Genomic DNA, 134,943 nt, shown 5'->3' on the forward strand with positions numbered 1-134,943 from the left:
AGGTTCTATTGAAGCCTCATCTCAAATGTCATGTTCTGTAGAGAGGCCTTCCCTCTCCACTAATCCTGAAGTAGTCCAACCCCTATCTCTCTGTCAAATTACCTTGCTTGATTGTGTTTGCAGCTGTCAGTAATTACATCTTGCTGATTTATTTTCGTTTTCTTTTGTCTCACCCCTCCTCCAAATACAAGCATCCCTAGTGGGACCTCGTCTGTTCACTGCTTTGTCTCCAGTGTCCAGACAATGCCTAGAAATAGGAGCACATTTTTTTTTGTTTGTTTATTAAATGAATAAGTGATCTGTAGGAAAATTGGAGGAAAGGAAAGCAGGGATAAGACAAAGTGTTTCTCCTCCTCTGTTTCCACTCCTGAGATTCTGTTTCTGTGTGTTTCATATTTTCTCTCAGGAGGTAAGAGCAAGATCTATAGCTTATTCGTTTCTCTATTCAGCACATAGCCCTGGGCTTAGAAATTAGCAGTTGCTTATCAATGCATTGCTGAACAGATTGACCATGGGAGTGAAAGAGAAAGAAAAATACCTTCACACGTGGGGCTAGAAAACTTGTTCAATGAACAGTTACTTAGGGCCCACCGTGTGCCAGACTTCATAGGCTCTGCTGAGGTGAATAAGAGATAATGACATGTTCAGTATATGTCACCTGTTGTTTTTAGGACACAGTTCCTGCAGCACTGACCTCTGAGGCACATCTGCTTATATTACACATGGTTCGTATGTGTATTCTAGTTCTGAAGTCTGGCACAACCTGCCGTCTTCCCAGCTCTTTTTTCTTTCTCTACCACATTATACATTTGTTAAAGCTTTATTTTACATCTGTCATCTCAGCTTTAGCCCTCTCAGCAACCTTAAGTTACAAGCAGGGTAAGGTTTAGTATGTAGAGATGAGGAAACAAACTTAGAGAGAAGTGACTTCCAGTAGAAATGCCAAAATTTGAAACCAGGTCTTCTTGACCCCCAGGTTTTTTCCCTTGCCTCTGCCATCATAACCCTCATCCTCCCTTTTTGGTTGTGAGATGAGTCATTTCAGGATGAAAGACTAGTAATAATTTAAACTAACTTTAATTGAAAGCTTCTTGGGTGTGATGCATCATTCTTAACGCTTTGGGTGTGTTAACTCAGTAAATCCACACAACTTTTATTAGGTGTTGTTCCATTTCAGAGATGTGGAAGCAGGTAGAGACTGGCAGACTAACTTGAGCAAGGTCACACAGCTAGTAAATGGGCCAACTGGAATGACGAAGGAGGGGTTAGTTTCTTCCTCTGAATCTCTCCCGTAATATTAAACGTGATGCTAGTGAACATTTATTGATTGCTTGCTGCTGTTAGATGCAGTGCTTAATGATTTTTCATGCACTGTCTCTCATCTTCACAACAGCCCTATAAGATAAGAACTGTCCTCGCCATTCCTCATATGTATGAGGAAATGGAGGCCTAGAATGTTCAGGTTATTCACCAAGTCACACAACCCGCTTTCAAACCGAGTTCTAACTCCAATATCTACAGCTTTAAATTTCCTAGATGGCCTCTTCCATGAGGAAGACATGTCTGCTGCTCTTTCCCACCCATCTTCTTCTGTGCCATTAACACTCTTCTTTCTGGTGATTTCCAAGACTTATTTTGGGGTGACGGTTTTTAAACTGGAGTATCATGTAGTAATAGAAAAGAGCCTTTGGCCTCCTGCCCAGTCTGCCTCTGGCTTCAGAAGAGGAAAACTAGTTTCTGCACACAGAACCCCGCCCCTTTCACCTTAAATGGAAGCTTTTGCACTCTGGCTGCCAGAGGAGCTGTCCCAAGGGAACTGGTGCTGGGGCCCTGGTTGTGGAATGACTGGGGCCTTTGAAGAACTGGCCAGAGCTTGCCCTCCTTGAATAAATGTTTGTTGAATTGAATTTGAAGCCTCATGTTCACACAGTGTTGCTCCTCTCCTGCCTGAATGTTCACATTTCCTTTAGTTTTTCATAGAGATTGATGGAAGCAGAAACCAAAACTCTTCCCCTGGAGAACGCATCCATCCTCTCAGAGGGTTCCCTGCAGGAAGGGCACCGGTTATGGATTGGCAACCTGGACCCCAAGATCACAGAGTGAGTCTGAGTCATCTTAAATCATTACCTACCACACTGGGATGTTTGCACTGATAACGTTCAGAAGAATTTCCAAGAGATTCAGGATATATTTTGGCCCTTTTGTGTATGTTTTAATTATCTTTGAAGGGTATGTGCTTTTGTTATTAACCTGTTATGCTCACATTTTTTTCACATTTGAACTCTTCTGCAAGAACATAGGCTTGGGAATGGTTTAAAACATAGACCTCTTTTTTTCTGTTGGCCAAAAATGTTTTCCCGTTTTCACCACTTTGAATCCTTGTACCCGGTGACTGTAGCACATTATTTTCTAGAATCAGCCCACGGCATACTCTTCCTCCTCAAAATGAAGGAACAAGTGGGAGAAGTCTCTGTACCTTCACAAACAGGCAGAGGGTACCACTCGATTGTAATTCATGTGAAGCATCCATGGAACCACAGAAGGTCAGAGCTGGAAGGCATCTTAAAGATCACATCAGTCCCTTTGGTTTTCATTCAGTCATTAAATGACACGAGTACTTGTTGTGTGCCAAGTGCCCATCTGTGCCAAGTGCCATGCTAGGCAGTGCTCAGACGTTTTAAATCTGAGGAACCTTGTCTTAAAGTAACCAGGACCTGTTTTTAAAATAAAAACTCAGAGCTGCTCTGATTAAAGGATGGGGAGAGGTCCACCCAAAGCCTTTTGGCAACCGCTACCCTTTCTGTGATGCTCAGTTAGTTATAGGACTCCATGGAGCACACTTGAAAACCTCAGATATGATCCAGCTCTCTTAACCAGCAGTAAAGAAAACTGGGTCCTAAGACAGGGAAGTACCTTACCCAGGATAACAAAAGCAGTTAAATTGTCCTGACTCCCCACTCTTTGTACTCTGGCCATTGTAATGGAAAGCAGTTCCTTAGCAGAGTGAATTAAGGGTTTTTTTCCTTCTCCCTGTTGCTCAGTAGTTACAGGGCTGTGGTTGGTGGCAGGATGGTTAAGGAGTGAGTAGATCGGGCTCTGAGGGATCAGTGCTAAAGCAAACCTGGAGTATGCCATCAGTCCTAGAAGTTACTCCCTTTGAAATAATGTTAAAGGTAGGGTGAGGGGAAACAAGAGAATCCATTTACTTGACTCTAGGATGAGAAGAGGTATACAGAGGGTTGGGATTGGGAGAAGGAAGGGGATGTGGCCTGATGGGTCAGGATCATAACAAAGTTTAGTTCTTTAATTCTGCTCAAGTTCAGATCAGCTAAGTATAGATAACTTTGGGTCCCTCTAGGAATTATGATGCCATTTAAGATACGTTGTTTCCATGTTATGTTACCTTGGTCACTGGGGCTCTGGAGTATGAACTGTGCATTTATTTTGGTTCTCTTTATGGTTCATGGCTTTGAGGATGAATGTGTGAATCAGCCAAGCCTCTCAATCATGTCTGTTGATCAGAGAAGCTGTTTCCATCATCTAAAACCCAAGCTGTGAAAGGATGCTCCCGAGATGTTTTCCATTCCCACCTCTGCTCGTCTGAATGGAAATCTGGGGTGTGGAAACACTGTCCATTGTTTTGGCTGCAGTTCACCATAATGAGGCTTGTTCTGATTGTGTCCTGTTGCTTGATAGGAAGGTTCAAATGGGCATCTGCCACCTCAGTTTATGTCATAAATGAATGTTTTCTTCAGTTAGAGCATTATCAGGAACATTGAAACAAAACTTTCCTACTGGTATCTCTGCCCTTTGTACGTCAAGGTGAAGATGGGCATTACGTGCTGAACTGCAGATGAGGGCTTCGCAGGGTCTGCCTGTGGCTTCCCCACCTCTGTGTCATCTGCAATTTTGTTCACTGTTTTTCTTCTCTCGATTCCTTATGTTAAAACATTTTCTCTGCCAAACAAACTGATTTGTTAAATAGTAATAAATTTCTTTTTAAAGATGCAGCTACCAGTCATAGCTATGGTTAGCATGAAATACTTATTCATGTTGATTTGTGTTTGTTATTTTGTGGTTGCAGCATTCACCATCTCATGGCCGTGCTAGCTGCCGAGAACACCTGTACGACCAAATAGGTTTTAGAGGTTTAGCTTTATTATTATTCATGGAGGTAGCAGATCCCAAACCCATGTTCTTTTTACCCTATTCTGATTCCTCCCAATTATATTACACTTCATATTTCTAACCTATAAGGTGAGAATGTTCAACTAATAATTTGCATATTTTTTCTAGCTCTGGTATTACATTAGTTCCTCTTTTTTAAACTCATAACGTTGTGAGTCAAGTAGAAGAGATAATATTTTCCTTGTATTTATTTATTTATTTTTAAGTAGGCTCCATACCCATCATGGAGCTCAGTGCAAGACTTGAACTCATGACCCTGAGATCAAGACTTGAGATTGAGAGTCAGACCCACTTAAGCAACTGAGCCACCCAGGTGCCCCTTTCCCTGTTCTATGGGACAGGAAGAGTTAAGTAGGTTGACTTAGTATACTGAAAAGTAGTTAATGATGGGACTAACTCCTGTTACCTAATTTAGTGCTCGTTGCACAGATATTCTAATAGTCCACATAACAGAAAAATCATAACCTAAAGTATCCTATTCAAAATTTTAAAATGTAAGGACTTCTTTTAAATTGTTGTGAGACCCAGTCTAACCATAGGGTAAAAACAGTACCTCCATGTACCGTTGCTAGTGCCTGCAACAGAGAAGCCGAAAAAGTTAATGTCCTTAGACATTGTCTGTTTTCCACAGTGTGGTTTCCTCTGAAAGGATTAATGCTGGCTCTCTTTTTCAAACATTAAATGTGCTGTATAGAAAGCCAAATTGGTAGCCACTGCACAGCTCATAAGGGGAAATGAAGAGCAAGGGGTACCTGGGTGGCTCAGTGGGTTAAGCCTCTGCCTTCGGCTCAGGTCATGATCTCAGGGTCCTGAGATCCAACCCTGCATTGGGCTCTCTGCTCAGCAGGGAGCCTGCTTCCTCCTCTCTCTGTCTGCCTCTCTGCCTACTTGTGATCTCTCTCTCTCTCTCTCTCTGTTAATTAAATAAATAAAAATCTTAAAAAAAAAAAAAAGAAAATGAAGAGCAAAGCCAGCAGAGATTCTTAAGAAAGGGACATTCTAAGTAGAGGGTATAAGTAGAAGTAAGAAAGAGTGGGTGAGCAGAATATCGGGTGGACCTTTTTGACTAAAGGAGAGGTTGAATACTAAGTGATAGTGAAAACAGTAATTGGGTAGATAGAATACTATCAGATTAAGACAGGGTCTTTAAAATTTACTCAGACAAGAAATTTGAATTTCTTGTGGAAGAGACTTGCTGTGGGTGTTTAACAGGATACTGACAGCATGAAAGTGCTGTTTTAGGGGGGAAATGAGACATCAGTATGTAGAGTAGGTTGGAGGAGCAAAGACTAACAACGAACATTAGCTAGAAGAGACTGCCAGAAACTAGGCCTATCATCTAGGTAGAGACAGTGAACTTGGAAGTCAGTCTAAGAGACGGTGAAAGAGATGAAGAACATGATTGAAGAACAGAGAATTGAGGATGACCCTGATGTTTCTTGCCTGAGAAATAGAGAATCGTGTCAACGCTGACCGGTGGGATAGCTGGAAAGGGCATCTGTTTGTGGAGGGAGGTGGTCAGTGTGGGTTATACGAAGTAAATTTAAAGGCAGTGGAGAGCCATCTAGGGGAAAATGTCCTTCTGAGGTCGAGTTTCAGAGATGAACTAGAGCATGTGCATGGATGTGGGAGAACAGTGTGTTTACCCCCAAAGAAACCCTGGCTTTCTCAGCCTTTTCCTTGTTTTTCCATTATGATTCATGCTTCTTTTAATGCCTTGGTTTACATGAATCAGCCTTTACTGTTTGCTACTTAAATTTGAAACCCAGTAACACGATTTAATAACATATAGAACATACACAACAGAGAACATAAAGACCTAGCAAATAATCATTTCTGTAAGTTTATAAAAAACATTTTTCACTAAAATTATGCATTTAAAACAGTCCTAACTGTCATTTCATTGACTTCCCATTGCCTACCATCAAACTGAAATTCCCTCACTAAAGACACCAGCATCCTTCACAACCTGTCCCCTGCCTGCCTTTCAGCCTCATGGCTGAACTGCCCTACCCCCACTCTTTTCCAGTGGAGCACACTCTTTTTCACATTTATGTCTTTGTACCTGATACTCACTAATAACCATGCCCCCTGCACAATTGGGCCTTTCATCTGGGTGCTTATGTACATACCTCTGTGTGCAAATATCATAGTGTTTTGCAATTTTTTGATTGCATACATCTCTCCTCTAACCAGAATGTGAGGTCCTTGAAGGCAGGGTTCTAGTTGTTCAAGTGCCTAAAACAGTTTTTGACAAGTAGTAGGTGTCTATTTTAACATCTGTGTAAATTGATTACTTCTGTGCCATTAGGCAGGAAGGCCATTTTCAAGACCCAATACGGAAAGGACTAAGTTGCAGAAATATGTTGGGACTGGTGTACTAGCTCCTGAAGCCGCAGGGCCCACGTTTCATTAAGCGAAGCAAGGCTCTGATGAGTAGTGAGCCCTCCCATACTTCAGCAACAGATGAAAGTGCTTGCAGATGTGAAAGCAAGATTCTTCAGGCTTTTTTCACTATCAGAGCTCGCAGTCCTCATCTCCAGGAAGCAAAATAGTAAACATTTCATTCCTTTTGTTTCGGTGTTCCGATAATTTCAAGAAATTATCAAACAAGGAAAGAAATCCTGGAGAAGTTGAAAGACACAGACCTAAGCAGATGTTCCTGGAATCTTAAGGTCGCACTCTTCGGGCAGAATGTATTTGTTAGCTTTTCAAAGAATAATCTGTCGGCATTTTTTTTTTCCGAGTAAATTAAAATTCATTTCCTAGGAAATGCCGATCGCCTTACCTTCCTGCTATTAAGCAGAATGGAGCTGATGAAAAGATGACCAGCCCACAGTAGCCCTTAGATTGTTTTTTAGAAAAATGGGTTTGACCCACCATTCATGGCAACTAACACATGGGCATAGTAAGTGGCAGATGTAGCTGTGAGTTAAAGACTCAGGGGAGGGGCGCCTGGCCAGCTTAGTCAGTGGAGCGTGCAACTCTTGATGGCAGGGTCATGAGTTCGAGCCCTAAATTGGATGTAGAGATTACTTTAATTAATTAATTAATTAGGACATAGAGATTAATTAATTAGACACCCAGGGGAGACTCTTCCAGCCCATCTGTCTGTGCATTTGAGAGGTTCACCCTTACTGTATGCCTAATCAAAAATCAAGTAAAACCAGAAATTTGCACTTGAGGTATCTCTCTTTCCCCGAAGGATCACCTCCTACATCCTCACTAGCAGCTGAAGTCTCCTGATGGGAGTTGAGAATTTAAAATGTAGGAGGTTACAGTTGTTTTCCCTTTCAAAACTGGTCTAAAGACCAGATTAATGTCCACAGTATGCCTTGGGATCCTTGTATCCTGCCCCAGTGCAAGACCTGTATTATGTCTTCCTTGCTCCGTTGTCAGGCACCTGATCCAGGATAATGGGCTTGCTTGTTGACGGGCATTTGTATGAGATTTAATATATATAGCTTATGATCCACTTCATATCTTTCTGCCTCCCAAAGGAGATTCTTACTCAAGAATAAAATCTTGATGAGTTTCTCCTAGAAAACAATGTGAATATAAATGTGGCTGTAAGGACAGCTTTACTGACTCCCTGTGGGGTAGAATTCCCAGTAATAACAGATTTAGATGTGGGCTGATACCTTTTTAGTATCACAGGGACAGCATTGTTTAGAGAAAGCCTTGACTCCATTTGAATAGCGTGGAGGATGTCAGGAGGAAGGCCAGAGGAAAAGGAAACGGGAGAGCTGTTGGGAGAGCTGTTGGTTTGTCTCACCCTTACATCAGATGACAGGAAGTCGGAATTGAGATTGGCCACAGCAACCTGTTAAGGCCACATCTGTTTGAATAACTTAAAAGCTCTATAGAAACCAAGTAAGTTTTAGAGAAAGGAATCCAAGAGAGGACGAGGGGCGGAATGGCAAATAAGAGCTAGGGGTGAACCTCCTGCCTGGAAAAAAATTCTTCCTGGGCCATCCCTATTCTTTAATCGATCATGCTCCAAAGCGTAAGCTGTGTTAAAGCAACTGAAGTGGCTTAGTTACCCACAACTGGGTGATTTATAGGACTGGCCAGGTTCCCCTGCCCTCCAGGAGACCAGCCCCCGGCACATTGTGGTTCCGCATTGTCCCTAACGTTCGGTTACATCAGGGATCGAAACTCACAGGCACTTACGGAAAGGCCACTAGCTGTGGTTTGGTTTTTGGCAGAGCTTCTCACAAGTGCCATTCAGAGCTAATGATTAATTATGGAATGTATTACAGAAGTCCTCCAGAGTTGTTTTTCTGTTTGTGTGAGTGTGTATGTGTTTACTACTTTATGTATTTTTGAGATAGGGTAGGTTTTGGCATTTGGAGTGTGGGTATATGTTCCCGATGGAGTTGTAGTTATTCACAAATACTAGTTCATTACCAAGAAATTTAAAAAAGAAAATAAATCAACACTGTTTTTTGAGCTTTTCTCCAAAAGAAAAGCAAATGGTGCTTGTGGGCCAGACAGCTGTTTGTTAGGTGTGGCTTTTTGTTTGGTATTTTTGTGCTGGACAGACGCATAGCCATGACAGTTTGAGTTCCCATTCCAAAGAGAGGCAAACACGTCTGTTTGCCAAATAAACTAACGCAGCAGTTTGAAAAAAGGCAGGGGGCGGGGGTGTGAGATTTCCCCCCACCCAGGGTAAATTATCTCCTGCTTTTATCTCACGCTTGAGCCCAAGTGGCTGTCCCAGTGCCCAGAGTGTGCTCACGGGCTGTGCTTTCTCTGCAGATACCACCTCCTCAAGCTCCTCCAGAAGTTCGGCACGGTCAAGCAGTTCGACTTCCTCTTCCACAAGTCAGGTGCATTGGAGGGGCAGCCCCGCGGGTACTGTTTCGTGAACTTTGAAACGAAGCAGGTAATGGAACCTCTCCCCTTTCATGGTGTTTCTTATACTCCCCCACTTCTTGCTGCATCCCTCTCGACTGCTCAGAATAGCAGTGCCTTGTGGGCAAGAGCAGGGTCGGATTCCTCTCTGTGTGCCTTGCCGTGCATCCTGGAGGAGACCCTCGGTATACGAAGGAGGGAACAGCTTTCAAAATCTCCCCTCCCCAGGCTCCCGGTCTCAGGCGGCTGACCTACTTTTCTGACCAGATGCTTTGGGGTGCCCACATTAAGCACATGGACATCCTCCTCCCTGTTCTGGTTTGTTTGTTCCTTTAGTGGCAGGCCAACAAAGCCTCCTTTTCTTTCAATAGTTTTGCCCCATGGTGCAGAAACCCTCCCTGTGTGTGGTGAGCCACCCACAAACTCTTTTATTTTGATTTCTTAAAAATGTACCCTTCTTCTCAGTGTCTCAGAACAACTGCTTACGGATTGGAATATATAGGAAGGAGGAGAGCTTTCAGCTTCAACCATGCTATATATGTGTATCTTCTTGCAGTAACATTATATCTATCCTCTGAGTGGACACGCCTTGATAAAGAAATTGAATTTGAATGTTATTAAATACAGACATACTGTTTAATATGCACTATAACTTTATTAGCCATGTGGAAACACTTTGCCTAGTTATTGTTGCGTTAATAATCTATTTGGATGTTTTTCTTGTTATAAAAGTAATATTTATTAGTTGTAGATGAAAATACAGATCAGTGACTTCCCTTAATCAGCGCAATACCCAGAAATAATCACTGTTAATATTTAGTTATAGATCTTTCTTTATATTCACATGTGCACACACACATACGACTTAGATCACAGAAGGAAGATTACACCATCCTGTTTACCACTCAAAGTATATTAAGAATTATCTGTCCTCTAGTACACATCCAGATAACTTTCTGTATCATGATACTGTATATCCAGATAACTTTGTGTATCCTGATACTGTGGTTTCACCAGTGTGACTACATATTTGTAAAACTTCACTGATAGAGCTTTAGTATATACATTTTGTTATATGTAACTTAGACCTCAATTTAAAAATGAATCAACATCAGACACCTGGGTGTCTCAGTTGGTTAAGCTACTGCCTTCGGCTCAGGTCATGATTCTGGAGTCCCAGGATCGAGTTTCATGGGATTGAGTCCCACATTAGGCTCCTTGCTTGGCAGGCAGTCTGCTTCTCCCACTGACCCTCCCTTCTCCTTCTCATGCTCGCGCTCTCTCTCTCTCTCATTCTCTTCCTCTCAAATAAATAAAATCTTTTAAAAATTTTTTAAAAAATGAACCAACATCATTTTGATGACCGTGCAATATTTCATCATAGGAATATATATAATAAGTTATTTGACTAGTCCCCGATTGTTAGCTATTTAAGTGGTCCCCAGTGGCTCACAAGTATAAACTGTGTTAGTGAATATCCGCATCCCTCGGATTATGTTCACACATACGTATATTCATGGAAATGGAGAGGCGTCAACAAAGTCCTTGCAGACTTCTGGATATAACTGCCAGTTGCCTTCAAGCGATGATATGTCACGATGTTCTGAGACTGTATGAGAGTGTCATTTGTCTTTATCTACGCTGGGGATTCTTTCAGTTTCCTCTAACTTTTGCAAATGAGATTGGCGCTGAGGGATACATTGCTGTTCTAAATGGGGGAACTGGAAGGATGCTGTGTGTGGTTAGCATTTTTAAATAGTTTATTCTTCACTAATGATAGAGTGTGATTTAGCAGACAGCTAAAGTCAGTGGTCATGCTGGGCTAGATGTTGGTTTTAAAACACTGGATTATAAGTCACAAAGCCTAGCTTCTGCTGCTGGCTCTTTCATTTATCAACTTGGGGCACATCTCTTAACCTCTTTCGGCCTCAGTTTTCATTTAAAAATGGGGATTAAAAATACCTTCCTTACCTTCCAGGAAGTTGAGAGAATAGATAAGGGAATACAGGAAAGTCCCATTGGCCTTTAATCATGCTGTTACATACATGAACTCTGAAGTGACATACAGAGATTGGACATTTTGGGGGGAAATATTTATCCCCTTGCTGGCATCTTATGACTGCTAATGCTATAGAATCAATAGAGAGTACCGCATAAATTCTAATCAACTAGATTAAACTTAAAAGAAGAGTAAAACATCTCTTATCTGTCTCTGTAACTGCTAAGCAAGGATGTCAGTGACTATGCAGTGGCTGACACCTAGTGAGTCTCAGATATTTGTTGAACGGCATGCTGGCGAGCTCCAGAGGGATGAGAGGATCACCGGTAACACCAGACTCAGAAATCTGCCGCTGTCACACTGCGGTCTCAGATAGGTTCATCTCGTTCCTCTTCCTGTTCCTTCGGGGCTTCTTCACCCGCTGGTAAACGTGGGTTATGCTTGGCCAAATGCCTCTTGGATACAGATGGAGCTGAGAAGGTTTGGCAGGATGGAAAAGTACGACCAGGCTTCCTGGGAGTGTCCTAGAGTGACTCTTACCAGCTTCAGGAATTCCTTTTAACCTTGTTGCTCCTGTCTGTGATAGAGAAAGGGTCAGGGAACTTTTGGCTCCAAAAGCCAGGTGCGTAGATTGGCTCACACAAATACCTTGCTCACAGGCTCTTTGACTCACTCCTGCTTTTTTCCGGCCTGGTTTCCTTCACTCCCATAACGTTTGAAGCCATTACTGTTTCTTGTTTTGGATCCAGAGTAAAAGCCCTAGTCTGGGGTATAGTTCCAAGGTCCCTGAAGGGAAGTAAATTTGTTAGCACGGTGTATAGAAAGGTATCACCTAGTAAGAACAATCTGGTAACATTGCTTGATTGAGCGCTAGTCGTATTACCCATATTTTATAGGTGAAGAAGTTAATATTCACAGAGATTAAGGGACCGTTACACTGGCAATAAGCGACAGCCACCGTTTTTGTTTGACTGACTTTACAGAACTCATGCCCTTCCTGTTATTCTGCCTTTTTTCTTTATTGTACACCCTTTGCGAGCTGTTTATCAAAGGCAGTCTGGTTAGGATTGCAGCCATCAAAGCTAGTGCGGCCCTGTGAGATACATACAGCTAATGAGGCATTTGAATTTTTGGCTAACATCCGTCCCTTTCCCGGACAGGAAGCAGAACAAGCCATCCAGTGTCTCAATGGCAAGCTGGCTCTGTCCAAGAAGCTGGTGGTGCGGTGGGCTCACGCGCAAGTGAAGGTAAGTCTGCTGGGCTGGAACGGCAGCACCGAGCTCACCCGAACTGAGTGTTCCAGAAGATCGCTGTCCACTTTAGCCATTTGCATCCTAGCCTCTTCACATCTGGAGCAGGCATACTTTGGTCTCCTCCTTGTATTTACCATGTGTGTTGCCAGATTTTTCTTTTGAGAAACATCTCAGGAGGGATTAAGTTCCTTCATTGTTTCTCTCCACATACCCACAGATTCTGTTTTTGATTGATTTTTCCATGTGGCTGATGTGTATACTCAGACCTCTATCATGTTTTTGGTGGGGGATGTTCTTTGGAGGAGAAAAATGTATTTATTTATAAAATTAGTTGCTTTCGGCATTATTAGACTCTCCCCAGCCTCTCAGTTCTGTGGAGAGTTTGAATATGTTTATCCTAAATGCTTGAGAAATGGGGAGTTTGTAGGAGTGCTTAAAGCACCGGCATCTCATTACTCCAGGGAGTTTGAGAGTTACTTGTGGTACCAATTGTCTCCAGAGAAGAGGCCAGTCGCCTTGTTCATCTTACAGCTGGTCTCTTGGGAGACTGCACTGGAAAAGATAGGACCATTTAAAAAAAAAAAAAAAAAAAAAGATGGCATCTATTTCACCTGGCCCAAAGGTGCAAAAGTCTGGGGACTGGAAGGATCCCAAGAATTGGTTCTCTTCCTTTATAGTGGGATCTTGACAGATCTGCCTATAAAGAGATTTGTGGCAATGAAGATTGGCGCTTCAGTCTTTGGTTATAGGAGCATGAAGCACTTGCGCTCGGGGTCCAAAGTGAAAAACAGCTCAGACAGTTTGGGTCCTTATGAGGGTCTCAGGTCATCACGGAGCCTTCTCAATTTCTAGGACACATTGCCTTCAAAATAGAAACAACAGAGAATTACCAAATGCTTTTTTACTCAAAAGAAAATCAAGTCTCATTTGCCAGACTGACTTTCGTTTTCTTATTCTATGTCTCATCGAAGAGACACGTAACAGAAATCATCCTCGTTTCTGACTTTCATTTGAGATCTTGATACCTTGCGGTTCTCTTGTCCTACAAGTCTTTTTGATCACAGGCTCCTGATTACTCTTTAGTATTTAATTTGCTTTTTATAAGAGGTATATAATTATCTGACATCAAATTAAACTGCCCTTTTGCTATAGGATGTTTTCTCTATCAGTGGCTGAAAGCTGTTAATACTTTGCTTCTCTAGTCAGACCTGTTGAGAGTTGAATGTTATGCTTGGTACTTTGCAAAAGTCTAGCCAAATTTTTAAGCGTTTTGAATAAAGCAAAGTAAATATTGTAAGAGGTGATATGTGACAGTTAAAACGAGAGTGTAGGAGGGCAATCGTATTGTGTATTTATACCATCTGTGAATTTGAAAGACGAAGTTCTTTCCCTACCAAATAAGGAAGGCTAGTGGCTAGAAGGGAAGCTTCTTCTACACTTCTTTTTCTAAACTTACAGCTTTTAGGCCAAAACCGTGTGGAGTTTTGCATTAACTGTAAACATAAAGCAGTCCTCAGATGGTCTAGAAATACACCAGTGATATGCTGGTGGGGTTGGAGTTTCTAAACTTACGCACTACAGTAAAGGACTGGTTTTGCTCAACCAAGTGGTTTCCCTTTTTCTTTCAGAGATATGACCATAACAAGAATGATAAGATCCTTCCTATCAGTCTTGAGCCATCCTCAAGCACTGAGCCCACTCAGTCTAACCTAAGGTAAGATGGTGTACTACAGAAAGACACAAGTATTCAAGAGTGTGAGCCACTTCTTCACTCCAAGCCTTTTTTCATACTTCAGTGATTCTTTAGACTCTGAATTCAGGATAGAATGTACTAAGTTTTGACGTGTTGAGAGATGTATTCAGTTAATCTCCAGAAGGCGTACATACCCTCTCCTTGCATACCCCTAAGATCACATACTTGTAGAATTCATGCATTCAGAAAAGGCTGGATGGACCTGCCACATAGCAGCCAGTGTGCTAGGCGCTGGAAACCAAGGTATGTCAGGCAGTCCTTACCCTAAAAGGAAGCCTTTTCATGAGGCCTGAAGTCTCATTGGCGTTTGTCATTGTCCACTACTTCCTCTCCAGCTGTGAGTTCCTTTACCCGGAGTACCTTCAGTCTCTCTGCTGGCTTCTGTGACAGCAACAGTGTTGCTTCTAGTGTGCACACGTTGTCAGTTACTTCTTCGGAGTTAATTCAAACCAGAAGGAACGAAGGCCTGGGTGGAGAAAGGGGAAGTTAAGTGAATGGTTGAGCAGAAGTAGAGGGTTTTGGGGTTTTGTGTTTTTTCCCCCTGCGCTGTAGCCTAGGGAGAAATTTTAACAATAGCAACATCCAGGATTTATTGAAGTTACTCTAAATCAGGCACTGTGCTAAACACTTCACATGCCATATGTCATTTAATTATAAAAATTCTGGTAAAAGTACTGTAATAGTCATGTTTTACCTCTAAGGAAGCTGGCGCTTAGCAAGGTAAACTATCTTGGCCACGCTCGCACAGGTAGCAAATAGCAGATTCCAGATTCAAAGCCAGGCCTCCTGGACTACAAAAGTCAGTCTTTGACTTACTACTTCAAAGAAACTTCATGCTGCAAACACAGGGATACTGTCCTGAAGCCTATTCCAAGGGAGGGAAAGCAGATATGTGAAGGAGCATCCATGTCCTGAAACGGTTAGAAATCAGCATGCAGTCACAAAGTCAAGAAAACGATGCCTATTTGGATGGAGGACCAGACAGCAAAAAAACCTTTCTTGTGTATTTTCTGCACCAAACAAAACAGATTTGTGAGCATCTCCTTAAGCTGCAGGGCAGGGTAACCCTGAAATGTTTTCAGGAGTGACAAAGTTAGCAAAGTAAAATTGAATTTATAGTTAGTAGTCTAATATCATTAATTTTTATAATACTAAAATATTGGACTTAATATTTAATAAAGTATTATGTATCATATATTGTAAGTAAATTACTAAATTTAATCTTTATAGTAAATATTAAATGTAATAGTTAATATCATTGATTTCTTAATTTTGTTGTCTTTTACTATTTTCTACTCCCAGAAATTTAAAAAAAAACATATGATGACTTTTGTAGATTCACTGGGAACCATATCACCCCCGTGGTCACAGATTTAGAAATCTGACTCCTGTTGGGAAGAGACCATTGCATTTATGCTTGGAGCTCTACACGTTACAGTGACGTGTCTTTAGTTTTCTTTTCAGTGTTTACACTTATATTAGACAATCCAGTGTTTTACATTTATTTTGTAATACAGAGAACCTCAGTTTACATCTTTGTATTAGCATCTGTACCTAAATAGAGAAAGCTGTTTTTTCATGACTCCTACAGAACAGCGGCTGGCAGTCCCGCTGACAGAGGAGGTGCTGGAATGCATCTTGGTAATACCTCGGTGTTCTTTCTAATTGTAATGTAGGTGGTTGATTGTGCACTGGCCGTGTAAAGTTAGGAGTGTGTGCAGCAGGTGCACACCTTCTGAGGATCTCTAAAAGGCCATTGTAACGTTCCCTTCCAAGTTTCTCTCCCTGTCTGTACACCACTGACAGCATCGAGAATGGAAAGGGAACCATGGGTCATAGAATACCCACTGCCTGAGGGCTTTGCATTCTGGTCCCAGGATGGCAGTCGGAAGGGAATTCCTCCCAACTTGTGCAGTGTCTCCTCACCCCTTCTCTCTAATTCAGGTTCTCAGCTCCCAACCTGATGGAGAGGAAAGAGCAAGGGCTTTGGTGATAATATACCAGGTTTGAATCCTGGCTGTGCTGTGCTGTTAGCTGTGTGAACCCGGGGCAGATGACTCCCTCTCTGCATGTGTTTCTTTATCTGTAAAGTGTGGATATTATCACAAGGACTAGAAACAATATAGGTGAAATTCTGGGCCCAGTGCCTGGTTCATTGTATGCACTCCATAAATGATTGCATCTAGAAACACCTATTTGTTAGCAAAAAAAGATCTTGTAGGATCCAGGGTGTGTTTTCCATCATTATTCAGTGATTCAAAAAGTGGTGCATTGTACTAGTTCATAGCCTTGAGTCTCAGCTCTCCCACTTACTGGCTGCGTAATATTGGGCAGGCTGACCTTCCTGTGCCTCGGTCTTTCATCTGCAAAATGAGGAGCGTAACCTACCTTATCGTGTTGTTTTCAGTCCTACACGAATTATTTTATTTGTTTTTTTAATTGTGGCAAAAGACATAAAATAGCATTTACCATCTTAATCCATTTTGGGTGGACACTTCAGTGATACCAAATATGTCTGTAGTTTTGTACAACTGTTACCACCATCTTTCTCCATCATTCTTTTCATCTTGCAGAACTGACACTCTGTGCCCATTAAATAATAATTTCCCATTCTCGCCTCTTCCAAGCCCCTGGAACCCCCGTTCCACTTCATGACTATGATTAGACAAGTGGAATCATCCAGTATTTTGTCTTTTTGTGACTGGCCTGTTTCCCTTAGCATAGTGCCCTCAAGGTTCATCCATGTTGTAGCATATGTCAGAATTCCCTTCCTCTGTAAAAGCCCAATAATTTTCCAGGATATGATACGATACCACATTTTGCTTATCCATTCATACATCAATGAACACTTGGGTTCCTTCTACATTTTAACCATTGCGGCTAATGCTGCTGTGAACACACGAGTGTACAACATCTCTTCCAGACCCCACTTTCAGTTTCTATGTGAATTATTTGAGTGCCCACTATCTGCCTAGTACTAAGGTGTCAGACAGTGTTTGTGTCTGAAGATTAAATGTAGCCACATGCGAGTACCTAACGGTATCTGAGTTTTTTGTAAAAATTTAATAGATGGTTTATGTTTGATCTTTTTCTTAAAATGTTACTTGCGTGTGTGTTTTATGTGACATATTTGCATATTCATATTTGAGTTATCTTGTTGCTTCTGTGACATGCATAAAAGGCACAAGGAAGATAAGATGCACACGTATTTCTTGAGTGCACCCAGGCCCACTCTGATCCTCTGCTGTCCTTTTTCCAGTGTCACCGCAAAGATAAAAGCCATTGAAGCAAAGCTGAAAATGATGGCAGAAAATCCTGACGCAGAGTATCCAGCAGCACCTGTTTATTCCTACTTTAAGCCTCCGGATAAAAAAAGGACTACTCCTTACTCTAGAACAGCTTGGAAATCTCGAAGATGATGGTTATGAATTATTGCGGCAGCAAAAGCAAATTGGTCTCCACACCTGAAATCCTCTGCCTTTGTACTTTGTCGATGTGAATGGTACTACCCAACAGAGCACAATCACATGTTAACGTTTGGTAACGTAACATTTTCGGATGTTCTCATGGATGTTTCTTCCCTGAAGTATGCATGGAATTGAGCATCATCCAGAATAAATAGAATTGTGTCCAAAATTGTGATTTGAACATGGGGATGCTCTGGTTGGCTGTTTTGTTTGGATTTGTAACTCCAGAAACATAGTATGCCAGAGAGAAAGGCGAACATAAGAAATGTTTATTATTTAAATCAGGAAACTGACGTTATTAAGGTCCGTCTTTCAGGAAAAAAAAGTGTTTTTCTATGCTCAAATGTCTTTACAACATAAAGAAAAAGTAAGAGGGAGGGAAATAAGAGATTTAGAATCATGTTGAGAACTATTATTCCGGAATTTATTATGGAAATCCCTTCAACTGGACTAAAAAGAAAAAGTTCTTGGCAAAAGGGAGCTGATTCTTTGAGCATACGTTGTGGTGATCTGTTTAAGAATTATGGTTACTGTTTCAAAATCCCAGTTAGGAAAACATGGTGTATATCTTATCATTGTCTGCATCAACAAAACTGTAGATTCAAATTTAGCATTTTATACCACAATGGAAGTTCTCTTTGGAAATCCAGTCTTTATTCTATAGTGATCATTTTTTTAAAAAATCTAAATAATCCTGCCTTCTATAATACCAAATGTTGTTATTAACGTGGGACTTTTAAAATTGCACTTACTGCATGAGATTGTTTTTTACAGCATGAGAATGTTCTATTTGGAATTGTATCATGGTCAATCTAAATAGAAAAAGCAAAACTTCTTGGAAAATCTAATCGTTGCTATATTGATCTCTGTCAAGCATACTATTTATTAATAAATATGTAGGGGGGTGTGTCGAAGAAATTGAACTGTCTTGTACAGCTTGAGGAGGGGACATGCAGTGGACACAGAAAGTCAGCGGAGTAGGCCTGGTCTGGTGCCACCATTGTAAAATGACCTCCTGTTTTCTGTAGTTCTTAAAGGCTTGGAAAGACTGCATGACTTTCAAATGATTCGTCCTTCATAGAACATACTTCTGCCCAGATATGTTTTGCAGTTGGAATATCTTAACTATAAGAACAGAGGAAGAACAATTAAATCCGCAGAAGGGGGAGCACATTTCTGTCAGCAGTTTGGGTGATTTTGGTGCCTGGTTGACAGGATGTTCCACGGGGCAACGCCTTTGCTTCTTGACCAGGCCAATGATTCTGAGAGCGAGGCGCCATTCTTAGTGATTACAGACACCTTACCGTGATCGCTGCTCGCAAGAGGAGGCTTTCACGTTAGGAATTCAAGTTTTCCTATGAGCATAAGTGAGTTGAAGACTTTTGAACCAAATCTTGAGCATAGTAAGGACTCAGAATTCACAGAACCGGTTCAGAGAAGTTTTCATCCCCTTTCCCAAGGTAAATCTTTTTAGATATCTTTAGATATTAAATACTTTCTGCATTTATTAGCTCTGTTTATGATGCAAGTAACTCTCCTTCCATTTGAGGGATAGTTCAGGGAGATGGGAGCAATAATCTCCCATTTTTCTGGTGACTTCCTAAGAGTACAGAATTCACCATTTTATCCTTACGTCCTCAAAGGGTATGGTGGGATAGGACTTACTTAATGCAACATAGTCTCTATTTTTAATAGGAACCTAGAAAATACTTAACTTTGAATTATCTAGAATTGTTTCCTTTAGAAACCAGAGCTATTTATTTGTATTTAAAGCAATGTTTATTATTTGTACGGATTCTTAATTCCTCTGTGTGAATAAATGCAAGACAGTGTCTGTGCGGTTGTGTCTTCTCTCATTTATTTTCTGGACTAAAGACTACAGTTCTCTGGCAGGCTCATTTCCCCTCAGGACTTGGGCCGGCGTGTCCAGGCGGGGTGCTTTTTCTAAGTGCCTTCTCTGTAGAAGGCTCTGGCTAGAGGCATCCTCAGACCGTTCCCTCCATGCATCATGCCTGCCTACTTCTGTTGTCAGAGATGAGAAAGAGACTAGTCGTTCCACAGCAAACCCAACCATTTGAAAAGAAGCCATAAGTGGAAGTTCGTGAAAGTATCACACTATGTTTGGTCCTTCTTCCAGAGCAGAGGTTTCAAAGAATAAATGTATGTGTCATAAGTGTGCTGAAAGCAGCCTGGTGAAAGGTTTGTAAAATACCAGTGTTAACTTGGTTGATTGACTCACTGTTTGAAATTACAGGAGTGGGGGCACCTGGGTGGCTGAGTTCATTAGGCATCTGGCTTCGGCTGGTCATGATCTCAAGGTCCTGGGATGGAGGTCCGCGCCGGGCTCCCTGCTCAGTGGGGAGTCTGCTTCTCCCTCTCCCTCTCCCTTTGTCCCTCTCCCTGGCTCATGCTCTCTCTCTCTTTCCCTCTGCATTCTCTTACATAAATAAATACAGTCTTGAAATTACAAGAGTGAAGAATTGAAGGAAATATTCAGGAAGGAGATAGGAGCTGTATCCATAATCTCATCTGTTTTATCAGATGCAAAATGTAACCCTAAGTGGGCATTCTGTAACGCATCTTCCTGTTGGGTAAGAGGATCACATGAAAGGTTTCTCAAAGCATGTTGAGAATAAGAGTGGTTGAAAACCAAATATTCCAGAGCTCCGTCCCGGGTCTATTAAGTTACACACAGTTGTTTTCTGAATCAGCAAATCTGTTATCTTTTTAATACTTGTATAAAAGGAACAAGATTAAGTCTTGCCTTATAAATTGAATGTTCAGTATTTCCTATGTGTAATCATTATGTTCCTAAAATACAATTTGATGCTGGAGTGCCTGGCTGGCCCTGTCAATTAAGCATCCAACGCTTGGTTTTGGCTCGAATCATGATCTCGGGCTTGTGACCTCTCAGCAGGGAATCTGCTTGATATTCTCTCTCCCTCTGTCCTCCCCCTGCTCGCTCATTCGCTCTCTCAAATAAATCCCAAAATATTATTTGATACCATCCTATTTATCCTTGATGTCTCTCTCTCCTCCTGTCCTGTCAACTATACCTTCAAAATCCATCTTGAATCCAACCACTTAGCACGCCCAGCACCACTGGTTTTTTTGCTCAAGCCATTGTCCTCTCTTGCATGGGCTCCTGCAGTGGCTTCCTGCTGATCTCCCTGCCTCCCCTAGTGCCTCGTTAGGGTCCGTTTTCCACACAGTCAGCCAAAACGACCCTTTTAAAAATCTGAGCATGTCATGCCTGTCTGAGTGGCTTTGCATCACACCTAGAATAAAATGCAGAGACCTGCCAAGGGCCAGAATGGCCTGACCCCGACCACCTGTCTGTCCTTAGGGCCTACTGTTACCGCCTTTGTTCACTGCTCCAGCCACACTGGCTTTGGTGTTTCTTGAATACAAGGGAGCCCCAACCCCAAGGCCTTTGCATCAGCTGTCCCACAGAGTTCACTGCCTCATCTGTTCCTGTCTCCATTCAAACAATGATCAAGAGGCCACCTGACCTCCCTTTCTAAAGTCACAGCCCTGTCACTTCCCAATCCCTCCCTTCCTCATTTTATTAACACCATTTATTGCTACCCAATTTTAGATAGCAATTTATTTCATCTTATTTTTCTCATTAGAATGTAAGTTCCATGTGAGCAGGAACTTTCATCCACTGCTCTATGCCCAACATTTAAAACGATGTGTGGTATATGTAAGAGATGCTCAGTAAATACTTGGTGATGAAAAATCAAAAGTGTGGTACTTCAGAGATGAAGGGCCTCCTTGAGAGGCTGACCCACATGGCCTCCCATGGGCCCAGATTGAGAAAAAAAAAAAATAACCCCAGAGAGAAAAGGGGCCTTGGCTAGGATCACACAGTTAATGGGAGAGCACCAGGTAGAACCCAGTCCTGCAAACACTAAAGTTTGGTATTTGTTACTCAGGCAAGCTGGAGCATCCCTTGGCTCTGTGTGGCCCACAGAGCTAAGAATGACTTGCGCACTTTTAAACATGGAGGAAAGAGAAGAACACCATGTTGTGCCCCAGGAAAAATACATGAATTTTGAATTTCAGTGTCTGTAACAATAAATGTTTCTTGGAACATAGCCACGTGCACTCATGTCTGTCTGTTTTCGCATGACAGTGACAACGTGCGATGAGCACTGTCCGTTCCTCATCACATCTTTTGGGATGGAGAACTGGCTGTCCATGCCTAGTACCATCGCTGCACTGAAAAATAATGACATGCACTGAAAAAAAAATGACGAGATGCACTCCTCGTACACATGAGGAAACTAAGACCCAGAGAGCTTTGGCATCAGGTATGCCCTGTGCCAGTCTCATAGCCCAGGTGAATGGGCTTGTCAGGACCCAGTTCAAGCAACAAACACTACTCCAACTGCCTTATGACAGAAATTTATTCGGCTCACGCAACCCAAAAGTCCAGGTGTTCAAACAATAGGGTCAAGAATCGATCTCTTGATTGTATTTTCATCTGAGTTGGTTCATTCTCAGGAAGCCTCTCCCTAGTCATGTCTGGAGAGAGACTGGGATCCCAGGTATAAAAAACAGATCTGTCAGAATTGATCCCAGGACATGGGACTGTGTATTCCTTCAGCATTTGGTCTTACTCGGCTGGGATTACTAATGATACAGAATGGCATTTCATTTTTAGTATGGCCTGCGACATTTGTAAGCTAGAAGTAGAATTTAAAATTTAGCCTTAAAAAAAATCAAACAATTTAAGTTCTCCTCTTCTGAAAACAGGTCTCTCCCCATTGAAAAGCTTTCTGGTGGGTGATCTCATCCAAAGGAAAGTTGCTCATTCCTCAGACATGCGCTGACCATCTTCTGTGTGCAAGGCATGGCGAGTAAGACACGCGCCCTGCGCACTATCGTGTGCCATGATAAAGGCAAGATCTGGGAGCTGGTAGAGGACAGAAGACAGGCACCTGACCAAGCTGGAAACACAGGGGAGGGCAGAGACCATTTCACAGAGGAAGCAACACCTGAGATGAGTGCTACAGGATGTTTAAAATCCAACCAGGCAGAAGGTTTAAGAAAAACGTTGGAGGAAGAAGAGCAAAGCCCATTCAAGGGAGAGCTCATCGAAATCGGAGTGAAGACGCTTCTGAACACCTAAACCCATAGGAGAAGCCAGGTATATGAGGCCTTCCACAATCTGCCCCAAGCACATTCTCCCCCTAACCAGACCCAACTGCTTGCACACCCCGATTACAGTGCAATCTGCCAGACCTCCCGTGTCCTTGTTCAAGATGTCCCTTCCGCGGGAGAAGTCCCTCCCGCACATCCACCCCATTTGTCAAGCACACATCTTCCTACTCATCCTACCGGCCCCGAGGCACGCTCTTGTCTTTCCGTTTCTCAAATGCCTGACTCTGTTTTAGCTTACATCACCATACATTTTATAGGAATATAAATAATAAAATGTACCTGTATTTTTTTGGTCATTTTAAAAATTATTCAAAATGTTTTTCTAAGTTGAAAATCATTCTCGTTGAAAATAAGAATCTCAGGGACAACTTGCTTTCCCCTGAAAACAAATAGCTGATGAATCAACTCTCTTCTGTATGGGGAGTTAACCCTCGATGCTGTAAAAATCTCAACTCCGGTTGGCGTCAGCTGCCATCCCTCTACTGATGTCCCCAGCGCTCCGTTCTTGAGCTCTGGCCTATCTTCTGAACCACAGACCTAATATCCATCCAGTTCATTCCTGGGCCCCTCCACCTGCACACCCCCCCGGAACATTGAACCCAAACTGAATTCCTTATTCCCCTTTGCCTTCCTCTATCACTCCTGTGTTCCATGTCTTGGGGAACAACGTCATAAGTGAAAAATCAGAAAACTACGAGTTCTCTTTAACATTTTCCACTCCCCTGCCGCTCACATCCTGTCTCCTAAATAACCAACTTTACATATTAGTTATATGTGATATTATATGGACTCCTATAATACATATAATAAATGTATCCTATATAGGAGTACTATATATACTATGGTTCTATATTACATACAGCTTCAGTGTATAAATATTATTTGGGGACTGGGTGTGTTTTATATATATATATATATATAGTTATATATAATATATGATCACATATAACATAATGAAGTGACATGACAATTATGTCTTCATCATATTCCTTCTTTCCATCCTTCCTCTCCCTGCAAGCTCCTCCTCAGGTCTCACTTAGATCACTACAATATCTTCAGGGCTCAGTGAGGGACTCAACCCCTTCAAATCCATCCTCAAACCACTCCTTCAGTCTTCTTTCCAAACCCCCACTTTGACCATGTCATCTTCATGCATAAAAGCCTTTGATGGCCCCTCCCAGTTTATATGTTAAAGTTGAGGTTCTTTAGCTGGTCATACAAGGCTTATCTCAGCATAACTTGTTCTTTTGCCTTATTCACCCTCTGCTGGAAAAAAAAAGGTTAATAGGAGAGATTTACTTCAAACAGTGTGGCTAAGGGCAGAGTTCTGCAAGGAGGGGACATCGAGCCCTTTGAGGACTCACCACTTAATAAGCTCTCTCTGTGCTTTTGTGACCCCCCCACTGGGTGACCACCTGCTTGCTGGATGCCAGACCGGTGCCAAGCTTTCAACTTGGAGATGTATCTCGGGCTTCCATGCCCATCGCAGCTCCTGCGGGTCCTCTGTTCATGCCTAGTTTATGGTTGAGGAAACTGAGGCTCATAGAGTTTGCCACTTGCCTTAGTTCCCGCAGCCAGTGTGTAGTAAAGTCAAGTAGAGCTCAGGCTACCCGACTCCAGACCCAGCATCCCCAGCCTCCGTGCCACACCGCACCTGAAGGGACAGGTTGGATGATGCTTTCTGGACAGTTAGGCTGGAAGAGGCACAGCTTTCCAGATGAACCCAAACTCCCCACCCAGCACTCAGCCTTCCGAGATCTGGCTCCTGCCCAGCCTCACCCAGCCAACCGTTCACTGGGCACCCACTCTCCATCCTGACCCTGCTCCCCTCAAGCCTGGCCTGAGTCACAGTCCCTCATTCTTTAGGACTTCACTCAAAGGTCAACTCCTGCCGGATGCCTTTCCCAACGTGCCTACCCTATAAGCCAGGTGAACTACCCCTCCTTCTGTGCTCCCCGCTGTGAAACCCTTGTCATGTCAGACTGCAAATGCTGGCTGTCTTCTCTCCCCGTAGACTGCGCTTCTTGCGGGCAGGGACCAGGACGGTTCACTCTGTGTTTCCAGCGCCTAGCCCAGCAAGGAGCAAGTGCTTTATTATCACCCGCTGACCTGAACTCACACAGCGAACGTCAGAAGTGAAAGGGGGCTCCAGGTGACTACGACTGTCCACATTCGCAGTATACGTGCAGTCTAAAATGACCTTTCACACTGATGATCTCATTGACTCCTCTGAGACTGATACCATCCCTATAGGTGAGAAAACGGAGGTCCAGTTAAGTGACTTTTCCAACTTCGCCCAGCCAGGAAGTGGCTGGGCTGAGAATGACCTAGGGTCTATCTGACTCCAAGGCTAGTGCTCTTTTCATTACTTCCCCAGTGATCTGATCCAAATAACACACACAGTTAACTGATGAGGACACCAAGGCCAGGGGAGCAAATTTCTTGCCCAGGTCATACAGTCCATATTCTTCTACTCAAACGGGAAATGCCCAGGAGGGTCATGGGGTGAGGACTGAGTCCTGAGCTGGGAAAGCGTGTACTGCCTGTGTCCCTTCCCATTGCTCATTTCCCATTTGTCAAACCTGAATGTTTAAATCTTCTATTTAGTATTTACTCTGAAATGGCTTTCATCTAACTTCCCCCCCTGGCTCACCAATTTAGCTGTCAGAGTAAATAAATGTGAAGCTGGGTCTCTAGCCTCCCCTGGGCTCACATTACCTTCCTAGAATTACACCCCAGTGGGCAGAAACTGCTGCTGGGGGTGAAGCAGGGGGAGCTCTCATGATTTATCCAGTTACTTTTGAAGCCTCTTTTTAAACCCAAACCTTGGACCTAGACTCAGGTGGAGAAGGATGACAAAACTCACCTTGGAGGATGAGATGACCACATCCTGTTTAGTGACCAGGAGAAAGAATGAGGTAAGGACTAGATCACATCATACCTTCAGGATGCTTATGACCTCATACATGCATGATGCTGATGACATACGACATACAGGCTCTGTATGACATTCTACACCTACGGTGTTTATACTATGCCGGAAACGGAGTCAACACTTCAAAAATACTAGTTTTTAACATGTGGTTTACTATCACTACGCTCCTGAGAGATAAGTGTCATCCCTCCAACTAAGGCCTAGAGAGCCTAAGTGACTTGCCCACAGTCTCTTGTAGGAAGAAAATATGTATGGCAATGGAATGCACTGAGTATGCTGATCCCGAGTTTGCCACAGTCACTCATATATGGACTCTCTTTTCTGCTAGAGTCAGGAGTTGTTAGAAAAGAGATTTCTTTTCCAAAGTAAGTTTACTCCTGTCCTTTTTGAGGTCAGGCAAGTCTTGTGTTGGAATAAGGGCTCTGCAGCTCCCTTAGGTAAGTTATTCAGAAGAATATTAGATTATTTGATTGATTGATGCCCTGCCATCCCCCATTTAAAAAAAAAAATGAAAACTATGGGGTGCTTGGGTGGCTCAGTGGGTTAAGCCTCTGCCTTCAGCTCAGGTCCTAGGGTCAAGCCCCAGATCGGCTCTCTGCTCAGCAGGGAGCCTTCTTCCCCCTCCCTCTCTGCCTACCTGTGATCTCTCTCTCTCTCTGTCAAATAGAAAAATAAAATCTTAAAAAAAAAAAACTGTCATCTAGTAGAATAACACCTGGAAAATGTAGCCAGTCCATCCTGTAACAATGGGAACCCTTTGACATGGATCATTTGCCCTATTTTCCCAAGGATAAGAAGTGGACTCGGGGCACCTGGGTGGCTCAGTGGGTTGAGCCTCTGCCTTCGGCTCGGGTCATGATCTCAGGGTCCTGGGATCTAGCCCCGAATCAGGCTCTCTGCTCAGCAGGGAGCCTGCTTCCTCCCCGCCCCCCGCCTGCCTCTCTGCCTACTTGTGATCTCCAGCAAATAAATAAAATCTTTAAAAAAAAATAAAAAAAGAAGTGGACTCTGTTATCACCCTCACTTCACAGATGAGGAAGCTGAGGCTGAACCAGGGGCTGAATACCTTGTCCAGGGGCTACCAGATCATAAGGGGCAGTGCTACGACTCACATCACATTGTCTGACCCCAGAGTCTCTCTCACTATTGGGATTAACACCTTTTGTTCCAATTTTGATTTCCTGAGCATCTACCCCAAATTCAAGAGCGGACCCGCATAATAAGTATAAGAGTTTGGGTTTTGGAGAATGAGTGCCACAGCCTGAAATGAGGCTCCTATAAGCTTGTTTTCTCAACTATAAAATAAATATTAAAATATATAAATATAAAAACAGGGGCACCTGTCTGGCTCAGTCAGAAGAGCATGCAACCCTTGATCTCTTGGTGGTGAGTTTGAGTCCATGCTGGCCATGGAAACTACTTTTTAAAAATAAGTAAAATAACATAACCTCCTTGTAGGGCTGCTGCAAGGGCTGGAAGTATAATACAGTAGCTGAGTTTATTCGGTGCAAAGAGATAATTGAGGGGGAGGAGGTGGGTCATCTGTGGTTATGTGGATGTTTAAGGGGGCACGTGTTTATGTGTGTGCACACACATGTGAATATGCACACATCTCACTAGCTTTCTCACTGCAATCGTGCTCTTTGTATAAAAGACTAGGATTCAGACAGAAACTTTTCACTCTGAATTTCTGTGTCTGAGAGCAGTCAATGACTAGGAGGAGGTGGGAGATGGCGCTTGCTGGGGCTGGGGCTGATTCTGTGTATTTGGGTGTCTGTAAAGGAACAATACTTGTGTCTTTTAGGGGTATAAGTGTGGGTCTTTGGTATGACACTGGTGTGCAGATACCTTTGTCTGCCCTCTGTGCCCACGTGTGTGCGTGATTGGGGCTGTGACTATTGGGAATCCTCTGTCTGCAAAGGCGCGTATGCTGTTTTCGCCTACAAACTGCCATCTGTAGGGATGTATGTGCATATCTGTGGGTGTCCGAGTATGGGGCATGAGGTTTTATGTGAGTCTGGAGCTCTGTAGGTGTCAGCGCTCTCTTGAGTATGGGTGTATGTACAGGTGTAAAAACAGTTATGGGAGGTGCACATCTGTAAATGAGGGCAATTAGGGACTGTGATGGTAGGCACAATGGTGGTGGTAGGGGTGTCGTGACGTTGAGAAGATTGGATCTAAGTCTGAGTGTGCATATTTGTTTTTCAAAGGCGATGTGTATTTACATGTGTCTGTCTAGGTTCAGTCTGTGTGAGGAGAAGGGATCTGGAAGCTGTGAGTGTCCACTTGTGTGTGTATATTGTGGAGTGTTTGAGTCTGAGGGGTGGGTGTGTGTGTGTGTGTGTGTGTGTGTGTGTCTGTGTGTTTAGAGGCTGTGTGTCCTAGCCACATGCCTGGGCTCCCCAGCCTTCCCTACCTCTCTATCAGTAGAACCCCATAGAAGGTGAGGTGTACATTAGACCAGATAGCTCAGCATATCCCGGAGAGAATGGGGATATCCTAGGCAATTCCTCCCAGGAGAATTGAGGGTAACAACTGCCCCCCCTCCGCACACACACAGACACACCAAGTAACTCCCCATCCCCCATCCAACCCAATCCCATTCAGTGCCATTCCACTTTCTGATTGTTGTGGAGCAGAGACATGTGTGCAGGTGTGTATGTACGTATGTGTACGTATGCCTTGTATTAAAGTAAATGATGGGAAAAGGTAATTGTTGGCATCAGTAGGTACACAGATGTACCAGAAGTGGAACTACATCAACATACTATAATGTGCGACTTTCTATGGACTCCATCTCGGCTGGAATGGGACCATGGGTCCCTCTTGTACCTGCGAGTGGGGCTGTGCCTAAGGGCCGTGGGTACCCCCGGAGGGAGGGGCGGTAGTGAGAGCTGAGTGGAAGTTGTGGGGGTTGCTGATGCCTTTGTATGTCAGCTGTCTGAGTCTGTGTCAGCAGCTCTGAGATTCTGTGTGTCTATATGTCTGTGTGTGTCTCTGGGTCGCTGCCTCGCTGTGTGTGTCTCGCTCTGCCTTGGCGGGGAGGGGATTGGTCACGCATGACTCATCTTGAACCGAGCGGGGCTCCAGCGGCAGGGCGGCCGCCGCCGCAGCTGGAGGGGGAGGAGGACAAGGAGGAGGGAGAGGAGGAGGAGGACTACCAGGAGGGGGAGGAGGAGGAGAAGGAGGGGGCGGGGGCCTCTCCAAGTTTGTCGGGACCTTCTTCCGAGGCAGCGGCGGCAGCAGCCAGGGAGGCCGGGGCTGCGCGCGGGCCGGGGGCGGGGGCTGGGGCCGGGCCTGGGGCGGCGGGGCCGGCGCCTCCGCTCTCCTCCAGCTCCTGCTTCAGCCTCTGCTCCCGCTGCGGCCGTGGCCCCTCTCCGCGCGGCTCTCCGCGCTGCGTGCCCGCCGAGCCCGCCGCTCCCCGGCCCATGTACTGGAAGCATGAGAACGCCGCCCCGGCGCTGCCCGAGGGCTGCCGGCTGCCGGCCGAGGGCGGCCCCGCCACCGACCAGGTGAGGGAGCGAGCGAGTGGGTGAGCGGACCGGGCCACCGTCGGGCAGGGGCCGGGACCCCGCAGGGCCCGGCCGGGCGGTGGGCGGCCGCGGGGAGGAGGGCTTCTGGGGTGCGCCTGTGAGTGTGTGTATGTGAGTGTGTGAGCGCGCGCGAGCGCGGAGGGGGGGGGGTCGCGGAAAGCGGGAACACATTATGCAAATGTTGGAGGAATTTCTCAAAAAGCGATTTAGCAAAGACACAGGCGAATCAAGAGGAGGCGAGGCGGGTATTGTCCGTCTGAATAGGCGCTGATAGCGCCGATGCGCCGGGGGTTGTGCTGGCGCAACGCTGAGAATCCCGACGCGGGGCCGGTCCCGGGCGCGCCGAGGGGCTGGAGGGTGCTTTTTTCCTCTTCTTGGACGCCTGTGTTTTCTCTTTTTGGTCCCATTTCCCCCCGGACCTCGCCCCCATTTTGCTCGGGGTTTCCCTCGGACTGGCCCTCGAAAGGCGCCTGAATTCGTGTCAGTATCGCCGCATCAATTTCTCAGCGCGCGCGGGGCTGGCGGGCTGATGCTCCCAGCGCTCCGGGTTTTATTTTCCTCAAACGCCCCCCCACACACCCATCTCCTTTTTCTTTTCTTTTCTTTCTTTCTTTCTCTCTTTTCTCCTTTTTGCATTTTGTGTCGAGAGGAGGAGAAGGGAGCGAGGAAAGGGGGGGGTGGAGGGAGAAAAAATTCGATTTTTAATTACTACCATTAAAAAATCAAATTTGCAATTCTTTGGGCGGCCTGATGGATCTCACTGATTGACAGTTGGAATTGACACTCTGGCTACCTCTTATCTTGGGCATTCACGACAATTTCTAATTGCAGGTAGTTTGTGTGTGTGCGCGTGTTTTTTTTCCCCCTCAGAGGCTTGGATTGCAAGGGAACTAAGCGATTACTTCAAGAGCCACGGGTTAAGTGCAGGGAGAGGGGGAGAGAGAGGGAAAAAATCCAATCCAAATTCAAATTGCTTCATTAGAGAGACACCGCTTTTGTGGGGAAGGGCTTTAAATGCCCACTACAAAGTTAAGACTCATTGTTCCGCGCCGGTTTATATAACAGGCGCAGGGAGGCGCTGGGCTCAGGCTGAGCGGAGCCAGTTCTGCAGCCGCCGCCGCCTGAGTTCCCTCCCCCTCCCCCAGGTGATGGCCCAGCCAGGGTCCGGCTGCAAAGCGACCACCCGCTGCCTTGAAGGGACCGCGCCGCCTGCCATGGTGAGTTCGTTCGGTCCTGCCTTCGCTCCCCGGTACGCCGGCTGGCGGGCCCTGGGGACCTTGACCGGCTTTCCGGCCCCGAACCGCTGCCCCTGCGCCGGGGGACTGCGGGAAGGCGCCGCCCCTCTCCGAGCCTCTGTTTTCTGGCCGGAAAGGTAGACTTTAACCGTCCCCAGCACCCAGGACACGAGGGCTAAAAGTTGGGGCTGTCCCTTCCTCTCCAATAGGCCCTTCCATTCCTATCCTGTAGTCCATGGAACGGCGTCTGGGGAGAATTTCGTTGTCAGTTGATGCGCTGGGGCCCCAGATTTGTCTCCGAGGCAGCCGCAACGCTGGGCACCCGGCTTGGCGCTCAGCTCAACGCGCGGTTCTCCCTCTCTCCCCGACTGCAGGCTCAGTCGGACGCCGAGGCCCTGGCAGGCTCTCTGGACAAGGACGAAGGCCGGGCCTCCCCCTGTACACCTAGCACGCCGTCTGTCTGTTCACCGCCTTCTGCCGCTTCCTCCGTGCCGTCCGCCGGCAAGAACATCTGCTCCAGCTGCGGCCTTGAGATCCTGGACCGGTATCTGCTCAAGGTGAGACGGGGGCGGGGTGTTGCATGTCTGTTGGTGGGGTGTGGGTTGCATCCCTGAGGACCGCAACGCCGGCGCAGGTCCACTAAGTTCTTACGACCGCGGGTCCTTGGGCAAATCTTAGAGTCTCTCGGCACCCCCAGGTTTCCGTCTGAAAAATGGGAAGAGTGTAATTCTACCTTCCTAAGCTTCCTCGTCACAGAAGAAAAGTGGGGAAGTCATACACGCCTTCAGACCTCCAGCTACAGTATCTACAAATGGGGCCGGGCGTGAAAAGAGGCCCGCTCTGAGCCGTCCCCCACCTCCGCCCCCTCCCCAGGTCAACAACCTCATCTGGCACGTGCGGTGCCTCGAGTGCTCCGTGTGTCGCACGTCGCTGAGGCAGCAGAACAGCTGCTACATCAAGAACAAGGAGATCTTCTGCAAGATGGACTACTTCAGGTAGGCTGCGGCCGCTGGGCCAGCAGTGTCGCTGCAGGCAGGCCCCCCACCCGGCGCGCGCGGAGAACCACCCTGGCTGCGCGCGGTCTCCGGAGCCGCGGAAGCCCGGACCCCGAGAGCACTCCCTGCGCGCCGCGCGGGCTCAGTCAGCCCGCTCTCCGCGCCCGGAACGAGGAGCTCCAGGCCGCGCGCCGGTGCCGGGACAGGTCCGGCCCGCCACCCGCCTCCGGTTCCTGCGGCCCACTGGGTTTTGGTCGCGTCTCTGGCCCCATCTCGGGGCTTACAGAGTGTCTGGCTCCAGTTCCGACGGTCGAGCTCTGACGTCCTGGGCTCTGGCCCCGACCCGCTCCGATCCCAGCCGCGATCCGCCTGCACCTCCAGGGCGCTCCAGCTCTGGGTTCCAACCCCACTCGGACTCCAGCCGCGCAGGCGTCTCTCCCCGCCGTCCCAGAGCTGGGCTCCAGTCTCCTGCTCTGCCCTGGACTCCTCCGTGGGTCTGGGTCTGCTCCGGCCCCAAGCACTAGCCTCGCAGCTCTCAAATCCTGTCCGTTATCCAAACGCTTGGTCCTAAGCCCCAACCTTTCCGGCTCCGCCTCAACTAAGACCCCGGCGTCGCTCGCGTGTCGTATCGCCGAGTCGGGGGTCCTGCCCGGGTTCGGGGGCGCCTGTTTCAGTCTCCGTTCCGCGGTCGTTTTGGTCCCGGGCTTCAGCCGCTGCCGGTTCCAGGCTCTGACTCTGAGCCGCCGCCTGGACAGGAAGGGGGAAGAGTCGGGCCCAGCAACCGGCGCCCCGAGTAGGATTACCGTGGGTTGGGCTCTCCGCGCCGCAGAGCCGTGGCCCTGCACCAGGCTCACCCTCCCCGCGCGCCGCCGCCGAGTCTTCGCCGCAGGCGTGCGCCCGGCTCCTAACTGCGCGCCCAGGCCTGACCTGGTCACGAGGTCGAGGTCATTGCGAGGTCAGGGGCACAGCAGCCACTGGCCTGATCCTGGCGGGAAGCGTGAACCTGACGTGAGGCCTGGCCACCGGGCCTACAGAGTCCGGGAGAGCCAAGTGGGACTGGTTCTTGGGAGGGATGCTTGTTCCCAAGGGCTTTGTCCGGAAGTGGAGAAAGCTACTCCCCTAGAACGTAACCCACAGAGATCCTTCCCATCCTTGCCTCTGCAGAGGTCATGGCTTCAGTCTTACTAGAAAGACCCCTGGCCCAGAAGGCCCCTGAGAATCAAGGAAATTGGTGGTAGGTAATGCCTGCTTCCTCAGCTCTGGCTTTGAGTCTCCTGGCCATGGGAAAGAGAGGATCTTGAGACTAGGGTGAGGTCTCCAGTGTTGGGGGCTGTAGTACTCTGGGGAAACCACAGGAAGCATGGTTTCAGAAGTGGATTCTTCTTCTGTGTATGAGATGTGAAAGGTTTACACCTGGGATGTGCATGGGGGGGAGGGCGTGTCTCCCTCCCAGGACCTGGAACTCAGCATGCAAGGGGTGTCTCTGTGTCTGTGTTGTCTGCATCTGAGCAGTGGCACTGGAGGAATGTGTTCCTGAACAAGGTCAGGGGTATGAGGGCAGTGTGCGTACTCCTTTATGATGAGTATTTGTCTTTTGGTTTATGTGTGAGTGTCAAGAGCGTGTGTATCCATGTGAATGTTGGGACTTGGTGTGTGCATATGTGTGTATGTGTGCCTGTGGGCAAGGTAGTGGAGACAAGATTAGGTCTGGACTGGGACCCAGAGGTGACAGGGCGAGAATTCTGAAATCCTGTCATTCCTCCTCCACTTCCCCTCTGAGGGAACATTCCTGCCGAAGGCCTTCACCCTGGTATTGAGGAGCCAAGGGTGTGATGTAAACATGGATTTGTGGATGTGGACTGCCACATGTGTGCATCCCAGGAGGTTATCGTTACCTAGTGGGTATGTCTTTCTCCACTGTCCCATCTGACTATTGGCTGGCCAGGGCAGGAAATGGAGGTTGGAGTCCTGGTCTTGCCACCTCCCTGCTCTATGCCTGCCTTCACTCGGTTAAAAACAAAACAAAGCAAACAAACAAGACAAACCAAAATTCAGGCCAGCTGCTGTTTTAGGGCTCATTGGGCTCATCAGCTAGCCAGGGACAGGGCTCCAGGCTGAGGAAGCCAGCAGGACAATATCTCGGCCTCCCCCTGCAGTGTAAGGCAGGGCTCCATCCCTCTCCTGGCCCTCTGGGTGACGAGCGGACCTGGTAGCCTCCCCCCTGCTTCTCCAGCTTCAACTCATGCCCAGACTGGACCGAGCCTCCTTAGCTGCTGTGCTTTGCTAGACCTTCAAGGATTCGTCAAAATTTAGATCCTGATTCCGCTGTTCGGAGCCTCACTGGCTCTGGAGTCCCCCTTCCTACTGCAGTGGGGTTGAGGATGGGGGGGGGGGGTGTAGCTGTTGTGGGGACAAGCAGTAATTGGGCTCTACCAGGCCAATGCTGAATCACTGTGTGACCTTGGCCGAGTAACTACATCTTTCTGCCCTCAGTGTCTGACTTCCAGGGTTGTCTGTCTGAGCTGCCAAAGAGGCCAGTGGAGAGAGGAAGGCTCATTAGAGTCTCCCTAAATGGCAGGTGCTATGGATGTCTCCATTGTCACCATTGTCACCCCTGGTAGAGTGGATGCTGGGCACAATCCTCTGATGGCATTTCCTCTGGCAGTTTGAGGAGCAGGATTTGCCTGGAGAGATGGGGGCAGGTCATTTCTAGGCAGCAGGTTCTGAGCGCTAATCCTTTTCCAGGGATAAAATCCCTGAAAGCAAAACTAAAACAGATTTTTGGTTAAGAAAAGGGGATAAAAGCTCCCATTGGCTGGAATGAGGGAAGAATTGTGGGCTCTCCTGATCATGTCTATGCCAACCAGGTCTCCCTGCAGGCATAACCCATCCCTGGCAACCCCACCTGTAATAAAAATAATAATAAAACCCACAAGAAGGGAAAGAAAAAACCACGGAGCACCAGGTGGGGACAGCTGTCAGCTCTCACAGCAGCCCAGGCTCTGGGTGGCTGCCACAAAGGAGCTTTTCTTGGAGAAAGCATGAATGGTGACATGGGAGGCAGAGTTCACCCTCAGGAGCTGGGGCTAGGGAGAGGCCATGCACTGCGTTTTTCTAGCCCTCTGTTTCCTGAAGCCCAAGGTCAAGGATCTGGTGGGATCTGGACTGGAGCATTCTGCCCTAGGGGAGATCAAGATCTCCCAGTAAGGCAGGGAGAGAAAGGAAGTGGCTGAGACCTCATGAATGAGCACCAGAGGGCTTCCATGGTCCTCTGGGCTCAGGTCTTATCCTTCAGGGAAGGGTTTCTCCTCCGTTCCATCCCTCTTCTTGCCCTTCTTTGACACCGTCCTGTAGATCCACAGTCTCCCTTGGCAGAGCCTGGTGTTGGTGGCACAGGAATTAGAAGTTAGGAAGGCCCTCCAAACTCACCAGGGAGGGAGCTGCAGAGCATGGAGGGGATACCTTGGGCAAGACTGCTCAGCCTCTCTGCTTTGGTTTCTCCAACTCTCCTTCCAAGGAGGGACCTCACCAGCCCTGGTGGGTTCAGCCAGATTCCTGGTAACCCTGGTAACCTGGTAACTCACTCCCCGAGTCCTAGCAGACTGCCAGGGAAAATCTGATATTGCTTTTAATTTCTTCTTCTTCTTTTGTTAAGACAATTTTTCGTTCTATTTTCTTCCAAGAAGTGAAGAAAAGTCCTGAGAGTGGGGTGGGGACAGTGTTCCTTTCTGGGCCATTCAGATCGTCACTGCCCTCAGCAACCACAGCCTCAGACAGCTTCCTCCCACCCACTGACCTGCCACTGCTGCCCCCCAAAACAGGGGCACGAACTGATCTGCAGTGCCTCCTTCTTCAGCCCCCACCAAGCACCATGCCCATTGTGTGGTTGGGGAGACTGAGGCCCTGGGGGAGAGGAATGTGGAGCCCAGGGTCACTCAGTGAGAGAGTGTAAGAGGGGCTGGGCAGGGGTGAGGCTACTGCTCCCCAGGATCTTTAGAGCTTTACTCAAGCCAGGAACCATGTTAACTCTGGCAGGCTCCATCTCATTGAATCCTCAGGTCCACCCTGTGATTACCGCATTGTCCTAATCCCCACATTATAGGAGGGGAAACTGAGGTCCTCAGAGGGGAGGTTGCGCAGCTAGTAAGTGGCAGAACCTGGGTGATCCCCAAGGCCATCCCTGTGTCTAAACACTCAGGACTGTTCTTTTATAGGTGAGATTATGTTAGCAGAAGCTCTCTACAAAGAGAGGTCATGGAATGGCAAAAACCCCTCTCTCCCGGCTCTGAGATTCCCTGCCCAGTTTCATTGGCTTTACACAAGGATCACCAGCTGTATGCTCTGGTGTGGGACTCTTCCCAGGTAGGCTCTGGGAGCATGGGGACAGGAGTGACCTCCTCAGAGGCTGTGACTAGATCAACTTTGCCATGATCAGGTCGCCATGGTCCCTGGCCCTCTTGTCGCCTGCCTGTTGGAGTGGGGAATAAAGGGTTAACTGCTGCTCCTGGCGTTGATCCGGGTGGGGTTCAGAAAGTGTCCTGGGCTGGGCCACCGGGCCTGCCGGCTGAATGAAGTTCCTGTCCCCTGTTTGGCCCTTGTGACTTAGGGCAAGCCCTCAGCCTTCTCCGGCTTTCCAGCTAGAGCCCAAGCTCCAACTGCCGGCTCCAGTGGGAGAACCCCACCCCCTCCCCTAGAGCGAGGGTCCCCAGGGAGGCTCAGAGCTGGGAAGCGGCCCCCCACCGTGGCAGAGAGCAGCCCAGCGGCTGCCAGCTGTTGGGGGACAGATGTTGGGGGAGCGGAGAGAGGAGTTCTGGGGAGGGGCCTCGGGGCCGGGACCTCCGAGGCGCAGGGCATTTTAACCTCATAATTGCTGGTTCTGCTTTTCCTGGCTTCTTAAGAGTTTGCCTAGGAAGGAAGGAACAGAGGGAATAGAAAAGGCTCCTCCTCCACTCCATCTTGCTGTCCTCTTAGAATCTCCCTAAGCCATCAGTGAGTGTTCTGAACTCAAAATACCTGAATTCTGGTTTAAGTTTCCGCACCAGACTCTCAGGCTTCCTAACTAACATTGGCCTTCCCATTCGGAGCTTCGGTTTAGCTTCGGGTATCTTAATAAGGCGGAAAGGAGTCGTAGTGAAACTCGGAAAGGCTCTTTCTTTGAGGCTCATTCATCCAACAAATAATGGCTGAGCACCAACTCGGTATCCATTGGAAGTGGGCCGGGAGAGTGAGCTTGACCTGGTCAAGGGCGCACAGCTCCGCAGGAGTACCTAGATGTCTCTGTTCCCTACTCAGGGAAGAGAGGGTAAGGAGATGTACTATGGCACCGCACTCCTTTCAGCAGCTGCCAGTATGCGCAGCGTCTGCCGGGCTCCTCTCCACGCCCAAAGCGTGTCTGTCCCTTGCGCCTTTACCCCACGGCGCTCCGGGATCCAGGGAGGGGCGCGCACAAGGCTGGGGGCGGAGGGGCGGTAGCCGCGCCCCCTAATCCCTTTGGCGCTCCCTTCGCAGCTCCCGAACACCCCATTCTTGAAGTTTCGTTGTCTCGCCGCCGATTTCGCTGCTTCCGGAATCCGGCGGCTCGGGCCTCGCAGCCCGCCTGGGAAGGAGTCTATCGGTTTGTCAGAGAACCTCGATCCGTAAGCCTCCTCGTGCCCCCTTGTTTGTGCCACTGACCCCTGCCCTGGGTGGAGGATACGTTTCAGGAGCGGCCCTCAAACTCATCCAAAACTGTATAATGACCCCCTCACTCCCATCCAAGGACCCATCGCGAAGGCGATTTCGTTGACTGGGACGAACCACGGCGAGCGCGGGGAGATCCTAGGGCTGGGACAGCTTTTATCACTTGGGGTGACGCGTGGAGGGTGGGAAAGTTGGTGAGAGCTCACTCGCGGAGTCCGCTGGGGAGCACGGAATGTAAGATGTACAGCGTAGGCGCAGAAGGCGCCGGCGGATCGGCCGTGTGGAGCAGAAAGATCGGGGTGCGCGGGGTGTCTTGGACTCATCTCTGGCAAAGGACAAAGAATCTCGCACAGCCGCGCGCGAGGATCCGGGGTCGTGTGCTCTGGCGCAGCTCACGGGTCGTGGCCCACGGAGACCACAGGTTGGAGACGCAGTCGCTCTCATGTGGCCTCTGAAAGGCCCGGACCTTCCCCTCCCCTGCTCTCCCCTCTCCCAGGGAAGGCACTCCCCGCCTCCCCGAATCCGCTGGGCCTCAGGCCCTACGCACGGGACTTTCTGGGACCCGTGGCTGGGAGTCGGGACGCGCGACGGGGTCAAACCAGGCCCGTTTCCAGTTAATACACCTGGGATCCATTCCTAATCATCTCTCGCCCAACTGCTTCCGCAGGTTCGAGGTTCCTTTTTTGCACTTCAGAACGGACCTCAACCCCGAGCCCCACGCTCTTTGTGGTCTTGGGCAAGTCACTTGTCCGCTCTGAACCTCCGATTCCACGTGTGCAAAATGGGTGCCAGAGTCTCCACCTCACGCGGCTTGCGTTGCGCCCCGGAACCCTGGATCGCTCTACCTGCTCTGCCCTCGGCTGGCCCCTGTCTCCCAAGGCCAGTACGTGCTCTTAATCCGCGTACTGGCAGTCGGGCCGCGGAACTCCGGGTCCGCCCCTCGGTGAGAGTAGGCAGGGGTGGGCGAAGCGGTTTCCTCTCCCCTTTACTGAGGGATTGGGAAAGAAACCGCGGGCTGTGCTAGGCGGTCCCCCGGGGAAGCCGAGTTTCCGAGGTCCGGAACCGCCTCAGTTTAGGAGGCGGTTCACCCAGCGGAGGCGCGCAGCACAGCCCGAACGAGTAAACCGCGCCGCCAGCCACAGGGTCCCCTTACGCTCCCGGTCAGAGACAGTTGCGTTGGAGTTACGTCTGGAGTCGGGGCGGGCCGAGGCTTCCTCGATCCCGCACTCAGTTTAACCCAAGACCGTTTATTCAATTGATAGTTGCTTGCCTTTGCCAAGGCAGGCGAAGCTGTAACCAGAGAGCATTTGCTCGGCTGGTTTCTGGGCACATTCACAGGCAATTCTGAGTGCTCCTCTGGGTGGAAGTGTGCTGGCCCTGGGGACACAGAGGCAGATCTTGGTCCTCTCCCAGGAATACAGGGGGTGGGAGGGAAAGGAGAAGAATCCGACATTTACGAACCCGCCTGACCAATGCTGCTAGTCTGGTGCTGGAACTGGGGGACTCTTCAGGGAGAAGGTGTACGAAGAGCACTGTCTGTGCAAAGGCCTGGGCTGGGGAAGGCGCTTCAGAGGAGCGCCATAGAGACCTGGCACTGACCTTCCATCAGGGCTGCCTGGGACTCCTGCTTGGGTGTGGGGTGGGGAAAGTGAGAGAGATGAGTCTAAGAGGCTGTGGTCTGCTGGGCTTTGTGAACCAAGATCCTGAGGGTAGAGTGGAGTCACCAAAGGATTTTAAGCTGGGCAGAACAGGATTCACTGCGCATGCTGGAAACTTCGCTGTGGCCACTGTATGGAGGAATGGTTGTTGGCCCCTGGTAGAGCTGGCAACAGGCAGAGCAGGGCAGATTCTGGCCTAGGAGAGCAGCTGTGGCACTGCACCTGGGTCCCAAAGATATGTAGGAAAAAGAACCAGCAAAGCCAGGTGATCGGTTCGATGTGGGGTTGAGGAGAGGGAGGGGTGCATGGTTTAGGTTTCTGAGCTTGAGGGGCTGGATGCATGGTGGCTTCATTCCCTGAAATAGAGTGCACACCAGAGGAAACTTGAGTGTTGGGACAGGTTCACGGGATGAGTCATCTACTTAACAAACCTTCCCTGGGGTTCAGGGGTCAGGTCTTGCGCTGACTTCTAGGACAGGGTAAACCAGACTCTGCTGCTTCCTGGAGGGGCTCCCAGGCCGCTAGTGGAGGCAGGCATACCCAAACAGCCGCACTACAAGTTAGGGGGTGGGTGAGTAGGGGAGATGGGGAAAAGGCCCAACAGGAAAGGCTTAAGGGGGAGGGGACATTTGATCTGGGCCTTTTGTTTGTTTGTTTGTTTGTTTGTTTGATTTGCGACTGGCTGGTACTTAATAGCCTGCAGAGTATTAAGCAGTAGCTTCTGCAGTGTCACCTAGCTCAGCTCAGGGCAGGAAAAGTGAGAACTCAGAGGGTTAAACACTTCACTCAAGGGCACAAAGCCAGCAAGTGTATATCTGTCTATGCTTCCAAGAAACTGAGTATCTCTACCACTGGGGTACAGTTGATTCATCTTGGGTTTCTAACCTTGCAAACTGTGTGTTGTGCAAGTTACTCTAACTCTCTGGTCCCCATTTTCCTCATCTGCAAAATGAAGATTAACTGGGATAATCAACATAAAACACTTAGAATCTTGCTGGGCACGTGGTAAGTGCTCAAAACTTTGCATGTTACTATGTTATTATATTTTTCCTAACATGATATATTTTAATGAACAGATTAGTTACATACAAATGTAAGGGGTTATTGTAGAAAACTTGGGAAACTCAGAAAAGCACCAAGAAGAAAGTAAAAACCACCCACCAGCTCACCTTCACCGTGAAGGTGCACTGTTGTCTACAGGGGTGTGAAATACAGGGCAGATCCAGGCAAAGGGAAATTTGGGTGAGCAAAGGCCAGGAGGCAGGGTGCTGGTGGGCCAGTGGGATTTGGAGGGGGAAGGAGGAGCCTGTCTGAGCCTCGCCACCCCCCTTTCCTGTCCCGGTGTCCCGCAGCCGATTTGGGACCAAGTGTGCACGGTGCGGTCGACAGATCTATGCCAGCGACTGGGTGCGGCGGGCACGCGGCAATGCCTACCATCTGGCCTGCTTTGCTTGCTTTTCGTGCAAGCGCCAGCTGTCCACGGGCGAGGAGTTTGGCCTGGTCGAGGAGAAGGTGCTGTGCCGCATCCACTACGACACCATGATCGAGAACCTCAAGAGGGCCGCCGAGAACGGTACCCAACCCGCCCCACCCAGCACCCTGCCACACCTCTGTGCCCAGCCCTCTCCCACCCCACTCCAGCACCACAGGAACTGACCACACTCCTCTAGGAGCAGGTTCCCAGTTCACTACCTGGAGGCTGCCCATGCTTTTGGCTCCACCGTTTGCTTGGGCGTAGGAAGTCACAGTCTGCCTCTGCAATTGTTTTCTCATCTGTAAAATGGAGCTAATGATAAGACAGACCCCCTATCAAAGACAGCTAGGAGACACTCAAGGGAGCCCTAGAGATGATTCTCATAATGGGGTAGCCTTACTCCACCTTTGGCCAGCTCTGGTAGGCCTGAGGACTCGTCCACTCCTGCTGCCTGGACCTAGCCATGGGCCAATCCTGGAGAGATGATTCCACTCTGTTCTCCCAACTGCTGTGCCAGCAGCTCCAAGCCAGAGGTTTGGGGGTGGGAGTTTCTTCCTAGACTATAAAGAAAAAGACTTTGAGTCTGGAGATGTGAGCTCTGTTTTGCTTCTGGGAAATGTGTGAAGCTTTCTTCTCTGGGCATCAGTCTCCCCATCTGTGCAAGATACTCTGTCAATGAGAAAGATCCCTAAATCTCTTCTGGCTCCAATACTGTGTCTCTCTAAGACACATAGGCCAGCAGACAGGGTCCACATCTTCCAGGGACTGTGAGGGTTGAGACACAGGGGGGTTGGTGGTTAGAAAGGGGTGGGAATAGGGGTTGGGCTGAGGGCAGAGTCAGGGACCCTTTCCATCATTTTGCTGTCTGGGTCTTTGGAAGCTGCTAATTCTCCGTAATGTGGATTATTTTGTATAATCCTTACAAAAACCCTAAGAAGTAGCTGATGTGTCCTCATTTTACAGATGAGGAAACAGGCAGAGGTTATTTGCAGTATGGATTTGCCAAAGGTTACATACTAGCAGGCTGGCTTGACTCCAAAGCCCAGGCTTTTAACCACCATAGCATATCACCCCATTCCCAAGCTCCAGGGACCCTTAATTAGACCTCATTAAACAAGGGACGCTGCGGGGATGTGGCTGTCCCTATAAGTGTCATTTTCCCATTGAGAAAATGGCACACCAATCCTTGTCCTGCCTGCTCTCCCAGGGGACATTAATACCGCAAAGTGTCTATCCCATCCTGAGGGCCTCTGGGGAGGTGTATGGACCATCCTGCCTCAGTTTCTAGCCGGGGAACTTGTCAGGAATTTCTAGGGTATTCCAGACCATGGCCACACCAAGGCCATCACTTTCTCCTGCCAGGATCAGGACTAAAAGTGGCCTATGTGGGAAACAAGTGCGGCTGGGGTTGTATGAAGTTACCTGCCATAGCGGCCAAGTCAGCAGTGGCACTGGGATGGAATCCCAGGAGTCAGGGCTCCCCCTACACCATGGTCCATCAGTGACCTCCTTCCTCTCTGGACCAATCAGGACTACCCCTAGCCACACCCTTGCTAGTTACAACTCTTGCTCTCACCTCTATGCCACTCCAGACACTTACCATGTAGGGCAGCTTGAAGGCTTGGGGCCTTAGATCCCCTTTACTGACCAGCCCTCAGTTTCGAACCTGTTTTACTCTTTATTTATTTATTATATTTTAAATTTCAAGTAGGCTCCATGCCTAAGGTGGGGTTTGAACTCAAGACCCCAGAGATTAAGAGTCACATGCTCCACCAACTGAGCCAGCCAGGCCCCCCTGCTGTTTTTACTTTTAAGCTTAAACACACATCCTTCCGTCATAGAACACTTAGAAAAGACGGTTAAGCAAAAAGAAGAAGATAAAGATCACTCTAAACATCACCACCTCTCATATTTTGGTATCTATCTTCCCAGATTTTTTTCCTCTGTATATATGGTGGCATGTTGCTTTGGTTCCCCCCCCCCCAACATAGTGTTTTCATAATTAAAAAAAAAATTACAACTAATTGTGAACAGTGGTGGAATTACTGGTGATTTTTATTTTCTTCTTTGTGCTTATCTGAATTTTCTGAGTTTTTTTTTTTTAAGATTTTATTTATTTATCAGAGAGAGAGGGGAGAGAGAGCGAGCACAGGCAGACAGAATGGCAGGCAGAGGCAGAGGGAGAAACAGGCTCCCTGCTGAGCAAGGAGCCCGATGGGACTCGATCCCAGGACGCTGGATCATGACCTGAGCCAAAGGCAGCTGCTTAACCAACTGAGCCACCCAAGCGTCCCGTTTTTCTGAGTTTTTGATAAGAAGTCTGTATTACCTAGAAAAATGAGGTATTAAAAATAAGATGAGAATGTATTTAGTGTGACGGTGAAAGTCATAGAACTGGAAAGAGAATAGCTAACGTATGTGCCAGTTAATAAAATTAAATGTTAGAGAAATAAAGTGACATATGATTGCTGTAAAAACCTCAGAAGTTACAGGAATATTGAAAGTAGTGTGTCCATTAGATGCATAAATGTGAGCACCTTGGTGTGTATTCTTTCAACCTTTTTACTTCCGTATATTTTACAAAAGTAGAATCACAGTTCTGTAACCTGCTCGCATCTTACCTCCACCAGCCTTTGGTTTGCCCAGTTCAGCTAAGAGGGAGTCCAGTCTGGGCCACTAGGGTCTGTCAGCTGTAAGCTACTAGCTAAGAAAGGTCCTGAGTCAGGACTTTCTTCTCTTTGAGTCTCGGTTTCTTTCCTCTACTGTAAAATGGGGCCGTGAGCCAGACATAAAGGACACACCGAAAGAGCAGTGTCTGGTATTTAGAGAGCACACAGAAATGACAGCCCCTTTTCTAAAGACAGAGCTCAGGGACTAGGACTCTGGGAACCCCGCTCCCAGCCAACTCCACTCCTGACCCTTCCAGGGACCAGCTGCCCCCACCCCCGTCCTTTCCAGGATGCCACTAGAAGAGATGGGGACGCGTGGTCAGCCACTTCTGTCACCCCCAGGGAACGGCCTCACGCTGGAGGGGGCAGTGCCCTCGGAACAGGACAGTCAACCCAAACCGGCCAAGCGCGCGCGGACATCCTTCACCGCCGAGCAGTTGCAGGTACCCCGGCGGACCGCGAGGGGCCGAAGGTGGGGGCGGGCCCTAGAGGTAGGCGGGGCCGAGAAGGGCTCTGGCTCCGCCCCTTCTGCCCGGACCCGCTGGTGGTGGGGAGGGGCCGTAGCTGTCTGGGGCGTGGCCTCCGGGCCGGATCCTCTCTGATTGGGCCGGGGTCTCGGAGACCTCCGCGCGTTCCTGCCTCACTGCCCCTTTTGCTCCCCGCAGGTTATGCAGGCGCAGTTCGCGCAGGACAACAACCCCGACGCACAGACGCTGCAGAAGCTGGCGGACATGACGGGCCTCAGCCGGAGGGTCATCCAGGTGGGGCCGAGGGAGGGCGGGGCCTTGGGGGCGGGGGCGAGGCCTAGAGGCCGGGGGCGGGCCCTCCAGCGTGTGCGGGACTAGCCAGCCACAGGCCCGGGCGCACGTGGCCGCCCTAACGCAGGAGGCGACGAAGCAGTCCCGCGTGGGGTCTCCCAGCGGCGCGTCCGACCCTTTTCCGCAAGGCTGAGGCTGCTGAGGCTGTCGTTCCAGGTGTGGTTTCAAAACTGCCGGGCGCGTCATAAAAAGCACACACCACAGCATCCCGTGCCGCCCTCCGGGGCGCCGCCGTCCCGCCTCCCTTCCGCCCTGTCCGAGGACATCCACTACTCCCCGTTCAGCAGCCCCGAGCGGGCGCGCATGGTCACCCTGCACGGCTACATTGAGAGTAAGTGACCGCACCACCTAGGCTGCTGGGTCTGCGGCGGGGGAGGGGCACGCGCAGCAGCGCGCGGCAGGCGGAGGCGTGGGGAGGACTTTCGGAGCCTGGTGGGGGAGGACGTCGGGTCTGCAGTCCCTCGGACCTGGGGTTGGAGAGAGGGGCTAAGGTCCCGGTCTTTGCCTTAGGGAGACGGGATTCTTTGTAGAAAAGCCATTTAGCCACTCAAAAAATACTTTCCAAGTACCCACTCTGTGTGCCAGCGTCCAGGGACTAGGGAGAGAACAGGATGGGGAAAGCCTTTGCGTTTTGGTGGAACTTGCGTTTTGGTGGGAGAGACAACGTGGCACACGATGACCAGACAGATGAGAGCATGGTTTTAATCCTGATGATTGCTGTAGGAAAGGAGCTGGCCGCAAGCTTGTGGAGACTGGAAGGATGGATAGGAATTAGTGAGACACAAGGAGAGGGGAAGTAGGAGTGCCCAGCAACAGAGGAGCTGAATGCAGGCAGGCCATAGTCCAGAAAGCACTGTGGCATGGGTGCTTTTGGGGTTGCAGAAGGCAGCCAGTGTGGCAGGAGTATCCAGAGCTAGGAGGCCGAGGGCAAATGACCTACCCTCCTTGAATCTCAGTATCCTCAGCTGCACGCTGGGACATTAATAATGCCTATTTCACAGGGTTGTGAGAATCCACTCATGTGTTCAGTAACTACTCTCTGAGTGCCTTCTGTCCTAAGCACTGGAATACAACGGAGAACAAAACAGACCCAAATCTGTGTGCTCTTGGGGTTCACATTCCAGAGTGGGACATGAGTGGAGAGACAATCAGCTAATAAAGGAGGGAGGGGATGGCATGCTAGTGGGGACTGGAGATGCCATGGGGATGATGGAACGGGTCTGGTGGAGTGACCTTTGAGCAGGAACCTGGAGGAGAGAGGGAGGCGGCCTTTTGAATTTCTGGGGGAATGGATGTTCTCCATGTCTGCTAACAAGCAGGTGCTTATTACGGATCTTCATTCCCTTTGAACTTGTTTGTTTCCTCAAAGCTGGGTGTGACCAGAAAAATAGAAGTGGCCACAACATACCCACAAACATAAATCCTCCCTTCTCCAGCTCCAAGTAAAAGGGAAAGAGAACAGGGAGCATCAGAGAGAGAGCCCTGCTATTCACTGAGCCCCTGCCATGGGCCAGACACTATACTAAGCATGTGTGTAAGCATTAGCTATCACTGTCTCATTGCACAGATGAAGAAACCCAGGGTCCTCAGTAATGGGAGCCAGTATTCCTTAATGGTTGATTGTGGGGCTTTAGGGTGAGACTGTCAGGCTTCTGATCCCAGCCGTGCCACTCACTAGCTGTGGGACATCAGGCAAGCTTCTTAGCTTCCCTGAAAACCAATTTCGTCATCTACAAAAATGAGGATGATAAGAAGGCTTCTCTCAGAGCATCGGATAAGATCTCTGACATCAAGTCTCCAGCATTCAGTCCATGAGGGGACGTCCTAGCTGCTTTCCTAGTGGTGGTGGTGGTGGTCCTGGCTGGCACAGCTGGGGGTGTGGAATCCTGCCTATGGCACCAGGCAGCCAGTTGGAAACCATGTCTCTTTGCACTGTGTCATTTCTGAACCATCTGCTCCGGAGGAGGGACTTTTCTTCCTTTCTTTTCTAAACAATAATTTATGTTCAGGTTGCACAAAGTCCACAGAACTATCTAGATCATCTGTTAAAGGCACCAAGGACTAGGGACTCTCTAGATACCTGGAGTCTGGGCTGCCAGCTAGCCCTTGCTGTGAAGCTGGCAATGGGTCTTGGTGACCTCCTTGGGAGTGGGGCCATGGCATCCAGAGTCAGGCCCCTCACAGACTTTGTCAATGAAGGCTAGATATGTCTTGGATGCTCAGAGAGGGGGCTGAGGGTGCCGTCTCCTTTTTACTTTGAGGTGAAAGTAAAGCATAGGGCTGGAAATGTCAAGGGTGTTTGGACCTGCTGCCTCTTGCTGCAGGGCTGAGGGACACCTCAGCAGTTTGCTTGGAAGTTAACAAAAGTCACACAATTCTGAGTTCCCTGGGGCCTCGGAGCTTGGAAGCTGATAAAAAGCTTTGGAACCAGACCCCAGAAAGATGCACATACACACATAGTTTTCAGTGTAATCCCAGGCTGTTCATGGACTTCTAGAATGCCCCAGGATAAGAATCCCCAATCTTGGGGTGCCTGGGTGGCTCAGTGGGTTAAAGCCTCTGCCTTCAGCTTGGGTTGTGATCCCAGGGTCCTGGGATCAGCCCTGCGTCAGGTTCTCTGCTCAGCAGGAAGCCCGCTTCCCTCTCTCTCTCTCTGCCAACTTGTGATCTCTGTCTGCCAAATAAATAAATAAAATCTTAAAAAAAAAAAAAGAATCCCTAATCTTATATAATTGCTTTATTCTACTGATGAGGGAACTGTAGCTCAGAGAGGCACAGTGACATGTCCCAAGTTACATATTAATTATAAGTCTCTGTACTGTACAGGGCTCTGCCCTGGGATGCTGCCATTTTAGATGTTGGAATAAGGTACAGAGATTCACACAACTGATATTCAGTGAGTACCTTCTAGGTGTCAGGCCTCGTTCCAGGTGCTGGGAATCCATAAAGATCTAGAGTCTGAAAAACAGACAAAAATTCTGGCCCTCATTACAGCTTGTATTCTAGTTGACAAGACAGACGATGACAAGTCAACAGTAAAAATGTACCACAAGTCAGATGATGGCAAGTGCGAAGGAGGAAAAATAAAGCTGGGAAGGAGACCAGGGAGGGTAGGGGTGAGTGTTGTTGGTGGTGGGCTGCAGTTATAAATAGGGTGGCCAGGGACAGCATCATTAAGGTGACATACAAATGCAGGGTCCTCTAGGAGGTATACGGTAAAGCCTGAGTGATACCTGGCAGATTAGAAGGGAGAGGCATTAAGAGGGGAGACTAGTAATGGGGTAGAGCTTGGTATGTCCGTGTTGAATTACGTATTAGTTTAGGAGTGTTTGTCAGTGAGCTGGACAGTTATCACCTAGCACTTCATAGACTAAAGCTTTTTACCCCAAGCATTACAACCAACTCTGCTGAAGTTTTGCCCAAGACCACGCACAGCCAGTACACGGTCAAAGTGAAACCGGTCCCAGGGCTCCAGCTTGCTGAGCATGGGGTGCACGGGCTTGTGCGCGGAGGCTGCGGGATGGGCTCCAAGGCGTCCTCTCGTCCACAGGTCAGGTACAGTGCGGGCAGGTGCACTGCCGGCTGCCTTACACCGCACCCCCCGTCCACCTCAAAGCCGACATGGATGGGCCGCTCTCCAACCGGGGTGAGAAGGTAAATGGAGCCAGGCTGGGTGTGGTGGGGGAGAGTTGTCCGGCCAGGAATGGGTTTCTGGCAGGCACCACGCTGCTCTGTGGCAGACCCTTTCTGCCCAGAATCCTCCAGCCCCCACCTGGCCCCCAAAGCAGGCACTTGAGCCGCGTGTTCTATGGGCCCAGCACCCCCACAGGCCTCCTTCTAGGCCTCCCACCAATACCTGGCCTCTCTCTCTCTCTTTTTTTTTTTTTTTTCCCCCAGATTTGTGAACTTAGTTGCTTTGCTCACATTTTGTGGTTCCAGGAAAGGCTTCTATGACACACCACCGTGCATCCCACACTGTCACCTGTTCTTTCTCCTTCCTCACTTTTATTTTTGTCTGTTGAGTGAGCGCCCCTATCAGGGGGGGATCCCTGGGATAACAGGGCAGCAGGGGACTTTGGTCAGCTGGCAGGGCCTCCTTTGTGGAAGCAGGATCTCTGGTTAGCTCAAGCATCAGGTCTGAACATCCAGAAGGCTGCTTAGACATCCCCCAGGCCAATGGCCTGAAAGCTTTGTATCTAAGCACCGGAACCTTAAAAAAAATTTTTTTTCCAGAACCCATAAAACAGATAAAAGTAGATGAAACCACATGGTTTCTAGATGAGACCACAGTGTGTGTAGGACTCCACTTCCCTCTCCGTGCCGAGACGCCTCTCAGTGAGCCTAGCAAGGCCTCTGTCCTAGGACAGCCCCTCGTTTTAGGAGTGGGGAAATTGAGGCACAGCTTGCTGCAGGTCCCAGAGCCTGGATGGGAACCGGTGTACCCCCCTCATCCACTCCACTGACATTTGCTATGTACTGACTGTGTTCCGCAGCCCGAGTCAGTGGCCAGGAACACAGAGGTGAGGAGAGCAGGGTTCCCACTCTGTGGGGGCCACAGGTTGGAGGAGGAGACATGGCAGAAGCACTACAGTGTGAGGAAACTGATGGGGTAGCCCGGGGAGCTGGAGAGTCAGGGCACAACTCAGGGGAAGCACAAGGAGGAGTCTCTGGAGGAGGGCAACATCTGTGCACAGGCCTGAAGGCTGAGCCAGAGCTCATCAGGGAGAGCACGAGCCACCCTGGCTCTTGGGGAGCCCTGAGCAGTTCCACGTTGCTGGGGCACCGGCTTGAGAGGAGCAGTGCAAGGAGCGGGGACTCGGGGCTGCGAGGCGGGGGAGTCTGTACTTTGTCCTGGGGCAGCGGGGAGGCCCTGGAGGCTTCTTTTTGAATTTTATTTTACTTATTTTATTTATTTGCTTTTAAGGGTTTTATTTTTTAAGTCATCTCTATACCCAGCACAGGCCTCGAACTCACAACCCCGAGATCAAGGGTCTCACGCTTTACCCACTGAGCCAGCCTGGGACCCCTGTTTTGTTTTGTTTTGTTTTGTTTTATTTTATGTTGTTTTATTTTATTTTTCTAGTTTTATTGAAGGGAGGCCTCTTCTGGAGACATTGCTGTAGCAGGCCTCAGGGAGGCAGGGAGCCCCAGGAGTCAGCAGGTGTGGTGGGCCAGGAAGACTGGGCCAGTTCCTTCCACTGGAAGGGCCTCTAGGGACTTTCCAGGCCAGCAGAGCCCAGTCTTTGCATGCCTCAGAATCACCTGGGAAGCTTGTACAGAAGTAGATTCCCCAGCCTCCCCTCTAGAGAGTCTGCTGGGGAGGCCTGGAGTGGGGAGCCACTCCCGCAGGATACCTCTGCTAATCCTGAATGAGCCCCTGCTGGGTGCCCCGCTGTCTGCTAATCCTGAATGAGCCCCTGCTGGGTGCCCCGCTGTGTGCCGGTGGTGGTGGTGGTGGTGGTGGTGGTGGTGGTGGTGGTGGTGGTGGTGTGGACAACCTGGTGGCGCAGGTGGATTGAGAAATAAACAGCAGCGTGCAGTACAAAAGCCCACAGATCTGGGGTGGGGGGAGCGTCCCAGGAACACCCCCCAAGATTGCGCCACTCCCAGCAAGAGCTGATGTTGCTCCAGCAAAGCCTCCATTCCCAGCACGTGCTTTCCGTACTCTGATTGATGTTTGTGGGTGTGAGGATGGTCCTCAACGTAAAGATAAGGAGACTGAGGTCCTCAGAGCAGCAGCTCACCAGTGCCACACCGTGAGTGTGGGTAGAGCTGGCCTCCATCCCAGGACTGCTCGCCTTGGAGCTGCCACTCTCCTCTGAGGGGGCACTTGTCCTGTCACACTTGGCACAGGACCAGAAGAGGCACGCTGGCACTGTCCCTGTCCTCGAGGAACATGTGGCTCAGAGCAGGAGGTGAGCAGGGTGACAGAGCAGTTGAAGTGAGGGATAAACATGGCATTGGAAGACCCAGAAGAAGGGGCCCTGAGCTCTCAGGGAGAAGCAGGGAATGGCAAGAAGGGTGTTCCATGTCAAGAGAAGAGCATGTGCAAAGGTCCAGAGGCAGAGAGGAGCCTGGGTCTGAGGGACCATGGGGTGATTAACATGACCGAGGCCCAATGAGGTGGCAGGGGTCATACCACGAAGAGCCTGGACCATGGAGCAAGGGGCTTAGGCTCTACCTGCAGCACAGCGGGGAGCCTCGGAAATGTTTCAGGCTGGGTTCAGCACTTGGAGCTGAGCCTTGTCTCCTGGTTACTCAGCTAAGCTTGTGGTTATGTCTGGTTCAGTCTGAAGGATGAGCCAGGCTCGGGTCTGAAAGCTTTTGCTGGAGAAGGTTTCTGGACCCTGGGTTTGGCTGCCTAGCCAGAGTTTTCTCCCCAACTTCACATCCAGCAGCTTTGCCAAAAAAAAAAAAAAAAAGTGTCTCCCTCCTTCATGACCTCCCACCTTCTCACTGTCAGTCCTTCCTGCCAGCTCCTGGGGACCCTTTCTGTCCACCTCTTGCCAAACCCACGAGACCTGGTGGGCGGTGTGTGATCAGTCCAAGAGTGTATGGACTTCCTCCCAAATCCCTCCAGGCTTGTGTGGCCGAGCCATGAGGAGACTCAGTACCCCCCACGGCAGGCTCAGAACCCACTCAGCACCAGCCCTGGTGTGGCCAGGAGGACAGCGCTCTGAGCATGGGCAGGGAGCAGCCCCTGACTCTGCCACATCGTCATTTGGCGACACGTGCCTGAGAGTTTCCAGAGCTGCCTTTCTCCTTGGTCATGTCCCCTGATTCCACAGTTCCAGAGCCTGGAAAGCCTTTAGAAATCAGGGCCATCTTATCATGGATCAGATGGACAGACTGAGGCCCGCAGAGGGTAGGGGCTTACCTGAGAGGGTGGGGTCTTACCTCTCCTCAGAAAGCTTCTCTCAGTAAGGGACCAAAGCCAGGCCTCCCAGTGGTCAGAGAAGAGCACTGCCCAGGCTGGGGGAGACAGTAGCGCGTGAGCTCTGGAGTCAGGCTGACTCTGAATCCCAGCTCTGCCTCCTCCTCACGGCGAGGCCGGGGAACACAGTTCACTTCTCTGAGCCTCCATTCCCACGCCCACAGCATGGGGATAATAACAGTTGCCACCACCACCGAAGGCTGTTGCTGAGAGTCAACGCAGCGACGCGTGGGAAGCGTCGAGCACAGCCTGTGGGCCGCAGAACAGGCTCCGTAGAGGCGGGTTGTCATGATTCTGCTACAGACATCGTCACCGTTACTTCCTGCGGCTCCTCTTCATAGTAAACATTCTGGGCAAGGGACGTTCCCGATCTGAAAATGGAACAGCCAAATGGCCATGCCCGCTGGATGTCCCCGGATCACCCTGACAATGTTACTATGACGAGGCACCTCCCGCCGACCAGCCGGCCCGTAATCCTTGAGCTGCCCTGCAGGGAGCTGGCTGTGCACGGGAGTGGGGTGCGGGGACAATGAGAGGTCAGGCCGGTGCTTGAGGTGGAAGAGGGCGAGGGAGAGGGGCCGGCGGTTCCTGATCACCCACGTGTGTCCGGCACCTGACTGCCTTTCGGCTCCATGAAGATCCAGTGAGGTGCTCGGCCCTTGCCCGGGGCGTGGTGAACATCTGGGACGACTGTCCCCGTGGCTCGCAGAGGCAGAGGCGATGTGTTACAACACAGAGAGCTTGGTCTTGGGCCAGGTCTGGGTCCACCTCTTCCTCGTTGTGGGATCCCGGCCGTACTGATTTTCACCTATCTGGGCCTCAGCGCCTTCCCTGGGAAATGGGGGGCACCCTCACAGGGCTGAGACTTTTGTCCCATAACATAAGTGAGGCCCTTCCCACAGTGCTGGGCACGGGACCCAGTGCCCCGCAGACACGTCTTGCCGCTCTCTGATCTCACTGAAGCCAACCCCTTCCGAGAGAGAGCTTTTGTCATCTCTGCTCTCCAGATGAGGAAACAGGCTCAGAGAGGTGCAGTGAGTGGCCCAGGGTCTCACAGCAAATAAGTGTTGGAGCTAGGATTTGAATCCAGATCCGGGCCCTGAGCAACCCGCATTCTCTATGCGTTGGAGAACCTCTGTTGGGGGGGGGGGGGGGGACACCCGGTGGGGCAGGGCCCGGACTCAGCCGCCTCCCGCGCCCTCCTTTTGCAGGTCATCCTTTTCCAGTACTGACGCCGCGGGCCCTGGTGCCTCTGTCCGCGGGCACCCCACCGCCGCCCCGCAGCCGCTGAAAGCCGGTGTCCGAGCCACTGCCAGGGATCCACCCGCTCCGTACCCACCCTCCCCCACCTTCCTGACAGCCACCAGCCCGGCCCTGGGGCCTGGCCTTCCCTCCTCCTGCTGACATCCAGAACCTGCCAAGAGCACTTGCGGGGTCCTCCTCTGGGAAGGCAGAGCTCCCTGAAATCTGGAATCAGGGTGAAAACAACTGGCCTGTTTTTCCATCTAGACAGGAGTCATCTTCAACTTCAGCCGATTTCAATAGCAAAAGGCCAAATCGAATCGTGCAACGCCAACAGCCTTCTAATTTACAGGTTTTCTTTCTTCCCGTATTGGCCTTTCTTTACTACTTCCTTGCAACCATCTCTGAATTCTGAATAGCCGACAACCCCCAATGTTATCCACTCTGTTGCTTTTGTCTGGAAAACTCTACAGTGTTTGTGGGATGTCCCCAAAGGAAAGCTATGTTCTAATTTTATCATTTCCATCTGTCTGGTTATGTCAAGTTAATTCAGAGAGAGAAGAGACACTGACCAACACTGAGAGGCCCAACAGGGCAGAGATGGAGGCCTGCCCAGACCAAGAGGCGGGGGATAGGCAGGGGCTGGGGTGGGGGTTGCGGCTACGACTCCCACTGGAGAAGGATGTGGCTTGCTGGGCTGGTGGGGGGAGGCATTGGCTATTTTAAGGAGAGGAAAGAGAAGATGTGGGGTGTGTCTGGGTGAGGGGGAGACTCTGTTCCTACCTAGTTATCCAGCATATATAGAGGAGACGTGGCAGAGATGGTGTTTGATATGCGTGATGGCATTTCTGAACGCTTATGCAGGGTGGCCACTTGCTGACTCCTGATAGGGTTGGTTGGGCCACATCTTCCTTGGAGGGGCCATCCTGGAGGGGGAGCTGCAGAAACAGAGCCCAGGGAAATGGCAGTAGGAATGCTCATTCTGGACGCAGGTCTGAGTAGAGAGAGGGTACCTGCTGCCTAGGTGAGTGTGCCAAGCCCCGGATTCCAGGGAGGCACGTGGAGGCACCAGCCCTGCATGGAGCCAGTCCCACCCCCTCAGGAGCAGAGGCCAGACACAGCTGTGCTCACATCCACCCTATTCTGCTGCAACTCTTCCACCCCAAACAAAAGGGCTTGGGCTGCACAAGACCATGATTTATGTTTTCAGGGGACGCCCATTTGTCCCAAGCGTATCCTGTAATTTCAGAATTACTTGGTGTCCTGATGCATTTCCCACCAGAGGTTGCTAGTAAGCCTGTTCTAGCCCAAGTCCTCCCTCCTGCTTCGGTTAGCCGGATGCATTGCTTCTGGAAGGAGACTCTAGGATGGGAAGTGCACGTTCACGGCACACAGGCATCTGCTGTCCCCACTTTCACCCGTGGTAGACATCGCTGATGGATTGTATCACTCTCGGAGTCTGGATCAGGTTTCGGAATCCAAAGGCTTGAAGTTGGCGCTTAAAATGAAAACTTATATGCCTTTCTTGCTCTGGGACCTGGAGGAGGGCAAGGCATGGGTGTAGCCGAAGAAGGGAACTGGCTTCCTTTCCCTTCCGAAGGCAGCTCTGGGGGACTCAGGGCCAAGAGAGGGTAGCACCAGAACATGGTCAGTGCAGCTCGATTCAGAGCTTATCCAATGAGTGGCGTGTACTGGCCCTGTGCAGGGTGCTGGGGCCCAATCCCTGGTGACTGGGGAGCTCTCCTGCTTCCTTTGATTTTTGCTCCTGATGATTGAAGCCCCAAGCACAGCCATGTGGTACACATGTGGCCACGGCCAAGTGGGCAACCAAACCCTGCCAGGACCCACTCTGCCTTGAGCCTTCCCCCAGGGTCTGTTCCTTGCGTGGATCACGTGGTTGTAGCATGTTGCCATTCAGACATGTCTCCACTAGCCTGTTAGAGCAGCCTGGGAACACACAGGCCACCAAGACTATTTATTTAAATACAAAACAGAGGGAGAAAACACACACACGGAAAAAAAATTGTAAGCACTTTTTTTTGTAAAACCAATGTCTGTTTTGTTACATACCTTTCATGTTGTGCTTTGTAAATGTCCTATTTGTGTAATAAATAAAGTTAATGCAAGTAGAAGTGCGGGCACTTAAATCCAGAACACGATGGGATTCCGTTTCTTTCCTGCTCTCCGGTTAAGGACTCCGGCCCCCGGCCCCCGAGGGTTCTGGGCTGCTGGACAGTGCAGTCCCCCTTCCTGGGCAGTTGGTACTCTTTCCCAGTTAGTCGCGGCTGTGCGCTGCCAAGGCACAACGGTGAGTTTCTTCTCTCATCTAAGCTTGGTAGGCAGTCATGCTGGCTGCTGTGTCCCGTGTCCCCACTCCTGAACGCATGCTTTCTGCTGGGCCCCAAGCTGGCTCTGCACACTTGGAGAAGGGCCCAGCCCACCAGCCCTAGAGGAGCTCTCAGTCTGGCCAATGCTGTAGCAGATGGATCCCTCCGACATGCTGTGGGGGCTGGGGTGCGGGACAGAATAGGTGCAAAAGAGAAGTTATTGGGGGGCCTGGAAGGGGAAGTGCAGGGGAGCCTGTTTGGAAGATGCGGGAGAGTTTGGTCTGGGGAAGTAAAGGGGAATATGTGATGGGAGGCAGGGAGACAAGGAGACAAGTCTCTAGCTTTGACACATACTGGGTCTCCTACTGGATCTTACTGGGTTCCAGAGCCACCACACCATCTGGGGAGTGAAAGAGAACATCTTTTCGCTCCTGGGCCACTTTTCTTTTAGCAGCAGAACTGTTGGTTCAAGCCAAAGTTCTCCATGAGGCAGGGAGTGGAGTGGCCCTCCCCGCCCTGCACAGAGTTGCTCAGAAACCTCAGCTCCGGGTGTACATCGTCCTCACCCCTGCAGGGCCCTTGTCTTTATTAGCTGTTTCATCCACCATCCCTGGCCCCATCTCTGCCCTTCCCCCCTCCCTTCTTCCAATCCACTTATCAAATGTTGATTTAGATATATGTGTATCTTTCAGAAATAGTTTGTGTGTGTGCTTCTTAGACAAGAATGTGCCTTCTGTTTTCCAAGCACAGTATGGAGCTCAACTCTGTCATTTTATAGAGGTGACCTGTTGCCCCAGAAGGGAGGATTAACCCCCAGGATCCTTCCATGGAGCAGCTGAGTGTGCCCAGGCCGCCCTCTACTCCTAACTCTGCCTACATGCTAATTCCAGTTCACTAGTTTGAGGGCCAGTTTCCTATCCCTGCAGACCTTGTCAGAGCCTTTGAAGGCCCACCTTTTCCTGGCAGCTCTTGGTGTGCCAGGGACAAAGCATGGGGGTAAGGGTAGCATGGGCTGCTGGATTCAGCAGCCTCTATGGAGGGATGGTTATACAGAGATCCAGGATGTCTGTGGCCCAAGTGTGGCCATAGAACATGTCACTCCTTCTGGTTTTCAGCTGACACATGATCTTGGGGGTGATGCTGAGAGATACCGGAAATAAGAATGCTTCAGGGAGTGGCACTTGGGAATGCACATTGCTAGACCCCATTCCCAGAGATTCTGATTAGCATGTCTAGGGTAGGGTCCAGAAATAATCTAATTCATGAGTGATTCCGAAGCCGGTGAAATGAGGATCCCCTAAGAAATCATCTCAAGAAAGTACACTTGGGGCCACTGAGTGCAAAAAGGCTTTATTCCTGAGCTAGAAGTCAGGGTCTGGAACAGCAGGCTGCCCCCAGGGCCAGCCACGGTCAGTGGTGCAGAGGAAACCTCCGCCAGCAGCACAGTTCACAGCTTGGGTCGGTGACCCACGATCTCATCCCAGCCCTTGCGACACGTCCTGATGATCCACTCGTGCTCATCATCATCTGTAGGGGAAGAGGAAGAGCTGGTCATGCCTGGGGTTTGCTGGGCCTTCTCTGTGCAGGGAGACCCACAGTCGGCATCTTGGGACTGCATTCCAGCACAGGGGTGTGGCTTCGGGGGCCAGGCCAGCTCTGAGCTGGGAAGGAACAAATCTTTCACTAAAACCCGAATCCTCCAGTTGCCTACGAATGTCTGGTCTTGGGGAAATTGAACACAAAGGGGTTTACTGATGGTGGATATCGCCTGTGGAGGCAGGCACGAGGTCATGTGGCCACTCTGAGCTGGGCAGTCCCCATGGGCACTCAGAGAACAACTTGCTTGGGCATTTGCCCCATCTGACACCCACAAAGGGCACCCGCCCCCAACAGCCAGTACAGGCCCTGCCGGTAGTGCCAGGGGCCAGAGCTCAGCTCTTCTTTGTTTCCTTCCTGGGTTTTCCACTGTAGACCCTTTTTTTTTTTTTTTAAGATTTTATTTATTTATTTGACAGAGATCACAAGTAGGCAGAGAGGTAGGCAGAGAGGCAGGCAGAGAGGGAGGAAGGGAAGCAGGCTCCCCGCTGAGCAGAGAGCCCGACACGGGGCTCCATCCCAGGACCCTGAGATCATGACCTGAGCTGAAGGCAGAGGCTTAACCCACTGAGCCACCCAGGCGCCCCTCACTATAGACCCTCCTAAGAATCCAAGGCTCCACAGGGGAACCTGACACCTCTGTTGACTCCGAGCCTTTCAGTGGAGAATAGAGAGGAGGAACTGATGTTCCTATGGGCCCTATGCTCATTGATCTCGCTTAATTTAACCCTCGTGAGCACCTGCGGGCAGCAATGCTGCCTTTCTGCAGAGGAACAAGCTGCTCAGAGAGGTCAAGTCACCCGCCCACAGACACAGATTAGTGCACGGGAGAACCCAGAATGTGAACCCAGGTTGGTCTGACTGCAAAGCTTGTGCTGTTTTTTAAACCTCAGAGAGAGGGAGTGAAATGCAGTCTTTGGTTCCCCCATATCACAGTCATCTCTCTGGGGACAGACTTATTTTCCCCCATTATCCTCCAAACCCACACACAGCCCCTCCCTGAACCCTGACAGAGACCCACTTTAATGGTGGGATATATGCCCCTAAACATGCATGCAGCTCTGTAAAATGTGTGCCGTTGTTTTGTGCGCGAATGTGGTTTTAATTTGCCACCATAAATGGCATTGTGCTGTGAGTCTCATTGTGTCTTACTTCTTTCACTCAACACTACATGTTCAAGATCTATTCTTGTTGCTAAATGTACATCTCGTTCTTTGCTTCCTATTGCTGCCTAATACTCTGCGGTGGCTTCCTTGTGACGTTGTACCATCCACCCTTCCTGGGGAGGACACCCAAGGGTGCCACCTCCCACGCCGGGACAGACGTCGTTGGACCCTCTCCTTCCCAGACTCGTGGAGAACGTGGAGGAGGAGGAGGGTCTCGGGGTCATGCCTGCACTTCATGAACCAAGACTCCCAGCTAAACCGGGGTTCTTTTCCTAGTGCCATAGCTGTCTCTGCCTCATTCCTGCCTCACCTCCATGTCAGGCCCTAGGGACAGAGAACGAGCTCAAACCCCTGTCCTCACACCCTTTTCCGCAGGGCTACAACCCTGGAGCAGCTTTTGTTGCTTCTCCTGACCTGCCTCCCCCTAAGGGATGGGAGCATGGGCTACCTGTCCTCCTCAGGAACACGTGGCAGTAGCCAGAGACCAAGGGCACCCCCTGAGAGCTCAAACATGGAGGGTCACCCCCAATCCTGCCCTCCAGACCAGATTCCCTTGCCCCCTTCCTCTTCTGAGAAAGCACCCGGCCCGGGATCAGAGAGACAGAGGCTTACTGACAGCCTACCGTGTACTCCATGCTTTGCAAACACGGAGTCTTGGCGATAGCCCAGGAGGGTAATGGAGGTTCCCTCCCTTTGAGAGAGGTGACGAGCCTTGCCTCACCTCCACAGCCAGTGGAATTCAAACCCACCAGACTCCAAAGCCAAATGGCCCCCACCCTGGGGTCGATGGGGCTGATGTGACAAGGGAGCCAGGGGGCAAGGCTGCCCCGCATAGAGCTAGCCTCCTCTGCCTGCTCCCTGCTATTCCTCTGTATGTGACCTCAGGAAAGAGGCACGATCTTGCCTCCGAGGACTGCCCCGGGGGCCGCAGGTGGGCCTCCGCGTCTTCCCAGAGAGGCTGTTGGGGAATCCACGCGTGGCCGTCAAGCCTGGGGGTGGGGACAGCGGCGGCACACAAGGAGTTAAGCGCTGGTGAAGCCCACTTTTGCCACACCGCGAGCAGCCTGGTTGATAATTACAGTTCTGAAGTCTCTGGGCTATTCGAATCTGTGCAGCTGCAAGCTCTTCAGTGCTAACCCCTGAAACCAGACAAACTGGGGGTATTGTGCTAAACCAGCCCTCGGGCCCCTCCCCCATCGTTACAAATTGACAGCAATGGACTTAACAGCCTCTTCACTACCCCTCTCGCTCTCTACCTGGCGGCACAGCCACCAATTTGAATCACAGATGCCTCCCCTCCCGGCAGCTGCTCACCAACCCTCCCTCCACCTCCTCTGCGCAGAGGCGCCCGGGCTCCCCTGGCCCCGCCACGCCAGGGTGAGGCCTCCGAGGCACGTTTCATCAATATTTAAAATGGAATTAAACCTGCCGCTTTGATTAATGCCTCCCAGAGCCCGGGAGTTGTGATTACTATTTTGCAAATTGCAATTGTTGGAATATGTTAATATGATTGTCTGAGAACATCTTCACCTTCTCGGATAATTTCCCCCCCTTTTCGGCAGGAGGGAAGGGGGAGAGGAAGGGAGGGGAAAGGTAGGGGGGGGAACCACGCCGCAAAGTCTTTAATCAATTGTAAATTATTACCCTGGACACAATTGCTGGTGGTTCCGAAGGGAAGGGGAGGGAGATTTCTGGTTTGGTGCATTTATCTTGAAAAGTTTGGGCCTTGTTGGCTCACAATTCCATTCTGGGACACGATCCTAAGGGAATAATCTATTTGTCTTCAGTATTATTTAGAGTCAAGGAAACTGAAATAATCTATGTTTCTAAAACAAGAGAAGGCTTACGTTGTTGTGTATTTAACAACTAATTTCTCAAACGGGGACTGTGGGCCAGGTATTATGCGACAAGTCTGGCTGCAGGGTGGGGTGGGGCAAACTGATTTAGCAGCGCTTGAAAAAGTCGGGTTATGAAGTCTGTATAGTAGCATAGAGATGTTTTTGATATGATGAAAAGGTGGGAAGAGGCAAGAAACAAAATTACATTGACAGCATAATCTGCAGAAAACCGTGCACGGAAGAAAAATTAAAACTAACACATTGTACATGAATAATAGTCATTTCTGAGCAAAGACGGGAGAGGTTCTTCTGTTTTGGTATCTCCCGAATCTTCTTAATGTGTATTGACAATCGAAAAAATAAGAAACGATTGTCTTTTCTCTTAACCTCCAACTTAATGCCTTGCTGATTTCATGCATTTGGGGAGTTGAAAAAAAATATATTTCTAGGTTCCTAGAAACACCGATGGGGGTTCTTGAATTTCTACAAAGTAAAAGAGCCAGCATTAAAGTATTGGTAAAAATGGGAGAATAGACAAATTTCCTGAGCAGAAGAATTCCAGATAAATTCCGTGAAGACTGCCCTCAAGGAGATGGGGCATAACTCCCGACCAGTAAGTGGTATTGGAAGTCCATATTCCGTATCTGTTCAGTGAAGGAAGGAAGGAATGGATGAGCCCCGTGCCCTGTGCTTGGGGGCTGGAGTGGGGGTACAGAGGGGAACTGAGACACAGCAGGGGGTGTTGTCCAAAGGTTCCACTCAGATACTCTTCAGGTTCAGGTCTGCCCACCCTTGGGGCAGAAAGATTTCTTTATTCTGGGCTGAAGCTTTAGGAGTGACCTCACTGTCCCACGGAACCCCGTCCCCGGCACAAGCCACCCCCTGCCAGGAATCTCACCAATTATTAGGAGAACTGGGCTTCTTATAGAGAAGAAAAGGAACTTTCTGGGAGAGAGACCCCAAATCTGACCACAGGACGTCCCTGCTGAGAAGCCCTGCCTAGAAAGGCTCCCCACGCCTTTACCTGGACTTCAAGGCCCATCTTCTGTTCTCCAAACTGCCTCCCGCCCGGCTCACCTCACCCTGCTGTAGGGGAGTCCCCGCTGTGCCCGTGCACACCAGGGCCTCTGCGCCTCTTAAATATACTGTTTTGGGGACCCGGGGAGGGCCATTTCAGAGCCTTAGTGTATGTAAAAGTGAAGAAAGGCCTGGACGAGGGTGTATCTACCAATTGCAGTGTCATTTAAACATGTGTAATTAACAAATGCTTTGAACACAAACAAAAAGGCAATATAAATGTGTCATTCCAGGATTTCTTTCAAGGCAGTGTTAAGCACAGGGTGCACTAAAGGCCATGGGCTCAGGAAGGGGAATGTGAGGTTGGAGGTGTCTGGTGAACGTGGCTTTCTTTTGTAGCTGCCACACTCCAAACTTAAGGCCGCTGGCAAGTGTGGGCGACTAGGTTCCGGGGCCCTCCTGGCGGTCCTCCACCCCCAGGGACCCTGTCTGGATGGCATCTTCCCCGTCTGCTGCTGAGGTCACTGTCGCCCCCAACAGCCCCGGGGCAGTCGGGCCCAACTGCTCTCCTGGTCCTCAGAGCCTGGGGCAGATCTAGCACTTAAAAAGTCTTTAATGAGTATCTGGTGATTGAATGAATAAAGCAATGCAAAGTTGGGGACAGGAAAGCAATAGGCTTACCCTGTGGGATCTGGACAAAAGGGGAAGAATTTCTTCCCCGCCCTCAGCAAATGGAGTTCCTGAGAGGACAGAGTCGATATGCCAAGTGCAGGGCCAAGGCTGCTGTTTCCTTTGTGTGTTTTGAGGCCACAGATGGAGCAGCTCCACAGCACAGAACAGAGGGGTGGTCTGGACTCATTCTGGAGCACCAAGCACACTCAGGATGCTCAAAGCCCCGGCTGGTCTGGGGCCTGCCTCACAGTGAGCGCGGGCGTGGGGGCAGGGACGGGCAGGCCTGCCCAGGCCTCCAGCTGGGTCACTGTCCCTGTCACTAGTGCAATCCCCAGGTCGGTGCAGTGCAGGGGGAAGAGATCCTAAAAATCTTTCAACAAATGTGGGGCAATGCGAGCTCCCAGGTGGTTGGCAGGGAGGCAGCGGAAAGGCAGCCAAGAGCATGGGCCCTGGAGTTTGGCTGCCACCAGCCCAGAGACCATGGGCAGGTGGATCTCATTCCCTTACCAACAAAGTGCCTGCTGGAGCAAGTGAGGTCATTCCTGTAAAATGCTTAGCACGATGCCTGGCATGTAGGAAATGCTCCAAAGCAAAAGAAAACCCGAGGTTGTCTTGGCACAGTGAGCCTCCAGGGTGTGTGTGACAACACAGCATAGAATGGAAGGTATTCTGGGTCCCAGTGCTGAGCCCGGGCGCCAACTTGTTGGGGGATCTTGGACAAGCCACTCTCCCTCTCTGAGCTGGACTGGGCTCCTTGCTTGGACCAGGCGAGGTTGCGGGGGTTCACGAGACCTCCTGCAGAACCAGGGTGAGCAGCACCAGGATTGACACCCAGGAAGGAGGAGCTATGATCCCCACTTTGATGGATCTTTCATTCCCTAACTGGGTTCCTGCAAGAGAGTGTTCTTAAGGGACTCTCTCAGAGCACCCTGGGACTTCTTGTTCCTGTGGGGGAGGACAGGGTCTTTATACAAGGATCAGCACCATAAAGATCAAGAACCACAGCTCAGGGGGCGCCTGGGTGGCTCAGTGGTTAAAGCCTCTGCCTTCGGCTCAGGTCATGATCCCAGGGTCCTGGGATCGAGCCTCATATCGGGCTCTCTCTGCTCAGCAGGGGGCCTGTCTCCTCCTCCTCTCTCTCTCTGCCTGTCTCTCTGCCTACTTGTGATGTCGGTCAAATTAATAAAAATCTTTAAAAAAAAAAAAAAAAAGAACCACAGCTCAGCCACTGATTTTTGTTCAAAGTGAGGTGGGCAGGCTTGGGCAGGCGAGCCCAGAGAGGGCAAACGGGCGGATCCAGGTTATCGGGCGCCCACAAGCCCGATTCTGTGACCTCTTGGCACGCCTTTGAGCCGAGCACACCTGCGGTCACCACTGCTATGCAGCTCCTCCCGCTGGGACAGGGAGGGGACCAAGATGAAACCAGGCATCTTAGCCTCAGGAGAGGGGACGGACTCATAGAGCTAGTGAAAAAGCCACACTCACGCTGTGTGTGCACCGCAACAAACGGCCGTGTTTCCACCCAGTTGGGTGAACGTGCATGAGAGCCTCCCTAAGTGTGAGTGTGGGTGTGTGCGTGAGCATGAGCAGGTGTGTGCTGTGAGCGTGCGAGTGCTCAATGCGTGTGTTGCACTCAGTGTGTGACAGCATCTGAGTGAGTCCTGGAGCAGGGGCTGAGTGAGACGGTCCTTCCGTCCCTCAGGGACAGCCTAGAGCTCACCCACAATGCCAGGCCGGGCTCTGTCATGCGGGCTGCCCTCTTTTCCTGGGGTGGAGACCGACGCTCACACAGCTCCTGTGTGGCCTGGGGTTCCAGACGGGGATGGGAGGTGCCTGGTAAACCCGGCGCCCTGGCCCGTGGGCAGTGCCACCCTCAAAGCCCAGCCCCACCCTCTGTGCAAACGCAGGGCTGTGTGAGCCTGAGCTGAGCGGGTGCCGCCCTCACCTCCTCATCACAGCTCCTGACAAGCAGGAGGCTTTGAACTTTGTTAGCAGTGCTGGTGGCCAGAGGCCAAGGCCATGGCATGGCCAATATTGACTAAGGGATCTTGCCCGGGCAGAGCCTATGGTGGGGTAGGAGGGGAAGCCCTGGGGCTGCTCTTGATTTTCTCTGTAGAAGAGCATTTTCTGGGCTGGGTGGGTGGAGGGCTCGGGGGTGGGCGCGGGGGGTGGGGTGGGGTGGGGAGTGGATTAACCCAGGCCGCTTCACTCCCTGGGAACTAGAGGGGCAGGGTTCAGCACCCACAGCTTTTCAAAGCCTGTTCAAATGTGAGAGATTTGGGGACACCAAACCAATCTTTGGTATTTCTAAAATACAGAAAGGGAGACTGCAAAAACGGAAATTAACACGTTATCTAGTTAATGCACTCAGACTGAATGATTAAATTTAGAAAACAATGTTCTTACACTTGAAATCAGTTTATAGGCCTGCTTGCCTCATTGTGCAAGAGTTTCCCAATATGCACACGGCTCTCTAGACATCACAGGCCGACTGGCAGCCCAACAATTTACCAGGCAAAATGTTAAAAATCCCTTCAAAGTTTTAGCAGCAAAAACATATATATTTAATGTGGGAGTGCGGATACATTTTTGTTCTATTATGTTGAAACGACTAGGGAAAGACCTCCCGAGTCAGACTTAGGACTGGACTCGGGCTGTGCCTGGAAGGGGTGAGTCTGAGCGGGAGAAGGGCCACGTGGCGTTAGGGAACACGCGCACGTGCCAGGAGCCGAGTTGGGCACCTCGCACACCCGATCTCACGCAGTCCTCACCAGCGTCTGTCATATGCACGGCGGGTATCGTTCAGATAGGAGTTTTGGGTGCTCTGGCCCGTCGGTGAAGGGTAAAATGTCCTGAGTCATGATGCCCCTTGGAAATCTCTTAAGAAGGCCCTGTGCTGGGGAAGGACATCCCAAGAAGGGTTAGGCAGTTGGTATTCTGACACGATCAGAAGAGAGAGTCATTTCTGCTGCTGAAGTCCAAAGGCACCGCCGGCTTGTTAAAAAAAGGCATATCCTGAAATACTAGAACCATCCTGCGTGTGGCAGGCTGTTCATCCAACAGGAGACACAGGGCCAGAGACCAGGGATTCACGTCTCCCCACACCCCGCCGTGAGCAAGTGGAAGGAAGCTGCCAGACCAGCAGCACCCCTCGTATTCCCCTTCTTCTTGCTTCCCCACTTCTGTTTTTCAAGCACTCACAGTTAATTTGGGCTCACTACCCATGTTCATGATGCCCAGTCACTATACACAGGCAGCTCAGGGAAGCAATGTGCCAAGGCCAAGGTCATTCAGTTGGCATGGGCCCCAGAGCCTTTGCTCTGACCACTGCTCCCTTCCGCCTCTGCTCTCCAGCTGTGTGTGGACAACGGGCTGAAGGGGACAGGCCTGTGTCCTCTAGTCGACAGACACTAAAGGCTGAATTAAGGCTTTGGTGGTGGAGCCAGCCAGGAGGGGTGTTAGGATGTTAAGAATCTGCAGAATGCACCAGCAGACTGGAACTCAGTCCGTTTAGGAATCTCGCAAAGTCACTGTTAGCATCCCCACTTCACAGATGAGGGTCCTGAGGCTCAGAGAGGTAAAGTCGTCTGCCCCAGCTCACCCCGTCAGTGAATGGGCACAGGGGCAGACCCAAGTCCATCTCCAGACCTGTAGCCCTCGCCAACCACGCTTCTCTGAAAAACCTCTCTGTCACCACCATGCCTCTAGTCCTCCCTGTCTGAAGGATGGCATTCAAGGCTCTCTCTGCCCCACACTGGGTCCCTGTGCCTTGAATGCCGAGCCCAGATGTACTCCTACTCACCTGTCAAAGCCGAGTCTGTCCATCCGTGTTGGAAGGAGACTCTTCTTGACTCTTCCTCCCTCCCCCAACACAAGACCCCGTCTCAGGTGCTCTCTCTTGGGGACCCTTTGTTCCTGCATCTCCCTGTGCTTTGTTCCTTCCCTTCCATAAGCGAAACCCACCCCTCATCCTTTAAGGCCTAGCCAAACACCACCTTTTCCAGGACAGCATCTCAACCACACTTGGGCTCTGCTGCCCACCTCCCCAGCCCACTGTGCTGCTGGCTTCTGGCACCAGCAAAGCAGGGGCACTCCCGGTGTTTGGGAGAAAGAATCTCATATGTGATATTTCCAGTTAAACATTAACATAAACATGATAGGAATATAGAATTATGCTGGACTTCTGTTCATATGCTTATTTTGGGGGTTGATGTTCATTTCAGAACTCTATGCTGTGGGGCAGGAGTTTCGCTAGTCTTTGTACACTTAGACCCCCCTACAGGTCCCACGCTTCTATCCAGAGAGCCCCCACTCCCAGATCCCGGCACTGTGTACTCATCTCCTTCCCCTGGCCCACACTGCTTTGGAGAGGCAAGTGCAGAGTCTGGCCCCCCAGGGACACCCTGGTGAAGACCCGTGTCTGGGGGGAGCCTTAGAAGTGCTGGGCGCTAGGTGCATAAGAAATGATGAAGATGAGGAACAATGCCGACGGCTGGAGAGAGAGATGCGCGACCTGCCGGCCTCCTGCCCAGTCTTGGAATCCCCATCAAAAGCAGGTGGGAGGGTGCCTGAGGACAGTCTGCCATCGGCCTTGCATTCATTTCTATACAAGGAGACAAAACAAACCATGAGGCTGGCCAGCCCGGGGTTGACTCCAGCAGCTTGCGGAAGGGGAAGCTGTGTCCTTTGGATGCCTCCAGGAGGCTGCTGTGGGGGGCGGGGACTTATTGTTACCAGAATCTGAGGGCACACCACTGGAAGGGAAATTTCCAGGGCTCTTGGAATTGGGGTGGGGAGAGAAGGAGCAGTGGGCAATTCTGACATGTTGGGGGAGGCAATAAGCCCCCTCGGGCTGTTTTTCCTTTGAGACCTGCACCGGGGCTGATTCCGCCCTCTGTAGGCAAAATTCTGTTGGTAGGTTCAAGTGTCTTCCTCTGGGGCAAGTTCTAGAGCTTTGCCCAGGTTCTCATAGAGGTTCAGGATTCAGAAAAGGCCACAGCCTGTCTCAGTGCAGAGCATGGCCTCTGGGTTCGAATCCTGATTCCTCCCTTCCCTAGCTGTACCTGTCAGCGAGCCTCAGTTTCCCCAGCAGCCACACAGAGGTGATAATATATTCCTCAAAAGACCAGGAGGTGGTGAGTGAGTCCCCGGCGCAGCAGAGGTTTTCAGCTCATCATTTCTCTTCCTTCCCTTCAAGCAGATGCCCAAGTCTGCTGGCAGGGGTGTGTGATCTGTGCAGGCATTTTCTTTGGCAGTTACAAGTGTGATATTATCCCTCCACAGAGCCTTCATTACGGCGCTGCGAACAATACCACAGATAAGGCAGGGATGGCCCTGCGTGCCAGCCTCCAGGTGATTATCACATTTGGGCAAATTGCCTTTTGTGTCACGGAGAGATGACGGCGGGAGGGCCTGTGCAGGAGGCTCGCTGGGCCATTTTGCCAAAACCGCGAGGGAAGCATTGTGGAGAGACAGCCCGGGTTTTCTGGGGAAGGAGGCCTGGCTGGCAGCCGGAGCTCGTCCCGACGCTCCCACATGCGGGCCGTGATCTGCCCCGTGTGGGCCTCAGGCTTCTCATTGGCCAGGTGAAGGCCTCAAAATTCGAGGAGTCTTGATTTGCAGGCAGCATTGAAAGTCTCGTTCTTTGGCTAGTTTTGGAGCAAAAATGTGGGGAACCATCTAGGGAAAAAGAATTACCGCTGCAGTCTTCTGAGGAGGGTCCTCCAGTTCTTTCTTTCGTGCGTGAACTCCAGAACCTGCTCAAAGGCCATCTTTAGCCTTCAGTCAGCCAGGCCCCGGGGCCGAGTTCCAAGTCTGCCGCTTATCCCCCACGTAACTCTGGGCAACACACTTCACCTCGCCTCAGTCTCATCATCTGGGAAGTGGGAACAATGAAGACAGTCGTTTCCCAGGTTACGGTGGGGATGAGATGAAGTGAAATAAGATAAACCGTGCAACACGCTCAGACCAGGGTCTGGAACATCGTAAGCACTCAGTAAATGCTGGTTGCTTTTGCTGTCCTGCTTTCTCCTCTGAAATAAAAGAGCATCCCTTTGTATAGCCATCGATCCATTCCCTGACTGCCGTTTTAGGGATGGTACCGATTTAGTGTAAAAATACAGCCCGTATTGGGGCACCTGGGTGGCTCAGTGGGTAAAGCCTCTGCCTTTGGCTCAGATCATGATTCCAGGGTCCTGGGATCGAGCCCCGCAGCGGGCTCTCTGCTCAGTAGGGAGCCTGCTTCCTCCTCTCTCTCTGCCTGCCTCTCTGCCTACTTGTGATCCCTCTCTGTCAAATACATAATAAAAACAAAATCTTAAAAAAAAAAAAAAAGAATAGACCCATTATTTACTCCGTTCCCTCCTGTTGGACATCCAGGATCTTTCCAGCTTTCACCTGCTCAATAATGCCAGAGAGCCTCAGACGACCAAGCCGTCTTTCATTTCTAGGTGTTCACTACGCAACTTGCCTGAAGTTGGGCGGGAAACAGATCTGTGAGGTTTGGAAGTTCCAGGCCCCTGCCTCTTTGGATGGAACAATCTCAGAGCTGGTCCGGCAAAGGGGAGAGGAGAGGGAAAAACCTCTGGAGGCAGATAAGCCCGAGTGTGAATCCCAGTTCCTGCCATTTCCTGGGGGAGATCCTTTAGTCTTAGTTCTAAGGCTTAGTTTCCTCGTTTGTCAAGCAGGGATCACAGGAACACTCCCTGCCCTCTTAGTAGCTGGGTGTCTGGTGCCTGGGAAATGCTCAGTCAAGGTCAACTGTCATCACGGTTGGTGAGGTGGGGGGGAGCCATCCACCACCTCCCAGAGCCTCCAAAGCACATGGGTCAGCTCTCTTCCTGGACCCCCGACTCAAATTCCTTCCCCCCAACCCGTTGTCCGTCGAACTGAGCATACATTCAAATGAGGCTGGTGATCTTGATTTTAAATTCTGTCTGGAACCCACAGGTTCAAACGCAAAGGGGCCCTCTCTGCAAATAATCACTGGTATGTGATATTTTTAAGAAGCCCAAGCCATTGTTTCTGATTGAAGGAAAGTTGGTGCTATTTTGAAGAGCAGCACGATTAAGCGGTGGCGTTATCTCTTTAACCATTGGGAATTATACGCTGTTTGAAAGATTTGTGAGCTCTAGGACATTTGCCAGATGTGCTTGATTCGACATTTCAGACAACAAAGGGGATAATGTTGGCGGGAATCTTGACGGCATTTCTGATGATCAGGATATTCTTTGAGGATGGTACTGAGACCTTTCGGGGAAGAATTTCAGCTTTTACATAAACTAATTTGGGATGCTCACTCTCTGTCTTCCACAAAGCAAATTTAGTTCATTGTTAGTTGTATATGTTAAAATGGTTACGAGGGTTTTTTTCCTTTGAATATTAATAATGTGCCTTTCATCTGAGACACTCGCATGGGGTGTCATTAATTGCAGGGAGGGAGTAAGGATTAGTGGTGCGGTTATTTTGCAAATGATTCCTACCAGTAACGTTGAGGCGAGCAACGGCTACATGAAGAGACACACGTACCAACGGCTAACACAGCTCGGGCTTATCCCTCCTGAGCAGAATGAGGGGGCCGGGTAGGAGGCTAAGGGTTAATCTCCCAATTTCCCACCACATTAAACGTAATTATCCCTAATATCGTCTACAGCGTTCTAATTGGCTCACAGTATGTAAAGGACCCTTTATCAAATAAGGTAGCATCTCATTTTGGGGACTGGGGTGTTTTTGTCTTAAGACTCTAAAATGGGCCTTTTCATCCATTTGGGAACATCGCTGAGCTCCCACTGGGGGCAGGACCTGTGTTCTTTAGAGGAACAGCCATGAAAGAGGCACGGCTCTGTGGAGGAAGGGAGATGGCTGAGTAAGGAATTAACTAGAACACAAAGCTGGAAAGAACAGAATTGGGGCAGGAGTTGGGATCGTCTGACTCTGACTCTGGGCTGGGGAGCAGGTGAGAACCGAGGTATGTTTGTCAACGGAAGCAGCTGGTCTGGTTGAGCCGGAACATGGGGTGGTGGGTGAAGGTGGGGGGCTCTAGACACCATAATTAAGAGTCTGCAGACCCCAACGATTCAGTAGCATTCCATTTCCCGAGCAGAACCCCTGAGGAGGCCGACAGCATGGCCTATCCCGTCTCATTTCCCCCTGCAGCCTCCTTGTCCTGGAACCAGAGAAACCAGAGAACCAGAGAACCAGAGAAACCTCAGCTAATCCCAGAACCTCCCTGTCTTCTACCTCCGCCAGCCCGAGCAAGTAATCATCACACTAATGGTCCCAGCTGCCTATCACCGGACACGGACGAGTCTCGGGCCAGGTGTCCTGCAGACTTTGTCTCATTTTTCCCAACCATAACTCCTCCAGATTAAATTAGTTACCAGAAGGCCCATTTTACAGATGAGGAAACAGAGACTCGGAAAGGAGACCAGAAGCCAGCCAGCCATGGTCTCACAGCTGCCCAGTGGTAGATCCAGGGAAAGGGGCCAGCCAGAGGGGCAGACTGCAGATCCTGGGCTTTTAACTGCCATGCAAGGCTGTCTCTCTGACCTCTCCTAGCCTCCTAAGGGAGGCAAGTCCTAACGCCGTCTGTGTTTTGCTTTGTGTCTGCTGCATCGATTGGAATCCTGCCTGCGTTGACTTGTTGCCTTGTGTGGTTTTATGGTCCCAACAGAGGCCGCTGCAAAGTGCAGTAGCATGACTGTGGACCTTACAGGGAGATGGGAGTGGGTTTTTTTCCCAGCCTCACCGTCCCTGATCTGTCATTCATTACGCACGCCCTAGTCCTCTAATCTCAGGCCTCACCCGTCCCCAGCTGCGTAGGAATTTCCCAGGGGATGCACACGGCTCCTGAGCACAAAAGTTCTAGGGTAGGCACCAGAAATGACGGCCACCACTGGGGTTCAGACAGCATGGACCTGGACCAAGCATAGGGATCCCCAACCAAAACGGCACAGACCTGATCTGGCCAGAAGGTCACAGGCTTGGGATCCTTAATGCTGAAGTTTTTAAGCTTTTCAAAGCTTAAGTGGTTTGAAAACCCACAGGTGCAGAGAAGCTCAATAGATTGTTTTTATTATTCGAAATAATAAGTTGTCTGTTAAATGTGAGGGACTATAATTTGTTGAAGAGGAGGGGCTTGTAGGTGGGTCCTCTGCCTGCCTGTCTGTTTTTCTTCCAAAACATTTAATCAGCTCCATGTCTGGGGACCTGTGTGAGCCGCAGGGAATCCAGTGACGAGTCAGATGTCGTCACACGGTCCCTGCCCTCCAGAAGGTCTGAGAGCCACGGTCTGCGAGGATTCTTGCCAGCATGGATCCCCAAAGCCTGGCCCATTGTCGGCACTCAGAAGCTTTTAGATGAGTGGAAGGACAGATTTAAATTCTCACCACAACCCAGCCAGCAGGTACCATCCTCTCCAGGTAAGAAAGGCATTCTTAAAGCGCAAGCCGAGCAAAGCCGGGTTTGTCAAGCAAGCTTGGCACTCGGCCCATCTGCAATTCAGCAGGCTAAGGTTTTCCAGTCTGGCCTACAGCAAGCATCTCCGTCTGGGGAGTGAAGCCAGGGCAGGGTCAGGGAGGAGCCGGGACAGCCTGCGAGGCCTGAAGATGAACAAGGGTGACACTTCTGCAATGTCCCAGCCCGCAACCTCCTATAAAAAGAGTGTCCCCGGCTCTGACCCGGCCAGGTGGCATGTTGATAATAGCAGTGGCTCAGGCCACTCTGTTTATCCTGGGATGGCCTCAGGCCCCACCGTGGACCTGCATCACCAGCAGCCCCGCGCCTTCAGGATGCCAACAGGAAGCACTGTTTATGGGGGCAGACCAGAATGTAGGGGAGAAAGGGCCCAGAGAAAACAAGAGATGGACAGAAGTCTGAATCGGTCCCTGGCAGGGTGAGGTGAGTCAAAGGTAATGACTAGGTGGGCACAAACAGAGACTCCCTCTTAGTGGTTTTCAGGACACTCCAAACTCCAACTGTCCTATAATATCAGGACCAAAATATCCCTTGGTTACCTTTCTCCTCCATCGTAGACTCTTAAGGTTGGAAGGACCCTAGAATTTATCCAGCCCGACTCCCTCATTTTACAGATGAAGAGCAAGGGGCCCAGAGAGGGAAGGCGCTGGCCCAGGGTCAGCCAGCAGGCAGCCCAAGAGCTGGGCAAGGACATGGAACCTGGGTCTCTGGCACAAAACGCTGGGGCCTGGGGCCCTTCGGGTGCCCTCTCTTGCCATCTTGTCATCTTTCCTATCTAGTTTCACCTCCTTTGGCACCTTCTCTCTGTGCAGGCTGAGAAATCCCTAAATGATGACTCAGCTACTACTCAACCTGCCCAAAACCTTTCCTTGCTCCCCTGCTGCCCTCGGGTGGAAACTTGCTGCCCTTCCCCTTACCATCCCTTGGGTTCTCTCTCTTACTCTTTTTGCCCTGACATATTGTTGTCTCAGGCTCCCAAACTACTTGTAGCCCCATAAATGTGCAGTATTCTCCCCGATCTTATCCTTCGCACATGCTGTTCCCTCTGCCTTTCACCCTTCCCGACCCTGCTGCACCTGTCTGCTCTTTGGGCTGCCCATTCCACCTTGCTCTTTCCAGGAAACCTTCCTGGCCTGCTGACCCTGAACTCCAGATTAGATATCCCTGCTACGCTCCCTTGTAGCAACTTGCATCTACCCCCACTTTCTCCTCCTCCCTGAGAGAAGATTCTGTGATGCTTCCTAACCCAAGGTCAGATCCACAACCACTAGTCGATAAATGTTTGTTGACCAAAGAGTCATCAGTGTCCATTCTTCTCCAAACCTCCCAAGAATGGCCTTCCCATCTCATGATGCATTTTTTCAAAGGCTATTTTTTTTTTTTTAGAGCAGTTTTAGGCTCACAGCAAAATTGAGAGGAAGGTACAGAGATTTCCTCTATGCCCCCTGCCCCCATGCCTGCATGGCCTCCCCATTATCAACCATTTCTACCGGAGTGTGCATCTGCTGAAGCGACACCAACACCTCATAGTCATCTGAGGCTTACAGGCGGGTTCACTCTGGTGTAGTACATTCGATGGGTCCGGATGAGTGTATAATATCATGGAGCCCTCACTGTAATTTCATAAGAGTATCTTCATTGCTCTAAAAGTCCCCTGTGCTCTATCTGTTCATCCCATCATGAATTTCCAATTTTCTTACCAAGCATGGCTTTTGCCCAGAGGATTCTGCGAGCCACAGTTTCTCATTCCCCAGTCACGCCTTGCCTTTTTTTTTTTTTTTTTCTCCCCCATGCCTCTGTGTCTTTGGAAGTGCTGTTCCCTCTACCTGGAATGCCCTTCCCCAACACGCCTGCTAACAAAATCCCTACTCCTTCTTTAAGACCCCTCACTTCCAGTACCTTCTTCCTGACTGAGGCCCTGTATCTAGACCAGATGATGAGTTCCCCTGCTCAGTGGCCCTTCATGCCCCAGGAACTGCCCCCTAGGAGGAGTGGTGAGAGGACCTTTGTACTCATATGAAAGATACTTGTAACTAATTATACAAAAAGGCACAGACGTGTTATCTTTGTAAGACAGAAGAGTGTGTACAGACACTGCCCAACAACAAAAGGACAGGGGCACCGTGCCAGGGAGGAGGCTACTCTTGGCTCCAAATCTGCCCTTCTCTTCCCACTTTGCAGTCTGGACTGGGACCACACGATTGACGGTTCCGCTCTGCCGGCTGAGCCCCAGTTAGATGCTGCAAGGCAGGCACACGAAGGCAGAAAGGACACGTTCTTTTCTGTGTGTCTTGTTGCTCCTGTTGATGTCATGAAAGCAAAAGGCCCACTCACTTCCACCTTCCAGTTGTCCCCCAGCTCCTAGCATCAGTGAGGCCCAGAGGCCACGCTGGGCAGTAGGCTCTGCTAGAGGTCTGGGTCACCCCTTCTGGGGGTCCCTCTCTCAACCCTCTACGTTCCAATATCTCAGTCTCAGGGTTTCCCATCCAGGAAAACGGGGCAGGGAGGGTTGCTTCTCCCTGTGACTGTCTCTGCTTTCTCTCTCTGCTTTCTCTCCCTCCTTTTGCTTTTTCAGTTCCCCAGTATCTCCTGATATTAAATTCTGTTTTCCTGACTGCACTCTACCTGATACAGACACAAGAGTTCCTGCTCACATAGCTCTTACAGTCTTGGGGGAGAGACAGACAATTACTCACACAAATGAAGATTTAATTACAGTTGACATAAGTGCTGGGGAGGAAAAGTACAGGGTGTATTAGCATGTGAATGGCCCTGGGAAGCCCTTCAATAGATGAAACTGTTAAGCATTGTTTAACTCAGCATCTCTTCAGTTTCCTTATCCAGAAACTCCGTAGTAAGCCTACCAACGCCCAGAAGAATTAGTGCTCTGTACAGTCTACTCTGTTAATGGGAAATAGGAAGTCATTAAAGAAAACTGCCAGGGGACCCAGAATGTGAGCACTGGCCATGTTCCTCCAGGATCACCCGTGGGTCAGGGCTCTCTGAGCTCTCTGCTCTGGCATTCAGACATAGCACCAGCTGACCGTCCCCTTTGCTCTGATTCCAGCACCACAAAGGCAACTTTCTGATCCCCACCCACTTACGGAGTAAATGGCCCTGTAGGGAGAGGAGGCTCTCATCAGCCAGTTCAGGCCTCCTGGGCTCCCTGGCAGTTTCTTTCTCATTTTAGAGCACAGTTTCTTGACTTGGGTTTTTAGAAGAAACCCCTTAAAACTATATGCAAAATGTGCATGCGTGTGCATAAGTGTGAACGTGTATGTTTGTGTCTGTGCACATGTGGTCATTTTTCGAGGGAGAGGGTGCCTAGTTCTAATGTTATTCCTTGTGGGACCATGACTCTAGGAAAGAGAAAGGTTAGGAATCACCATGCTAAATGGAAACGTTCTTGTTCTTATTTGTACATTGGTCTCCTGTGAGTTTGGTTACTGTAAGTCTCAGTCTGATCAGCTTGCATTCCCTTACTAACAGAAGTTCTGGATCCCCAGCAGGCATTCTTGGACCACATGGTATCATTACCATGTGCTGTTTCCTCTCTGAAAAACCTTTCCCCATGCCCTGTGGTCCACTCCCAATTGTTCTCTGGGTCTCATTTTAGCTATCATTTCCTTCTTGAAACTCTCTGGCTTTCCAATTCCGGATGAGGTACCTTTTCTTTGTGCTCCCACAGCATCACTCCCACCTCCCTGGGACTCCCCACCTTTACCTCTCTCCCCACCCCCATCTAGGGCCATGTTTTCCCCTTTCGTTATGCTTTTCTCACGAAGCAAGGGGTGTGTGTCTCGAGTTGCCCTTCTTCTCTGCCTGCAACGAGTATAGTGTTTAGGCACACAGTCACTGCTCACCAAAGGAGAGCATGCAGAACTCTGTAGTTTAAGCCTTTCAGTGCTAGCCTTTGCTGTCACAGCTAACCACAACCGTCCTTGGCTTCACTCTGTGATCCCGCAGAGACTCGTCTGCCATGAGAACCCCCCACGGTGAGCCATCCAGATCATAATTTTTGTCTTTTGTCAGAAGTTTCTTTCTCATCAAATGCATGCCCATGTGTGCACACAGATGCACACAGATACGTGTGGGCGAGAGGGGAGAAAGCGGGCATCCCGGCATGTCAGAATGGACATACCTGCATTTCTCAGAAAGCGATTCCTGTAGTCCTTGATTATCCTCGTGGCCGGGTTGTAGAAGCCATCTCCACAGTCGTAACAGCCCTCGGGGATTTTTCGAGGTGGGTCCATATTGGTGAGCTGAGAGATACCTTAAAAGGACGCAATGGATAATTAACTCGCCACCAAGGCTATATCGAAACCCAGCACCCTGAAGTCCACTTCTGTCTGGTTGTCCCCGTGGCAAAATGCTCCCCATTCAGAGCACAGAGGACAAGCGATGGGAGCAGTGCCCCACAGCAGCTTCCTGAAACTGGCTCTGGGAGCCGGGACTTGGGGACTAGAACTCCAACTTCTTCCTTTGACTCCCATCCTCTGTTTCTGGGGACACTGTGACAGGGGTGTAGGTTCTGGAGGGAGACAGAGCATGAGGGGGCACCACAGTTTGCGAAGGGGATAGAAAGACGTGTCTAGAGGAGGGATGGCATCCAAGGGGGTGAGCCCAGAGGCGTGAGCCCTCAGGCCTCACTCAGCAAGCCTAGCATGGTGCTGCCGAGGAATGCAGGAGGAGAACAGTGGGAAGAAATGCGTCAGGTGGGCGGGGATCAACTTTGACTCTTAACCAAAATTACAATGGCGGCTGTTGACTCAGTGTTTATCCTGTGCCTAGAAATTCATTAAATGCTTGACTCCCACTATTTCACTCAATTATCACAGCAACCCTGGGGCCCCATTTGTGGATGAGAGAACTGAGGCTCAGAGAGGTCAAGTAACTCGCCCCAGACTCTCCAGTGAGGAAGCGGCAGGGCACCCAGCCGTGAAACCTGCACATCAGGCTGCTGACGTTGGAACCCCCGGGAGCTCGAGAGGAGTTGGTCACACTGCCCTGGGTGTTGTGTATCTTGGAATGCTGAGGCCTGAGTGAGGGGGACGAGGTTGAAATAAATAACTTCTCGGGTTCTTGTGTTTCCTGTAATTCCCCGTCCTCTGGACTGAGAGCCGGATGCGCGCCGAGCATAGCACCCCGGTCACGGCACAGGGCCCTGTCCTGCACACAGGTGCTCTTCTGTTGGTTACTGACACCACGTGTGTATGGTGACTGAGCTCTCACTCCATGCCAAGCACTTCCCAGCCATTCCCTCCCCGGAGCCTCCTGCCTGTGTCATCTCAGAGATAGAAAGGAGTGGAAGGGGCTGCTTTAGATTCTCGCTGCCCCTGAGGCTGAGGGGCAGCTGCTGCTGGGCTCTGCCGAGTGCCTTGGGCCTAGGGAAAGCAGTGGGTACTTAGGATGAAGTGACCGCATTGGGAGTCGCCAGAGGAGAAGGAAGTATGCAGGGAAGACCACCACGCTGCCCATGAGCCTGGCAGAGCCTCACCTTTGACAAAACTAGCCACCGCGTGACAGCTGAAGGCCTGAGGCCAGGGGCTCTCTCTTCACCTATGGGCTTTCGCTGGGGGTGAGGAGCCCGTGACAGAGTCCAGGCCCTGTCATAACTAACCCAGGAGGGGCCACAGACAAGGTTCTCAAGTGGGACCTAGACTGGCGGCTCCTTGAAGGCAGGCATGGTCCCCTTGGGGCCCAGCTAGTGTCTGACACAGAGTAGGTGCTCAGAAAAATCCAATGTCATGAACTTAACGCCCACACCTCATCTCCCCTGCTGTGATGTCAGTATTATCTTCCCTGTGCCATTCTTTACTGAGCACCGACTCGGTGCCAAGCAATGTGCCAGGCACTGGGGACGCAGCAGTGACGAAGACAGAGCCCCCTCTCTCATGGAATGCAGTCGGCGTGGGAAGAGGGACACTGCGCACTCAGGACAGAGCTCTGGGTACGAGCCCTGGCCACTCCGCGGGATGCCACAGGGAGACCTTGCCTCATCGGGGAATTCAGGGAAGGGGCCCCAGACAAAGGGACGTGACGCTGAGACCTGCAGGCTGGGAAGGAGTTATTTGGGTGAAATGGGGGGCGGGTAGAGCATCCCAGCAGAGGAAAAAGCAGGAAAGAGCATGGTCTTTTCAAGGTCTAGAGATAGAGCCAGCACAGCGAGGGAGGAGAGAATATCCCAGAAGGGCAGGTGGTGTGGGCTGAGGGTAGGCTCAGCCACAGGAGCCAGAGAATGAAAGTCATTTTAAAAATCTGCAACCTTCTCATGAGAGGAGCAGAGAGGCACGGAATGGTAGGTAACAGGGGTGGGGATGGAGGAGAGTGGCAATCAGAGTCATGTTCTGCAAAGACAAGAGTGCCCACAGAGTGCAGGATGGCCCGGAGCGAGTCAAACCTAGATCTCAGGAGACTAGGTAATCCAGGGGAGAGGTTGGAGGTCTGGGACACAGCAGCACCAGAGAGGGTGAAGGAAGCCCGGCGTGGCACATAGGGGGGCCTCAGTCAATAATTATTCAATGAATGCATGAAGGAATATATTTAAGACGTAGAATCCACAGGACCAGGGGTGCCTGGGTGGCTCAGTGGGTTAAGTCTCTGCCTTTGGCTCGGGTCATGATCTCAGGGTCCTGGGATCGAGCTCCACATCGGGCTCTCTGCTTGGCAGGGAGTCTGCTTCCCCATCTCTCTCTACCTGCCTCTCTGCCCTCTGCCTACTTGTGATCTCTGTCTGTCAAATAAAGAAATAAAATCTTAAAAAAAAAAAAGAATCCACAGGACCAGAGAGATGGTTGCTTGTGCACAGGGAAAGAAGAAGGCAGGACTCGGCCCACCCAGGTGGATGGGGTGACAGTCTCTGGGGGTGACAGTCTCTGAGGTGCAATCCCTGTGGGGAGAAGGGAATGAGTTCTGTTCTGACAAGGTAAGGGGTGCCAAATTGGGGTGTTGGGGAAGCTGGCTGCAGGAACCTGGGGCTCAGGAATCTTGATCTCCATTTGGAAACTGATGGTATAAATGAACCCTTAGAGGTGAATCAGCTTGTTTAGGGAGAGGGGACAGAATGTTACAGAAGAGGGCTTGAGGCCAGAGAGCCCCGGGAACCCCCACATTGAAAACTAGGGGGAAGAGGAGCTGACAAAGGAGACAACGGGAGAGAAGGTTCACCGGGTCAACTATCTGATTCAAAGTGACACAACCAGTGTTTGAGCTCAGGTCTGCCTGACTCCATCCTGGGTGCCTTCTGGAGCCTTCTGCCCTCATGGAGGCTGACTTGCCCGGAGCCTTCTGCCCTCATGGAGGCTGACTTGCCCGGGCTCATCCTGCTACTGAGAGGGAATTGAGGACTCAAACCCAGACCTTCTAGCTCCAGGCTTGGTCAACTCCACCACACCATGTCATAAGTTAGGAATTATGCTTATGGTTTGCACAGTCATTTTCCCATTTGTCATTTTGGATGTATCGTCTCAGCTGGGCCAACCACTATGCCCCTGGGGTGTAGCTGACCGCGCACAAGCTGGAAACACACGTGAGCCCCTTCCGTGGCTGCTCTCCGAATCCAGAGTCTGGGCCTACATGTCACCCTCCACGATGGAACATGGTTTCTGATGATACAAGGGACACAGAGAGGAAGACCTGGGCCCCCTGGGGAGCTCCACCCCCAGGAAGCAGGTCTGGAGTCTGGAGCCTCAGTTTCCTCCTCTGCCACATGGGACCAGAAAGGTGGGCATGGCAGGGTCGTCTGGAGATTCTGTGAGACCGGCAGCACAGAGCCTCGGCCGGAGCCTGGTACACGGGGCACCCGCTCCTTCCTCCGGTGCTGCTTAGTTTCCACGCGACAGCAGGTACTAGGGACAATGACAGCCGAGATGGGTCGCGCCCCTCCTGCATGCCAGACCTTGCTGGAAACACTTTGCCTGCGCGAGCTTACTTAAAACAGACTTGTCAGCTGGATGATGCTACAGAACTCCGTTTGCAGGAGAGAAACCGAGGCACGGGGCTGGGATGGTGGACATCTGAGGGGGACTTCAAGGGGCTGTGGCCCCTTATGTAAGGCTGCCTTTCGTTTCCCCCCCAGTCTGGGTGTGAATAAAGGGAGGGTGCCCGGGTACCTGCAGGCTTCAAGCCATGGCAGATCTCGGTGTAAAACCTGCGATCGCAGCTGTCGCAGTAATGCCAGTGCTCTGCCTCGTACTGCAGCCCGTCCGAGAAGGTGTACGTGCCCTGGAAGACATGGAGCATGCGCGCAGGGCTGAGGAAACCCTTCTGCCAGGGAGGACGGGTGTCATGGCAAGAGGCGGCTTTCTCACCTTCTCATCGCCACAGAGGAGCCATGAGAGCTATTCCGGCTACCGGGGCTGTGATGAGTAGAAGGAACGGCTATAGTGCTGGGCTCTGTGGCCACTCTCCGCACGATGCGGGGCAGATGACCCAGCCCTTGGTTTCCTCATTTGTAAAACTGCCTCCTAATGGTAGATATTTTACAGGGTTGATTCGATGAGATAGTGCACCGGCAAAGCGTTTAGCACAGAGCTAGCTAAAAAAGTCACAGCCACTGGTCACAAGCCCTTTGTCCAAACATGTACATTCTGCCTCTGCTGCCCCAGGGCTGAAGGAATCCCCAGGATGTAGAAGTCGCATTGGCTTGGGCATCAGGAAGTGTAGGTGGAAATTCCGATACTATTAATTCACTGTGTGACCTTGGGTAAGTCACATCCCCTTCCTGGGGCTCAGACTCTCCAAGTGGTAAAACAAGAATGTTCCTTAACCTTTCGAAGGTGGGCATTTGTGAAACGTAGGTCTTTCCCAGGAGAAAACCACAGATACACAGAAATTTTGGCATATAAAGCCGGAGCAGGGGTAGTTTCTACTGACCCCCTGAATTGTATGCATGGCCCACAAGTCCCAGGTGGGATTAGATGGAGTAGAGGACTTGTCATGAGAGCAGCAGTGGTTGTGGAAGTAGTACTAAGACCTAACACTGAGTGCTTGCTGGATGCTGGGTACTGAGCACTGGGGACTAAGCACTGAGCACAGTGCTTAGAGAGATCACCTCATTTACACTCACAACTGCCCCAGGAGGTGGCCGGTGTTGGGGCAGGCGGAATAACGGTCCCCCTAAGATATCCACCTCTACCTGCTGGAGCCCGTAAAAATGTTAGCCTCATCCGGCAAAAGGTCCTTTGCGGATGTGACTAACCGACAGCTCTTGAAATGGGGAGATTTTCCTGAATTACCTGGGTGGGCCCAATATAATCACAAGGGTCCTTGTAAGAGGGAAGCAAGGGGGTCAGAGGGATGAAGGACAAGATGATGACAAAAGCAGAGAGAAGGGGATGTGATGACAGCAGCAGAGGTCAGATTGAGACATGGACACTGGCCAAGGAACGCAGGAAACTTCTGGAAGATGGCAAAGGTAAGGAAATGGATCTCCCCTACAGCTTCTGGAAGGAATGCAGCACGGCTGACTTATTTTAGACTTCTGACTTCCAGAACTGTAAGGTAATACATTTCTATTGTTTGAAGGCAAAGAGTTTATCGTAATTTGTTACAGCAGCAATGTGAGATACAACTATTGTCCCCAGTTTATGGGGGAAGTCATGGGCCCAAGGTCACTCAGTTAGTTCGTGATACACTAGGCTTCAAACTCATCGTGGTCTCTCTCCAAGGGCCCTTCTGGATCCAGAGGAGTGGATTCCAGAGCTCTGGGAGATCGGGTAGAGGGGAGCAGCAGGAATGGAAGGAGGGGGGCGCCGGATGGACAGATCAGGGTGCTCTGTAGTGGGGGTTCGTCCCGTCCAGGGCTTTGCCCTCTGCAGCCTCCCCTCCTCAGGCTAATCACCTTCACGACCAGTCCCTTTTCCCAAACAGCATCAAAGCGGCTCCCGCTGGGGAAGTACAGGGTTCCTTGGCCATGAAACATGCCGTCCTTCATTTCCCCGACATATTTCGTTTTAGTCGGGAGGATGTACTCAGCGTCGCCCTCCATCCTGCGAGGACAAAGGGAAATCAGTGGACTGGGCAGAGCCGCGGGAGGATCAGAGCGGGCAGGCACAGCAGAGCAAGTGGGAACCTCATTCTCGGGGCCCTCAGGGGTTACTGTCCCAGTAATATTCTGTTAGAAAACAATGTTTTTGTTTCCCTCAAAAACGCAAAAATGAGGGGCGCCTGGGTAGCTCAGTGGGCTAAAGCCTCTGCTTTCAGCTCAGGTCATGATCCCAGGGTCCTGAGTTCGAGCCCTGCATCGGGCTAACTGCTCAGCAGGGAGCCTGCTTCCCCTCCTTTCTCTCTGCCTGCCTCTCTGTCTACTTGTGATCTCTGTCTGTCAAATAAATAAAATAAAATCTTTAAAAAAATGCAAAAATGAGAGGGTCTGTGTTGTGATGGTGGGGGATGGGGCACAGAGTTTTGTTGGTTTGTCTTCGCCTTCACCTAGAGGGTGTCCTGGGGTTCTCACATCCCATAACACAGCCCTTGGTAGGTCCAGAGAGGGGAGGGATGTGCCCAAAGCCACACAGTAAACACTGGGAAGCAGAGACTCGGCCAGTTTTCCTGGCAGCTGGTTTTGTGTCCTCCCTGTCCCCCATGAACAGCCCACCCCTGCCCTTTACAGCACTTGTAGGTAATGGGAAAAGGATGAAATTCAGACAGGGGGCATAGGTTTGAATCGTACTTCACCATTTCCTAGATGTATTATCTTGGAGACTTTCTTAAACCTTTTATTTTTTCCCTCCTTCCTTCCTTCCCTCCTTCCTTTTTTCCAACAAATCCTTACAGAGCATCTGCTCCATATCAGCACCTACCACACATGCTGAGTCTGGTCTGCTGGGTACAACAAGGTCACAGCAGTGATCAAGGCATCCCTGCCATCAAGGGGATTCACGGTCTAGTGGGCAACACAATTAAGCAATTGCAGAATATGTGGGACTTGCCATGGAGGGGGAAGCAGGTCTCTACAGGAGCCCAGGCCAAGGAAGCCCAGCTTGACCAGCTGACCACTTACTTCATGTGTGAAGTGGCTGAGATTAATGCCCAAGATAATGTATAACCCAGATAATGTATAATGATTTTCCTAGTAAAGGGCCCGACATCTGGTAAGTGCTGAAGAAGTAACCTTTCCTCCATTTCTTCATTCCTGTATTCCTTCCCTGTTCTTCCCCTGCTGGCTAGAAGTCATCTCCTCTAACTCTGAACTTCTTTAGGCTTTTGTTTGTATGTCTGTTGGATGCTTAGCACTTTCTGCCGTGCGTTGGAATTGTATTTCTCATATTCCCTATTTAATTAAAGGTCTGGAGAGGAAGACCTTGGTGTCCTCAGTTCTCAGAATCATGATTCTGTGTAAACAGGTGCCCTGTAAACAGCTACTGCATCAGGAGTGAAGGGAACTGACCGAGGGGATGAAGGAAGATGCCACTGGGGCACAGGCCCCGAGCAAAAGAGTGCTGTGGTCAGACAATGTGGCACAATTTCTGAGCAATGCAGACCTACAGCCACCAAACCTGAGCACAGGCCACCTCCGTGCCTGTGTGACCTTGGGCCAGTTCCTTTGCCTCTCTGAACCTGAGTTTCTCATCCGTAAAATGGGGATAATGACAACACTCCTCTTCTTGAGATAATTAGATGAAATAATAGCTATGGAACAATAGCAGAATGCCTCAAATAGAGTAAGAGTCCTATTGTGTTCACTGTTGTCTTTATTCTCCTGCAAGACATGAGAGGTAAGAGAATGCCTTTTCTCCTTTATGTGTTTACTTGAAATCACATCTACCATTTCTGTCTCCATCAAAACCCTTCTCAGAGATTAGACGCCGTTCCCTTTTTTTTAAACTGCAAACTGGATATCAGTGCTCAAACCTTCTACAGACGTCTCCAGCTCATCCCAAATGAAATTTATCCTCTTTTCCTCCAAAGTGGACCCTCCTCAGAGTTCTCAGTTTCCACAAATGACATCAGAATCATCCAGGTTCAAAGCCAAGAGCTAGGCACTGAGCTGGGACTGGAGGCACTCTCTGAGTGGGACTGGGAACCTATCAGTTGCCAAGTCCTGGCAATGAAAATTCCCAAACTTCTACATCTACATCTTTCTTTCCTGCAGCCCTCCCCCACCCCCCCGCTTCTGCTTTGGTCCAAGGTCCTGGACTTTTACTAGGACAACCATGGGCTCTGACTTGATCTCCCCATCTCTACTCTGCTTCCCTCTCTCCTTCTTTTCTTTCCCTTCTCTTCCTCTCTCTCATTTTTCCTCCCATTTTTCTTTTATTTGCTCAAGACAAAAGCCTTCATTATAAATTAAAGGTAGTTTAAAAGAACAAAGATATAAAGACTCCAATCCATAGTGAGGATACACTTATGATATCTCAAATTTAATTCATTCATTCATTCAGCCAACATTTACTGAGTACATAGTGTATGCACTATGAAGAGGGATACAGAAATGAAACAAATTAGATTTCCTAATGCCCAGCCCTACCAAGAATCTATCTATCAGTGGCTCCCCCACCCATAAAATTATGCACAGTACTCAGATCTCTCTATGCCAGACATAGACCCACCCTTCCAGCTCTGGCTCTCTCTCTCCTCTAGATATGTCCAACACTCCAGTCACACTGAACTGCCTGCTCTTCCACTTGTAAATCCTCTAAACTATTGCCCATGCTGTTCCCTCTGCCTGGAAACATTCTTCACCCTGCATCTCTACCCACCTAAATCCCACCCAATCTTCAGGGCCCATCTCAAGTATTTTCTCCTCCAGAAAGCCTTCAAGGACTGCACCAACTGGATGTGTCCTCTGTAGGAGCTCAGTAGCAGGGCTCCATAGAAGAAAACACATGAGCTTTCGAGTCAGACCTGGGTTGTGATCCCTCATCTGCCCAACACCAACTCGTACTTTGAGTAAGTTACACAGTTATTCTGAGCCTCACTTTTCCCATCTGCAAAATGAGGATAATATCCACCTCATAGGGTTGCTGTGAGGAAGGGAAGATTCGGGCAAAGCCACTATCTGAAATTATCTTTTCATTTCTTTGTTTATTGGCAATACACCAACTAGACTGTAACCTCCATGACAGTAAGGATCTTGCTTGACATTTTTTAATATTTTTACCCCCATATCTAAAACTGGCAGATAGCAAACACACAAGTATATATGGAATGAATATACCTCAGCTCTGCTGCTTATCAGATATGTGTCCTTGAGCAAGATACTTTACTTCACTGGGCCTCATTTTCCTGAACTGTAAAATGGGAATAATCAAGCCTACGTGAAGGGTTGTCCTGAAGGTTAAAAGGAATAAAGTTTGTGATAGTGTCTGGTACAAAGTCCTTTGCAAATGCGAAAAAGCAGCCGTCTTTTCCCAATCACAAATACTCAAGACATAGTGAATCAGATGAGGCCCTTACCTCCCGTCTACATATTCCCCAATATATTGGCTTCCTGTGTACTCCATGGCGCCAGCCTCTAGCCTCCAGCCCTTGGGATCCCAGAGTCTCAGTGCGTCGCGTCTCACCAGGACAACCAAGAAGGGCGGGGCCTAAGCAAAGCCCCGCCCCCAGCGCCTGCCGACCTTCCAGACACTGCGCACGCTCTGTGGCTCGCGGTTGGGCAGAGCAGTGCGCCTGCGTGGCCGGCTGCGCAGGCGCAGGCGTGAGGTGGCCCTTGGCGGTCGAAAGGGGAATTCAAGGAGACGGGGGCGACGCGGCTGCGGGCGCCTCCTCGGGTTTGGGGCTGCCGCCATCATGCCGGGGATAGTGGAGCTGCCTACTCTGGAGGATCTGAAAGTGCAGGAGGTGAGGCTCGTTCGGAAGCCAGGCGAGCGGGGCATAGGGCTGCAGCTTTTCGGGCCTGGGCCCAAGCCTGCTTCGTCTCACTAGACTGTGGGCCCCGGCTTCCCCCACGCAGTGCCCCCCCAACACAAACACAGGTCGCTTCCCGGACTCCCCCTCCTCACCTCCGGGAATCGCCTCACCCCAAGCCCATCATGCAGTGGCTCTGTAGCGCTTTCCTTTCCAAACCCACCGTGACCCCCAACGATCTGCTTGTCATTGACGTGAATAATAGTGGTACTTTTTCTGAAGCACCAGCCAGGGCCACTTTACTTACTTTAATGGCACGGAATACTTAACCCTTTCCGCGAAGGGAGTATGCAACCCCGGGTGCTCGCAGCCGAGCGCGAGAGAGACAGTCGCTTCCAGGTGGCCTCATCCTTACCGTGTTGGAGTGGAACTAGGAAGAGGAAGCAGCAAGAGGAGATGGTACTGGAGAGTGGAGTTGCGCACAGCCCTGGGAGGGTGTTTGGGAATAGGACACTTAAGGCACTCATTTATTTAGGAGGATATCATTGAATAATTGCCGTATACATACACACCAGAATAAGAGGTATGGTCCCTGCCCTCACAGAGCTTGTAATCTAACGGGGAGACAGACATAAAGAGGCAGTTGCAGTACAGTGGCATTTGTGCTATGAAGTGAAGACAAGACAGTATATACAGATTATTGCAAATACAGCCACGCCTTGTCTAGATGTCAGGCAGGATGCCCCTTAATTACTTTACATCCACGAATACATCACATTCTGCCAGCAGCCTATGATCTAGGGTATTCTTGGTTTCTTCCTGTGAAAGGTGAGAAAACAGGCCTTGGGAGTAGAAGTCATTCGCCCAAGGTCATGTGGTTTAGTAGGCGGTGGAGCTGGACTGTGAATCCAGGTCTGAGTTTAACACCCATGCTTTTAAACTCTTGTATTACGGGCAAAAGCTGAAGGGAGTGAGAAGGCATAGCAGGATGTTTTGTGTCTGGGAGACAGGTGCTCTTTGATGTGATTCTAGGGTTGTGGGAAGCTCAGTTGTTGCTAAGCCTGGAGATAGGTACCTCAGACTGGTAGGAGTGGGAAGCAGCTTCTCCAAGGCCAGACTTATTTTATAAGTGAGGGTGGTGGGGAGAGGTGGAAGGTTTTAAGGCAGAAGAGTGTCATGGCAGGCCGGGATAGTAGAAAGACTAGGCTGCATAAAAGGAGAAGGAGGGCAACACTAAAAATGATGTGCCAGAAGTTATAGCCCAGAAGTTAAGGGTTTTACTTTCATGACTTCACTTCATCTTAGGTGCCTGTGAGAATGGCAACTGTTGTTTTTCGCAGATGAAGGGCTTTTTGCTACGTTCAGGGACTTTAAAGTAAAGTGATATTTATTAAGTGGTGGCCTCCAGTGTTCAGTCTTTGGTTTCTTGTCCCACAGTGAAGCTGGGTTAGCCTGAGACTGCTGGATTTTTCATGGGAGCTTTAATTTGATTCAGCAAACACCCGAGGTTCTACTTCTGCAAATATTCTGTATCTGGAATAAATTTGCTGTTAGTGTTTATACAGTTGAATTGAAATACAGATAATTACATAAATCACTAAAATAGAAGACAAAGTGATTAAGTGCTATGGAAGAGGAGCAGACGTAGTTTAGGAGAAGAGAGCAGGATTTAAAGTTGGATCTAAATTCCAGGCCTGACTGCTTGGTTACCTTGATTAGTCACTTGGAGTATTTGCAGACATAGTTATTTTATTTGTAAGATGAAATGATTCCAGCTAGCTCTATACTTCTCTGAGGCTGTAAAGGGAAGAGAGAAAGCCCTTCTCGGGCATAATGTGAGACTTGGCTAAATGGTATTTGAAGAATAGCATTTATAGGCCGAGATGGAGAAATGGGCTTTAAGCGAGGGTTAGATCTGAGTGAAGGTAAGGAGATGGGAAAATGCAGGGGTCCACTGATGAGTTCTGGGGACCATGAGTTCAGTGTTCTGAGATAGCAGCAAGTCCCTTTGTGGAAGCATCTTGGGTGAGAAGGCTGGATCCAGAGGCTTTAAATACCCCGTGAAAAGTTTAGGCTTTGTTCAGCTGTTAAGCCTGAGTCCTTCCAGGGCTTTGTTGCTAATTTGTTTTAATGGAGTATGATAAGAATTGTCTTTTAGGTAGATCCCTCTGGCAGCTCTGTGAAGAATGGATTGAAGAGAGGAAAAGAAAAGCAAGATTAGTTTTAGTGGCTGTTGAAATAATGAGGAGGCTATGAATGACCTCAGCATAATTGGGGACTGCTCACAGAATGAAAGAACAGATTTATCTGGAAGTCATCAGACGCAGCAGTGACTTAGGTATCATAGGCAGGAAAGGTTGAAGAGTCTGTCAGATTTGTGACCTGACAGTGGGGCTGAGGAAGCCAGAGGGAGCAGATTTGATAGACAAATTAAACACGTTTTGGACCTTGTTTTCTTTGGAGTTATAACACATCCCTGTGGAAGAAGCATTCAGAAGCTTAGGCTGGAAACTCCTTGTACACATTGACAGTTTTGAGCAGAAATAATAGCTAATATTTATGATATGCTAGGCACTGTTCTTAATATTTTTATATGTGTTAACTCCTTGAAATCCTTAATAGTCCTATCAAATAAGGACTATTATTTCCCATTTTCCACAAATTAAGTAAAATGGAAGGCACAGCATGATAAAGACTGTAGAAAGAGGTGCAGACATGGTTTAAGGAAGAGAGCCGGACTGGAAGATTGGGTGTAGATTTTAAGACTTTTTCTGCCTCCCTTTCCACACCTGCAGACTGTATAGACCTGCTGTATGGGGGGGCTGTCATGAGGGTAAATGAGGAAGATGCTGGAACTCTGTGTTCTTTGAGACAAAGGGAGCTGAATGAATTTGAGAGGGTATTCACAGTAAGCAGCTGTGAAAAGGTGTTGTTTCTGTTGGAACTCATCAGACTTCGTGAAGAAGCAGGTGAGGGGAGATGGTGGCATCCAAAGTCCTTTGCCCTCTCAGTGAAGGTAATGTAAGACAGAAAGGACTGACTGAAGGTCACGGTCTGTGAATTCCAGTTCTGCAGTTGCCACTGACCTGCTGTGTCATCTTGAGCACATCTCTTTCCCCAGGAAAGAGATTCGGTGAGTGGTTATTGTGTTTTATTTTCCTGTGACAGAGCGTATTTTATACGCTCAACAACATGGGTGTGCCTGGATTTTGGAAAAGACCTCTACATTGGTAGGAAAGTCAGGCAAAGAATGCAGTAACTTTTTTGGGCACGATAGCTGTGAAGGCATTTGAAAAGTCTTTAAGGCATTTGTCAAGGAAGTAAATATAACTGACTTAATTTTTAAAATATATTAAGTTTTTAAAAATTTGAATCTTGATTTTTGTTTTTTAAATTTTATTTATTTATTTGACACAGAGAGAGACCACAAGTAGGCAGAGAGGTAGGCGGGGGGTGGGGGGGAGCAGTCTCCCTGATGAGCAGAGAGCCCGATGTGGGGCTCGATCCCAGGGCCCTGAGATCATGACCTGAGCCACCCAGGTGCCCTGATTTTTCTTTTCTTTTTTTTTAAGAGAGGGAGCATGAGTGCATGTATGCACAGAGGAGGGGCAGATGGAGAGGAAGAGAGAATGCCAAGCAGGCTCCACGTCTGGTGCAGAGCCTGACATGGGGTTCGATCCCACAATCCTGAGATCATGACCTGAGCCAAGATCAAGAGTTGGGTGCCTAATCGACTAGGCCACCTATACGCCCCTGTCTTGATTTTTATTCTCTCAGCTCTTTACAGGTAATACAGCAAACAAGAGTATTCCCCTCAATAACCTAAATAAGCTCTTACTATAAAAAACTGTAATACAAAATCTTAGAGATTTTTAAACGAATTTATTAGAGTTGTCTTGCAGACTTTACTTTTATCATAAGTTTGTTTTTGCTTTGATAATTATAGCAAGTGGAATATTAGTAGGCATTGTCCTTTGTTCTCCTCTTCCTATAGTGTGTAGATGAATTACTCTTCATCTTTCCTTGCCATTTATTGTATTAATAACTTAACCTAAGCTATGTGAAATTCATAAAAAATAAAATTATAGGGGCACCTGGGTGTTACATTCAGTTAAGCATCTGATTCAGTTTCAGCTCAGGTCATGATCTCAGGGTTGTGAGATAGAGCCCTGTGGGGCTCCGCACTCAGTAGGGAGTCTGCTTGAGACTCTCCCTGCCTCTCCCCTCCATGTGCACTCTCTCTCTCTCTCTCTAAAACAAATAAATCTTTAAAGCATAAATCAAATTTATAAAATTTTTAGCATAAAAATAATTATAACATTATTCTTACATAAGAATCCTTAGTAAATATTTACAAATCAAATCCAGTAATATCTTACAGTGTAATACACTATGGCAGACTAGATTTTATTCTATCTATAATGGGAGAGTTTTAGAAAATCTGTTAGTGCTCTATACTTACAGATTAATGAAAAAAAAAAACAACCCTGAAATTTTCAGTCTTTCCAGAAAGGACAGTAAAAACAAAGCTAGTTCAGATTAGAAGGAAACTTCCTTTCTGAGGAATATCCGAAGAACTGTATCCCAGACAACAGTGACAGATGTTGAACGAAACTGTGCTTTAAAGTCTAGAAAAAGGCAAGAGTGCCTATTGCCATCACTGTTCATCTGTTTAGTCAAAGCAATAAGATAGGGAAAAAGGAGGAAAAAAAAGATTCAAATATCAGAGAGGAAGGGTGGTAGTTTTTACTTATAAATGGAAGTTTTTCCTCCTAATTGTCATTAGTTTTGTATCAGAGCTGAGTTCAGAAAGATCTGGCTAGAGAGGAGATAACAGTATACAAACAAGCAGTAACGAATTTGAAAATCTAATAGAAAAAAATATCCTATTAAGTGTATGAAAAATGTTAAAATATTCTGAAATTAAACAAGAAATGTGCAAGGTTTCTATATGACTGAAGCCCTGATTTTAACCAAAGAGCATAAGAATGACCTGAAGAAGAGAAGGGACATACTTAATTTTGGTGAGAAGGCATAATTCATGTAGTCTTGTCTCTTCTGTGAGTGTTGGATCCCCGTCCCTGGCACGCAATGAGCACTCACCAGCTACTTGTGCTGGGCACTATTTTGAGTGCTTGGTGAGCCACAGTAAACATGACATTTAATTATAGTTCCATTTAGGGAGAATTGACATCTTTAGTCTCAACTCTCTGTTGAAAAAAATCCCTACCCTCTTGGAGCTTATATTCTAGTGGGCACACACAGGGTGACCACTGATGATAGCTTTTATGAGGTCAGTAGAAAAAGATCCTCTGAGGAGATCAAATTTGAACAGAGACCCGATACTGAAAACATGCTTGTTCGCTCTGATATAATACATGACTAAACTTTGTGTGGTTCCAATGCAAATTATCAGACAACGGGGTTCTTCGGAAAGAATAACGGAAGCGACTTTGAAGGGAGGAACGCTGAGGAGGGTGGTCCTCCCACACAGCAAACGTTCCAAGTTCTAGTAATGAAGATGTTGTGCTGGGGCCCAGGAAAAGGCGGTGCACAAAGTTGGCCAGCAGACCCTTGCTGCGGGCGCAGTGAGAGGGACCCTGGTCTGTGTGCAGTCCCCTGTGAGTGAGCTATAACTACGCTTTCTCAGGAAAGTGTCCTGGGAGGCAAGTGAGAGACTGACATAGTTACGGGGTGGCTACCTTGGATATAGTCTGTAATTGTAAAAAATTCAAAAATTTTAGTACTTTATTATTAGTAATAGCTTTCCGGACTAGGTGCCCTCTTACTGAGCCTTTCCAGACTCGTCCTCTGTGATTCTTTAGTCTTCTGGGAAATTTATCTGTTCTATCACTTTTATTCCTGAAAAGGAGACTCATCAAGGCTCCCCAGAGGTAGGGCCCTCCATCATCCTTCAGAGCTCCGCTTTCAGAGAGCTAAGGGTTCTGTTAGGGCTGCCGTTTGCTTATGTCGTAAATGGGGAGAGTAATGTCCGTCTAATGAGATGACTGTGAGGGTATATAGAACATCATGCATGTGAAAGAGCCTTGCGATTTCTAAAGCAGCAGAGATCACAAGAGATTATAATGGGAGCCCCTGTCTTTAATTTTCGTGGTGGAGGTAGACCAGTGCTACCTGTATTTCCTCTGTTTTGAGTGGCAGGAGGTGAAGATGAGGAAGTGATACCTGGTCACAGATCTGTGGTCTGTCTCCTGCTGTCCTTTCTCCAGGTGAAAGTCAGTTCTTCGGTGCTCAAAGCTGCTGCCCATCACTATGGAGTTCAGTGTGATAAGCCCAACAAGGAGTTCATGCTCTGCCGCTGGGAAGAAAAAGACCCCCGGCGGTGTTTAGAGGAAGGCAAGCTCGTCAACAAGTGTGCTCTGGACTTCTTCAGGTAACAGTCTTTCACATCAGTGCTGCGGGGCTGAAACATGTAGGTGTCTGTATCCCGGTGAACATTAAGTGAAGGAAGAATTTTGGTAGGAAATGCAAGACCTTGAAATCCGATAGACCCAAAAAGCCTACAGTAAGTGATGCAGTTATTTTTGTTATTTGTTTTTATTATTTGGTGTGTTCTTTAATATTTGTGAATGTTAATTTCCTAGTTATAGAATACTATGTTATCTTATATAGGATAGTTAGGAAAAATTTGTAGAAGTACGTAATACCAACTCAGCTCACTGCTTGCTAACAGGAATTCACTAGATTGCTGTTACTACAGAACACTCAGTTACCGTGGAGTGAAAAGTGGGTACAGAGTCAAGGTTTTAAGTAGGCCATTATGCTTGATACTGTAAGTAAAAAAAATCCAGATTGTAATTGTAGAGAAATGTTTTGACAGACTGTCTTAAAAGGGACCGAAACTCTACTTGAAAGGAATTGGCTTGTGTAGCTGTAAAGCCCAGGAATAGGACTGGGATTAGGCAGGGCTGGAATCAAAGGGCTTGCATAATTTCATAACTACTTCGTATCTTTTTGCCTCATTTCTCCTCCCCCCAGTCTCTTAGTTCTGTTTTTCTCTGTCAGGTTCATTTTCAGAGAGACTCTTTGCTTGCTGTAGCAGAAGTGGCCACCAGCCACTCCACACCGCTATGCTGCTTGCCTAGTACACGTAGACCAGCCGTGCAGTTGTCCAGTTGAGCAGGGCTCCCAGGACTGAGTCTCATTGGCCTGACTGCTTGATTTCATATGCATATCTTTGAATCAGGTGTGTGTCAGGAGATAAAATGCTGTGCTTGGTCAGGCCTAAAGTGGGGAGTAGACTTAGATTCAGCTAAACCACTCTGCTGAGAGATAGGGAGGGATTGTTCCCTAAAGGGAAATTAGAAGGATGTTACAGAAGAATGGGGACTGACTGCTGGCTAGGCAAAACCCACAGATGTCCACTATAATGACGGGAGAGGGAAAAATCAAATTTCCTTCACATAATAGCTACTTTCTTTCTTTCTTGGTTCTGCTGTCTTTGTCCATATGCAAAGATATTTTTGTGGTTAGAGTCATGGTAGTGTATGACTTAACATTCATTTTTCCCTGAAACTGTTGGGAGCATTCTTTGCCATTGCTGGATTGTCTTTGTGACCATCCTTTTTAATGGCTATATAATATTCCACCGGCAGGTAAACCAAACCTAATTTGCCTGACCAATTCCTGTTATTAAACATCATTTTTCCTCCGGTTTTTGATTGTTTTAGATAAGTCTTCAGTGATTACTTTTGTGTAGCTCTTTTTCTCTTTTTCATTCTGTGGCATAAATTTCTCAGTAGTGAGATTATGCCATAAAAAGACTGAATATTATTTATGGCTCTTGGACTATAGTTGTCATTTTCTTAAAAGTTGGGTCACTTTATGCTGCCTTCAGTACTGTATCTTTTTCTACCTTACTGGCATTGTGTATTATTTAAGTATTTGATAGGTGCAAAATGATATTTATTCTTGCTTGAATCTGCATTGGTTTGATTGCTAACTAGTTTACGTGTTTACTTTTTAAAGTTTTCTAAGAGAACTTTGGAAAACAATTTCTGCTTTGGCCTAGAAGTAGTACTTTTAAGTGGACAGGGTTTGGATTTCACAAGCTCCTGAGGTGCCCACCTGCCTCCATGAGAGGTTGCTGCCTCCATGCTGAAGTCGCTCTTTGTAGGCATTAGGAGGTAATAGTTGGGTGTGGGTACCAGGGTAGCAGGGTCCAGAAGAGACTGAGTACTCCAGTAATGCTAGCAGCTCTTCTGCTGTCCCGTGCTGGAGGAATTAAAAAACTGGCATTGGAAACAGTAGCCTGCTACCAGCCTGATTCTCAATGGAGGGGGGTGCGGTTTTGTGTACTGTGGGCATCCTGTTCAGTGAGGCTAGGGGCCGTTCAGAAGAGCTCCATATGGCTTTGCTGGTCTTCCTTCTTTCCTGTGCACACCCCGCCACCCCCAGGTTACACTAGAATTCCTGGAAAGGTATGTAAGAAGCTGGGTACATTGGTTGCTTCCTAGGAGGGAAACCCAGCAAGAATGGAAAGCAGCTTTTTCACTGTGTATTTCCTCCATCCCATCTCTGAGGTTCTTCCTGAGCTGTGTGAAGTAAGATTCCCGTGTCGAGTGTAGCTAGATGCTTAGAGTACAGCAAGCTAGCACTTTCTAGTCATGATTCCATTAGGGGAAGGAGAGTGCTGTGCATTTCTTCCAGTGCCTCATGTAAGGCTTTTACTTAAAATAATGGTATTTTATTCTTCTTTGAATTGGCATTTATTGGATTACCAGCAAGGCTGAATGGTAAGAGAAGGGAGTTTTGCAAAATAATTGAAGCTTCTCTCTTATACACAAAAGTTAACTTTTCTTCAACCATTTTTGGTGGTCACTAAATGAATTACATGCTGCCTTGCTTCTTAACAGAGACCACCAAATGTAATTTAACTTTTTAAATGACAGATTAATCTGTTTCTGTTCAGTGCATTACTAGAGCGAGGGCTCTGAACTGTGAGGAGCATAAGGTGGTTTGCCTCTGCACTGATGACCTCAGGATCTTCCGCTTGTTGGTTTGTGTATTTGTCTTTTACAATTCTGTCTCTTCCTTTGCCATTGTCTGTCACCGCTGCCTTCTGTCAGCGTGCCTGTCTCAGATTATGCTGCCTCTTCCAAGTTTGCTAAACTGATCATCTTTAGAATTGGATCTAAAGGAAAGAACACGTAGACCCTAAGTGAGGAGTGTTCTGTGTAAAATATATGTGCCTCAGACCACAGTCTTCACATTTCAACTCATTTAGTTTGGCTGCATAAATAAATGAGGTCTTCTTCCTCAGAAATCTTTTTCTACTTACTGGTTCTCAATCTGAGGATCTCCAGATTGTCTGTAAGTGAGGTAAGAGCATCTGCTCTCCTACCTTTCAGAAAGCAAGGCTGTGCTTTTGAGGTGCTTTTTCCCTACTTTTCTGTTTTTCATTATTTTGCAAGGAGCTATCCCTAACCTAGCCCTCTTTTCCAGGCAGATAAAGCTTCACTGTGCGGAGCCTTTTACAGACTATTGGACCTGCATTGACTACTCCGGCCTGCAGCTATTTCGTCGCTGCCGCAAACAGCAGGCCAAGTTTGACGAGTGTGTGCTGGACAAGCTGGGATGGGTGCGGCCTGACCTGGGAGAGCTGTCCAAGGTGAAAAGTCTCCTCCTGCTGGATTCCACAGGCCAGATTTATCAGTACCTGAGATTTTTAAGTGTATCCCTGTAGTTTAAAAAGCATGTTTTCCTACTCTGTTCTGTATTTCCTATCTCAGTCATGACACCACCATCTCTTGAAACATCAGAAACCTCGGTGTCTTTTTTCTTCATGTCCCCTTCTCCCTTTATAAAAAATCATCAGTTCCTATAGGTAAGCATTTCCTGGGTGATTTTTTTGAGTCCTCTCACTGTCCCCACATCTGGAACAGGAGTTCTTAACTTAGGCTGTGCGAAGAGGGTGGTCCTCTTCAGATTTCAGAAGACCTTGTATCACCTGAAATTGAAGAATTTAGGCTATCATTACATCTTCACATGATCTGTATAGAAAATAAATATCACTTTTCTTTTTAAAACTTTTTGGGGACTTGCCCTTGCTTGCAGTATTCTAGCTTACAAGAGCCTGTGTGATCTGACTTACCCTGCTGCTGCTGTTTTGTTTTTTTGTTTTGTTTTGTTTTGTTTTTGAGAGAGGGGGTGGGGTGTGGAGCAGAGGGAGAAGAGAATCTCACGATTCTCACACAGGGTTTGATCTCATGACGCTGAGATCATGGCCTGAGCCGAAATCAAGAGTCAGACATTTAACCAACTGCACCACCCAGGTGCCCCTGACCTACTCCTGCTTCTTGAGCCTCATCATCCTCCATTACCTCTGGGACAGATAGGTGGCAGGACGGCAGGGAAAACTCAGGTTTGAATGGAGGAAGATAGTACTACTGAGTCACTGTGGGATCCTGAGCAAATTGCTGTTTCCTGTCCTACCACATCTCCGAAATAGGACCAGTACTCATCCCTAGTTTTCTGTGAGGATTAAGCTCGAGAGCTTTTGTGAACTTCCAGCCTAACGCCTGGTGCATAGGTCCACAGTTCGCCCTTGTTCCCTTCCCGTTATGTACAGTATCTGTGGGTAGTTGGGTCTTAAGCTTGGTGTCATAAGTAGATGAGTGGTTTAGCAACTTTGTTTTGCTTTTGTCCAGATTGATTATCTTCAGATACCTTCTTTTGCTGCCCTGCGCAAATCACTTTAAATTGTGGATAACTCTGTTGGAAGGTGGTGGGACCTACACATTTACCAATGAAAACAACCTTTTCTCATTTCTGTCTCTACTCAAAGGAGAATTAACAAATCATGCTGTTAAGAAAGCATATTGATTCCTGAACATTTGTGTTAATGTTTTTAAAAACGTATAAAATACTGTCTTGTTTTCAAAAGTTTTTTTCTTTAAGAGGATTATCAGTTTTAGTCATACTTAAAATCAGAATCCAGTAATCTTTTTTTAGAAACGTCATGACCAGCTGGATAAAGCCTAACTTTTCAGCTGTATTCACTTCCGCATTCCGCTTCCACTGGCTTGCCTTTCTCCCCTCTGTGCCACTGGCCAGTTTCTACTCACTCGTCTGCCCTCAGCTTCGAGATCATTGTCGTTTGAAGTTTCCAACCTTCCTAACCAGTTGCTCATAATTCCACCACCCTGGGAAGGCTACCATTGACAATAACTTACGGAGCACCTGCAAAGCATCAGGCACCTGACTGTGTAGTATCCTAATTGCACTGTCAGCCAGTAGCCCCATTGAGAGATGGGAAATTGAGCATTGGGTAGGCTGCCCAAGGTTGTATTCCTAGCAGTTAGTTTGACCACATGCTTTGCTCCTTTTCTCTTTCAATATGATACAGATGAGGAAGTTGTTTTCTTGTTCTTGCCACAATAATCTGTCCTTTTAAGGGGTCTGTTATTATTTTAAATTTAAGAAACATGTTTCTAGATTTATTTCATACATATCTTGCATTCCTGAAAGGAGCTTCACATGCCAGGTGGAGGCGTTTGGAGGAACTCTGTCAAGCAATAAGGAACCATTAGTGATCTCTGTGGTGGAGAGAAGAGAACACTATTCTAAAAAACAAGCAAACAGCTACTCTGGACCTGTAGACAGAAGGTTGGGTCCCTGCTCCAACTCTGACATGGAGCAGGTTAGCCTCCCTGGTCCTCACCTGTGAACTACAGATAATGTTTCACAGTGTGGTTATAGTAATAATTGTGCTGTTGTGTTCCCGAAAGCTCCATTCACAGTAAATGGTTTTTGAATTTGTGCAGATGGGAAGACTCCTCAGTCATATCATAGGGAGTGGCTTGAAGATCAGACCACTACAGAACAACATTGTTAATAACTCTGGCCGTGTCTTTCCATTTCTCTGTGTGCTTCCTCATCTTTAAAGTGAGAACAATTGCCGGTGGGTTTCTGATGGAGATTTTGTGACCATCAGGGCTGATGTGGATGGGACCACCTTCCGTCTCTCTCCTGTTCCCATCGTGTAGTGGTCCAGCGAGCTGCCAGGCCTGTTGGCTTGGCTCTCCCATTTCTGGTCCTGCCCCTCTCTGATCTAGCTTCCGTACCTTCCAGCCTGCACATGTGCTTGAACTGCTTCCCTGCTTCCATGCACCTGTTACCACGGGGGTCAAATTCAAACACTTAGCACATCATCCGGTACCCTTCACTGTCAGGCCCTTGTCAACCAGTGTAGTATGTTATTTAAAATGTTATTTAAAAGCACAAGCTTTGAAGTAGGCAGATCTGGCTTTGAGGACTAGTTTTCCCACTGTTAGGCAGGTGGCCACAGGGAACCTCTGTGAGATGATCTCATGGGAGTTTGAGAATGAAATGGAATAAGGTGCTCAGTGTCATTTGCAGTGGGTGCTTGGCGTAGGTGCCTCTTTTCCCACCACTATTCATGCAGCCTTTGCTTTACCATTCTAAAGATACGCCTCTCTGTGTACACACATACTGGTTACCTGGAATGTTTTCCTCCTGCTAATCTTTCTGCCTTGCTCATGGGCATCCTTTAAGATGACGCTAAAGGTTACCCCCTCTGAAATCATCTAGCCTGGTTACATGTGCACAGTCCTTGCTCTAAATCCTGAGTCCTAAGTGCCAGCATTCAGTTCCTGTCTCAGTTGTGATAATTTGTTTAGGAAGTCTTAGTTGATTTTCTTGTCTGGCTCCCTCGAGGACAGTGTGTGTCTTGTTCCCTACTGTTTCTGAAACTTCTACCACATGGAACGCCCCAGAGAAGGCTTTCTTAAATGTCCATTCAAAGGTCAAATGAGTCTAAATATGGTTTGCTGGGACTTGAAAAAAGAGGGTTGGTTGGGACAGCAGGACCAGAGAGGAAATGCTGGGAAGTGCGTTCTTGGTCTCCGACTGTTCCACCTGACCTCAGCCTTGCTTCTGTCCTCTTTGCCCTTCACAGGTCACCAAAGTGAAAACAGATCGACCTTTACCGGAGAATCCCTATCACTCAAGAGCAAGACCAGAGCCCAGCCCTGAGACTGAAGGGGAGCTGAAGCCTGCCAAACATGGCAGCCGTGTTTTTTTCTGGACCATGTAAAGATGGCTCCATGGCCCACACTCAGTCACATGCCCAGACAACCACTGGTGAAATTCCCACGCAGTTTGCATCGACCGATAGAGTGTTCTTTCCGGGATCACAAACTTAACAAAAAAGTTAATTTATGTGACTTGGCAGATATTCTATACCATTTCCTGGCCATTAAAAATTTTAAAGGAAACAGTTGTATTTTATTATGTTTTATATAACCTTTTGGCCTTTAAATATGACTTCCCTTAGCTTGTTCTTCTTGTGGTCCTGCCTGTTTCTCTCTCTTTGCTTTAAGTAGGCATTCACCAGTGTGGCTGGGGAGCCACATTCGACGAGGCAGAGATGATTGTGTAAGGGGAAGGCCCTCTTACCTGTCTGCGTTCACGCATTTTTTAGTCTTACCTCTCTCCTCATCGAACATCTCAGGCAAATAGCTTTTCCTGAAGGTCATACAAGGGAAGTGTCCAGGATAGGAGAAGTGAAGAAATGTTTGCGCCTTGTGACTCAGGCCATGGGAGGGGCCTCCTGGCTGGGTTTTAGGCAGTCTTGCTCAAAGTTTCTTAAAGCACCCAACTTCCACCACTTCCCCTTGATATCCCATCCTCAAGCATTATAACCCAGATGTTTTTCCTGATAGACCAGGGAGGTGGAGGCTGAACTCCCAGCTCCAAAGCCAGGAAGTCGGGAGGTCTGAGTGTCAATTCCAACCTTGGGTGTGTTCCTTAACCTCTTGTGAGAGGTTGAATTTGAGGACAAACTAAAGGCAACATGCTTATCTACCTCCTGGGCAGGTTAAAGCCACAAGTATTTATAAAGCTCTGGTTCAAAGCGCTATTATGTCCTTATTTTCCCTTTCATTCAGTTCCTTTTTCACTACCAGGCTCTTTCCTCTACATCTGACTGGGTCGCTCTACACCCTTCTGCCCGTGGCCTTGAGTTGTACATGGCCCTGCTGTAAGTAAGTCCGTGGCCACTCCCTGGGCTTTGATTTCCTTTTGTGGCACTCTGAAAAGCAGAGTTGTCCTATAAGTCTTTCCAAAGGCCTTTCTGACTCCCCACTCCAGAGATCCTAGGCGGAGAGAGTCCTGGGAGGCATTGGAGGAGGTACAGGGCCTGTTGCCCAAAGTGTCAGCACAGCTCAAAGACAAAGCCCTGTGTGATCGGCCTGACCCCCTCCCCCACCCTAGTCCTACCCCACAGTTGGGAGCACTTTGGGGGAACCTCACTCTCATCTGTTCTGCAAAAGTTCCTGGCTGGCTGCCTTTGCCTCATTCTTGAAATTAATGTAGAAAAAGAACAGAGTCTTAAATTTTATTTTATTTTATTTATAAATAAATCTTTATTTATATAAAGTAAAATTTATAAATTTATTATTATTTTTTAGATTTTATTTATTTATTTGACAGACACAAGTAGGCAAAAAGGCAGGCAGAAGTGGGGGGGAAGCAGGCTCCTCACCAAGCAGAGAGCCTGATGCGGGGCTCGATCCCAGGACCCTGAGGTCATGACCGAAGCCAAAGGCAGAGGCTCAACCCTCTGAGCCACCCAGGCACCCCAGATTCTTAAATTTTAAAAACAGCTAAGGCATCCTCTATTAACCTTTTGGTGGCCAAGTAGTTGGAAGCCACCCCTGGGGTGGGGAAGGTACAAGCATGCTCATGGATTTGCATTTATGTGACACCAAGCTATGTGTTGCTTCTTAGATTCTTTCTGCAAAAGAAGCTGGGACCCGCATGAGGAGTAAATATTTATTGGGCATGATGCATTGTGCCCAGTGCTTCCCATGTGCCAGCTCTCCGTGCTCAGGTTTTGAAAGAGTCTGTCCGGTCCATTTCACAAAGGAACACTAGCTTAGGGAGTGGCGGAGAAGCCCCGGTCCTGACGAGAAATAGGTGTGGGAGCCACATGAAGACTGGCTCTGGTGGCCACGCTTGTTCTTTGAAAACAGTGGTTCTCAGCCTTGGGTGTGAGTTCAAGTCATCTGAAGACCCTCGAATGCCTGTGTCTGGTTCCTGCCCCCCAGAGATTCTGATTTAATTGGTCTGCCAGGGCCTGGAGTTCTTTTTATTATATATTTTTAAAGATTTTATTTATTTGACAAGAGGGAGAGATCACAAGTAGGCAGAGAGGCAGGCAGAGAGAGAGAGGAGGAAGCTGGCTCCCTGCTGAGCAGAGAGCCCGATGCAGGGCTCGATCCCAGGACTCTGGGATCATGACCTGAGCCGAAGGCAGAGACTTAACCCACTGAGCCACCCAGGTGCCCCGGGCCTGGAGGTTTTGAAAGCTCTCGAGGTTACTCCAAGTTTCAGCCAGGGGATAGGTCACTGATCGTATATATAAAGCAGACCCAGGTTAAGCACTACTAAGTAGGAAGTGGCTAAACGGATTTAAAACCAGATACATCTGGTTCCGAAGTCCATACTCTTAGTATGTATTACTGCGTATAAGTCATGTGAGATCTTAAAATGAAGATTCTGATTCAACTGGTCTGGAGTAAGTGCTGAGGTTTCTAGTAAGCTTCGTGTTGGGGCTGATGGCTGCTGGACATGGACCACACTTTGGCTAACAAGGGAATAAACCATCTTTCTGAGTGGACAAACTTCAGCTGATGGATCCATCCTGCTGCAGGGTCTAGCTCCAGGTCCCCCGTGATAATTCACCGTTTTAGAATCAGAGCAACAAGGCCCGAGCTGTTAATGGCTGCAAATTCAATTGTAGGATGTTTTAACTTTTGCCCAAGTTGGACAGAAGTTCTTGCCTTTTCCCCCTCCCCACCTTGCTTTGAATTCCTTGGACAAAGAAACTAACATTTGGCTTTCCTGTATTCTTGATGGAATTACACCACATCACAGCCTTCTAGGACCAAAGCATCTAAGCAAAGATAGAATCCCCCAACCTCTCAGAACAAACGCGTCTCTCAATTTCAGTAGGTGAAAGGTCACAGAACAATTTGAAAGCAGTTAGTGCAAAGGATCTCCGAGCAGGGCTTCAAATAATAAGAGAATCTTCCTGCTGGTTTGGCTGGAGAATAATGAGACTAATTCCTCCCATTTCCAAAGGAAATTTATCTGTCCGTTTTCCTCTGCCCAGCCTGTTCCTGTCTTCCCTATCTGAGCGAGCCGTGTCTCCATCCTTCCAGAGTCAAACATGAGACGCACCTTTTGACTCCTGCTTGCTCCTCTCCGAGTTCCAGTCCAACACGCAGCCCTGTTGAGTTCCTCCCACAATCTCCCACATTTGTTACTTCCGTTTTTATCTGTCACTGTCCTTGCTTGTTTTTGTTCCCCTTGCCTGGGTTGTTAACACCGCTTCCGGATGGGTCTCCTACCGCCACCTCGCCCTCCCGTGCACCCTCTGACTTGCTGCGTGTGCCTCTTACTCAAAAACCTTCAGTGGCTGCTGAGTGGTTATTGACTGGGACCAAATCCTTACTGGCATTCTGACACTCCGTAATCTGGCCTTAGCTTAACCCATTTCCCCACCGTTATCTTCTCCTTATCATGTGCCCCACCGTCTCCCAGGTGCCATTCCTCAGCACTGTTCTCTGGTTTCCTGATCATCATTGATGCTGTCATCCACTTGCTGGGAAACAACCCTTCCCCCATCTCTGCCTCTTGAAAGTCTACCCATCTCTCAAGGCAAACACGAATGTTGTCTTCCCCAGGAAGTGTCCCCTTCCTACAGCCAGAAGTGGTCTTTCCTGCCCCTTTGTTCCCAGGACACAATATAACACGTGGGTTGAGCACAAGGGATCTGGAATTGGGCTGCCTGGATCTGAATCCAGCCTCTTTCTCTCCAGAGGCCGACTGAGACACCACCAACTTCCTCCCACAGCACTGTTCCCCCAACTCAATCCACATGACTCTGCTCTCTTCCATTTCAGGCTCCCGTACCCTTCCTAGTATATGCCCTCTGCCCCAAAGTTCTCCCCCACCTCTTCTTGGTGAGTCTTTCCCTCGAGATGCAACTCGAATTGGTCTCCTTTGTGAAACATCCCTCAACTACCCCCAGAGTGAACCACCCCTTCCCTTCCTCCGCATTCAAGAGCATCCTTGACCATGACGGCTGCCGTACTCCTTGTGAGCAAGAATCGCATCCCATTTTCCACAGCTTCTACTTGGTGTCATGGCAGCTGGTGGATAGTCGCTGCTTGATAACTATTCTTTGGATGAATGTTATCCACCCATTGGCCTCTCCAAAAGGGATTAGCTTAGTTATTCATAAATGTGTATCTTTGTGCAGAATAAAGACGAGAATATTTTCTGTTCAAAGAGGGGTGCTGGTTTCTACTGTAATGATTTAGCATCATTGGAGAAAGAAGGAAACCCTCAGGTTTTTGCCTCCCCCCCCCCTAAAAGAGCACAGAAATCTCTGTCACGGTCTCAGTAAAAATGCTGTCTGTGAACTGAAGGGAGAATGCATAAAAGGTCAGATTAGGCTATGGTAATAAGAAATATAATTGCATGCTGGTATTCCTTTAATTTGAGGGTTGAATGCAAATTAAGCAGGCATGCCCTTTCTGGAAGCCTTGTTTTAATCAATTCTGCTGCTCTGGCGGAAGAGTTGAAGCTATAAAGGATGATAATAATGTTTCTTTCATTTGCCATCTGAAACTACAGTATTAGGTGCGGTGTTAGGTGATATGACAGTATTTTGATGTAAAGGCTTCCTTCCTTCCTTCCTTCCATGTTTGCTTGCTTGCTTGCTTCCTTCCTTCCGATCGTCTGCAGACCATGCAGCTCCATTTTGTTGCTGGGTTCCAAGGATCTGTGGTTCCCAGTGGTGAAGTCAACCCCATGAACTTTCAAGTAAAGCCTTTGGCATCTTTCCTTCTCTATCAGTGTGTGATGGGCAGCGGGCACAGTTGGGGGTGGTGGAGGGCCCTGATCCCGTTCCTAGCTCCATCTCTGACCTTGTTGTGTGGCTTTGGTAAAACACTTCCCCTCTGAGTCAGTTTCTTTAGCTGTAAAGTGAAGTATGGGACTAAGATGGTATCCAGGCACTTTTCCACGCCAAGAGTTGTATGAAACACTGTTTCTCTGCTAGCCAACTTGTTGGGGGAGATGATGGAGTTTTATGATCTGATCACCTGAGCAGTTCATTCTGGAAATTTCACTAAAATGAGAAGGGCATTTCAAGCTTTGTTAAATAAATCACCCACAGTGGCATTTACAGGGCATGATGTAGAAGAGACTGAGGGAGTTGATCATCTATTTAGAAATCGTTTCTTGTAACTTGTTATTTGAGGCTGAGTTTGTTCCGAGGATTATTATGAAGGCTTTGCACTTAAGAGTTGAAGGGGGAACCCTTTGGAGACCATCCCCTATTTGGACTGCCTTCTGATTGCTAAGTCCAGTCTGATGCACCCTGCCCTCGTGGTTCAGACTGGCTGACAGCGGAGGCTGGGGCAGAGTGGAGGGTGGAAGTGGGGAGGGTCACCTGGGGGAACAGGCAGCAGCACCCAGAATATGAGAGGGGACTGGACATCAGAAGCCAAAAGGCCAGCAAGGGGGATAAACTGAGACAGAGCCAGGGCAGTGTGATTGGGAGGCAAACATCCTAATGGAGTCGCCTACAAAAACTATGGGCAGGCAGTTTGCAGAAAAGAACATCAGAATGGCCAACAAACTTATGAAAAGATGATTAACCTCAGGAGTAGTCAGAACAATCCAGATTGAAGCCATAGTGAGATGCCATTTTATTAGTTCAGCCAAATCAAGTATTGGCCCAGATGTGGGGGAGGGGGATGGTTGTTCTAGCCTGGGGGCAGGAGCACAAACTGATTGATTGATACGTTATGTTGGGAGAACAACTTGCTGCATCTACCAAAATACAAAGTATGTGTAGCATTCCACATCTGTAAAAATGTATGCGACAGAAGTGCTGATTCAAGTGTTTTAAGATGCGTACAGGGATGTTCGTTGCAATGTTAATTTGTAAAAATGGACAGAGAGAGAGACACCCATATGTCGGGCAGCAGTGGCAGAGGGGTTGAATGACTTGAAGCAGAACCATACGGTGCGATCCTGGGCGGCCAGGCAAAGGCCTCAGGGGGTTCTCTACGTTGCCACAGGATTTCTAGGAGATCTGGCTTCCTTGGGAGTCAAATGATTACATGGTGATGATCGGTCTACTGGTCTACCTTCCTTTCTTGACTTGCGGTTCCCCAAACCAGAAACCATGTGTATTTTTTCTCTGACAGAAGCAAAATTGAAACCCTAAAAACAGCTCTAAAAACTGGGGTCATTGCTTCTCATGGGGCTGTGAGTCTAGAGTTGGGGAGCGACTAGAAATGAAGCCAGGGGGAGGGACAGGAGAGGAGAAGGGGAGGGAGATGACTTGCTCAGGACCACAGAGCTCTAGGCTTCCTTGGCAAACAGGGTCCCATTGACGGCTCTGGCTGGTGACTCATGCAGTGCTTCATGCCTCTGAGGGACTGGAGAAACACACCTCATGTCTTTGAGATGTCGCTCCCTCCTCCGAGAAGTGAGGACAACCACAGTGCTTCCTATCCGAGCTGGTTATGCTGATTCAGTAATAAGATGAGTGTGTACAACACCTGGCACCACATAGGTGTGCAGTGAACGTGACCCTCTTAAGGTAACAGGTGCACCCACATGGGGTTGTGAGACAAGCTGGACTGGCAGCAGAGCCTAGATTTTCCAGAGAAGTAGGACACGATACCCGCCTGAATGGCGGCGCCCAGCGCCGTGTTCCCTGTGAGTCAGCTTTGGGCTAATTGGTGGACAATGACGCTAATGAAAAGGCCATGTTCCTCGACAAAAGTACCCACCCAACTCCCAAGCTCGGAGACAGCTTGAACCAGTTGAGTGGCTCTCAGCTTCCGGGGAGGGTCCCAGCCTGCTGGTGGACTGGGGATGCAGACGCCCTCTCGCGCCAGAGGCCTCCCCCTGGCCTCCCACTCCTTGCCAAGTCCAGTGCCAAGAATCTAGCTGGGAACCGGTGTGTCTCGTGGAGCATCAGCCCTGGCAAGACTTTAGGCACCAATAAATTCCCTTTACTTCACAAACAGGGAAACCGAGGGCCACAGATGGGAAGGGCTCCGAGAACTGCAAAATTAGAATTGAGTCTAGTCTTCTGGCTTGCCCACCCTGGGCTACCTGAGGGGCTGCAGCCAGATGGGAGAAGTTTGTGCAGAGCTGGATGTGTGGGTCAGGGTTGGGGGGCGGGGTAAGGGTTTGCAGACAGGGACAATGTGAACAGAGGCGGCACAGTGGAGGCCCAGCGTGGGAACAGTGCCAACAACAGCTAACATTTCTTGGGCGCCTGCTCTTTGTTAGGGACTACACCAGATATTTTACATTTATTGGCCCATTCATTCTTCATAATGATGTCTGTTTTGTGTTATTTTAGAAGAAACTAAAGCTCAGAAAGACCATGTCATTGTCCCGGTCACACAGCTCCTAAACGACAAAACTAGGGTTTAAACCCAATTGTGTCTGACTCTCGAACTGTCAGTCTCTTTTTTTTTTTTTAAAGATTTTATTTATTTATTTGACAGACAGAGATCACAAGTAGGCAGAGAGTCAGGCAGAGAGAGAGGAAGGGAAGCAGGCTCCCCACTGAGCAGAGAGCCCGATCTGGGGCTCAATCCCAGGACCTCGGGATCATGACCTGAGCTGAAGGCAGAGGCTTTAACCCACTGAGCCACCCTGGTGCCCCTCAAACTGTCAGTCTTAACACACCATACACATCCCACATGTGTGTGGAAATGCTCGGCATGTAGTAGCTTGAAAAACGTGAGTTGACCATTTCCTCCCTTCAGAGTCCAAGTCACATTCTTCAGGTGCCTACTAAGTGCTGAGCACTCCCTCCCGTGCCGTCCCTGTGTGGTGGCGCTCGCTGCTACTACTACTATAGTCCCTATGTCCTTTGATCAATGTGCATGTTCTGCTAGGTAAGGACACGTCCCCCAAGTTTCTGATGGGGAGTCGAAGCCCAGAGAAGTCAGGTGGCCTGCCCGCTGAAACCCGACCGGCTGGGGACAGAGCAAGACATCAGACTCCAAGAGATAAGCCTAAGGGACAGCCTGGCCAGGTCTCAGGAGGTGGGGAGGGATGGGCCAAGCCCAGGCCCAGGGCAGCAGCCCCTTCCTGGCTTCCTGACAGCGCTATTGTTTGAAGCCGGTTCCTGGACATCCAGGAAATGGGCGACATCACTCCCGACCAAGGAGAGGAAGCCGCTTGAATGTTTGAGCTCCACCTCACGCGCTGGCCCTGCGGCAGGAGACAGGAGCCAGGCCAAGGCTGCCTGACCCCTCCCCCAGCTTGCTCAGCCTGGCCACCCAACCCCCACTCTGGTGTCTGGCCCGCTGCTGCCTGCCCTCGGAGGCATCTCCAGGGGGCCACTGAAGCCCCTCTGGGAGGGCCGCAGCCCTCTGCGTCCTGTGGGTTGGGACTCACCTCCCACCATGCCCCCCGCAGGATGGGAAGCTGCGCCTTTCATTTCCTAGGAGCGGCTCTGCTTCACAGGGCCTCAGTTTCCTTATGGAGGCAGAACTGGTGAGGTGGGGCTGGTCTGGGTCAACTCAAAGGGCACATTCACCTCTGATGCTCTGGAATCCCGAGTCTGAGCATCTTTTCGCCTGGATGAGGGGAAGGGGTGCCCTGGGTGGCACCTGGGACATCTTTCTGAGGGGGGCAGAGCTCTCACTGAGAGTTGGAACAAGGTGACTGGGCAAAGCAGAAATCGGGATGGTTCTTTCTCTTGGACTCTGGAATCAGCATGGGTTCCAGTATGACTTCTGCCACTTAATTGTCTGTGTGACCTTGAGCAAGTCACTCTACCTCTCTGAGCCTTTGTTTTCACACCCGTGAAATGCACACAGGAAGACGTCATTTGCAGAGTGGTTGTGGGAATTAAACGGGGTCATGGGCACAACAGGAGCCTGAGGCACGTGGCATGCGCGAGGCTCCTCTCCCCTCACTTGGGGGATGTTTCTGGCAGCAGTTGGAGTGAGGTGGGGAAACAGACACTGCAGCATCCGAGTTCAGCGATCAAAGCTTTGGGGGAGCTGGGAGAAGCTCTGTTTCCTGACTCCCCAAGAGCTGGGGAAGCCAGGCCCAGTGGTTGGTGGCAGGGGTCAGAGCCTGGCATTGGGCAAACTCGCAGGTCACTGTCACCCAGGATTGTGTGTAGCACGAGCTGGTTTGGACGCAGAACGGAAACCACAGCCTGGATGAATGGCCTGTGCCCTTGGGGGGGGGGTCACCTGGTGCCCTGCTAGTCTACAGCACCGGTTCAGTGAGGCCACAGACAGAGTGGCGGACGATTCCCTCTCCCGCGGTCACAGCACCAGTCAGGACTGGAACCGGGACCCCTGCCTCCCAATCCAAGGCTCTTTGTGCTTGAGGAGGGCCCTGGGATCGGAGAAGCCCCTCTATACTCCCCAGCTCCGGCCCAGGAGATGAGAGTCAGTCTCTTGTCAGAGAATAGAAGGGGCCAGCGCCGCCTGTTTTCGTGCTGGCAGAGAAGAGCCGGCCCCAAGCCGTGTCCCTCCCAGAGAGCTTTTCTCCTGGGCTCCCCAGCATTCCTGACCTGCCCCAGCCAGCGGGGGGCTGGGGACTTTTAACCTTCTCTCTACCTCTTGGACCTCAGGCTCCTCTTCTGTTAAACTGACAGGAAGTATCCTTTTCAAGGGCTGCAGTGAAGCAATCGAGAGGAAGTGCTCTGAAGCCCCGGGCAGGTGAGGGGCTGTGGTGGACCTTTCATTCGGATAATAGCATTAGTTGAGCACCTAGTTTGTGCCTTATCATTTGCCCCACACCCCACAGCAACCTGTAAGGGAGGCATCTCATGGATAAGGAAACAGGTGCAGAGAAAGAATCTATCCAAGGCCACATAAGGTAGCCGTGGCTTCTAGGAGACCAGAACTCCAGTCCCTGGTTCCAGTCCAAGGGAGCCCTCTCCCACACACTCTGCTGTCCCGGCCTGGCAGCCCTGACATGCTATGCTGGGGGCAGGGAGGGGAGGACGAAGAGAGGAGGGGGAGGGTTAGAAACCCTCCCCGGCCTCCCACCATAGGGAACAAATCTCCAGGAAGCCCAGCGGGTGGCTGGGTCCCAGCGCTGATTGCAGGAGATGGCACCAGGGCCAGGCGGTTGCCATGGCGACTTCCTGAATGCAGCACTGTTCCTGCTGAGGCTTTGGGAAGTGGAGACATACCTGGGCAGCCCCTGCACTGGCTCGGGCTCTCGAAGGGGGAGGACACGCAGGTCTGTGTCAGGCGGGCTCACATGGAATCCACACACATGTGAGTGAGCTCTGGCAGCAGCGAGCCTGGAGCTGGAGCATGCACACGGGCCTGGGATGCAGAGATCCACTTGGGACTGGGTGCAAACCTTCCTGGCAGTGAGCAGATCTGCTAGGGATGGGAACCAGTGAGGGAACAGAAGGAGTCTGGGAAGGTGTTCTTGGCAGAGGGAACAAGAGGGAGCCGCTCGGGAGCATCCAGGCTGCAGCTGGGCCGGACGAAATGGGGCGGGGTTGGATCACCTGGGGGTCTGCATGCCAGGCTGAGGAGTGTGGACCTTCTGCTGGAGGCACTGGTGAGCCAGAGCGGGCTTGGCAGCAGAGAGGTAGCATGGTAGGACCTGAGATCACATCAGTGGCCCATGCAGGGTTAGTCAAAGATGGGAGAATGAATGTGGGGGACCAGGGTGGAGGCTTACTTAATGGCTCTATTTTTTTTTTAATTAGCAGTTTTACTTTCTAACACATAACCACTTATTTAAAATATTTATTGCTTGTTATCTGTCTTCCCCGCTAGGAGCAAAGGGATTTGTCTGCTTTGTTCACTGATGTATATCAAGCACCAAAATGAGTGTCTGGTACATAGTGTTCAGTAAATACTCACTGCATGGCTGGCTGGCTGGCTGGCTGGTTGGGTGGATGAGTCGGTGTGTGGGTGGGTGGATGAACGGATGGATGAATGAACAAACAAATGAGTTCGGGATAAGAGTGACAGAAGGGATGGAGAGAGATGTAGGGCCTGAGAGACATGTACAAAGTAAAGTGTTTGGTTGGATGAAGCTTGAGTTGGTCAGTTGGTGGACATGTGCCTGCGGCCCACTCTGAGCTGATGGGTGTGGCCCCACCTAGGTGATATTCTAGCTCATGAACGAGGCTGTGGGGTGATTCAAAGTGGGCCGCAGGATGCTGGAACCATGAAGGATTGGAGGGTCAGATAGGGAAACTGAGTAGAACCCATGAGCCGTGGATTGGGCCTAAGTGCACTGGGTTGGAGGGGGAGCCTTAGGTCACCTTGGCTGAATGTCTCAGGTCTTCCCCTGACTTCTCTGGGGCTTGGGGTCTGTGGCACCTTCTGGACCACTGCTTTGCAATCAATACATAACATAGGCCTCAAATGCAAGCCACCTCCATGACTTGAAACATTCTAGTAACTCAAAAGTAAAAAGTCAAAAGAGATAGGTGACGGTTTAAGAGCACAGCTTACACCCCCCACCCCGTGTGGCAACTGTACCATCAGTTCACAGGTTATCAATATACCTGGGATATTTGGCCTTCTTTTTCTGGTCCAAAGTCTGAAAACAGGTGTGTATTCCACATGTACAGCACACCTCAGAATGGCCCAGCCACCTGTTTGTGCTCGGGAGCCACCTGTGGCCCGTGGCTACTGCCCTGGATGGCACAGCTCTCTGGGCTGCGAGCCCATCCCCCCAGTAATGAGGTCCTGGGTGGGGCTGAGTCTGGAAAGGTGCCTCGGGGACATCAGTGGGTTGGGTGGGGGTGGGAGAAGGGAACACCTGGGGCAGCCCCAGCCCTTTCCTGCTGCTTTCTTCGGGTTCAGCCCTGTCACTTGCTAAGTCATGTGACAGCCTTTTGTTGGGCACTTATTATATATAAGGCACTGTGGTAGGTGGCAGGGCCAAAATAGGGCAATTATAAGACTATTTCCCTTCTCCCAGATGGGGAAGCTGATGCTCAGAGCAGCGGAGGGTCTTTCTGGAGGTCACTCAGCTGCTAACCCTCTGAGCCCCTTCCCCCGCCTCATGTTGCATGGGGTGCCTAGAAATAAGTAAAGGCCCCAGGAGAGAGGAGTGGGGTACAGGAGGGGTCTACAGAAGGCCTTTCTCAAGGAAAACCCCTACCTCTGGACTTTACACCTCCCCGGGGACAAGATTCCTCACCTTCTCCTGAACTTCCTTTCCCCCCACTGCCTGAGCTGTGACCCCAGGACCTTGAAACCAGCAGTTTCTGATGCCCCTGCATTTAGGCTCTCTTCTTCCTGAATCACATTCAGTCCAGTGACGCTGCAGAAGGGACAGTGACTGCTGACCAGTGCTGGCCTGACAGCTCCAGAGGCTGGCCTGGGGCCAGTCTGGGTGTCCCTAACCAGAAGGCCCATCTCTCACCAAGGCAGCAGAGGGCTGGGAGTAGGGGTGGTGCAAGCCCCTGTTCTTGGTGCTCAAAGACATGGGATCAAATCCTGACAACTTTTTTTTTTTTTTTTAATCAGCTGGTGATCTTGGGGAAGAGACTTTGACCCTCCAGACTTTAGGTTCTGCCTCCATATATGAGCAGGGTAGCCGACCACCCAGGCTGAGGCGACCCGGTGGCCCCAAAACACATTGTTCCTAAGAAGGGTCACGCAGGGCTTGGAAAGGGACCATTTTTCAAGAAAGACAAACTTGTGTAACTTTGACTTTGAAACCCTGATCCAGCTGAGCTGGGAGCCTGGCCAGCCTTCCTCACCAGTATGAGCTCCAAACGGCCCTGGGCTCCAGGACAAAATCTGGCCCGAGGGTTCTCTTCCTTTGAGCTTTCTGTCCTCCTAGACTTTTCCAAGCACCAAGTGCCAAGTGGGTGCTGAGGAAGTTAAATAGCCTTTCTTTACAGATGAGGAAACTGAGGCACAGGAAGGTCTGGCCAGTTGCCCGAAGTTGCCCAGCCAGGAGGTAGCAGAGCTGGGCTTTACACCTTGGCTTCCTCATCCAAAGCCATTGCTTCTGGCCTCCGCCCACATGCTGAGGGGCCACGGCTGTCCTCCAGGAGTCACTAAGGGCAGCTGCCTCACGGACGGCCTGGGTCCCTTGTGGGCCAGGGCCAGCCAGCCAGTCATGCAACAAGACACGCAGGAGCAGGGAGGCCTCAGGGCCAGGCACGGCCGGATTCACAGGTTGAAGACTGTTCCTCCGGCCTTCCGGACTCCGTGCCTTCCCCTGCAGCCCCTTCCCCGGCCACCTCCCTTCCTGGCCTGGTGCTGGGGGTGACCAGCGGGTGGGGTGGCATCCGGGCTGGGTCTAGAGCTGTGAAGAGGGTGTCTGGGCAGAGACTGATGGCCTCTCAGTTGGCTGCCAGCACATCCTCAAATTCTTTGTCTCTGTGCAGAGCAGGGATTTTAGAGGGGGAGGAGGTGGAGCACTGTTTAAGCGGAGGAGGAGGGGGGGGGGGGGGGGTGCAAAGTGGGAGGGAGTGGGACAGCTCCCTGGCCTGCTGCCTCTAATCTTGGCTTGGTCTGGGAGGTGTGGGTGTGCATATGTGTGTGTAAGCACATGTGTGTGTATTTGTGTTTGTGTCTGAAGAAGTCAGGACCCCGTTCCCTGCTTTGGGGTCAGAAACATCAACAAATCTTGACTCTGCTCCCCACTTGCTGGGGGGCCCCAGGGAAGTCTCTTTCCTGTTTAGTGTCCCAGACCTCTAGTTCCCCATCCATACAATGGGCCTGTCCAGCCCTAATGTGCAGTTTATGTAAAGCTGAGCTGATTAGAACATTTGGATCTGAAATTCTGGAGGCCTTGGGGTTCTCCTGATGGAGGAGGCCGTGGGGGCTGGGTCTCAGAACTGTCTGAGGGAAGCATTGGAGGGGGCTGGGTAGGTGACCCCCAATCCCCAGCCCCCAACCCCACCACCAACCGCACAGGGCCTTCCAGTAGGGCAAAAGCTACTGTCTCCTCAGCCTGGGCATCCTGGCTGACTCTGCAGGGAGTGAGGCTGATGGAGGGGTGGCCAGGGAGGAAGTGGGGAGAACAGAAGCTGTCATCTGTCCTGAAAGAAACAGCTCCCAAGTGCTTGGGCCACCCAAATACATGATCTCGCCCCACATCCAGAGACAGACAGATAGAACCCTGCCCACCCCAGCACACACACAGTCACAAAGCCCTGTTCTCACAGCCTTCCCTCAAACACTCAGTACCTGTCATCTAGCCATCACGGGGCAGCCAAACTCTGCATCGTGGGCTCATGGGGAACCAAGAAACTGCACACACAATCACAGCCCACCCCATTTACACAGGCGTGTCTACGGATGGACTCGTGCACGCGCGCACACACAATGTTACAGGACACACACGGACACAACCACACAGGCACAAAGCCCTTCTACAGTCACGCGCTGATGCAGAATCTTAGGTGCCCCACGACCTTGTGGGGCACACAAACCCTGTCACCAGCAAGCACGCAAGTTCACGCATGCGTGCATGTCCCTTTAGGGGGAGCCCGGGGCTGTGCCCAGCTCTTTGGAGAACCTCATAGACACAGCCGGTGGTGTCACACAGCCCATGTTGGATGGGGTCGGGGCAATGACAGGACTTCTGTGGGGCCCCATGCCCCCTTTAATAAAAGAAGCTAGATGGGCCCCTCCCCTAGCACCCCCCTCCATGCTTCAGCCCCCAGGACCCCCAGCCCCAGCATCCTAAGCACTAGGCATCTTTTCTGCTGATGCCCCTCTAGTTCTGCGGGTGAGTGCACTTAGCACATCTCCCAGAGGGCAAATAGAGGGTAGGGGGGCGGGGGGATTGCCCAAAGATGGGGCCAGAAGACGTGAGAGGTGAGATTCGAACCCAGAGCGCTGGTCCCCCCCCCCAAACTCGCACTCTCTCCCTCTCCCGCCACACAGTCCCCATCTTCTCCGACCAAGGGACCCCGCAGCGCGCTCCCGAGCCCCTTCATCCCAGCACCCCACAGCCTCCGGGCACAAAGCCACTTGGCGGCGCTCGAGGGGGCGCGCGTGGGAGCGCGCGCGGGGGCCCGCGCCTCCGGCCAAGATGTTCCCTCTCGGCGTGATTGACAGGCTCGAGTGCCGAGAAACAAAATTGTTTATGCGCTAATGAATAAGGCCCTGATTGCAAGATCCTGTTTGGAAAATTATAGTGCGGCGGCGGCGGCGGCGGCCGCGGCGGCCCAATTACAGCCCGCGCTGCATATTCATTTCGTCTCTCCTTTGCATGGAGATGAACGGGCGGCCCCGCGCCCTGCAAAGGCAACGCCAAATTTAGTCCCAGGTTCCGCACTCCTCCGCGCCATTGTCTGCCCCCACCACCTGCCTCCTGCCGGCCTGATTGCCGGCCACGGGGTCCGCCCTGCCCCCTCCTCGCGCCGCTTCCCTGCGTCCTCTGCCTCCTTGCTCGGCCTCCCGGGGTCTGTCTCCTCCTGTCTCTCTCCCTCTTCTCTCTCTTCCTTCTCCGAGTGTCTCACACACTTTCTGACTCTATCTAGGTCTCTAACTCCGGGTGCGAGGCTCTCCGTCCAGAGGATGAAACACACTGGATGCCTTTCCTCTCTCTGTGCTCGCGCTGTAGAAATTCTCTGGTTCCTGGGTCCTTGGGGACAATGGACCGTCATGGGATCCTGTCTGTCCTGTGGAGGCCGTGGAGATATGAGGTGGATCCCACTCGGGGGTTGGCTTTGAAGATGGGGTGGCTTGGCCAGTCCCCCAAACCAGCCTGCTTAAGAGGATGGTTCCTTGGTGTCAGTGTGTCTCCTGCCTCCTGCACACATCTTACAGTCCTGGCACCTGGCCTGGCTGAGCTATGCTCCTTCCCACTCAGGTGCCTTTGGGCATGCTGCTCTTTGGCGGGGACCCTCTCCTGCCATCCAGGACCCTTCCCAAGCCTGTCCTAAGGTGTCCTTGGTTCTCACCACCCCAGACAACAGGACAGCTCCCCCTCCCCTGATCACCCTCACTCCCAGGCATGTCCTTCTGTTGCAGCAGTGAGCAGGGCCACACGCGTATCCTTCTCCAGGACACTGAGACATGGAGCCTGGGGACTGTGGCTGAGTTACCTACCCAGTTGCCCTGCTGCTTGATTCATGGTGGACCAAACTAACATGCCTCCCCTGTGATGGTGGTGGTGGGGATTTATTCACCCCAAACTGTTGCAGAACGCTGGTGCACAGGAACGGATGCAAAGCTGAGAAGGAGGGCCTGGGGGGCTCTCAGCCCAGGTGGGCCTCAAAGGTCAGGATGGCCTGTGTCTCTAAGCCCTAGCTCCCCAGCCAGCAGCAAGCACGGCCCCTGTGCGCACCCACTGAGGTTTGTGGTGACGGTGATGGTGGTGGGAGCTTTTAGAAGGAGAGGATCAGGGGCGCCTGGGTGGCTCAGTGGGTTAAGCCGCTGCCTTCGGCTCAGGTCATGATCTCAGGGTCCTGGGATCGAGTCCCGCATCGGGCTCTCTGCTCGGCAGGGAGCCTGCTTCCCTCTCTCTCTCTCTCTCTCTGCCTGCCTCTCTGCCTACTTGTGATTTCTCTCTGTCAAATAAATAAATAAAATCTTTAAAAAAAAATAAAAAATTAAAAAAAAAAAAAAAAAAAAAGAAGGAGAGGATCATTCTCAGAGTGAGGCTGTACTCCTTGTCCTTCCCTGGGACCCTCGGAGCCGTGAAGACATTTCCTCCTGGGGTAGGAAGCGGGGGACACAGATGTGCACAAAAATGGACAACCATATACACCGACTGGCTTAGCCAAATACCTCCACCCAAAGACACACAAGGTAATACACTCACACAGTCGTTATACACACCAGTCCACAGGAACAGATTCAGTCTGAAAGATGCACAACGTGTGAGACACAAAGACATTCCCGTCCCAGGGGCCGTGTATGGGGCAGCACTGCCCTCTGGTGGCCATTCTGGCAATCTCCCCATCTGGCCCAGACTGGCTTCCTGCAGCCACAGATGAACCATAATAAGGGGGCACTGCCCAGACCTAGGGAACTGGGACTTTCAGGGAGGGAAAGGCAGGTAAGTGTCCCTGAGGATGAAGGTCTCTTGAGTTCCAGTTCCCTGCCCACATCCCCATGTACTCCAGGAGCCAAATTTGCTAACAATAGGCCCTGTCCAGGGATGATGAGTGTGAGGGAGCTCCCCATCATGGGAGGTGTACAAGTTGGTCAGGAACCATCTGCAGGCTGGTGGCCTTAAGTGGCACAGTGGACAGACGTGGAAGTCATCACCAGATTGGGATGATCTATCCAGCTTTATCCTACCCCCATCCAGCCAGAGAACCTCCTGTTCTGTTTCTTCAACAGCCATCAAGCTTTGAGACCCTCTCCATACTTGGAACATCAGTGTGAGATCGTGGATGGTGGGAAGTGAGGTTGCAGAGAGTGGGAGCCTTCTGTAAGGACTATATTTGGGGGGTAACAGGGATCTGGAGACAGGCTCAGACAGGGAAGCAACATGATCATGTTGGGATGGGAGAGCCAGTAATCAGAAGAGGATGGGGGCAGGAGGGCCAGCCAGGAGACACAGTGGTGGCCAGGACCAGGGTAAGGCAGGAGTGGGGTGGTAAGGAGTGGATTCCAGAGCGACTAACGAGATTGGCTCAGCAGCTTTGGTGAAGGGCTGGCTGTGATGGGAAGGAGCCAGAGGAGGTCTGTGTAATGATGAAGTTACCCTGGGGGGGGGGGGGGGGGGATCAGTGCTGGATGAGAGGTCCAGACAAGAGATAGCAAGAGTGACTTGGATCTATTAAGCCTGAAAGCCAGGGGGACACTGGTGGAAGGTTTCCAGGGGCAGTTGAAATCAGGTGTGGTGACATGCACATGGGGGTCAGAACATTATTGACAGGTGGTTAAAAGCAGTGAACAGATAAGATCACCCAACAGGGCCTTAGAAGCCCCAAGCACTGAAAACATGGTGGGCCCTGCCCTATATCTATCAGTCTAAAAGAAGGATACTGAATTGTCAAACGTAACACTTCAGTGTCTTACAACAATTTCATCGTCCCCAAACAGATGGTCTCATAAAAACGTTCTCCTACCCGTCTCCCTTTTCTGGCACTCCTGGTCTGCCGGTACTGTGAGGCTGCCTGCCTTCCTGCCTGCTGGCCTGCTTGCCTGCGAGGTGATCCAGCCCCACACCCAGGCAAGAACAGAGGTGCTGGGTCCCAGGAAACATCACCATTCAGGGGCAGAAGGGAGCAGGATGCCTGCAAAGTCTGGGAGGGAAGAGTCAGGGAGGTAGGAGGAAAACCAGGGGCGCGTCTTTTCGGCGGGGTCGGGGAAGTTGAGAATTTCAGGAAGGTCATGTAGAAAAGCAGAGCGGGTAGGCAGGTGAGGACTGAAGAGGTGACTCCAGATATGTCCGTGGGACTGCCAGGGTGGGCAGGGGTGGAGGGGTGGGGATGGCCGGGGCCAACGCTTACTCCGCAACACGGAGCTGGTTGCCCCTCCAGGGGTTCTGCTCCAGGGTGGAGAAACTCGGGAGCCCCTTACCGCTAAGGTTCCTCCAAACTGAGCAACAGGAAGGGGATGGAACCGCTGGGCAGGGGTGGAGGGGAGCTGGCCTGGGAGGGAGAAAAGTAGTCTGGATGGATGGGGGATCTGCGGGGGATCTGCAGGGCAGCGGGAGGCAGTCCTTACTCTGACCACAAGGGGGCAGCATAAGAACAGGTCATGCCTTGGCCCAGCCTTCCACATTTTGGGACTGTCTGTCCAGATCCTTTGGAGCGTCCTTGAACAACCTGGGTCTCAGTTTCTTTTCCTGCAAAGTGGGTCAGTTGGACACCATAATTTCTTGGGACCCTGAAGAGATTCCCTTCATTTCGTGTTGTCCCATCCATTACCCACTTGGATCTCCCGCTTGGCTGAGACCAAGCCTGGGACACGGGTCACATGTAGACAGCCTCCCAAGTGACAGCACACACCTGTGTCAAGGGTGTCAGGTACAGACACGGGATGTGAGCGGGAACACAGAGTGCTGGCCGAATGCAGCCCATGGGCATACGCGGGGGGGTGGGCAGAATGGAGACTACACAGTCACAGACGTGGGCAAACCTGTCTATAACAGGCTCTGGAGGCGGCTCCGTGTCCTCTTCTCTGCCCCTTCCATCTGCGCTACAGACTTTGGCTGGGTGGCCAAAGCCTGGCTTCTTTGTCCTGCCCACTGCTGACCCTCTGTGTGACCTTGTCCACATGCTGCCGGTTCCAGGTCCCAGGGCCCTCTGGACAGCCATGGGAAGAAGGCACGAGACCCTCCTCAGCATCTTGCCAGCCTCACGAGCCTCTGAGGCAGCTCTGCCCCAGCCCTGGAACCCCCCGCCTCTCTCTCACCACCCCCCCACTGCCCCAGCGCCTCCCCAGGGGCCACGGCAATCCCGAAGGTCAGGACAGCTGCTTCCCGGCCATCAAGCTTTGAGACCCCATCAAGCTGGTTCCCGGTCTGTTCTGTGGTCCGATCTTCGGAGAAGCCGGCATGAGGGGTCAGGCCCGAGGTCTCACTGCTGTATCAGACTGAGCGTGGCCTTAGTCAACTGCTTCTAGAGGAAAGGCCGGCTGACCAGAGCTGGCCACGAGCAGGAATGTCTGTCCAAGGAGACAGTGCCTGTCTGGAGGGGCCCCTTCCCCACAGAGTGAGGCAGCCCAGGGTGGCCTGTGGAGAGCGGCACAGGAAAGCACTCAGGGACCAGTGGGACAGTACCAACTCTCCTGCTGTGTGACCTTGGGCGAGTGGCTAACCCTCTCTGGGCTTTGGCAGTGGGACTTATGCAGAGCTCTAGACAGTATCTTATAGGCCTAGAGTAGCCCATGGATCACGGTGAAGAAGGGCAGGCAACTCTGGGCCAGCCACCTGTCCTTGGGGGCCTGGTCTTGGGGAAGGTGGCCTTATGAAGACCACTGAGGCTCTAAATACTGGGGATCAACTTGGTTAGATCCTGGGACCTAACTTTCGGCTTGGGGATAGAAAACGGTAGTCAAGACACTCTGCAGTCACCTACGCTCGGCCACTGCCTGGGCAGGTGACCCTGAGTGAGCCCTCTCCCATCTTGGACATGCCATTTCCTGTCTTTCTGAGTTCTGCTCAGAGCAGCACCTTCAGAGCTTCCAGCTCCCAGACAGTGGGCAGAGTTGGTTCTTGAGGCCCTCTCCTGCTCAGGTGGGCCCCAGGCATGGCTGGCTAGGACCAGCAGTGCCAGACGGGTGGGGGTACATAGGGGTTGGTGGCAGGGCCTGGGTCTCCCTGCGGGTCACAGCACTTAGCTGGCCCCCAAGGACCTGCACCTGCGCAGCTAGTCAGGCCTGGGCCAGTGGGAGGGGAAGGAGAGGTCTGGCCCCCACTCACCCAGCTCACCTGCCCATTAGCCACTCTGACCTGTGCCTCAGCCTCCCACATCGCCAGGAGCTGAGGACCTGGGGCCACGGCCTTGGCCCACCAAGAAGAGGAGAGAGGGAAGTGCTGGAGGTTAGGCTTCAGCAGGTGTGTGACGGGGGAGGGTGAGTTAGAGACTCTGCAGGCAGGAAATGCCTCCCACTGTGTGAAGCCTCACACCTGTATCTGCACACCTGGAGGGACCGTCTTGGGTACCTCGACGGAGCTGGAGCCAATGGCTTCTCTGGGCTGTTGGACCAGGATCTGGGGTCCCCAAAGCCAATGCTGCTCTTACCGGTGATGGTGACGCTGGCGTTGTGCCAGCTGCCGCGGGTCACTGGCCTGGGCTGCCATGTGCTGCAGGTGCTGAGGGAGGAGCTCATGGGAAACCCCCAGGCCTGGTCCCGGTCCTCCCTGCTGTGCTGTGGGTTCTGCACACACAGAGCAGCCGCGTGTGCGCACACGAGGGGGCGGGGACACAGAAGCACAGTCCCTTGGGGTCAGGCCGGTGGGGAGGTGTGGATGCCCACCAGGAGGCCTGGGGAGGCCTGTGTGTGCACGTCATGCACGCAGGCCCAGGGACAAGCACGGGCCTGCAGGTGGGCACAGACCCCATGTCGGCAGCACGTGTGCTCGGTGCCCACGGACGCATGTTCACAGGTGCGGGTCCTTGCGGGGATGGGCCTTATTCCAAGCACACTTCCTCTGCTCCGGGCCCTTCCTTCAGACCTCCTAGGCATCCAGAGCAGGTCATGGCTTGGAGCAGATGAGACATATGCCCCATGGCTCAGTGGGCAGGGAAGGGCTTGGGGAGGGAACTCCACCTTTCTCTTGGGCTGGAAGACATGCTGATGGAAGGTGTCTTGGGTATCATTTTAGGTGATGTAGCCAAACACCTTCAGGCCCAGGGAATCATGGCACATGTAGAAGGTTCTGGAGGAGAGGGAGGAACAGGGCATGACCGACAGCCTTTAGCCACCGGGCCCCACGGGAGATGGGCCTGAGCAGTCTGGATCCCCAGGGGCTGAGGCTGAGCCGAGGAGCCTCCAGACTTGTGGACAGGGTCATGCAGTACCAGGTCTTAACCCTCATCCCTCGGCAGCTCCAGCCCCTGCAGAGAGACAGTGGAGATGAGAAAGGCCAGGCCCTGACTGGGGTAGGTTATGGGGTCCCTGCCTCACAGGCCAGGCACAGCAGGGGTGGGTCTTCTCAGGACCCCAGGGCAACAGTGACCAGTAAGGAAGCCACCCAAGCCCTCCAGATAGATAGTCCTTGACCAGAGCTAGACTAGCAGTGGCCTTGGCCTCTGTGGATACAAAGGCTCGCTCCAGATCCTGGCCACAGAAGGTGCCAGGAGGGATGCAACCCAGGCTGAAGGTCAGGAAGCACCCCCAATTCCAAGCAAGGTGTCAAGCCAGCTATGGCTGGGGTTCTGGGAACACACCTTCTCTGGGCACCCACTGTGGACCTAGTGCTTCGTAGCCCATTTCTCAGCTGGTCCTCATCCAATGCCAGGCTGGCTGGGCCCTGACACTTCATTTCAGAATTTTAAAAAATTGACCTATAATTCGCTTACCATAAAATTCACAATTTTAAAATATACAACTCAGTGGCTTTCCATAGATTCACCATGGTGGTGCAACCCTCAAGACTACCTAGTTCCAGACCATTTTCATCCCTCTGAAAGCAATCCTGGTAGCAGCAGTCCCCGCCCATCCCCCAACCCCCGGCAATCACCCATCTAACTGTCTCCGCGGATTGGTCTGCCTGCCACGGCTTCACGCAGATGGAGCCGTAGAGTGTGTGGCCTCCTGTGTCTGGCTCCTTTCTGGTTTTAAAATCCTGTGCTTCCATCTTATAAATGGCAACCGTGGGCCGGACGCGACGGTCCAAAGTCACAAGGCAACCAGGACTCAGGCTCCCACTGTTGCCCTTTCAAGGACCTCCACTTGGGGGTCTTCACTTGGAGAGAAGAGCTCACAGCCCTCCAGGCTGGTGGCCCGTCTCAGCTCCGACTGCAGTTTGCCCTGGGCGAGGGAGAATGCGGAAGGTCAGTGTTGCCTGATACTAAAAATAGTAAATAATGAGAAAAATAAAAATGGTTGGCATTTTGACGGCTCCTTTCGTGTTTAGTGCTGTGCTTTGTGGGCACTTTCTCATTTAATCTTCATGACAAGCCTGAGCCAAGTACTATTAGTATCATCCCCATTATACAGATGAAGACAGCAGAGCACAGAGAAGTTGAGTAACTCAGCCAAGGACACACAGCAAGTTAGCGGCAGAGCTGGAATAGGAAGCCGCATGGTCTGACTTCGGACTTCGTGCTCTTATCACCTATGCAAGTGTCCTGTCGCTTCCCAAACTTCAGAGGAAAGCAGCAATACAGAAGTTTGTGTGAAATATCATAATTTTAAATGGTCTTAATGTTGGCAACTGATCACAATTGTGTGCAATGCTTTATGGGCTGTGGGCCTCAATCCTGGAAAGTTTGGTCTAACACAAAGGGCAGGGGGACGGCCTCTGTAGGTTTCTTCGTCAGCATCAGTGCCAGCTGGTCCACTCCCTCCCGACAGTTGCTGCAGGAGGGGGCCTGTCACCACCTGGGTACCCATGTGGGTCCCACCGAGGGCCATGAAGTAGCAGGTCACCGCCAGGCTCAGCGGTGGCCCGGCACCCGGCGGAGTGATAGTGGGCCAGGCCTTTCCCCTTTCTGAGTCTGCATTTCCCCTCCGCAACCTGGGGAGAGAACTTTCTTGTGGGCTTAAGCACATTGACCCTGGCATGGAGAAGTGGCTCTGTCACTGTTAGCGGACCCCAAATCAATAGGAGAGACAACAGGCCGGCATTAGGGTTGGACTGGTTCATCGAGGCCAATCACAGCATTTAGTGAGCACTTGGATGATTCCAGACACAGTGTCCACGCAGTGCCTCGGTCAGGCCTGACATCACCTTGTTGGTTCCGGGCCTGGGGTTTCTGGCCAGGCAGGCTTGCTTGAATCTGCCACTTCTTAGCTGTGGGACCTGGGGGTGTTACTCAACTTACGAATATCTGTTTCCTTCCCTGTAAGATGGCGAGAATAACGTCCATCCTTTGGTCTGTGGTGAGGTTTCGATGAATTAACACCTAAAATGTGTAAAGCACTTGGAAGATTGCCTCACATTCACTCAGCATTTTCTACAAGTGAGCTTTCCCCCTTATCACTATTAATTGTCATTTTACTGGTGGGAAAACTGAGGACAAAGAAAACTGAGTGACTTGTCTAAGGCAGTGGTTCTCAGTCCGTGGTGGGGGAGGAGAGTCCTCTTACTCCCAGGGGACACTTGTCGCTGTTTGGAGGCATTTGTGGTGGTCACATATCGGGAGTTGTTACGGGGTTGCTGTAGGACCATCCCCTACAACACAGGTTTCTCCAGCCAGGGCTCAGGTAACTCCCCTGGAAAGAGACAGAAGTAGGGTCTGAGCCCAAGCCGGGGACTGTTCTCTGCCCTTTAGGGTGTCCTCAAGGTGGGTGCCCAGTGGGAACCTTCCTGCCCAGACTGAGCGCTAGCTTCTGGGAAGCCAAGAGGGGAGCAAAGTCACGCATCTGCTGCAGGAGCCCCTCACCCACTTCACCTTGCTTCTCCACTTCACAGGGACTGCAGGGAAGCAGAAGGAGGGCGTTGAAGGTTGATGTTAACCACAGCACAGATTTTGGGGGGCGGGGTCCTTATGTCACAGCCCAGCACATCTTAGCTGTGAGGGTCAGAGAGAACATCGGTCCTAGCCCTCATGGGACAATGGAGAACTGGGGCTCTGAAAGGAGGTCCCAGAGCCCAAGGCTGGGAGCAGAGCCAGGACTGGATGCCAGCTTTGGGGCCTCCCCACCCCAGCCTTTTCCCTAGCCTTTCCCCTCTGCAATGGCCAGTAGCCAGGCAGCCTACCGAGGAGCAGAGGCTCCCCGATGCACGGGCAAACCCCCCTCCCCCCATAAACCCAATCATTTAGAGGGATATGCTTTGCACAAGAGTGGCACTCTTCCTCCAGGCTCATTGATCCCAGGGCCTCTTTAGGGCCCCTGGGGTGGCTCTGAAGAGGCCAGGATTGCTGCTGGCCACGTAGCCGCCGTGGGGCCCTGGCTGGGTGGCTGTGAGGAAGACGATGTCTTTGTGCCTTGGGGAGCTGGCACGAGACCTCCATCCTGGGCTGACTGAGAGGAGGGACTGCACCCAGCCCCCCGCAGGGTCGGGGGGCTCCTCTGCCCAGGCAGCCCCAGAAACAACTTGCTCAAGGGAGACAGATCAGGAAACAAGCCCGAGGGATGAGGGTTAGGTGGAGCGAAGGCGAGGTTCGGGGAGATGAGAGGGACCCACGTTTTGCTGAGGGAAAGCCGCTGGAGCTTTGCTCGGAGGGACAAGAGGTGTGTGTGACGCAAGGATGTCAGCTGGAAGGAACAGAAGATGCCCACAAGAGCCGGGAGAGGGGAGAGCGTGCGGAGGGGGGGGGGCAAGGCGGAAGCCAAGTGGCCACTAAGAGGGTGGGCAGTGGGGGAGGCAGGCCCTGCAGAAGGGGGCCGTGCTGGTGAGCAGGGCTGGGCTTCTCCCGAAGGAGATGGGGGTGCAGCAGCTTCTGGGGTAGGGAGAGGCAGGTTGGAAGGTCGCTCTGCCATAGCGGGAGGGGAGGTGGGGAAGGTAGGAGGAACGGGCCTCGGGCCAGCAGGGCAGTGGGGACGGGCCGGAGGATGAGGCCCATCCCGGGGCAAGGGCAGGAAGAGGGGACCTGAATTCAAGTTCATGGGACGTCATAGGCCAGTGCCGCTGTGAGGGAGGACATATCTCTGCCAGGCCCATGGCAGTGGGCAGGAAATGGGCCCTTCCTGAAGGACAGGCTCTCTGTGCTTACCAAAGCCAGGTCTGCACAGCAGAGGGCTTGCGGGGGCACTACCAGGACCAGGCCGGGGTGTGGGGGGCTGGGCATTCTGGAGAAAGGCCCGGTTTCCCTATTCTTAGACTTGGGCGGCCTCTGTTCTCAGAGGAACAGCAGGTGACAGAAATAAAAGGGGGAAGAAGGACCAAGAAACGGAGTCTGAGGCAGAAATCATGACAGACAGACAGACAGACAGATGGTGTGAGTAGATAGAAGAGCCGCAAAGCGCATGGAGACAGACACAGACACAGAGAGACGAGTGGGTGACACAGCAGCAGGCAGGGACGGGGCTGGAAGCCAGGAGGGAAGTGGAGCCACCACAGAGCGGCGCAGGGAGCTGCCGCTCTTGGTCCCCACGCAGCTGCGCTGTGGGCTCTCACCCGCAGGGACAAGTTCAAGAGCCTTCCTGGGGTCCGGCGCAGGGGCAAGGCTGGCTGGCCCCAGAGGGTGCTGAACAAGCCCTCCTCCCCTTCAGGTCTCTGCTCCAGGACAGCCCTGCATGCAGCTAGCCGACGAGTTCTCCGAGCCTCCTGCATCCCACACTCACTGAGCACCTACTGTTTGCCTCCATGGTGCCTGCACTGCCTCCTAAAATCCTCTCAACAACCTTACCAGGAGGCTCAGAGAGGTTAGGCTGTTGGCTCGAGGTCACACAGTAAGTATGCCCTGATATAAAATTCAAGCTCAGGTCTGCCTGGTGGGCCAAGGAGTTGTTTTTTCCTGTTTTGTTTTTTTTTTTTTTTTTTTTCTGTTGCCCCGCTCCCCCTCCCCGGATTTAAATGGGTCTGTCTCAGAAGGTGCTTCAGTGAGTCTCAGTACTTTAAGGAATTTTCCCCCTCCCCCATCTCCCAGGTTTGATTGGGAATGAAGGAAGCTTGGAAGGGGCAGAGGTGGATGTCAGAGGGGACTCCTCTGCCTCCCAAATTGCATCTGGATCCTTCCGCGGAAGCCTGGCAGCTTCTCCAGGCACACCTCCCTCCCTCCCTGCAATCCCCTGGGCTCTTAAGAAGCTGGAGGAACAATTGCTAATCAGCTTCCGAGAGAGTCTGGAGAATGAATGGAGAAGCCAACAACACGCGCCTCGATTGCTGGCAGCTGGTCCCCTCCCCAAGCCGCAGCCCCAGCGCTGGCTCCTAGCTCCCTTCTCCATTCCAGCTTTTCCTCCTGCTGCCCTATTTTGCTCAGGCCTTTTCAGGTTTGTCCCTCAACCTGATGAAGCCACAGGCGTTGAGAGATCCTCTTCCCTGACACATCTCTTCACTCACCCACCTCCCAAGTGACGCCCCCGCCCAATGCTAAGCATACTTTCCTCTCTGAGCCTTCACACACTCTAGCCCTTCTGCAAGGACAGCTCTACTCTAGCCAGCAGACTCCTATGCATCGTCTGAGGGCCAGCTTCCAGGCCACCTCCTCTGTGAAGCCTGCCTAGATCTCTCCCACTCCTCCAGGGCAAACATCCTCCCCTGGGCTCCCATAGCTGTACCCAGACTGTGATATTCATGGCACAGCCCCTCCCCTTCTCTTCCCTCCCAGGGGGCTCCCTTTCTTCCCTTGGTCCCACTGGGAATGACTCACTCAGCATCCCTGGGCTCCTCCAGGGCAGCGGTCCGGATGGCGTGACCACCATTGCAACCCCAGCACTTGGGAAATGATGAATGAATGAATGAATGAATGAATGGAGAGAACCTTGAGTTTCTCATCTGCAAAATGGGGGGAGTAGTAATTCTGCCCTCCCGGGGCCACTGTGAGCCTTGATGAAGATCCATGTTTGCTTTTTGCTGACTCTCACTATGATTGTGAGTGTTTATTGAAGGGAGCCTGATTCCCCTGGGGCCGTTCTAAGGGATTCCTGCGAGCAGAACACATGGAGGGCTCCTCGGAGGGGCAGCCTGCCCGCTAACGGGAGTGGGGAAGGACGCAGAGCTGCTAAAGTGTTTGTAGAGTCAGGCCGGAGGCACGGGCCCTGAGAGCCAGGCTGGGCTGGGCATCTGTCTCCCTACACTTCCCAGCCCATGGGAGGAGCTGGGATCTGGAGCAAGAGTGGAACAGAGGGTTAGCATGGCGGTGTGGGGGCCTGCGGACCCCCCCATGTGTTCAGGGGGACCAGAGAGGTGGCCAGTTGAGCTGGGGGGCCTCGGAGCCCTATCCTGGCTCAGAAGACTCAAAGTGAGTGGCATCTGTGGGGTGAGGGCGGCCGGGCATGGACCTGGGTGCGTCTGTAGGCTGGTCCAGCCGCCTGGGCCCCCCATGGGTCCTGGAGGAGACCCCCAACCCCAGCCGTTGAGGGCCCCAGCCAGAAGAAGGCCAGTTCATGTCCTGCCCCGGGGAGGGAGACCTACAGCTGGCCAGGGCCCTTCTGAAAATGGAGCCTGAAGCTCAGAATAGCAGGTGGGGCTGGGCTGGCGTCAGCACCGTGGGCCACGCAGATGGCACGGGGCTGAGCTGGAGCAGCCGCCTCCTTATTTTTGGATGGGGAGGCGGGAGAGGTCCCTGCCGCCGTGTCACGAAGGTCCGTATTCAGGTCCCAGCTGCACCTGTGATTGGCCACGAGCCATTGTCAAGGACACAACTTAGCTACCCTCTGGGGTCTCCGTGCCCACTTCCCTGGGCCAGGGAGGGAGAGCACGTCCTGCTCTAAGCGCAGCACCTGGCGTGTGGGAGGTGCTCACAGCCCATCACCTGCGGCTATGACTCCAACAGGGGTCCACCGTCTGGAGCCGGTGGCCTCTCCGGGGATAGGCTGCCTCCCCCCAGCCCCCCATGGGGAAGCCTGAGATCATCGGAGACAGAGGAAGGGAGCATCATTCTGACTTAGGTGGATGTGGGGAGAGAAGAGGAGGTGCAGTCAGGGCAGGCTTTCTGGAGGTGGCAGCCTTTCAGCCCAGCCTTGAAGGGTGGGTGGGATTCCCAGGGGGCAGACATTGCTAGAGGCCTCCCCAGAGACCTGGACTGTGATCTTGGGGGCAAAATGAGAGTCAGAGGATCTGTCTCAGTCCGGAGGCGTCAAGCGGGGCGCCCCCTCCTGGGAGGAAAGAAAGGTGCAGGGTGTCCCTGGGTTGAGGGGGGGCAGTGACAGCGGTGGCGCAGGGGTAGGGGGGTCTGGGCTGTGGGTAGTGTGGACTGGGCAGGGTGGTGCAGAGCTGATGGGGGGGGAGGGCTGTGGGCAGCCCCTCTCTGCCGGTGGAGGCAGGGGGAGAGAGGAAGGGGCCTTTCTCCGCCCTTCCTGGCCTTATCCTTGGCCCTGGCTCCCTCTCCCTTCCCTCCCAGCGTGGGGCTGGATAGGCCTCCCAGAGCCTCAGTTCTTGGGCCTTAACTCTGCTTCGGAGCTCTCACAAGCGAGTGAAAGCAAACGCATGGGTCACTTAGTGAGTGGTTGTTACGGTTCTGGCCTCTTGGTGAGAACTTTACCTGGACTATCTGGTTTAATGCTCACCGATTTTCTCGGTCCCATTCCACAGAGAGAAAACGGAGGCACCTGTGCCCCCGCCCCTCAGCAGGCATCTTTCTGGAGGTTGGCACGTGGTATTGAAGTCCCCCTCCTCTCCCCAGACTCCTCGGGTTCCCTTCTCCTCCCAGTACAGACAAATTCCCATGGGTTTCCCCAGCCCCCCGGCACCCCTGGGACACCCTGTCATCCCCTTTCTCACACCCACCACCAAAGGGCTCCACTGGGAAAAGCAACACAGAGCAGGAGAAGCCCCAAGGGCCAGGCTTTTTGCCCCCATGACAAACATGGCGGATTCAGGCTGGAGAGCTGTTCCTGCTAACTCCAAGGATATCTCAGACCCAGTGTGTCCAATGTTGAACTCACTGTTGTCCCCCAAACCTGACTCTCTTTCTGGTCCCATTTAGGGGATGACACCTCCATCCCTCAGTCCGGCAGCCTGGGGACAGCCTGCGGTCGCCTCAGACGTGCTGTCTCACTTGCCTTCCGGGGTCCTCCCCAACATCTCGAGGCCCCCCCCCACCCTTCTAATGGCGCCCGGCACATAGTAGGTGTTCAGCAAAACTTTCTTGAATCATGGAAGGAATGGGTCAGGCTCCAGACTCTCTTCCTCCAACCTGTCCCCCGCTCGGTAGTCAGAGGGACGTGTTGGGAAATGTCCGTCTAAATCATCCTGCTCGGGTTGCAAACCCTCAGTGAGCTCAGGATGGCGTTCGCGCTCCCCCTCCTTGCGCGACCCTGAATAACTTGGCCCCGTCCGCCTCCCCAGCCTCCTCTCCCCACACTCCGCTATATATAGCGATGTTCCAGCCATAACAAGGGCTTGTAGGCGGCCAACTGCGCAGGGCTGTTCACGCTCGTCTTTGTGCATGCTTGTCCCTCTGGCTAGCCGTGCTCCCCCCTCCTGCCCCATCTGCCTCGTGAACTATCTGCTTCGGGAATCAATTTAAAGGTCCTCCTGGCAGAGAGGCCCCACCTGACTACCTTGCCTGCCCCCAGATAGCCCTGGGAGCTGTGCCTGGCATTTGTGGAGGCGTCTGTCCTCCGGATGGATGGGAGCGTCCCCAGCCTGGGGACTTGGTCACACTCATCTCTGTGGGGAAAGAAGGAGGGGAAGGAAGTTTCTCAGTTTCACTTAAATTGAGGTACAAAAGCAGCCTTGTCCAGGACTTGAGCGATACACATCCTTGCGTTTATTTGACCAAAAGGAGGTCACTATCAGCCGCTTACTGATGCGCAATGAAGGACCCTAAATCGGGTGGCTTAAAATAGTGGCAATTTATTATTTTTCCTGGTTCTGACGGTTGAGCAGGTTCTGCTGGGAAGTTCTTCTGCTCCATGCACTGTAGCTGAGGTCCCCCTGTGGCCGTGCTCAGCTGGGAGCGCAGCTGGGGGCTGGAGCCTCTCATCCCGGGGGTCTCCCCACGGGACTCTCATCATTCTGCAGCCCTGCCTGAGCATCTTTTCTTTTTTTTTTTTAATTAAGCCAAGTAAAGTTTTTAAAAAATATATTTTATTTATTTATTTGACAGAGATCACAAGTAGGCAGAGAGAGAGAGGCAGGCAGAGGGAAAGGGGGAGGAGGCTCCCCGCCAATCAGAGAGCCCAATGTGGGGCTCGATCCCGGGACCCTGGGATCATGACCCGAGCCGAAGGCAGAGGCTTTAACCCACTGAGCCACCCAGGCACCCCCTGCCTGAGCATCTTGAAGCATGGCACTGGCTTCCAGCAGAGAACATTCCAGGACAGCAAGACATGGTGCAGAAGACCTTCTTCGACCTTTGCTTCTGTCACACTCGCTGATGTTCCATTGGCCGGAAGCAAGTCACATGGCCAAGGCGGGGGACTGGGGTATGACACGCTGGGGTCATCCGTGTAACTGCCTGCCGTGGTTATGTTTCCTTCTTTAGAAATGGCTCGAAGTATAACTGAGAGTACTTTCCACCTGTCATATCAAGGCAAACTGAGTCAGTCAAAAGCAGTTCGAAGTCACCTTGGATCCCTTTGCTTTGAGCCTAAGGCTCAGCCAAAGTTGGGGTCTGTTCCATTAACCAAGGTTGGGTCTGCAGCCCCAATGTCTGTGTCATGCACCAGCCCTACCCCGGGAGGCTGGGTCTTTGAGGACGCTCCTTTCCGTGGGACACCTGTCACTATAGGTGGTAAGACAGGAGTGACACTGTGCTTTCTACCACGCCAGAGAACAGCAGGGGGTTCCATCGAGGGCTCGGGCTTTGTTGCTTGGAAGGGGGGAAGGTAAGGATCATCCCCCGTCTCCACACTCCCCATCTGTCCCCGCCTTATTTCCCTTTCTCTTTTCCCATTTCTGATTCAGGAATGTGGGCCAAGTGACCTTTAACTTCCCAGTTTTATTTGTCTGTCAATGTCCCTTTGGGGCCAGGCAAGGCTGTGTTTATTGGGTGCCTACCACGTGCCAGCCACTTCTCCTGTCCTCACTCTGGAAGCCCCTGGAGGCCACTAAGCTCCCTGATGGCACACTGCTGTCCTTCACAGCTCGGTTCTGGGGCCTGGGGCCCATCGCCCTGGTCCCTCTCTGAGGTGCACTGTGCTTGTCAAGACAGAGTTCGCTAACATTTCTGGCTCTCCTCCTCCATCACATGGGGGGATTGCTGTCTTCTTTAACTCTGAAGTTATGCTTGCTCTGGTGAACGCCATCTAAGCAGAGCCATCACGCATAACTTCGAGTGAAGCTTTAAAAGCCAGTATGTAACTCACCACGTCCCCTTTCTTCCCACCCATCATGGCCATAGACACATGCATATGTATATACATAGACACATGTATATGTGTGTACACACATATGTATATGAACACACATGTATATATGCACACACGTTCGTATACATGTACATACATGCACACATGCACACATGTGTATATACATATATTTGTGTGTACATATACATACACGGCATATATGTATGTGTATATACATATATTTGTGTGTACATATACACATGGCATATATGTATGTGTATATACATATATGTATATATGTATACATGTATACATATATGTGTATACATTTTGGCAGAGCACATTATGCATAGTTCCTGGAGATATATTTTGCTTATAACTGCTTTATTAAAGTTGATGGACCAACAGATGATTTTTTTACACAGACGCATGTATTGTCTGTCAGTGTTATGACCTTGTGTGATAACCATGGGCAGGACCCCTGTTCTATATGCATAGTATGGATGAGAAATAGATTTTTCTGTTAAGTTTCTGAGACTTGGGGGACATTTGTTACTGCAGCATACATAGCCTATCCTGACTGATGCATACACTTGAGTTCAAGAGGCCACAGGGCTGTCGGAGTCACCTGTGTGGTCCTCATACGATTTCTGGATGGCAAGATATCCTTCAAGCTGGCTCAAAATCCATTTGGTCCTCTCCAGGAGAAGCCAACGCGGGACTCAGTGGCTAATTGGTTGTGGAGGGGTGGGGGAAATGGAGGAGTCAGAGATCCAAAAATAGAGGGAAATCCTCTAACTCAGTTCACCCCTACACCCACCAAGGAAAGGATTTCTCCAATTGGGAGCATCAAAGATGTCTCTCTCTCTCCTTCCCCACTTTCCTCCCTCTCTTCCTTACCCTTTGTCTCTCCCTTTCTCTCTCTCTCTCTCCTTCCCTCTCTCCCTTTACCCCCCCCCCACCTCTTTTCTTTAACACAACTTTCCGAAGTTGGGTTACACTTGAACTTCCGTAGTGGTTTTTTTCCTAGTACAACTCCAATGACACCCCAGCATCGCCACTTCTTGGCCGTGTGAGGCATCTCTCTTGATGATATTCAGATGATTGCTTTATAAAATATTTTTAAACCCCGACAGCTCTCCAAGAGAGAAACCTCTGATCAGAAGTCTGTGTGGCTTTCTATTTCTTTCAGCCTTTTAGGAAAAGTCATTTGAAGTTGGGTGTTTATTCTCTGCCTCCACAGAGCACTTAGGGGCACAGGATGACATCATTTTGTCATCTACATCACCCTCCAGTTTACTGCCTCCCAAGCCTGGCTGTTAATCTGTCACCTGGAAGTGGAGTATCTTGGATCTTCTCTTCTTCTGGTGGCTGGTGTGAAAGTCCAGCCAGGCAAGTGGGAAATCCAGCCTTTGGGCTTAATGCTGATGGCACAGGGATGCATGGTGCACGGAGCCTAGACCCCAAGACCTGGCATTTCCACGCCATCTTCTTCACCAGTTTGTAAAATGTCACATGTTCAGCTCTTTGAAGTTCTCCAGGAGCATCCAGGCCAAGCTCCTCACTTGCCTTGCATAGGGGAAATGGAAGGCTAGAGGGAGCAGGGCCAGGCCAGGGCCCCCTGGAGAGCTTGGACCCACCAGCAGGAGACAGCATGAGGGCATGGTGCAAAGGAAAGAACACGGACTCAGCACTGGACATGAGGAGACTGGAACTCCAGCTCTGTCACTTACTTGCTGTGTAACTTTGCATAAGAGCCTCCCTCTGTCTCAACTCTGAACTGGGAACCAGAATAATCATCAACATTGATAGATGCCCTGTGTGTAGGCACTTTGCCTCTTTCAACTCACTTATAGCTACTGTTGTTATCACTCTGCTTTTCAGATGAGGACAGTAAAGAACAGAGAATTTATCAAACTTGTGTAACGTCACAAAAAAGAGCAAAAATTCCAACCCAGTCTGACTGCTCTATTTTATATCAGAAGTCAGCAAATTTATAGCTGGTGGGAAGAATCTGGCCAACTATTTTTTTAACATTTTTTATTGAAATATGACATATACTATACAATTCATATTTTTAAAGTGTGTAATTCACTAGTTTTTGTTTTATTCTGATTTGTGAATTTACCACCACTATCAATTTCATAATCCTAAGAAAACCCAAAAAACCTGCCTCTCTTAGCTCTCAGGCTCCCGAACCTCCCAGCCCTCATCAACCATAATTTCTCTTAGATTTGCCAGTTCTGGACATTTCATATGAATGGAAACATACAACATGCATCTGGCTTGTCTCACTCAGCATAATGTTTTCAATGTTCACGGTTCAGTACTTCATTCGTTTTTTTAAAAAAATTTTCATTTTGTGCTACAAATCTTTGTGAATCTCATGTCTTTCTCTCTCTTATTTTACACCCTCACTTTGGCAGAGCACATTCTGCATAGTTCCTGGAGATTAATATCATTATATACTGAGAAATTTCTTATGTTTTGTATTCTTCATTCTTTCATATTGCCAAATAGTGTTTCTTTGAATGAATGAGGCCACATTTTATTTATCCATTTATCAGTTGATGAACCTTTGTGTTGTTTCCATTTGGGGACTATTCTGGAGAGAGCATCTGTCCACACTCTTGTACAGGTTCTCATGTAGACATGGTTTCATCTCTCCTGGGGATGCATGGGGGAGTGGAATTGCTGGGCCACATGCTGCTTCCGTATTTGTCATCTTTGGAGGACCTGTTCCACCATTTCCACACGTTAGCCACGCTAACTTGTATTCAATAAGTTTCTAGTTTCTGCCCATCCTCACTCACCTTCCCTGTCTTTTTTTATTATAGTCATCCTACTGGGTCCGAAATAGTATCTAATTTGTGATTTTAGTTTGCATTTCCAGGAGGGCCAATGATATTGAGCATCTTTTCTGCCTGTTTTTGTAAATAAAGTTTTATTGCTGCACAGCTCAACATCACTGGCCCTCAGGGAAATGCAAACCAAAATACCCTGTACAGGGGATCATTGCGGTGTAGAGGAGGGTGAACCAGGCAGAGACAGCAACGCTTACAAAAGCCATGAGGTGCAAAAGTGTGTTTGTAAATAGAGCCATGCAGGAGCCCTTTAGTTTTACTCAGATGCTTGTTGCTGTGGCCCTTCCCTGCACCTCATCTGGCTTCAGCCTCTGCAAAACAAAACAAAACAAAACAAAACAAAACAAAACAAAACAAAACAAAACAAAACAAAACAAAACAAAACAAAACAAAACAAGCAAACAAACAAAACACCCCAACCAACCAACCAAAAACAACTTCAACAAAACAAAACAAAAAAAAACGGACCTCAGGCGCCACCTGGTGGTGATCTTGGATACTAACCGGCTAGAAACAACGGGAGTCAAAGCGGCTCACATTCCTCTTCCAGGAACTGTTCCTTCCTATGTCTTTCCCTAGGTGTGGACTTGCTGTAAGAGTGATAGAACAATCAAAGGCCATTTTTTAAATTTAAAAATTATATTTTTCCAGTTATAGAAGCAATGTATGTTCATTTCAGAAAATTTGGAAAATATAGAAAAGAATAGGGACACCTGGGTGGCTGAGTCGGTAAAGCGTCCGACTCTTGATCTCAGCTCAAGTCTTGATCTCAGGCTCTCAAGCCCAAGCCCTGCGTTTGGGCTCCATGTCGGGCATGAAGTGTACTTTTTTAAAAAAGAGAAAATATAGAAAGGATTAGAGAAGAAAATCAGTCATCCTAATTCTACCACCCAGAATAACCACTATTAATATATTGGTGTATTTCCTTCCAGTGTTTTTCTCTGCATATAATTTTCACATAGCCCAAGATTAGCATGTATATATATTTACATATAAACACTTAGACATACATATGGGCTCAGTTATATATAAACATATGTTGAGTATGTTTTTAGCTTTTATTTCAAAATTTTTTTTAGTTTTTGTTTTTATAATTAAAAAAAAAAAACTTTAACTCCAGTATAATGAACACATAGTCTTATACTAGTTTCAGGTGTACAATACAGTGATTCAACAGCTCCGTGCATTGTTCAGGGCTCATCACAGAAAGTATCCCCAACCTCCTCTCTGGTAACCATCTGTTTGTTCTCTATAGTTAAGAGTCTGGTTTTGTGGCTTGTCTCCCTTTTTTCTCCTTCTCTTCCATATGTGGGGTATTTTTGTGCACAAAGTCCTGGTGTGGGAGTGAGCGTGGGTGTTGGCAGCTGGGTGCTAGTGTCACGTCTTGCTGAGTTGGAACCCTTTCCTGGCTGTGTGACTTGGGCAAGTGACTTCTCGGGGTAACAATTTCTCTCTGTATCTGTAAAATGTGTTTCATACAGGACTTCCCCCAGGGCTGTTGTGAAGATCACACGACATGGCGTATGTGAAATCCTTCGGACAGTGCCTGAGGCAGAGAGGTTTACTCCTGGCAATACAGTACCATGGAAAGTTGCATCTGCCTTTATGATTCATGCCAGAAATCTTGAGAAATGGGACGGATTTCTGGGTCTAAGGATGTGAAGAGCCCCAAGGTTGATACAGTTTACCCAAATTCGAGAGGCAAATTGCAACCAAGATCTCGTGCCTCCAGCACCACAGCTGTTCTCATTTGTCTCTATATTCTTCTAGGCTCTGTTTGCGCAGAACACGTCTCAGCATTGTAATTACAATGCTTGCACTCGCTGGCTTCATGTTACATCATCAACATTTTCCTAAACGTCTGGTGCTGTCATTGACAGCATTTGCCCCCTTTTGCTTAACTATTTCCTTATTGTGGACTATCTGAGTTTTCTTTTCCATTCATTCATTCATTCATTTATTCATTCATTCAGGAAGCAGTTCTGCCAGGCACCAGACTAGGCCCAAGGGTAGAGTGGTCAGTAAGAATGACATGCTCCTTACTGCGGGCACTTGGGCTCTGGCCAGCAAGAGAGGCCACTACAAACAAGCAAACAAGCGAGACTCCCACTGTAAGCTGTGGTGAGTGCTGGGAAGGAAAAGGAGGGAACTACGGGAGGGATCCACTTTGTGACATATTTTTATATTTTTGAGAGGTCGTCCGGGTGCCTCATTCTAACCTGCTACTTGCTCCTTGGCAGCTGTAACTGAGGCTTCTCTTTGAGGAGTTGCTTTTGGGGTTGGATTTTTCCACTAACACAGTTTCATGAGGAGTCAGAGCTCATGGAAGTGTTCGGAGATCTGACAATGAAATCCAGTGGGCCTTCTTTCCTGTTCTCCCTCCCTCTAAGGCTAGCGTTTCAACCAGTGTGGTCCCAAAGAGACTTGCAATTAGCCACTGCTCAAATCTACATGTGCTGTGCGTTTTCCTTACCCCCTTCCCAGTATAGGACTCCCAGTATAGCCCTGGGAGCCTTTGAACCAATTGTCAAAGGCGCCCCCTTCCAGAGGACAAAACCTCAATGACTGAGGCTTGGGGGTGCAGAGCACAAGTTGGATTTCAGCCCTTTTGAGGCTCCTTGAATCACCTGCATGACTGCACATGGCAGCCGTGCCCACAGCCTCTGGAATGCCAACCCCACGTACTTTCTATCTCTCTGATTGTCACTCCATCATGACAATGTATTTCATCTCTTATAGGAAGTCTTATCTAGCTTTTCAGTTCACAGTAAATTTTCCATTCCTTGAACTCCTGAATAATTTTTTTACTCCTTGCCTTATTTGCACTTAATTGTACACTGCCTTCTGATTCTTCCTGTTTTTCTCACTTGCATCACTATTTCACCTGATGAGGGATGATTTAGATTGAGAAATCAGAGATGTCTCTGTAGATGTATCATTTATACTAAATGCTGAAGGAGAGGTCAGCAAGAGTTCTAGAGAAAGTGTTCTAGGCAGAGGGAAGGGCATGTGCAAAGGCCCTGAGGCAGAAGGTTTTTGAGATGCAAGGCCAAATGAATATGAGTATCTCTGCATGGAATGGACTTTACAGATTTGGGAAATGAAGTGGAAAACAACTATTAAAGTATGCATTCTCATTACTTTCTGAGGACCTCTTTGTTCTAACCCCTGGAAAGGACATATAGAGATGAATCAGACCAGGCTACACATGTTCCTTCTTAGACTAATGGAGGAGGCTAAGATGGTTTCTATGTAGTGTGACAGACAGTCCATGGTAGAGGGTTATCATGTATGTCAGTAGAGGGATAGAGAGAGTAACTATTTCTGTTTGTGGGCACTGAGCTTATCCAAGATGGAGACATCTGAGTGAGATCTGATGTAGGGTGACCCATGGAGGCTGGTGCATGGTCCAGGCTAAAGGCTTGGACTGGAACAATGATAACAAGGATGGACAAGAGAGGAAAGAGGAGAGAGACATTTAAGTGTAAAACCTGTAAGACTTGGAGATGGACTGGTTTTAGGAGGCCAGGGAGAGGAATAAGTTAAGGCGCTGCAATTTTGGCATGGATGACTGAAGAAAGGCGGTACCTCTCGATGAGATCGGGGATGGAGGAGGAGAGACAGCATTTGAGGAGGGTGGTAGGTTGGTGGAGAGACATTGGGGGACGGCGAGGGCTTTTCTTTGGTACCACGGACAGCTCCAAGGATCTCCCCGAGTTGACTTGACATAGGCTAGATCAAATGGTTGACGCGAGATGCCTTAGCACCAGCAAAGGAGCTAATTTAATATACAGACTCCCAGTCCCACCCAAATATTCTGTGTCAAAATCTCTGGGGCTGGGGTTCAGGAAGGGATTCAG

At 50.2% G+C, this 134,943-nt stretch overlaps 4 protein-coding genes across 8 annotated transcripts in view; 3 read left to right on the forward strand and 1 right to left on the reverse strand.

Moving 5' to 3' along the window:
* Window positions 1-19,351, forward strand: part of RBM18 (RNA binding motif protein 18) — a 20,441-nt gene extending 1,090 nt beyond the window's left edge. Inside the window, exons 2-6 of one of the 2 annotated variants that reach the window (XM_059410869.1) lie at window positions 1,971-2,099; window positions 8,950-9,076; window positions 12,205-12,291; window positions 13,926-14,011; window positions 17,310-19,351. In XM_059410869.1, coding sequence (XP_059266852.1) covers window positions 1,987-2,099; window positions 8,950-9,076; window positions 12,205-12,291; window positions 13,926-14,011; window positions 17,310-17,469 — 573 coding nt within the window. In that variant the 5' untranslated portion in view covers window positions 1,971-1,986 and the 3' untranslated portion in view covers window positions 17,470-19,351. The remainder of the gene's footprint in view (window positions 1-1,970; window positions 2,100-8,949; window positions 9,077-12,204; window positions 12,292-13,925; window positions 14,012-17,309) is intronic. The other variant, XM_059410871.1, reaches the window with a different exon arrangement.
* Window positions 19,352-28,899: 9,548 nt separating this feature from the next.
* Window positions 28,900-54,004, forward strand: LHX6 (LIM homeobox 6). The gene is made up of 10 exons (XM_059412214.1): window positions 28,900-29,133; window positions 30,300-30,371; window positions 30,764-30,946; window positions 31,263-31,384; window positions 40,074-40,294; window positions 43,207-43,307; window positions 43,530-43,625; window positions 43,839-44,013; window positions 47,233-47,336; window positions 51,828-54,004. The coding sequence occupies exons 1-10, from the start codon at window positions 29,050-29,052 to the stop codon at window positions 51,846-51,848; spliced, it is 1,179 nt and encodes a 392-aa protein (XP_059268197.1). The 5' UTR covers window positions 28,900-29,049; the 3' UTR covers window positions 51,849-54,004.
* A 1,512-nt stretch (window positions 54,005-55,516) lies between these two features.
* MORN5 (MORN repeat containing 5) lies at window positions 55,517-83,468 on the reverse strand. 4 transcript variants are annotated; one of them, XM_059410873.1, is made up of 5 exons: window positions 83,347-83,468; window positions 79,790-79,937; window positions 78,060-78,171; window positions 74,090-74,221; window positions 55,517-55,712 (listed from the first exon to the last, which is right to left on the reverse strand). In XM_059410873.1, the coding sequence occupies exons 1-5, from the start codon at window positions 83,391-83,393 to the stop codon at window positions 55,633-55,635; spliced, it is 519 nt and encodes a 172-aa protein (XP_059266856.1). In that variant the 5' UTR covers window positions 83,394-83,468; the 3' UTR covers window positions 55,517-55,632. The 4 variants fall into 4 exon arrangements, with proteins under 4 accessions (XP_059266856.1, XP_059266857.1, XP_059266855.1 ...); XM_059410872.1 differs by lacking the exon at window positions 55,517-55,712 and adding an exon at window positions 63,060-63,370; XM_059410874.1 differs by lacking the exon at window positions 78,060-78,171 and having other exon boundaries at window positions 55,626-55,712.
* A 99-nt stretch (window positions 83,469-83,567) lies between these two features.
* Window positions 83,568-96,998, forward strand: NDUFA8 (NADH:ubiquinone oxidoreductase subunit A8). Its single transcript, XM_059410876.1, has 4 exons — window positions 83,568-83,733; window positions 89,970-90,133; window positions 93,205-93,370; window positions 96,680-96,998. The coding sequence occupies exons 1-4, from the start codon at window positions 83,683-83,685 to the stop codon at window positions 96,815-96,817; spliced, it is 519 nt and encodes a 172-aa protein (XP_059266859.1). The 5' UTR covers window positions 83,568-83,682; the 3' UTR covers window positions 96,818-96,998.
* The last annotated feature ends 37,945 nt before the right edge of the window (window positions 96,999-134,943 follow it).

The sequence above is a fragment of the Mustela nigripes genome, chromosome 9 (assembly GCF_022355385.1).
Source record: "Mustela nigripes isolate SB6536 chromosome 9, MUSNIG.SB6536, whole genome shotgun sequence".
NCBI classification, from domain to species: Eukaryota; Metazoa; Chordata; class Mammalia; order Carnivora; family Mustelidae; genus Mustela; species Mustela nigripes.

Coding starts and splice junctions, on each gene's coding strand:
- LHX6 (XM_059412214.1), top strand. CDS start 29,050: ATGTACTGGAAGCATGAGAACGCCGCCCCGGCGCTGCCCGAGGGCTGC. Junction 30,372..30,763: donor GGACCGCGCCGCCTGCCATG/GTGAGTTCGTTC, acceptor CCCCGACTGCAG/GCTCAGTCGGACGCCGAGGC. Junction 40,295..43,206: donor CAAGAGGGCCGCCGAGAACG/GTACCCAACCCG, acceptor TGTCACCCCCAG/GGAACGGCCTCACGCTGGAG.
- MORN5 (XM_059410872.1), bottom strand. CDS start 83,393: ATGGAGTACACAGGAAGCCAATATATTGGGGAATATGTAGACGGGAG. Junction 78,172..79,789: donor AAAAGGGACTGGTCGTGAAG/GTGATTAGCCTG, acceptor CATGTCTTCCAG/GGCACGTACACCTTCTCGGA. Junction 74,222..78,059: donor CCATGGCTTGAAGCCTGCAG/GTACCCGGGCAC, acceptor CGTCCTTTTAAG/GTATCTCTCAGCTCACCAAT.
- NDUFA8 (XM_059410876.1), top strand. CDS start 83,683: ATGCCGGGGATAGTGGAGCTGCCTACTCTGGAGGATCTGAAAGTGCAG. Junction 83,734..89,969: donor AGGATCTGAAAGTGCAGGAG/GTGAGGCTCGTT, acceptor TCCTTTCTCCAG/GTGAAAGTCAGTTCTTCGGT. Junction 93,371..96,679: donor ACCTGGGAGAGCTGTCCAAG/GTGAAAAGTCTC, acceptor TGCCCTTCACAG/GTCACCAAAGTGAAAACAGA.